Source organism: Chelonia mydas, chromosome 2 (assembly GCF_015237465.2).
Source record: "Chelonia mydas isolate rCheMyd1 chromosome 2, rCheMyd1.pri.v2, whole genome shotgun sequence".
In the NCBI taxonomy this organism is placed as follows: domain Eukaryota; kingdom Metazoa; phylum Chordata; order Testudines; family Cheloniidae; genus Chelonia; species Chelonia mydas.
Genome location: NC_057850.1, coordinates 201,018,866 through 201,163,044, shown reverse-complemented (window position 1 = coordinate 201,163,044; position 144,179 = coordinate 201,018,866). Strand labels below are relative to the sequence as shown.

The following is a 144,179-nucleotide window of genomic DNA, read 5'->3' as shown; positions in this document are numbered from 1 at the left end:
CTGGTGCCCACATACTCCACCCATCACTTACAGGCCTAAGGACCTTCTCACCCCTCCTCAGCCCTGGATGGTCATTTCCTCCCCCCTCAGGCCACTGTGTGTCAGGAAGGGGCTCTGACCTGGGCTCCACTTGTTCTGCTTGATCTGAGATCAGAGCAATCAAGGCTCAGATCAAAGCCCCCACTCTGTACCAGTGCAACTGGCCCTGTAAATCATGAATGAGCCTGGTCCATTAGGCGAATGCCTGGTTGCCCAGCAACCCAGTCCAGGCCTGCTGGGATGCTTCATGAAACAAGAGTGCTTACAGTTTTAGGGAGAGGATTGGTAGCTGGCACCTGTTAACTAGGTGGTCATGGGCAGCCACAGGACGCCAGGGTGCAGGTTTGTCGGGGGAAGATTTTGCTTTATTATGCTCCATGTAGGTTCCGGGGTGGCTGAGGAGGCGGTATGTGGTATTCAGCTTCCTGGGTTCATCAGTAATCTCCCTGGAGTCCAGAGAGATTACTGATGAACCTAGGAAGCTGAGTAATACATACCACCTCCTCATCCACCCCGGAACTTGCATGGGGCATATCAAAGGCTCAGGTTCTTCTTTGGGAAGAGACGCTGTCACACTGTGGCTTTTCCCAGGTGGCATGGGGCCTGGGGCGGGGAGGTACGGCGCAGCTGTGGGTGACCCAGGACGGTGTTTTGGCCAGGGAGGTCCCGTCCTCCGTGTGAGCTGGAATTGCCTGGGTCAGACAGAGTGGGGTCGAGCTAAGGAGAAAGCAGGGGCCCAAGCTGAGCTGGGGAGCAGAGCCGTGCCAGATCCAGAGAGAGCAGTCCCTGTGCTGGGAGCAGAGCTGCAGCCCCAAAGCCAGAGACACAGCCCAGAGAGAGCAGACCTGCCCTGGGAGGAGAACTGTAGCAACCGGAGCCAGAGAAGCAGCCCAGGGAGCTGGAGGCAGAGCAGCAGCAGTGCTGAGGCAGAGTGGAGCCGGAGCTGAGACAGTGTGGTGGAGCTGGGGCTGGAGCAGTATGGAGCCAGGTGTGGTGAGCAGCTGGGAAGAGCGAGGGGGACCCTGGACAGCGGGCCCAGCGCAGGGAGATGCCCCGAGCCAAGAGGTCCTGCAGGCCAGACTTGGAGGGGGATCGTAACCCCGACAGGGTGGGGGCAACACTGGGAAGAAAGGTCCTGCCACCTAGAGCCTGAGGCCACCGCCAGAGCAAGTGTCTAACCCGCAGCATCCCTGCAGTACAGCCAGGGCCTGAGAAGGAGGCCGGGGACCTACAAGGAACAGACTGTGAACTGCCCTGACATTCCAGAGACACTGTTTGTAATGTTCCCTGCCACAGAGCGGGGTAATGTGTTTTCCTTTAACCTTTTCCATTTTTCCTTATTCCTTTTTAAACTAATTGCTGATTAAAGAAATTGTATTTGCTTTAAATTGCACGAAATGATCAGTGGGTCAGGGAAGTGCCCAGTGCAAACAGAGTACCCCAGAGTGGGGATGCCCTAGCCCCTGTCCTAGGTGACCACAGCAAGGTTGGGGGTCGAGTCCCTGCAGAATCCTGGGCCCAGCCTTGTTGGGGTTACAAGGACTCTGCCAGACAGGAAAGTGGAAGGGGAGTCCTCAAGGGCAGGGAGGCCTCTGGGTAAAGGAAGTGGGAGTGAGGACTCAGATCCTTCCGCTAGCCCATTTCACCAGGGTAGTGCAGAAGCCAGGAAAGTTCTCCCCAATAGCGGGACCATTCCCCCACGTACATAATTGGCATCACGAACAGGATCCTATCCACAGGGTCCACCCCATTGGTTTACTGGTTGAGTTCTGGTTGCACTGTCCAGGCCTGGTCAAGAACCCTACCATGGCTGGAATTGAAGAACTATGGGCCCAGTTTGCTGAACTTCAGCACAGATTATCAGACCAAGCTGAGGCATTACAACAAGCTAGAACAGAACAGAGAGAAGCCTTATCACTGGCTAAGGCAGTAATAGACCAACAGGCAGCAGAAGCTAAGAAACCCACTACTATTTATGTCCCACGGGAGCAGAAGATCATGGAGTTTGGTGGCTTCCCGACAAGACCAGGAGACATTACGGTAGTGGAGTGGGTGAAGTCTATGAAGGCAGCTCTGCGTGTGCTAAGAGTACCTGAAGAAGATTGTGTAGACTTCACAGAGGAACACCTCAAGGGCCAGGCCAAGGCCACAGTAAAGTTCATGGCAGTGGCAGACAAGAAAGATGTGGATAAGGTATTTGAACTCCTTCTAGAAGTGTATGGAGACAAGGTACCTATCGGAACTCGACTAAAGGAGTTCTTTGAGAGAAAGCAGGAGCCTGGTGAAACTATCCGGGCATATGCATATGACCTCCAGGAGAGAATGACCAAAGCGGAGCGGCGAGACCCTCAACGAGTTCCAGACCCAGATAAGGTTCTAAAAGAGCAGTTGGTGCTGGGGCTCTGGGACAACTCCCTCAGACATGAAATGAAAAGGAGGTTTAAAGAAGAGCCCAGTAAGAAGTTCCATGAACTCATGCAGGCTGCCATTATGTGATCCGAAGAAGAGGAAGTCCCCGTGGAAGAGAGGTCCAAGCCTAACCCCTGTACAAAAAGTGGGGGCCATTGAATGCAACTACTGGGGAAAAGACCCTGCTCCAAACACAGTTAATATTGGAAGGTTTAAGTGAAGCTGTCCAAAAACTGGCAGCCCAACAGGGGGAGATGCTGCAAGTGATGACCGAGTTGATGAAAGAAAAAAATCTAGTTAGTATGCCAAAGTATCCAAGGAGATTGGGATCCTGAAGAGCCCCACTGAAGGATGAGCTGGGAAGGTACCTCTGTTACACTTGTGAAAGGCCAGGGCATACTGGCTGAGAATGTCCACTGAGAAGGAGAGCAGAGTCCCAGGCCCTCAAAACCAATGGGGTACCAGGAGCGAGTGGTCCATCTACAGTAGAAGGCCAAGCAGTGGCAGAATGATTCCTAAGCCTGTCCTTGGTGGAAAATCACTCTGCATAAGGTGTTGAGAGGAATGTGGGCAGCACTAGCATATCTAGCAACTTCTGTAAGCGAGCATTTGGAGACTGTCTAACTGCTGATGTATGTATAGCAGGGGTGAGGACCAGATGTTTGTTAGATACTGGCTCAAAAGTCACCACCATTACGGAGTCACATTTTCAAAAATATTTGAAGGACCAGGAGCTTACCATGCACAGCACACTGTTTGTATGTCTAACAGCAGTTAATGGACTGGCAATCCCACTGGTGGGCTGCCTTGAAGCAGACAGAGTATATGGGCCAGACACTGCTAGGAAAATGCATCTTCATCCTGAAAGACAAAGTCTCAGAAGGGAGCCATATGGGAGAAGAAGTCCCAGGAATTCTAGGAATGAACATCATTGGTGAGCTGAAGAGGAGAAGGAATCAGGAGGATGAGCAGTCATGAGCACTCTATGAAGAATGCTGTGCTGAGTTGAGTATTGGCTTGAGCAGAAAGACAGAGTCATTCCCTGGGCCCCACAAGGCAGAGTGGATATGTTAAAGTGGGAAGAAAACAGAAGACCATTATTCCTTCTTGGAGAGGGAAAATCCTTAATGAACGCTGCTGGATGCCAGGAAATACCAATGAATATTGAGTGCTGATAGAGCCTACATCTGGGTCAAGCCTATGTAATGGACTTCAGTCAGCCAATGTACTGACTAGTGCCATCAAAGGAAGAGTACCAGTGCGTCTTCTAAACTCAAGCGTGAAGGCTATGGAGTTGTAGCCTGAGGAGGTGATCCCTCAGGTGAAGGTAACATTTTCGGGAGAATGGAAATGAGCTTCAGGTGACAAGGAGGGAGAAGGGAGAAAAAGTTACCTTTTCTCAGAAAAGATGTGGTGGGAGACTACCAGTTTCAGTTCCCCCAACTTCCCAACTCACTTTCCGCTCCTGCACTTAGTCCAGAGAGTTCTTACCAACATATCTGGTCAAGATTTTCAAAGCAGCATAGGAAGACACGTATCTATATCCTGTGATGAGCTGCCAAAATCTTAACAACCGGTTCCCTCCTCACCCCATGAGGGGGTCGTAGCCTGCCCCACCCCCCAAGACTCCTTCCGCATCCAACCCCCGCGTTCCTTGACGCCCCCCCCGGGACCCCTGCCCCATCCACCCCCCTCCCCTGTCCCCTGACTGCCCCCAGAACCGGGCAGGAGGGTCTCGTGGGCCACCGTAGTCGGTGCCCACCCTGCCCCGCCCCAAGAGCCAGAGGGACCTGCCGGGGGGCAAGGTGGGGAGTCCCGGCGGTGCTTACCTGGGGCGTCTCCCAGGAAGCATCCAGCAGGTCCCTCTGGCTCCTAGAGGCGGGGTAGCGGCTGCTCCCCCCACCAATCACATCAAAAGTGGCACCTTAGGCACCAACTCCCTGGGAGCTCTGGGGCTGGAGCACCCATGGGAAAATTTGGAGGGTGCAGAGCACCCACCGGCAGCTCCCCGCCTCGCACCCGGCCCCAGCTCACCTTTGCTCCGCCTCCTCCCCTGAATGCGCTGCCCCGCTCTGCTTCTCCGCCCCCCCCCCCCCCAGGTTTCCCGCGAATCAGCTGTTCGCGCAGGAAGCCTGGGAGGGCTGAGAAGCAAGTGGCGGCTTTGCCCTCAGGCCCGCGGAGGTGAGCTGGGGCCTGGGGGCGCGAGGAGGGCCGCCCGCACCGCAGCAGGTAACCCTGGGGGAGGAAGGGCACAGGGGGACCGCTCCCCGCCCCAGCTTGCCTCCGCCTCCCTGGGCCCGAGCGCGAAGCCGCCGCTTGCTTCTGAGCCCTCCCTGGCTTCCCACATGAACAGCTGATTTGCGGGAAACCTTGGGTGGGGGAGCGTCGGAGAAGCAGAGTGGGGCGGTGTGTTCAGGGGAGGAGGTGGAAGCAGAGCGGCGGTGAGCTGGGGCCGGACGGGGAGCTGCCGGTGGGTGCTCTGCACCCACCAAATTTTCCCCATGGGTGCTCCAGCCCCGGAGCACTCACGGAGTTGGCGCCTAAGGCGCCACTTTTGGCCGGTTGTTAAATTTAGAAGCCCTTTTAGAACCGGTTGTCCTGGACAACCGGTTCTAAAAGGGCTTCTAAATTTAACAACCGGTTCCAGCGAACCGGTGCGAACCGGCTCCAGCTCACCACTATCTATGTCCCTGAGACTGCTCTGAAAAATCTCAACCATCTATAGATCATCTCAGGCATTTTGATGTGCCCATCACAGTATCTAGGTGCCAGCCCAGTAAAAAGCACTAGACGATCATGACTGGAATGAGGAAATCTGTGTTAGAAGGACACTGATTTAGCATCCCAACCCAACCCCATGACAGTCTGTACTCTGGAGGAGTTAACGCTCAGAGATGGAAGAACCTTGTGGGTTGCAGGCATGAAATGATGAGGCCAAGCATTACACTTTACTTTTGGAATTCCTCTGTCCGTGAAGCATTCCAGCAGACCTGGACTGGAGACTGCTACAAACAGCTTTTAAACCTGTAGTAGAGTTCATCCGGGCCAGAGGCCATAATCAGCTCTTATTTACATCATGGTAAATCTGGATTAATTCCAGTAAACTCAAATGAGTTATTCTTATGTACACCATGGTACCTGAGAGCAGAATCAGGGCTCAGGCGTGCAACCATGAAGAGCTGTTACTCCCTGCTAAGGTTTATCACCATAATAAAGCAAATTTAGTCTGAAGCACTAGAGTAGATGCACCCAGAGCTGGTACTGAGCCCATTCAACATGTGCATTGCCTTATTGTCCTCTTCATGGCTTGCCATAAAGAAATTGCTCACTACTTTGTCAACAAACTTTAGGCACTTTTCACAAAGCTTTGGTTGAAACTAGGTATGCAGCATAATCCCTACTCACTGAAGCACAGAGACTAGAAGAGGTAAAAGGCTTGTGCGTTTTTAGCTCACAAAGCAAACAGGGAAAAATTTTGTGTACCTGCAAACGTGCCCAAACCTTTGTTCCCAGAGCTCAATCATCACACTTGCTAGGATGTAGCACTCAAGTGGAAACATGTAAATGTTTCTCAAAGCTTGAATGAAAACTGCAACGTGGCTAAAACACTACATTCTGCTCATACAGACAATCGAGTGCTCTAACTACCACCGAAACACCACCCCTGGAACACTGGAAGCTGTTACTCAATGACATCTTTTTTGTAGTTGTCACTGCTGAGTAGTCAGGGCACTGGATCCCAAGAGGCAGGTTATTTGTCTTTCATTAGAGAATATAAACTAGATCTAATCTGTCTGATCAGTCATGATCAGCATTGGGTTCATTAACTTCATGTTCTGACATGATACGATGTTGTAATGAAGACAAGTTCTAAGGCTCAGAGCCTGAAAGGGATTTAGCGGCCTAATTCCCGCTGATTTCAGTGGACGTGAGGTACCTAAATCCTTTGAGGATATGGGCCTAAATCACTTACCCAAGATCACAGAATGATTCATTTGAAGAACAGGGATTAGAACTCAGAATTAGCCCCTGGGACCAGAAATTCCTATGCACAGAGAAGCCTCACAGTCAGACCTCAAGTAATCAATATTTCCATCAGAGTCTTTATTCTGTGATTCATTCTGTGTTTATGTGACCCAAGAACCTCTTAATGCCAGCTGAAAAGGGGTACAGAGGGATACAGGTATCTCCTGATTCTGATATGTACACTCTGGTTCTCCAAAGAACGTCATGTAAGGTATCAAATGAAAGCTGGTGTTACACAGGTCATCAGTATCATTGTGAAACATATAAACATGTATTATGCAAGGAGTTACATATCTGTGCCAGAAAATTATGTTCTTTAAGCATGTAAGAAAAAAGTAAGTCACCAAAAAGTGACAACACCTTAGACCAATTCCTCCGAACAGGAGGTGAGAATCATATCGCTCTGTCAGGATGTAAATTAAGCATTGTAACATTGTAACAAACAGTGTTAACAGACAGGTCTGATATCAACAGGAAAGGAGCACACAGGAAAAAACAAGCCACAGGGGATTATCCTGTCTAGGAGTAAAGACAATGAATTTGGGGGGGGGGGGGTATTTCTAGAAGGCAAAGACAACACCCTGTCACCTGCACTTAGGTAGTAAACAGATAGCGTGTCCATTCATGAAAATGGAGTCTCAGCCAACCTTGGTTGAAAAGTCTGAAGAGGCCTTTGAGTGAGATAAAATATTTAACCTGTTCGTTAAGTTTAGCCTCTGGAAAGCACATTATGATTTTATTTTATATGTAACCATTTGTTTCCAATATTCTTACTCACTATCTCCTGAATCTCTAGTCTTAGATAATAAACTTATTCTCATTTTCACTATAAATATATCTCGGTGTTGTGGGATTGAGCAAAATGTTAATCCTGGCTTGAGTTTTACAAGCCGCTGTGTACTGTGCCTTTGGGAACAGCAGGCCTGGTAATTCTATGAGGGTTCAGTGGCTAAGGAGCTGGACACTGCAGGGAACACTCCAAGGACTTGGGGTTAGCATGTAGCTATCACTATCTGAAGAAAGAAAGGGAGCCTGTGCAGGCCTGGAAGGCAATGCTTGTGCGGCCAAAGGCCTGTGGCTTCGGGGGGATAATCACAGCAGGCATAGAGAAGACAGATTCACACTAAGGACAGGTTGTGGTGAGGTGCCTCACTACTCTGGGTACTGTCCCAGGTTAATATTTTTATTCTGCTAGTCAGTATTTATTTATGTTATTCTGGAGAGATTTTCAACTAAGAACCAATTTAAATGGAAAAAATATTTTGGGTTCCTCCATTTTTCAGCATCTAACTTGATACACTTTAAAGGGACCTGATTTTAAAAAAGACTTGAGCACCCACCATCTGAAAATCAGGCCCTTCAAAAACCTGAGTCACCCAAAATCACAAGTCCCTTTTAAAAATCTTGGCCTGAATTATTAATGTAAAAAAAACACCTTCTAAAAAAAAAAAATCTTTCAGGCTGTCTTTCTGATAAAAAGCAAAAAAGGGAACAAATACTTTTTTTTTCCCCCTTTGGAGATCACCGGTCTGAGGGTTTTCCCCTCCTTAGCATGATGTGCAGCAGCAGAGCTGCTCGGTTCTGAGATGTTTATTTTTGGAGCAGCAGCAGTTTCTCTGAGTTTTATTCTGCACATTTTAGTTTCATTGGCTATATAATCTGAATAAATTAATCAACCAAAAAAAAACAAACAAACCCCAAAACACAGTCAATGTTTAAAAAAAGAAAACCATAATAATTTAGAAGGTTCCTATTTTCTGTTACATTTTTACTATTAAAAGTTTTTAATTTTTCACCAGCATTTTTCTTCTTGCAGTCTGTTGAAAACAGTAGTGAGCCATGAACAGACTCATATACTGCTGCTCCCATGTTCACTGATTCCGCTGCTTCAGAGGAGATCTGTGGTTGTGGAAGAGAAGCTCAAATTTATACACACACACACATCCCCCTTACTAAATCACTTAGGAACAACATCTGTGCTAGTATGACCACTGTTTGTTACAAGCCATAAATAATATTTTAAATAAAGCTAAAATCTGCTTCTTTCACCCCATATTTACTATCTTAGCCCACCTGTTTCCTTGCACCTGTTTTTGTTTTGAATAGTTTGCACGCCAGTCATCCATTACTTGAAGAAACCTCTCCCCTTTGGAAAAAAAATGTAATCATTTTGACAACCTGTGTTCACAGACTGATATCTCACATTCAATAGTGTTTTATTGGTGTCTCCAGCAAAAGTTACAGAGAACATGGCAGGTACTTAAATAAGAAACAAGATGTAGTCTTTTCTCAAATGTCCCTTCACTTTAGAGGGCACAGGAGTGTTCTCTGACCTGTTGATTACTTTAACCAAACTAAAATGTCACAGTATGTCCAATGACTACAAAGTGTTTTCACACATTTTGCTTTTCTGTTAGGGATTAATATATCCCATTCCTCTCAGTGTACATATGATTGTGTTTGCAACTTGTGGCACTCTGCCAAGGCATTGGTCTGAACCTGTAATTACAGGGTTTGTTCCAGGCTAGAAGAGAAAAACAAAACTTCAAAGTATAGAGCCTACCCCAGAGTCATTCAGACTCTGTGATGCAGACAGGTTGGGCAGGTCTGTCGCTCCCTGATAAAACTGTCCAGATCCAAGTCCAACATACAAGTGCCAAGACTGAAACTGGATCTGGAGATTTGCATAAACCAGTGAAAGATCTGTCACCGCTGGGAGCACAGATTCCGAACAGATCCCAGAATGGTAAAATAGGCCGGGGAGCCATTAACAGAACCTTGACACCACTAGTACAATTTGGCATTACACAGCTGAGAACCATTAATACATCTGCAACCAATACCAATGAAAGAATTCTACCACAGCTGAGCTTTCAGTGATAATCCTTTTCATGCAGAAACATGGCCTAACATCAGGGATAGATTGTGTTAAGACGACTCAGGACTAGAAAAAAGGAGTAAGATTCAGAGAAAAAATGAAACAAAAATATGGGTGAGCACAAGAAACTGAATGAGACAGAATAAAAGAAAAAGGAATGAAAATACAAAGGCTTGGAGTCTCCATTACTTTACACCATGTGGACTCATTTGCACCCATGCAAACTGAGAACCAAGTGGGCGCAAAACATTCCCATTCTGATTTAGTGGTATCTTACTTTCACTTTGAACAGGTCTAAATGCCTACCCATGTGGCACAAGAACCTAATGAAACAAAGCATATGCAAAAAACTAGAAGGTGATACAGATAGTATGCGTGGAGAGAGTCTGGAGAACAACAAAGGGAAGAAAAAGAATGACAAACAATGGGGGAAAGGGAAACTGAAGAGAAGACCAGTGAAAAACTGCAAATAAATAAGACCCTTGAAATCGCTGAAATCAATGGAAGTTAGGAGCCTAAATATCTCTGAGGATCTGGGCCCTACTCACTGCAGAAAAATGTGTGGATGCAATTTTGCCCTGTAACAATGGAAAATTACATCTTTCACTGGGATTTAATTTGTTAATTAATTACTAATTAGAGATTACAAATTACCCAGTGGTCCAGTTACTGGGTCATAACAATTGCCTGCCTGTACCTCAAATAAAAATTAAAAACTCATGCTAGATTATTTCAATTCTTTTTAAAAACTGAATCAAGGGTAACTGGATGGCTCAGGAGCAATGGGATCTATGGCTGAATGAACCTTTCACTTCTAGGACACACTCAAATAGGGCCCAGTTCCATAGTGACCCAAGTCTCTTATTAAATGAGCTGCTGGTTACAATCTATTTCTTGATGGCCACCTCCTAAAACCTAAAAAAATTGCTATTAGCAATCTCCACAGAGTAACAGAGGATTGTCAAGGCAGAGACTAAATTAACCAATTACCTCTAGACTTGTTCCCTCCAAAACATGACTGAGACACACTAACAGGGTAAATGGGGGATCCTTGCGCTGTAGATACCTTACTATTCTGTGGATAGAGGACTTCAGTCTTCCAGGCTATCAGTCTGGTGTCTATGGCTAGTAGATCTGTGCATGGAGGAATTGTGTACACAAGGGTTCCTAATAAGCTGTTTTGCATTCGCATTTGTACAAACAAGTGTGATCATTGCAATCAGACTCACAATGGCTCTTGCCTTTTGCAGATGCAGTTGTTCACCCAGCTTGTTTGACAATCTGGTCCTAAATTCCTATAGCAAAAATTCCATTCTACACGCAAAAGAGGAACACTTTTAGAGGTTTACTCTTCTCCATTACACCATGACATTGTCACAATAAGTCATGAGAAATATGGCAATGCTGTCAGGAGAGAAAGCAGCAAAACATGTTAAACCCTGTAATTAAAATGTGTTAGTTAAAAACAAGCTAGCTGACACCTTTTTAGACATGCCCTATGTCCTAGACCAGACATGTCCTAAGGTTATAGGAGAGGAGACACAGGATCATCAGCAAAGGGAATATGAATAACATGGATTCAAACCTTAGGTAAGGGACCAGGTGCTCAGTAGATAGTGTAGTCACAGCCACAGCCCTGATGCCTGGCCTATGTACATATTTCATACATACTAGTGTAACCAGTTCAGTTCTAGGTGTGTATTTTTTTTATCATAATAGTTATAAAGCTACAACCTCTAGTATAAACATAGTTAATGCTGGTATAAAGGTTTACCACAGGGTAGCTGGTCCCTGTAAATGAAGCAGCACTGGTGCCCCTGTGCCAGAACAGGAGGTCCCAATTTGGCCAGTTAAGAGAATGAGACAACACCTGGGACTATAAAGTCTGGAGGGGAGGAGACCCTACACAGAGAGATTTCAGAGTAACAGCCGTGTTAGTCTGTATTCGCAAAAAGAAAAGGAGGACTTGTGGCACCTTAGAGACTAACCAATTTATTTGAGCATGAGCTTTCGTGAGCTACAGCTCACTTCATTGGATGCATACTGTGGAAATTGCAGAAGGCATTATATACACAGACACCAGCAGGAGAGTGAGTTTGTGTGTGTGGTTTTTGGAGGGGGGTGAGGGGGTGAGAGAACCTGGATTTGTGCAGGAAATGGCCCACCTTGATTATCATACGCATTGTGAAGACAGTGGTCACTTTGGATGGGCTATTACCAGCAAGAGAGTGAGTTTGTCTGTGGGGGGGCGGAGGGTGAGAAAACCTGGATTTGTGCTGGAAATGGCCCAACTTGATGATCACTTTAGATAAGCCATTACCAGCAGTAGAGTGGGGTGGGAGGAGGTATTGTTTCATGGTGTCTGTGTATATAATGTCTTCTGCAATTTCCACAGTATGCATCCGATGAAGTGAGCTGTAGCTCACGAAAGCTCATGCTCAAATAAATTGGTTAGTCTCTAAGGTGCCACAAGTCCTCCTTTTCTTTTTACACAGAGAGAGTAATTGAGTGCAATTGATCTGAGTTAGGGCTGAGGCAGTCTCTGGAGAAAGCTGCAGAGAGCCCTCTGCAGTCTTTACCTGGAAGGAGGGAGGAGTTATGAGGAAGCCAGCAGAGGGGCTAGCCTGCTGCCTTTCCTGAGTAAAGCCAGGGAACCTTAAAAGGGGTGAGGGCTGGTCAGCTGTCCTTCCTGAGACAGAGATCTAAGGCTGGAGGGGGCTGAAGGCTAAGAGCTGCAGAGGGAGATACTTGCTAGTTCTTGGAGCAAGATGACAGGCACCACTGGGGCTGCTCTGGAGAGCTGGGATGGGGTGAGGGAGGATGGGGTGAGGGAGGCTGGGGTTTTACCTGCTGTACTCTCTAGACTGTGGTTGTGGGTCTTAGTGTTGGGACTCATATTCTTATGGTTTGTGTATGAGACTTTTATAATAAATAAATGAATGCCACAAGGGCTATATTTATACTTGGGGAGATTGTTTGGGCTATTTCTGGGGACTCCGAAAGGGGAACCTTGAGCAGGTGCACCTGATGTGCTGTGGCCTGCTGCAGGAGGGTGCTCCAGGTGGAAGTGCCTCATCACAGGTGCCTCATGCTGGTATAGCTTATTCCCTTTCCCACAGGGGAACAAGCTACACTGGTATAGCTGAGTCAACCCTAAAGGATTGGTACCACTTAACTATACTTGTACTGATAAAGCAGTACAACTTGGAAGAGATTTTCTGTTCTGCCCCAGTCCCAGTTATGTGTACTCAAGCTTTGCAATGGAGATGAGAATTCACCCCCAAAGGCTTTGATTCAGGAAGATATTTATCCAACATGCTTTACTTTAAACACATGAGTATGCCCATGGAGGTTAATGGGAGTGCTTATGTATGTACCTTCTTGAACATGGCCTTAGTTATTATGTCTTGTAAGTGAGCTGTAGTGGAAAAGGCTAGAAGTCACTGGAAAAACTATAGTGTTTCATTTTTCTTTCTTTGAACAGTTATACAATCTATTTATACAGCTCCTATATTTTCAGTTGATGGATGTGCTAACTTTAGAGGTGATAATAAAACAAAATTGGGATTGTGCTGAGTTTTGCTCCTTTATGATCTAGGCAGAAGGCCTGAAAGGTTTGGTTTTACATTTTTCAGGGTGTTTTTTTTTTTTACTGCTTGTTTTTTACATTGAAAAATTAGAACTGGTTGAGCGCATTATAGTAAAAGGGAAAGGAAAGTTTTCCTTCCCTTGGAGCATCATATATTGATTACTGCAGGAGGCAGGACACGAGATATAGGTGTACCAAGTAGTTCGATTCCATGTGACAGCTGTTGGGTTTTTAATACTTAGGCTGATCTTCTAAATAAGTGAGTTCCCCCATAAGGTAAACAGTGACTGCACAAGGAGAACATTCACTGGAAGAAAACAATGTTTTATTGTTATATGTGAAGGAAGCTAAGAAGCTGCCTATAAAGAAATGCCTACCACACGGATATAAGATTTTTAAAAGGATGCATAATTAAAGGATTACAGTTCTTGACCTGCATCTTTTTCTTTGATTTCTTGTAAATCAGAAGTGCATTTAGGGGCTTTTGCTGTTAAGTGAGTGTGAATTAACTGTTCATTTCTGCATCTAGAGAAATCTTTCTTTGCCTGCCATAAATGTGTTGTGATATGCAATCTTCTCCCATTTAGTGAGTGTTTCTCTCTTTATACAGATTACATGGGTGGATTTCAGATGGTGTTATCAGTGTGTTTAGGCTAGAACTGAACTGAAGCTGAAATTTGAGAAGGAATTTATTGCAGCGCTTGGGTGTGGATTATTTTCCTTCACTTCTCTTCCATTTTATATAGCACATTGCTGCAGGCAGCTATATGCTGTCCAAGTTTTATATGCTAGTGCTGATGATCATTTATATAGCACTAGAGGTGAATAAATCCCTTTCCAAAGATGCAACAAGTGAGATCCCTGCCTCAGGGAGACTATAATTTAATATAGACAAAACTGACAAAAACAAAAGGCTCGGGCACAAGGAGGAATGAAGACAGGGCCAGAGGGTAAATTAAACTGTGCTGGCTACATGGAAAAAATATGTTTTTCAGGAAGGATTTGAAGACTGAGAAGGAATTAGTTTGGTGCAAAGGTAGAGGATGGCTGTTCCTACCTTTTCTCAGGGTACCATTTGCTTTTGGAATTCAGACAGGATGCAAAACGTAAGAGTTGTTAACCAGATCGCACCAAGAGTGGAAGAGGGAGACAAAGAGAGCACGAAGGTGAGAGAACTGGGTAGAGCGGAAGGCCTAGTATAAACTAAAAAAAGGGTTGCAGGTATGGCTTTACTAGTATTCCAGCTATATTAGATCCAGCTTATACGGGCCCCCCAAAAAGTGCCTTTGCTGGTATAGTTTATACCAGTTCAACAAGTGAAAAACAATATCAGCAAAGTCATTTTTATGCTGGTATAACTACAGCTACCCTCGGGCTTTTCTTGGTATAGAAACGTTGCTCACGCTCCCCCAAAAACACACCCCACCCACACGCCTCTAACTGACCTTACTGTACCAGGAAAATCTTCTAGTGTGGACCTGGCCTAAGTCAAGCCAGGAGAAAGATCCTCAGTTGCTATAAACTGTCATAGCTCCACTGAAGTTAATGGAGGTATTCTATCTTGCACCAGCTACGGATCTGCCCCTCACGGTAGAGATATAGACAGGAGGAGAGTAGGGAAGAAAGGATCAGTTGTTTTAATTGACAAAAGAAGAAGAGAGGAAACCAGTAAACAAGAGAATGATGTTATCAGAAGGGCAATTGAGGAAGGATGAGTATGTTGTAAAGTTCATGCTCCGTACTGTTTTTGTTACACTCCAGCCATCATTAGACACACGTTTCATGATTTACCCTATTCAGAAAGGTGCTTAATTCCTATAGTTCAGCACAACTTCAGGTAAGAAAGGAATGTATGGGTGAGAGGGCAGCTTTAGATCTTGCACACGAGTCTGATAGCCTATTAATATCTTTTTTGTTTACAAAACTAAATTACAAATTGCCATTTTTATACGTTCCTTTTTGAATCTCAGCTCTGTTACTGTTCTCAAAAGACATTAACTCACATTTATGTCCACACCTGAGTGATAGGGTGATAATTCTGGGTACCTCTGGGGAACGTCCAGTACCACATCACTACCTGCCCTTGATGTGAAGCAGTCTTGTCTGCACCTGCTGTGGATCAGCTCCCTGAAAACACCAATCTCTGGCAGCACAACCACTGCCTTCCGGGCCCCTGCTAGCCTCACTCTCTCTGTACAGGTAGCAATAGGTATATACCACTCCTCAGAGTGCTCCCTACAGTTTCCAGCCCTTTATCCTCTGAATGCTCATAGAATTACCAGGCCAGCTCTTCCCAAAGGAACAGTACACACGAGCTTGCAAGATTCAATACAGGACCATCACTTTGCTTAATCCCACAGCACTGAGATATTTATAGTGAAAACAAGAATAAGCTGATTATCAAAAAACAGAGATTCAAGTCACCATGAGTAGGAAACAAATGGTTACATATAAAACAAAATCATAACACACTTTTTAGAAGAGACTAGACTAACCTCACAGCTTAACCTCCTATCTAAAGTTTTCTCACCCAAAGTTCTTTCAGCATTTTCAACCAAGCTGTGCTGAGACCCCTTTCTCAATGAAGGGGTCCCAGATGTCTTCCCTGCCTCCCAAATATAGTCAAGCAAACCTTTGAACTGCACCCACCAGATAGGGTTCCATCCCCCTGCCGCTTCTCTCGTTCTGTTAGCTTCTTTCTGAAGCACCCACTGTCCTTCAGTTGCATTCATTTCAGACTGGTGATGGAGACCTATTATGAACAAGACAATACTCAATGGACATGTAAACAAGTAGATGGATGTGCATTTCTCATCTGATAGGAAACCTGTTTTTTTACCTTCGCTGGTGACTAAGCTCCCAGAAAGACTTTAATAACATGTTTTCAGCAGGTATACACAAAACTCCTTACATAGTGGCTTTGATGCCAAGTGTATCTCCAGCTTTCATTCAACAGCTCACATAACCTTCTTTGGTAAACTGGAATGTATGTATCAGACCCAAGAGATCCCAGTAGCCCCTCTGCACTCCCCTTGCCAGTTGCCATTAAGAGGTTTTTGGATCACTGACACTACATGCTCAGCCTTCCCATCTCCCTGTCAATAAAAACTCTTTGTGACTTTATCCAATCTTTGCAAAAATACCCAGCCCCTCACCTCAGTTTCCTTTCCTGAGTCCCCAAATAAACTCCACATGTGGGGGTGGGGGCGGTGTTCCAGTCAATCACAACAGCCCTCTTTAGGGTCCAATTGATTAACTTAAAGTTCAAAACTAAAAGTCTTTCCTCCAGTCTTCAGCTGGGCACAGCCCAGATTCCCCTAGTTTGGTCAGAGGCCTTCACGGCTTAGCAGGCTACTCCCAGCCCTTCCTAACTGAAGCAATTCCCCTGGTCTCAGAGTCTTCCCTGTAAGAACCTCACTCACTCACTGCAGTTTTACTATAACTTCCTGCACACCCCCACACCTTACTGCAGCTAGAAATTACCTGATTCCCCTCAGCGGGGCTCATTCTTTAACCAGGGGATTGGCTTATCCCCAGGCTCTGTAGCCCAAGGGCAAGCCACCCTGTTACATACCCTCTTTCTTTAGCAAAGGAAGCATCTGATTTGGAAACATGTCTGGAAAATAAGTCAACAGCAGTGCTTTTCATACCATAAAGTTTTCATACCATTTTAATCTGCTGGATGTAAGGACTTAATCAAATAAGAATCGAATAATATTTATGTATTTGTATTGCATTACCCCCTAGGGACATCAATGAAGATACTACACAGTTTAGAATCTGAATAGAATAGAATCAAGGATCAGGGCCGCACCGTGGGAGGCACCACACAGAGACGTTCAGTCAAAAGATCGTCCTTGTCTCAAATAGCTCATAATCTAGATTGTGCATTTAATAGTAGTCATGTATTGTAGATTATGATGGATGCCCAGGAAACCACTTCACAAGTGAGTCTTCCTGCAAGCTATCATCAAATATCAGCATTATCATTTATTTATACAGATCTCACAAGTATGTTAGGCATTTGAGTGCACAATGTGCAGAAACAGAGAGGATACAAAAAAGTTTTCAAATCTGACATTACCAGGAGCCATCCGTTCATTTTATCATGAGACACAATTCCTCTTTGTCTCTTGGCCCTGAAAACTGCAAGATCTTGCCAGATACTACTTTGAAGGTAGTGAGTAAAAAATAATAGGTCAATTCAAAAGCATAAGTCAAATCAAAAGCAACTCTTCTATAGGGGGTTTCCCAGTTTTTCAACTGAGACAAACATGCATGAGTCCAAAACATTCCATTTGCTGTAGAAAAATTAGAAATGGTTGTGTTCATAGATCATCGTTCTGCAAACCCATCCACCAAGGCTGCATTTTTCTGACACAACATTAAGATATTTTATCAAGGTTTTTGGTTGGTTGTAAAACAAGCTAGAGCAACAGAAGTCTTTCATCTTTAAGCCAAGACATCCCGCTGATACTGTAATTGATAGTTCACTCACCTATATCATTTGTTTTTATTCATGTAGCAGCATAGCACAGTTTACAGAAAGTCGATTGCTGACACTAACACACATCAGCTAGTTTAAAAGATTTTATTTGTTACAGTGTGTCACTTCACTACTTTTGCTGAATTTGAATTACTGTATTATAAAAAACTTGACTGACCCACCAATCACCGCCCACACACAAACATGCCCTGGGATAAATTAAAACTTAACTGGCTAAAATATTTTGTGATGTGATTCAGCTGCCATTAGTGGAGTTAAACCAGAGATGAATGTAACTGATTTATTTCAATTTTATAAATTCCTAATACAGGTGTATCATGGTCAGTGAAATTGAAGTCAGAGGGCCAATGTTTCCGGGGGGGACTGTTGTTGAGGAGACAGCAGTGGAACAGGGAGTTAGGCTGGAAGTAGCTCAGTAGTTTGGACAGAGCAGTCCACAGGGCCAGGCAGGGTTGCCAGGTGTCCAGTTTTCAACCGAAACACCTAGTCAAAAAGGGACACTGGCAGCTCTCATCAGCACCGCTGACTGGGCCGTTAAAAGTGTGGTTGGCGGCACAGTAGGGCTAAAGCAGGCTCCCTGCCTGCCCTGGCTCTGTGCGGCTCCCGGAAGTGGCCGGCATGTCCCTGCAGCCCCTAGGTGCAGGGGCAATCAGGGAAGCTCCGCACCCTGCCCCACCCCAAGTGCTGCCCCCGTAGCTCCCATTGGCTGGGAACCGTACCCCAACACCCACTCCTGTAGCCCAACCCTCTGCCCCAGCCTTGAGCCCCCTCCTACAGTACACGCCAACCCCTCATCCCCTGCCCCACCCCAGAGCCCACACCCCCAGCCGGAGCCCTCACCCCCTCCCGCACCCCTGCACCAGCCCAGTGAAAATGAGTGAGGGTGGGGGAGAGTGAGCCATGGAGGGAGGGAGCTGGGCCTTGGAGAAGGGGTGGGGCAGGGGCAGGGCCTTGAGGCAGGGACGGGGCAAGGGTGTTCAGTTTTGTGCGATTAGAAAGTTGGCAACCCTATCCCCAGGGTTTAATAAAGTTCCATTTGTTCAACTTTAACCTGCATTCAGCTTCACACTTTGTGAATGAAACATGGTGGCAGCGTGTGGTAACTTGTAATGGCTGGCAATACACTGTTCATAACCCCCAGGGAGAAAGCAATGCACAGGCACTGGCCTTTTGCTCGCAGATATCAAAGTGTAGGGCAGGGAGTTGTGCAGCCTTAAAACCCTGGTCAGGAAGGAGAGAGACCCAGTGTCTACCCAAGAGAGGTGATGTCTAGGAGCTGGAAACCTTAAGTGGGTGCCCTTGAGGGACCATGGAGCATAGTATGGGAACTAGAGGTGGGGGGGGGTGCTGCAGCACCCTCTGGTTTTACACAGGGCTTCGGCTGATGGCCCTGCGCCCAGGCTCTGCTCCTCCTGACCCCGCACTCGGCGTCCCGGCTGCCAGCCCCACACCTGGGGCTCCGCTCCCAGCCCCACATGCAAGTCCCGGCTGCCAGCCCCACACCCAGGGCTCCGCTTTTTGCCTTGGAAGAATTCAAGGAATTTGCATGCAAACAGGAGTTTGACCACCACACCTCCTCCCTGGCATACCCACAGAGTAATGGTAAATTGGAATCAGCTGTGAAAACAGCTAAGAGGCTGTTGCACAAAGCTGTTTCTGCTGGTTCAGACCTCTTGTTAGCATTTTTGGCACACAGGAACACCCCTTCACAGGGGTGCCAAAACAGTCCAGCACAGGCACTCATGGGACAAAGGACCAAAATCCTGATAGCAGTGATGCCGGTTGCAGCCAGAGGGATGGAGATGGCAAACAATCTGAGAAAGCAGGCACTAGAGTACAACAGGTCAGTCTACCGGCCCTGGAGACAGGCACTCCTGTGAGGAACCAGCCATTAGAAATACCAGGAGTGGACTAAAGGAGTCATGGGGGGTGTAGTGGCACCCAAGGTGACTACACAAGAGATACAAGTGAGCTAAAGGAGCAGAAGCCACTTACAAGCTAGCAGACATGGTACTCAGAGAGAGCCTACAGAGATCACCAGAGAATGGAGAGACAGAAAACCATCCAGAGGCCAACCCCGCAGGGAGGGAGGAAACGCCACAGAGAGAGTTTGCTAGACTGGAGACAGGTGACAGGGAGAAAGATAGGTCACTCCCTAGTTTGGTCTCTTCAACAGGCAATCACACCATCTCAAAGACTATGTAAACAGCTGAGTCTGTGGTAAAGACAAGACTCCAACTCGGCTACATAATAGCAACCTCTGGCCAAAGGGATACAAGGTGGGGGTTTGGGCATCAATTTATTTGTTTTTAATGCTTATATTAATATATTTGTAAGATTGGGAAGATGTATCATGATCAGTGGAACTAGAGTCACAGGGCCAATGTTCTCTGGAGGGACTATTATTGGGGGCAAACCAGTGGAACAGGGCACATAGGGAGTTAGGCTGGAAGCAGCTCTAGGATTACCATACATCTGTATTTTCCCGGATACGTCCGGCTTTTTGGTTCTTAAATTGCCATCTGGGAGGAATTTTTAAATATCTAAAAACATCTGGGATTTTGCCATTATTATTTTTCCCCAAAGAAGAGTTGATCATTCAACAAAGAGAGCGAATGTTGATTATTCGAGAAAGAAAGTGAATGTTGATCATTTTAGAGAGTGCCTGCTTTTCCCCCCTAGCTCCCAGCGCGGGCGCTGCTAAACAGTTGTTTTGCACGGCAGGGAGGAGGGGGAACGCGGCGCACTCAGAGGAGGAGGTGGGGCGGGGATTTGGGGAAGGAGTCCAATGGGGCAGGGAGGGGGCAGAGTTGGGGTGGGGACTTTGGGGAAGGGGTTGGAAAGGGGGCAGGGAAGGGGCGGGGAAGGGGAGGAGTTGAGGCGGGCCCGGGAGGGAGGGGGTGCGAGCAAATTCCCCTTCCGCCCCCCGCCCCGCCCCCCCCCCCCCCGTGGAGTGTCCTCGTTTTTGAATGTTCAAATATGGTAACCCTAAGCAACTCAGTCACATGGACAGAGCAGTCCCCAGGGCTTAGTAAAGTTCCAGCATTATACTTTATGAATGAAACAACAGGGAGGGAATGAGTAAAGATTTGGGAGCTTTTTTCACCGGTATCAAAGGAATTGACTGGTGCTGTGAAAGCGACAAACTTGGGTCCAGAGGAGGGCAGGTAAATAGCTTCTTGCTGCACAAGAGCCCCCTTCTGGCTGATCCATGGAGAAGTATTATTCACCTCAGAAATGTTATATGGCCAACATTTTCAACATGGCTTCTAATTTGAGGAGCCTCAGATTTTGGGTGCTCATTAGGCTCAAGATGACTCAAGTTGGACTCACAAAACTAGTGGATACTTGAAAACGTTGGCCTACAGAAGCAACAAGAGGCTTGCTATGGAGTATGGACAAAAGAAAGCTAGTCTTTAAAATAGGGGATTCAGAACAATAGGCCAGTGTTCCTTGAGACTCAACATTTTAACTAGGAGCAAGCATAGTAAGGGAGATAAGCTTATATATCTGGTGGGAAGGCACAACACACAAAAGGAGGAAGGAAGGAATATTATGAAGAAGAAAGGCCAGTTGTGGTAGCACACTGTGTAACACTGCAAGAGGCAATGTTGTTTAGTGGTTAAAACACACAAATGTGTCTGAACTCTGCTCCTGATTTTCTCACTGACTTACTGTAAGATCTTGGGCATATCACTTAACCTCCCTGTAGCGCTGTTTGGCCATCAGTAAAATTCAAATACTTTTTGTCAAAAATACTTGTTCTCATTGAATATTAAATTCATGTCAACATGTAAACGTGTTTTTGAGATAGTTGAATGCAAAATGTGTCTTATTTTTAAGGGGAGACTCTTTTTTTTAATCATCCTGCATAACTCAAAAGGGCTGACCAGAGGCCAAGTTACTGTAAAGACTCTATGGACAAATTAAATTCTATCAAAAGTAGGTTCCATCATGACACATCAGAGGTAACAATATCAGAAGACATTTTAAAAAAATCAGATCCGTTGGAGGTTAAAATTCAGCCAGTTCAGAAGCTCCATAAACAAACTTAGAACCTAATTCTGCACTGGGATTCACTACACTGCACACTTCTTTTGTTGGCATGTAGTGTACATACCCATGTAACCCCTCTAGCACGGGTATAAAGAGCAATGTAGATGGTAAGGCACGGCTTAGGTGAGCAGAGTAAAGCCACACCTGAAGGGTGTGGGCATGTAGTTGAATACATACCCTACATGGCTTTCTACTTGCCCAAGCGAGGCTTTCCCATCCATACTGTTATTTATAGCAGTGTAGTAACCTGCTGCCTCCCCGCTGCTGGAGTCTTTCCCTGAAAAAGACTCCGGCAACAGGAAAAGGCTTTAGCGCAGGGAAAGGCCCTGGCAGTGGAGAAAATCTCCAAGAGTGGACAAAGACTTTGGCAGAGGAAGGTAGCGGGGGAAGGCTCAGCCTCTGCTTCCCCACTGTCAGAGCCTTTCCTTGCCCCAGTGAAAGGCACCAGCAACGGGGAGCTGCTGAAGCCTTTCCCCCACTGCCTCACCTCTGCCAGAGCCTTTCACTGAGGGACACAGTGTGCTTTCCACTGCGATATGTAGCTACACATATACTACACACCACCGAAAGTTGTGCGCGGTGTAGATGTAGCCTTACTGTCCTACTGACTTCACCCAGGCCCTGGAGTCCACACTAGTGACTCTGACTCTTTTATATTCAAAGTTCAGTTACATATTAAAAGGCAGGCAAGTGATTGGAACGTGACTGGATGAAGAAGAACACAAAGCTCCACGGAGAGAAAAATAAATGAAAAAATTTGTAAAAATCTACAGTGCCTAAGCCAAATATCTTATAACTAGGTTAAAAGAATCCACTTCAAAAGAAGAGGTGGAGACTTGAAAACTGTATGGAAAAGTCCTATAGAATTCAATAGGATGGAAGATAATAGGGTTCTGGAGAAACTAAACAGAATTCTATATGCTTGACTTTAAAAGGGCTATACAATTTAGTACAGAATTGTCTCCATGCTATAAAATGTTATAGTCTGGTTTAAATATTCTATAGGAAGCTTCATTCTTTGACATTCTATAGGGCTTTTCCATAAAGGATAACCCACCAAACTGTAGTCATTTAAGAATTCTGGGATTACAAGTAACAGGAGCAAGAAGCTGTGTGGCAGGTCAAACAGACAGAAAGGGCTAGACCCTTGCAGTTTTGGGAGAGGGGGAAAAAACTACGTTTTTATGTCTCAGCTACATTGACAGTGTTGGCCATATACTGTTCTTTGAGGTGAAGAAAAACACTTCTCCATGGATCAGCCAACAAAGAGCTCTTGTGTAGCGAGACACAATCTGATTGGCTCAGTCCCTTGCCAAAAGGGTTTGCCTCAAAGTAAATACAAAAAAAAAGTGAGCTCTTTGCTCAAACTCTGGAGACACCCCTTAACACAACTGGCTCCTTCCAAGTCTCTCCCCAGTCTTTTGGGAAGACTCCATATACGTCCACCCCAATTTCCTGGCAGACCTTGCCAGAATCCCAGGCTACTGGCCCAGCTACCCTGGGAACTGCAATTCCCAGTAGCCTCTGAGCTAATTTTCTTCCTCACTGCTGAGGGGTAGGGCCCTACCAAATTCACGGCCATGAAAACCACGTCATGAACCAAGAAATCTGGTCTTTCGCTGTGAAATGTGGTCTTTTGTGTGCATTTACCCTTTTTACATTTACATCCTCTATTTTAGAGGTATTATTCCTGTAACTGAGTGGTACTGGTCCAGGAGAGTTCTCCTAATCTTCAAAGGGTCAGAACACCTTGCTACAGAGGCAAACTTTTTTTTAATTGACTGTTTGAAAAATTGCCCTATAGAAAGTGGGTCTGTCCTATACCAAGTAGCAGTCATCGACTCATAACATCCCAGTACTGTGATCAGGCAAATATGCAGATGGCATAATGGGGGAAGATTTCTTGAGCTCCATTCCCTCCCTTGAGCACCAGGCCCACTGTTGGTAAATTACTTCCAGATCTGTTGGGATGAAAGGCACTAAATAACATGTTGGTTATTTATTTTCTCTCTGTGTTAGCATTTTCAAAGGCCTAGAGAATGCCAGTGTCGCAGAAGAAATAATGAAAACACAAAAACAACTAAGATTTTTCTCAGGGTCACCATGACCTGCTTACAAAACAAGCACCATCCAATGTAGATTAGCAAGGTATTTCTACATATCTCATTTGGCTCTACTGCTAGAATGCTTGTGTGATAAATGGGAGATAGAGAAGTACTTCATGCTCTCCAGAAGGTCCCAGGGTTTCCCCACAGTGACTTCATGCAAAGTGTCTTTATGTCCTTGTTTTATGTTGTGCAGGAGAAATTTTCTTAACAATTGACAGATTGTAGTTCTAACAATCTGGCCAAAATGAACTGAAGGAAGGCAGAGTTTGGTGCTCTGCTATAGTGTAGGGTTATCAGAACATCTTCATTTGCATAACAGAAATGTTGCTATTCTGATGCATATTTTTTCACCTATTGTGGAATGTTATGCTCTTATCTAACTAATAAAACAGAGCAGAACTTCATTAATCCATACTCCAGTGAACTTCATATTTTGTAACTTGCAGAAAAATGTGGCGCTCCCTCTCTCACCCTATAAAGATTTAATAGCAGACACTATTCTAAAGTCTCATCACTAAAATTTAATTATTTTACAAAATATATTATGTGGTACCATATTTACTAGTACATAATGGTCATCACTAAAATGTTGACACTCATTGTCTGAAAGTAATTAGAGCCACTGCAGTATTACAAAAAGAAAAGGAGTACTTGTGGCACCTTAGAGACTAACCAATTTATTTGAGCATAAGCTTTCATGAGCTACTGCTCACTTCATCGGATGCATACTGTGGAAAATACAGAAGATGTTTTTATACACACAAACCATTAAAAAAATGGGTGTTTATCACTACAAAACGTTTTCTCTCCCCCCCCCACCCCACTCTCCTGCTGGTAATAGCTTATCTAAAGTGATCACTCTCCTTACAATGTGATAATCAAGGTGGGCCATTTCCAGCACAAATCCTGGGAGACAGGCCAGTCCTTGCCTACAGACAGCCCCCCAACCTGAAGCGAATACTCACCAGCAACCACATACCACACAACAGAACCACTAACCCAGGAACCTATCCTTGCAACAAAACCCGTTGCCAACTGTGCCCACATATCTATTCAGGGGACACCATCACAGGGCCTAATAACATCAGCCACACTATCAGAGGCTCGTTCACCTGCACATCTACCAATCTGATATATGCCATCATGTGCCAGCAATGCCCCTCTGCCATGTACATTGGTCAAACTGGACAGTCTCTACGTAAAAGAATAAATGGACACAAATCAGATGTCAAGAATTATAACATTCATAAACCAGTCGGAGAACACTTCAATCTCTCTGGTCACGCGATTACAGACATGAAAGTTGCGATATTACAACAGAAAAACTTCAAAACCAGACTCCAGCGAGAGACTGCTGAATTGGAATTCATTTGCAAATTGGATACAATTAACTTAGGCTTGAATAGAGACTGGGAGTGGCTAAGTCATTATGCAAGGTAACCTATTTCCCCTTGTTTTTTCCTACTCCCCCCCCCCCCCCCGACGTTTTTGTTAAACCCTGGATTTGTGCTGGAAATGGCCCACCTTGATTATCACACACATTGTAAGGAGAGTGATCACTTTAGATAAGCTATTACCAACAGGAGAGTGGGTTTGTTGGGGAGGGTGGGGAAAAAACCTGGATTTGTGCTGGAAATGGCCCACCTTGATTATCATACACATTGTAAGGAGAGTGATCACTTTAGATAAGCTATTGCCAGCAGGAGAGTGGGGTGGGGGGAGATAAAACCTTTTGTAGTGATAAACACCCATTTTTTCATGGTTTGTGTGTATAAAAACATCTTCTGTATTTTCCACAGTATGCATCCGATGAAGTGAGCTGTAGCTCACGAAAGCTTATGCTCAAATAAATTGGTTAGTCTCTAAGGTACCACAAGTACTCCTTTTCTTTTTGCGAATACAGACTAACACGGCTGTTACTCTGAAACCTGCAGTATTACAGGTATTCCCCATACTACTGTGCAAATGCTACTTACTTTACATTTGCAACAACACTGTACTATGAAGTTCTATGAATAATTAAATCCAAAGTACAGTTGGCAAAATAAATGAACAAACAATGTTTTATGATGCATTATCCTTATGGTTTTTTTTTGTGTGTGTGTGTTTTAAACCCTGTTTGTTCATTTTTGGCTAATTCACAAAATTCAGTAACTTGTAATAGGTTGTCATTAGTGTAAATTAGTAAAATCGTGCTGGAGTCATTAATCTGAGAAAAAGATGCATAAATGCAAGCTAAGCTGACTCGTTTTGATTTGGCTCTTGCAAACGGCACTGAATTGGGGAACTATATGTTCGAAGTTCTTGGGAGTCAGAAGACACTTAGATACCATGGTGATAGGTGCTGTGTAATAGTCAAGATTGGGGGACCTGCAGCGCTAAGTGCAGTCGCTGACCGAGTTTACAATCTAATCTAAAACAAGGCTCAACAAGAGGCTGTAACAGACAAAAAGGGGAACAGTGATACTAACTAGATAGATACACAACAAAGGAATATAGAGCCTCACATCTAAATTGTAACTTCAAATCCATCTCAGATCAGTAAAGTCCAAAAGCTCTGATCAACCGATTATCATTCACTGGCCTCTCTGATGTGTCTCAGATGCTCCCACTGCTGCTGTAGTTTTAGTTCTTTCCTCCTCATCTACAGGATATAGGTTGACAACATTCAGTTTGCTAAGCACAAGAGATCAAATTATGATCTATTACGCTGATACAATCCACTGAAATAAAAGGGGTTACAGCAAAAGAATTTGGCCATGGTATTGCCAAACAATCCTTAGAAATGTGTATCTATCACAGTGTGGTTATTTCAGATGCACACTAGTTTGGGCTCCAAAATGTTGCAAGTATTATTTATCCCACAGCAGAATGCTGAGTCTACAAACTGCTTGGGTGGCACCAAACATTTAATGATAATGGAGGAGTTGGGGTGAGCAAACCACGGAGACCTAATCACAGTTCATTAGAAATGAAGGTTAGGATAGTCACGGTTCAGATGGCAGGGATTCTACTGTATTTTGGGCTATGGAATCACCCAACTCTCCATTTCTGCAACAAAAACTTCTGTGCTTTCTCTCAAGCTGCCCTTCGTGTTCACAAGTTGGAAAAGCTCACAGTCAAAATCTGTAAGTCACTATCCTGTCTTCCTTCTAGTCTTTCCTCAAAACTCACCTCTTCTGGAATGCATGGAATGAAGTACAACCTGATAATGGCTAGGCAGGTGAAGAGCAGTTATCATTACTACTGGACAGCTGAGACTTGTATACATCCAACTATTTGTCACCTCATCTCTCCCACCCCCACTTCTTGTTTCTTCTGTTATGTTGTGTCTCTTAGACTGTACGTTGTTTGGGGAAAGGACTGTCATTTATTATATGTTTGTACAGTGCCTAGCATAATGGATCCAATGTGGTTGAGGCCTTTAGGTGCTACTCCAACACAAATGTTGTTAATAAAAAATAATGCTAATTAATAATAATAAATCATTAATAGGTGAATGCCCATCTTGAAAGAGTGTACATTTAAAATAGCAGAAAGTAAGTGAAATAAAATGGACATGACTCATTTTGTCAGGGATCTAGATTGTTCTTTTTTGGGAGAACCTACTTCAAAAATTTTCATCCACATATTACAGATGTGGTGTCCAGGCTAGACCTGGACAAAATTTTTTGAACAAAAAATTTTTTCACTGAAAAATGCATACTTGGGTGAACTGAAACATTTTGCTAATTCCTGTAGAATCCGCTGAATTGTTTCAGCTGAAAAAAAATTCAGAACATGGTAAACGTTTCATTTTGTCATTGTTGAAATGAAATGTTTCATTTTCCGTTCAAAATGTCTTTTCATTTCAAATTGTGCTTCACTTATATTTTTTTAAAAGAGTAAAAAAAAAACCACCTAAAATGAAACAAAATATTTTGTTTTGGGTCAAATGAAACATTGTTTTTAGACCAAAATAAATTTTCTTTGACTTTTTCATTTTGCTGAAATATTTTGAAAAAAATGTAATTTAGGGTCAACCTGATCTTTTTTTTTTTTTAATTCAGTCACTGAACCAGAAAATTAGCTATTCGCACAGCTCTTCTCTAGGAACTTGCCAGCTATTTTCAGGATACATCCAATCAGCCACTGACTGTTGTTTGTACTATCCTAGTGCCTAGGAGCCCCAGTCAGAGACCAAGACCCCATTGTGGAAGGCAGCGTACCAACACGGAACAAAAAGATCAATCCTGCCCCAAAGAGTATAAGATTAGGGATAATAGCTGGGTACAGACAGACCAGGGAGAAAAAGAAAACAATGAGATAATATTGGGCAGCACGATGAGAGGCAGTGGTCTCAACACTCCAGCAGCCGAACCATTGTCAAGCTTTTTGTAAGCATCATGTCAATGGAAAGTTTTGAGGAGGGATTCAAAGGTGGCTAATGAGGTAAATTAGTGGATGTTTACAGGGAGTAACTCCCAAGTATGAGGGGCAGTATGGGAGAATGTCAAAAGGTGTTTGTTTGAAAATTTAACAAGTAGGCAATGGAGGCTGACTTCATGAGCCAAATAGAGGTCAGCGTCAATGGGTCAATAGCAAATGAAAGTGCGGATTGACCATGAAGGACCTTGGAAGTAAAGACAAGCAGATTATATTTGATGTAATAAAGGGGGAGTCAGTGAAGGGATGTGTCAAGGTTCCTTCCCCACTCTGAACTCTAGGGTGCAGATGTGGGGACCTTCTTACCAGCTTAGGTTAAAAACTTCTCCAAGGTACAAACTTTGCCTTGTCCTTGAACCCTATGCTGCCACCACCAAGCGTGTTAAACAAAGAACAGAGAAAGAACCCACTTGGAGACATCTTCCCCCCAAAATATCCCCCCAAACCCTACACCCCCTTTCCTGGGGAAGGCTTGATAAAAATCCTCACCAATTTGCATAGGTGAACACAGACCCAAGCCCTTGGACCTTAAGAACAATGAAAAAGCAATCCGGATCTTAAAAGAAGAATTTTAATTAAAGAAAAAGTAAAAGAATCACCTCTGTAAAATCAGGTTGCTAAATACCTTACAGGGTAATCAGATTCAAAACACAGAGAATCCCTCTAGGCAAAACCTTAAGTTACAAAAAGACACAAAAACAGGAATATACATTCCATTCAGCACAGCTTATTTACCAGCCATTTAAACAAAAGGAAATCTAACGCATTTCTAGCTAGATTACTTACTAACTTAACAGAAGTTCTGAAGAGCATTCCTGACCTGGTCCCAGCAAAAGCATCACACACACAGACCCTTTGTTTCCTCCTCCTCCCCCCCAGCTTTGAAAGTAACTTGTCTCCTCATTGGTCATTTTGGTCAGGTGCCAGTAAGGTTATCTTAGCTTCTTAACCCTTTACAGGTGAAAGGGTTTTGCCTGTGGCCAGAAGGGATTTTATAGTTCTGTATACAGAAAGGTGGTAACCCTTCCCTTTATATTTATGACAGGATGCAAAGAAAGGACTGAAATGGTCAAAACGACAGGCTAGGAAAATGACGTTGGCAGAGCATTCTGAAGGGATATGAGTGGGACAAGACTGCATTTGTCAAGTCCAGCGAGAAGGATGTTGCAGTAAGTGAGACATGAAATGATGAGAGTTTGGGGCACTGGAGAAAATACAGACTTTCTTTAAAGTCTCTAAAGCAACGTGTAATTTTTTTTCTAGCAAAGAGATCTCTTGCCATTCTTTTTATATCTGAATATTTCAGATAAATAACCTGTTGCTCATAAGATAGCTCTTGATTACTTAAGTTATCCTTTTTACACTTTTAAATAATCATTATATTTTGCATTTCAATGGGACTTGCTACTTTAGGAGGCCAGTTCTGCCAATGAGACTATTTACAGAGTGAAATGCTACTTAATGCACCAGGTTGTAACGGGACCATGTGATGGAACAGTATTGGGCCAAGAAGACTCCAATCTTCAGCAGCTGCTGGGCATGCTCTCTATAGAGGACCTGCTTAAAAGGGAATTCTGGCAGCCCAGCACAGGGAAGCATGGAGGCGAGACTGGCTTCAAGAAAGCAGACAGGCTGTAGTCACTGAGGCAGAGCAATTTACAGGGGAAAGACTGGGACTGGGAGTAAGACTAGGCTGGGATCCCACTCCCCCTGACTAAGTGGGGGACAACTGGACTCGGAGAGTGAGCTAAAAAGCATCCCCACCATCCCCTTCAGCTGAAGCCCTGAACTACTGAGATGGTAAGCAGAAGGCTGGACCATGCCCCAAATTGAAGGGAAACAGGGAAGGTAGGAAGCGGCTCAGGGGAGGCTTAGAGAGGCAACCAGAAGGAACTGAGCCACCCCTCCCCTCTCTTCCCTTGGGCCCTGGGCCAGATCTGGTGAACAGGGAGGGCCTGGGTCCCCCAGCCTTCCCTCTTCCCCCTGCTTTCTGAGAGATCCTGGACTCTGGGGGGTGAGGGTGGGGGGCGGGAGTGATGAACTGTGAAGTGGCTGCCAGGCCCCCAGACTGCCTGGAAGAGCCAGAGAGGCTGTTTGGCTGCAGCCTGACCAAAAGTCCTGCTGGCCCATAAGCAAAGCCTGGTACAAAGTGGTGGTGAATGTGGGAACTGTATAAAAGATGAGTAAAAGATGGATTTGGACAAGCCATTGAAATGGGTTGTGGAACAACAACAGCAGCAGCAGCAGATCCAGTTACCCTAGTAGCTGGTTGCCCAGCAACACCACCAGCAGCAACAACTCATCAAGGAATTAACAGCCAAGCAAAGAGACCAACAGCAACATCTTGTGCAGTAGATGGACACACTGTTTCACTCGCAGGCTATGCTGGGGAGTTCGGCAGCAGGCAGCTCTAGCCCAGGTCTGGACCTGAGTCCTCCGCTGAAGCTAACAAAAATGGCACCAGGGGACAACCTGGAGGCATTCTTGGTAACCTTTGACAGTGTGGCCTCATTGGCTTGCTAGTCTGCAGAGAGCTAGCACCCTACTTGACAGAAGTGGCCCAGATTGTGTACTGGGGTCTCGATGTGATAGCTGCACCCTCGACTGAAGGTGGCCATCCTAGACATGTTTTGATATTTCCACCGAGACGTACCACAAGCAATTGGGGGGGCGGGGGAGAAGAGGTTCACACCCAGGACATGATCACAGGTTGTGGCCCAGTGCCTAAGAGAACATTGCTTGTGGTGGCTCCAGCCCAGCAAAAGTTGGGAGCCCAAGTAGCCAAAAGAATTGTCCTAGAACAGTTCACACAGATTCTCTCAGCTGGAGGATGGGAATGGGTGATGTACCACTTTCCTGAAACCCTCTCTGAGGTCATAACCTTGGTGGAGAAATACCAGTTCCTCACAAGGCCCAGAGCAGAAACCTTTCGGGCCAGTCCAGTCCCACCTCAACTAATCCAGGCAACAGAAGGGACAGCAAGAAAAGGGTGGGCCAGAAGGACCAGGCGATCTCGGCCTAGCAAGGATGTGGGAGAGGCAGATCAAGAATGGCAGGTGGGCATGAGCCTCCATCAGGACCAGGACTTAAGAAGTGAAGGGAACCAAAGGGCAAGGTCCTCCCTGAGGCCAACAGAAGCAGCAGGAGACTAGATGGGGCCTGTGACACCCTGGCACCCCAATATTCACCACTGTCATGTAATTAGGATGTGTTTTGTACAAAGTATGCCTTGTGAGATATCATTCTAAACATCTTGATCTGCTAGACATTAATATCTCATTGGATGGTATGTGTTATCGTAGTATGTGAAGTTATGGAGTTTGGCTATGTATCTATCTGCCGCCCTGACCGGGAAAACCGAGAAGTCTGCTGCTTGCCAGGGGCTAAGATTCGCGATGTGACGGAGAGACTGCCGAGACTCATCAAGCCCTCGGATCGCTACCCCTTCCTGCTTCTCCACGTGGGCACCAATGATACTGTCAAGAATGACCTTGAGCGGATCACTGCGGACTACGTGGCTCTGGGAAGAAGGATAAAGGAGTTGGAGGCGCAAGTGGTGTTCTCGTCCATCCTCCCCGTGGAAGGAAAAGGCCTGGGTAGGGACCGTCGAATCGTGGAAGTCAACGAATGGCTACACAGGTGGTGTCGGAGAGAAGGCTTTGGATTCTTTGACCATGGGATGGTGTTCCATGAAGGAGGAGTGCTGGGCAGAGACGGGCTCCATCTTACGAAGAGAGGGAAGAGCATCTTTGCCAGCAGGCTGGCTAACCTAGTGAGGAGGGCTTTAAACTAGGTTCACCGGGGGAAGGAGACCAAAGCCCTGAGGTAAGTGGGAAAGCGGGATACCGGGAGGAAGCACAGGCAGGAATGTCTGTGAGGGGAGGGCTCCTGCCTCATACTGGGAATGAGGGGCAATCAACAGGTTATCTCAAGTGCTTATATACAAATGCACAAAGCCTTGGAAACAAGCAGGGAGAACTGGAGGTCCTGGTGATGTCAAGGAACTATGACGTGATTGGAATAACAGAGACTTGGTGGGATAACTCACATGACTGGAGTACAGTCATGGATGGTTATAAACTGTTCAGGAAGGACAGGCAGGGCAGAAAAGGTGGGGGAGTAGCACTGTATGTAAGGGAGCAGTATGACTGCTCAGAGCTCCGGTACGAAACTGTGGAAAAACCTGAGTGTCTCTGGATTAAGTTTAGAAGTGTGTGCAACAAGAGTGATGTAGTGGTCGGAGTCTGCTATAGACCACCGGACCAGGGGGATGAGGTGGATGAGGCTTTCTTCCGGCAACTCACGGAAGCTACTAGATCGCATGCCCTGATTCTCATGGGTGACTTTAATTTTCCTGATATCTGCTGGGAGAGCAATACAGCGGTGCATAGACAATCCAGGAAGTTTTTGGAAAGCGTAGGGGACAATTTCCTGGTGCAAGTGCTAGGGGAGCCAACTAGGGGGGGCGCTTTTCTTGACCTGCTGCTCACAAACCAGGTAGAATTAGTGGGGGAAGCAAAAGTGGATGGGAATCTGGGAGGCAGTGACCATGAGTTGGTTGAGTTCAGGATCCTGACGCAGGGAAGAAAGGTAAGCAGCAGGATACGGACCCTGGACTTCAGGAAAGCAGACTTTGACTCCCTCAGGGAACAGATGGCCAGGATCCCCTGGGGGACTAACATGAAGGGGAAGGGAGTCCAGGAGAGCTGGCTGTATTTCAAGGAATCCCTGTTGAGGTTACAGGGACAAACCATCCCGATGAGTTGAAAGAATAGTAAATATGGCAGGCGACCAGCTTGGCTTAATGGTGAAATCCTAGCGGATCTTAAACATAAAAAAGAAGCTTACAAGAAGTGGAAGGTTGGACATATGACCAGGGAAGAGTATAAAAATATTGCTCGGGCATGTAGGAAAGATATCAGGAGGGCCAAATCGCACCTGGAGCTGCAGCTAGCAAGAGATGTCAAGAGTAACAAGAAGGGTTTCTTCAGGTATGTTGGCAACAAGAAGAAAGCCAAGGAAAGTGTGGGCCCCTTACTGAATGAGGGAGGCAACCTAGTGACAGAGGATGTGGAAAAAGCTAATGTACTCAATGCTTTTTTTGCCTCTGTTTTCACTAACAAGGTCAGCTCCCAGACTGCTGTGCTGGGCATCACAAAATGGGGAAGAGATGGCCAGCCCTCTGTAGAGATAGAGGTGGTTAGGGACTATTTAGAAAAGCTGGACGTGCACAAGTCCATGGGGCCGGACGAATTGCATCCGAGAGTGCTGAAGGAATTGGCGGCTGTGATTGCAGAGCCCTTGGCCATTATCTTTGAAAACTCGTGGCGAACGGGGGAAGTCCCGGATGACTGGAAAAAGGCTAATGTAGTGCCCATCTTTAAAAAAGGGAAGAAGGAGGATCCTGGGAACTACAGGCCAGTCAGCCTCACCTCAGTCCCTGGAAAAATCATGGAGCAGGTCCTCAAAGAATCAATCCTGAAGCACTTAGAGGAGAGGAAAGTGATCAGGAACAGTCAGCATGGATTCACCAAGGGAAGGTCATGCCTGACTAATCTAATCGCCTTTTATGATGAGATTACTGGTTCTGTGGATGAAGGGAAAGCAGTGGATGTATTGTTTCTCGACTTTAGCAAAGCTTTTGACACGGTCTCCCACAGCATTCTTGTCAGCAAGTTAAGGAAGTATGGGCTGGATGAATGCACTATAAGGTGGGTAGAAAGCTGGCTAGATTGTCGGGCTCAACGGGTAGTGATCAATGGCTCCATGTCTAGTTGGCAGCCGGTGTCAAGTGGAGTGCCCCAGGGGTCGGTCCGGGGGCCGGTTTTGTTCAATATCTTCATAAATGATCTGGAGGATGGTGTGGATTGCACTCTCAGCAAATTTGCGGATGATACTAAACTGGGAGGAGTGGTAGATACGCTGGAGGGGAGGGATAGGATACAGAAGGACCTAGACAAATTGGAGGATTGGGCCAAAAGAAATCTGATGAGGTTCAATAAGGATAAGTGCAGGGTCCTGCACTTAGGATGGAAGAATCCAATGCACCGCTACAGACTAGGGACCGAATGGCTAGGCAGCAGTTCTGCGGAAAAGGACCTAGGGGTGACAGTAGACGAGAAGCTGGATATGAGTCAGCAGTGTGCCCTTGTTGCCAAGAAGGCCAATGGCATTTTGGGATGTATAAGTAGGGGCATAGCGAGCAGATCGAGGGACGTGATCGTTCCCCTCTATTCGACACTGGTGAGGCCTCATCTGGAGTACTGTGTCCAGTTTTGGGCCCCACACTACAAGAAGGATGTGGATAAATTGGAAAGAGTCCAGCGAAGGGCAACAAAAATGATTAGGGGTCTAGAGCACATGACTTATGAGGAGAGGCTGAGGGAGCTGGGATTGTTTAGTCTGCAGAAGAGAAGAATGAGGGGGGATTTGATAGCTGCTTTCAACTACCTGAAAGGGGGTTCCAAAGAGGATGGCTCTAGACTGTTCTCAATGGTAGCAGATGACAGAACGAGGAGTAATGGTCTCAAGTTGCAATGGGGGAGGTTTAGATTGGATATTAGGAAAAACTTTTTCACTAAGAGGGTGGTGAAACACTGGAATGCGTTACCTAGGGAGGTGGTAGAATCTCCTTCCTTAGAGGTTTTTAAGGTCAGGCTTGACAAAGCCCTGGCTGGGATGATTTAACTGGGACTTGGTCCTGCTTTGAGCAGGGGGTTGGACTAGATGACCTTCTGGGGTCCCTTCCAACCCTGATATTCTATGATTCTATGATTCTATGTGATACTGAAACATGTTGTGAGGTTGAAAACACCCACAAGCGGCCTTTCAGGTACAACAGTAAAAAGGCCAAACAATGTTAATGGCTCATTGAGGAAATTCACACAAGCCCAAGGATTACCCCATGAACTGTGTACAATAGAAACCTCTCAGAGATAGCACCATACAATGGGAAATGTTTGATCCAGCAAAAAAGCTTTCCAGCAAGTGGGAAGAAGATATAAAAGAGGGACAATGACATCATGGGTGGACCTCACTCCCCCTACAACAACACACCTGGAAACACCAGAGGAACAAAGACTGAACTGTGGGAAGTGATGGTCCCAAGCTAGAGGGATTTTTAGCTTGTGTATGAAAACCTGAAAAACCCAAGTTGCAGAGCCAAGACTGCTTTTGCCTTAAGAATCTGCCAGCCTGTTTATCACTCAGGATGAGGATTTGCTAAGTCATATCCTACCTATCTAGTGTGTTAAGCTCAGTTTGTGGTTTTGTTTTTTACTAGGTAATCAGCTTTGATCTGTTTGCTATCATTAAGGCTACGGTTTAGGCACGAGTATTTTTAGTAAAAGTCACGGACAAGTTGTGACATTATTAATATGAACTGGGACAGTATAGATCATTGTTGCAACCACTGTTATATATTTGCAGCAAATATTATACAAAGGTTGTCGCGTAAGGTGTCTAAGGAAAGGTTATGATTTGCTGATTATGATTATACTATCTGTATGGTTGTATCATTTTTGTAGTTGAAGTTATGAATATTGGCTATGTATTTGTATATCAATGTGTTTTGATTCTAAGTAGCCTTAGTAAAGCATTTGGTCAGCTTCTTGAGAAAGGAATTTGCAAATTAAGTGCCCAATCAAGAAACACTTAACTGACAATGGACCTTAGGAGACTCCAATCCACATAAGAAGTCTTCCTGGGAACGTTTAAGATAGCATGTGAGCAATGGCTGCCTCCTGTAAAGAACTGAGTCATGCATGGACATGTGACTTGCCCATGTGACTCCAAACTTCATTTTGCTGTAATTTTCCACAGTAAGAACAAGGAGGTGTCCTTACACCTGGAAGAGACTATAAAAGGTAGCTGCCTCATCTCCATCTTGTCTTGAATTCTGCTTCTTTCCTCTGGATGGACTTCGCTACAGACTGAAGCTCTGAAAAAAGGACTAAATGACCCATCCCAGCTGTGGATGTACTCCAGAGACTTGATTTGAACCTGCAGCTTATTCCATCACTGCTACAAGCCTGAACCAAGAACTTTGCCATTACTGTATGTAATTGATTCCATGTAACTAATTCTAGCTCTCATCTGTATCTTTTTCCTTTTATGAATAAACCTTTAGATTTTAGATTCTAAGGGATTGGCAACAGCGTGATTTGTGGGTAAGATCTGATGTGTATATTGATCTGGGTCTGGGGCTTGGTCCTTTGGGATAGGGAGAACCTTTTTTCTTTCACTGGGGTGTTGGTTTTCATAACCATTCATCCCCATAACGAGTGGCACTGGTGGAGATACTGGAAAACTGGAGCGTCTAAGGGAATTGCTTATGTGACTTGTGGTTAGCCAGTGGGGTAAAACTCAAGTCTTCTCTGTTTGGCTGGTTTGGTTTGCCTTGGTGTGCAAAGGAACCCCAGCCTTGGGCTGTAACTGCCCTGCTTTAAGCAATTTGTCCTGAATTGACACACTCAGCCTGGTTACACAAGTCATAGGCAATAACCAAAAAGTCATGGCCAATGACTTGTCCATCACTTTTACTAAAAATACCCCTAACTAAATCTTTGGTGCTGTGTGGGGGAGGTTGCTCCAGTGGAGCTGCTGCTGGGGGTGGGTGTGCTCCGGTGGTTGCTGATGCTCCTGGAGGTGGGGGTGACCCAGGGCCCTGTCACCATCGCCACTGCTCCAGGCAGGGGGCAGCCCATGGCCCCGCAACCACCACTGCTGCTCCGGGACCAGTTGCCTGGGGCCACCGGAGCAGCGGCGGGCGGGGGCTGGCGGAACCATGATGAAGGATCTGTGTGGCAGTAGCCCTAAATCTGGCATATCTGGTAATAATTGGGCGAGACTGGTGGTTTTCTTAGAGACCTGATGCAGTCTGAGAATGGGGAGACCCTGCATGTGACTGACAGTGACACTGGAAACAAGGAGACAGCGGAGCCACAAGCCTTAGCAGGCGAAGGCAAGGAGGAAGACCCAGGACAAGGAGCATGCCCCCCCCCCCCCCGGCAGATGGCACCTTGGCTGTAATGGGACAGACTTTCCCCAAGGGGGACAAACAGAAGAAATTAAGTGAGCCGGCAGTGACCAATATATTTTTGGACAACATGGATTTTGTTGCAGAACAAAAAAATGACTCAACATTGGGATGAACCTATGAACAGCTCACCTGGGTCAATGGTGAGGTGGTAGAACTTCGATTCCAGAAACAATGGCCTCACTTCAAGCTAGAGAAAATATAGAGAACAGAGAAGGACCACCAGACAGGAGATGTTAAAATGCAATTGCTTGTTCCAAAGAAGTACCTCAGGGAAATACTATGTCTGGCACGTCACTCTGTGGGGGACACCTTGGTCAGGAGAAAATTCTCAACCAGGTGACACTTTGTCCACCAGGAGGTACAAGAGTACTGTGCCTCCTGCCCAGAATTCCAGTGGGCATGTCAAGGGAAGGTAACCTGGACCCCACTGATACCCCTCCCTGTGGTAAGGGATTACATTTGAGGGGATCAGCCTGGACATAGTGGGCCCATTGGAAAAGAGTGCAACTGGATTCCAGCACAGACTAGTCCTATTAGTCTATGCCACACAGTACCCCGAGATGATTCCACTACACTCCAGAAAGGCAAAAACCCTTGCCCTGGAGCTCATGAAAGTGTTTGCCCAGGTGGCGTTCCCTGGGGAAATAATCATAGATCAGGGCACCAACTTTATGTCCCATCTTATGAGGGAACTGTGTAGCTTGTTGATGCTAAAAGCTGTAAGAACATCAGTGTACCACTCCCAATTCTATGGTCTGGCAAAGAAATTAAAGTAGGCTGCAGAATTTTGTAGCTTTGGAAGCCTGCCCCTGGGACCAATTACTTCCACCACTCCTGTTCCCCATCCATGCAGCCTGTCAGGCAATGACAGGGTTCTCCCCATTCAAATTACTATACAGGAGACAGCTGAGGGGAGTAGTAGACCTCCTTTGGGAGACATGGGAGGAACTAAATTCCAAAGCTATGAACTCAGAACACTATCTGCTATAACTAAGAGAGAAGTCAAAGGCAGTAGGAGAGTTTGTAAGAGAAAATCTACCCAAGGCACAATGGGGCAAGTGTACAATAAGGGAACCCATGTCCAGGAGTTCCAACTGAGGGACTGGATGTTACTCCTGCTCCCCACCTTGGAATCGAAATTTTGGCTAGATGGCAAAGCCCCTTTGAAGTGATCGGATGAATTGGGGCAGTAAATTATGAGGTTCATCAACCCAGCAAAAGGAAAGACATTAAGATGTACCATGTCAACCTGCTAAAGGCCTGGAAATATTGAGAAGGGCTCCTGCTAATGCCATATCCTCCAGAACCAGAACGCAGGCCTCAGGCTTCCATAGCCCCCAGCTCTGAATAAGTCCTGGTCGGAGAAGACCCTGCAGATGTAGCAAAAATGGCAGATCCAAAAATTTGCCCAGTCCTTCTTGGCAGTCTTTTCCACAGTTGCAGAACAAACTCATCTAGTGTTCTATCACATAAAGACTGAAACAGGGAAAAAGGTAAGCAAGAACTTTTGGCCATTGCCGAGGCGCATATGGGAAACAGTATAGAATTAACTGCAAGCTATATTAGAACTCAGGGTAGTCGAGGAGTCACATTGTGAGTGGCAAAGCCCTATAGTGTTGGTACCTAAACAGTACAGGTTGACCAGATTCTTCAGAGACTTCCAGAAGGTCAGTGGGGTATCCAGATTGGAGGCCTACCTGATGCTGAGGGTTGACAAATTGTTAGAGAAGTTAGGGGCCGCCAAGTATATCTCCACCCTTGACCTAACCAGGGGTCACTGGCAGATCCCCTTCATTCTGGAGTCCTGAGAAAAGACAGCCTTCTACATTCTGTTTGGCCTGTACCAATTCCAGACAATACTGTTTGCCCTACATGGAGCAACAGCCACGTTCCACAGGTTGATGGACAAGGTGCTTCAGCCTCATGACCAGGATGCAGCTGTGTGCATCGATGATATCGTTATCTACAGCAAGTCCTGGAATGAGCATTTAAAACATGTTGCAACAGTCCTGCAGGCCCTCCAGAAGTGCTGGACTTACAACTAATCCTGCCAAGTGCCGCCTGGCTAATTGAGAGGTGATGTACCTGGGGTATGCAGTGGGGAGGGGACGCCTATGCCCCTTTGTGGTAGGACAGGTCCAAGCTCTGGTGGAATGTCCTGCACGCATCACAAAGACTGTCCATACCAGGACAGTCCAGTGGTCTCTGGACTGCACCACAGCCTTCAAAAAATTAAAAGATCAACTGACTTGGGAGCCCATCCTGTTCCACCCTGATTTTCTAAACCTTTCATCCTGCAGATGCCTCCGATATCAGCCTTGGAGCCATGATTTTCCAAGAGGTGGATGGAGAAGAACACCCAATCCTTTACTTCAGCTGGAAATTGTTCCCCTGGGAAGTGGCATACTCAGTGATAGAGAAGGATTCCTTGGCAGTAAAATGGGCGCTTGAAGCAGTCTGCTCTTACTTATGGGGCCAGCCATTCCATCTCATGACGGATCATGCAGCTTTTCAGTGGCAGAACACCACAAAAGACCATAACTTGAGGATTATGCTCTCATACCTCTCACTGTACCTGTACAAGTTTGAGCTACTGCATTGAGTGGGATGTGACCACGAGAACATGGACTTCTTTTTGCGGGACAGAGGAGACCTATCCATACAGGCCGACCCTGCAGCACTTAGCCTGAGAGGATAGGTGTGTGATGCAGCTTACAAACCCCACACTATGGAAAAAAGGAGTGGTGCAACAGTATACGGCCAAGAAGGCCCTGCTCCTAAGCTGAGCATGCTCCCTATGGAAGGCCTGCTTAAAAGGGAGCTCTGGTAGTCCGGCAGGGGGGAGCATGGAGGAGAGATTGGCTGCAAGTAAACAGGCAGGTTGCAGCCACTGAGGCAGAGTAATCTATAGAAGTGGTTTTCAAACTAGGGCCGCCGCTTGTTCAGGGAAAGTCCCTGGCAGGCCAGGCCGGTTTGTTTACCTGCTGGGTCCACAGGTTTGGCCGATTGTGGCTCCCACTGGCTGCAGTTCGCCACTCCAGCCCAATGGGGGCTGCAGGAAGGGCGGCCAGCACATCCCTCAGCCTGTGCCGCTTACCGCAGCCCCCATTGGCCTGGAGCGGCGAACCGCGGCCAGTGGGAGCCGCGATCTGCTGAACCTGTGGACGCAGCAGGTAAACAAACTGGCCCGGCCCACCGGGGGTTTTTCCTGAACAAGCGGCAGCCCTAGTTTGAGAACTACTGATCTATAGGGGATGTACTGTGATTGTGAGTAAGACTCGGCTGGGATCGCCCTTCCCTCTGACTAAGGGGGGGACACACACAACTGGACTCTGAGGCTATGTCTACACTACGAAATTAGGTCAAATTTATAGAAGTCGGTTTTTTAGAAATTGTTTTTATATAGTCAATTGTGTGTGTCCCCACACAAAATGCTCTAAGTGCATTAAGTGCATTAACTCGGCGGAGTGCTTCCACAGTACCGAGGCTGGCGTCGACTTCCGGAGCGTTGCACTGTGGGTAGCTATCCCACAGTTCCCGCAGTCTCCGCCGCCCATTGGAATTCTGGGTTGAGATCCCAGTGCCTGATGGGGCAAAAAACATTGTCATGGGTGGTTCTGGGTACATGTCGTCAGGCCCTCTCTCCCTTCCTCCCTCCGTGAAAGCAACGGCAGACAATTGTTTCGTGCCTTTTTTCCTGAGTTACCTGTGCAGACACCATACCACGGCAAGCATGGAGCCCGCTCAGGTAACTGTCACCGTATGTCTCCTGGGTGCTGTCAGACGTGGTACAGCACTGCTACACAGCAGCAGCAATCCATTGCCTTGCGGCAGCAGACAATACAATAGGCCTGAAAACCATCGTCATCATGTCCGAGGTGCTCCGGGCCGCCTTGGTAAGGTTGGTCAGGAGCACCTGGGCAGACATGGGCACAGGGACTAAATTAGGAGTGACTCAACCAGGTCATTCTCTTTAGTCCTGCAGGCAGTCCTATTGTACCATCTTCTGCTGGGCAGGCAGGAGATGAGGATGACTAGCAGTCCTATTGCACCATCTTCACTGAGCAGCCAGGAGATGTGGATGGCTTGCAGTCCTACTGCACCGTCTGCTGTCAGCCAAAGATGTAAAAGATGGACGGAGTGGATCAAAACAAGAAATAGACCAGATTTGTTTTGTACTCATTTGCTCCCCCCTCCCTCCCTCCGTGAAATCAACGGCCGACAATCATTTTGGTGAGATCTGTCAGGGGAACCTTGAAAACTTTAATGGAGATTCAGTCCTACCTCAACTACCAGAGGGAGAGATAGCTTAGTGGGTTGAGCATTGGCCTGCTAAACCCAGGGTTTTGAGTTCAATCCTTGAGGGGGCCATTCTGTGACAGTTGTTTTTGTTTCTCCTTGATGTATAGCCACCCCCTTTGTTGATTTTAATTCCCTGTAAGCCATGCTGTCAGTCGCCCCTCCCTCCGTCACAGCAATGGTAGACAATTGTTCCGCACCTTTTTTCTGTGCAGACGCCATACCATGGCAAGCATGGAGCCCACTCAGATCATTTTGGCAATTAGGAGCACATTAAACACCACGCACATTATCCAGCAAAATATGCAGCACCAGAACCTGGCAAAGTGAAACCGGGCCAGTAGGCAACGTCAGCACGGTGATGAGAGTGATGAGGACATGGACACAGACTTCTCTCAAAGCACGGGCCCTGGCAATGTGTGGGCATCATGGTGCTAATGGGGCAGGTTCATGCGGTGGAACACTGATTCTGGGCCTGGGAAACAAGCACAGACTGGTGGGACCGCATAGTGTTGCAGGTCTGGGACGATTCCCAGTGGCTGCGAAACTTTCACATGCATAAGGGTACTTTCATGGAACTTTGTGACTTGCATTCCCCTGCACTGAAGCGCATGAATACCAAGATGAGAGCAGCCCTCACAGTTGAGAAGCGAGTGGCAATAGCCCTGTGGAAGCTTGCAATGCCAGACAGCTACCGGTCAGTCAGGAATCAATTTGGAGTGGGCAAATCTACTGTGGGGGCTGCTGTGATGCAAATAGCCAACGTAATCAAAGATCTGCTGATATCAAGGGTAGTGACCCTGGGAAATGTGCAGGTCATAGTGGATGGCTTTGCTGCAATGGGATTCCCTAACTGTGGTGGGGCCATAGACAGAACCCATATCCCTGTCTTGGCACCGGAGCACCAAGCCGGCGAGTACATAAACCGCAAGGGGTACTTTTCAATAGTGCTGCAAGCACTGGTGGATCACAAGGGACGTTTCACCAACATCAACGTGGGATGGCCGGGAAAGGTACAGGACGCTCACATCTTCAGGAACTCTGGTCTGTTTCAAAAGCTGCAAGAAGGGACTTTATTCCCAGACCAGAAAATAACCATTGGGAATGTTGAAATGCCTATAGTTATCCTTGGGGACCCAGCCTACCCCTTAATGCCGTGGCTCATGAAGCCATAAGCAGGCAGCCTGGACAGTAGTCAGGAGCTGTTCAACTACAGGCTGAGCAAGTGCAGAATGGTGGTAGAATGTGCATTTGGATGTTTAAAAGTGCGCTGGTGCAGTTTACTGACTCGGTTAGACCTCAGCGAAACCAATACTCCCACCGTTATTACTGCTTGCTGTGTGCTCCACAATATCTGTGAGAGTAAGGGGCAGACGTTTATGGTGGGGTGGGAGGTTGAGGCAAATCGCCTGGCCGCTGGTTATGCACAGCCACACACCAGGGCGGTTAGAAGAGCACAGGAGAGTGTGGTGCGCATCAGAGAAGCTTTGAAAACCAGTTTCATGACTGGACAGGCTACGGTGTGAAAGTTCTGTTTGTTTCTCCTTGATGAAACCCCCCGCCCTTTGGTTCACTCTACTTCTCTGTTAGCTAACCACCCTTCCCTTCTCCCTTCAATCACCGCTGCAGAGGAAATAAAGTCATTGTTGCTTCACATTCATGCATTCTTTATTAATTCATCACACAAATAGGGGGATAACTGCCAAGGTAGCCCGGGAGGGGTGGTGGAGGAGAGAAGCATCGGGAGGGGTAGTGGAGGAGGGAAGGACAAGGCCACACAGCACTTTAAAAGTTTAAAACTTATTGAATGCCAGCCTTCTGTTGCTTGGGCAATCCTCTGGGGTGGAGTGGCTGGGTGGCCGGAGGCCCCCCCACCGCATTCTTGGGCGTCTGGGTGAGGAGGCTATGGAACTTGGGGAGGAGGGCAGTTGGTTACACAGAGGCTGTAGCGGCGGTCTGTGCTCCAGCTGCCTTTCCTGCAGCTCAACCATATGCTGGAGCATATTAGTTTGATCCTCCAGCAGCCTCAGCATTGAATCCTGCCTCCTCTCATCACGCTGCCACCACCTTTCAGCTTCAACCCTCTCTTCAGCCCGCCACCTCTCCTGCGGGTCATTTTGTGCTTTCCTGCACTCTGACATTGTCTGCCTCCACGCATTCGTCTGTGCTCTGTCAGTGTGGGAGGACAGCATGAGTTCAGAGAACATTTCATCGCGAGTGAGTTTTTTTCGCCTTCTAATCTTCGCTAGCCTCTGGGAAGGAGAAGATCCTGTAATCCTTGAAACACATGCTGCTGGTGGAGAAAAAAAAAGGGAAAGCGGTATTTAAAAAGACATTTTCTAGAACAATGGGTACACTCTTTCATGGTAAATCTTGCTGTTAACATTACATACACAGCATATGTGCTTTCGTTCCAAGGTCGCATTTTGCCTCCCCCCACCGTGTGGCTAGCCCCTCACCCCTCCCCCTTCCCCGTGGCTAACAGCAGGGAACATTTCTGTTCAGCCACGGGCAAACAGCCCAGCAGGAACGAGCACCTCTGAATGTCCCCTTAAGAAAACCACCCTATTTCAACCAGGTGACCATGAATAATATCACTCTCCTGAGGAGAACACAAACATACAATGCAATGCTTTGTTCTACAATGATTCCCGACTACGTGCTACTGGCCTGGAGTGGTAAAGTGTCCTACCATGGTGGACGGAATAAGGCTGCCCTCCCCAAAGAAACCTTTTGCAAAGGCTTTGGGAGTACATCCAGTAGAGCCGCGAATGCCAGGGCAAATTAATCATTAAACATGCTTGCTTTTAAATCATGTATACTATTTTAAAAGGTACACTCACCAGAGGTCCCTTCTCCACCTGGCGGGCCCGGGAGGCAGCCTTGGGTGGGTTCGGGAGGTACTGGCTCCAGGTCCAGGGTGAGAAACAGTTCCTGGCTGTCGGGAAAACCAGTTTCTCCACTTGCTTGCTGTGAGCTATCATCTTCCTCGTGTCCAAAACCTGCTTCCATGTTGCCTCCATCTCCACTGAAGGAGTCAAATAACACGGCTGGGGTAGTGGTGGCTGAACCCCCTAAAATAGCATGCAGCTCGTCATAGAAGCGGCATGTTTGGGGCTCTGACCTGGAGCGGTCGTTTGTCTCTCTGGTTTTCTGGTAGGCTTGCCTCAGCTCCTTAAGTTTCACACAACACTGCTTTGGGTCCCTGTTATGGCCTCTGTCCTTCATGCCCTGGGAGATTTTGACAAATGTTTTGGCATTTTGAAAACTGGAACGTAGTTCTGATAGCACGGATTCCTCTCCCCATACAGCGATCAGATCCCATACCTCCCGTGCGGTCCATGCTGGAGCTCTTTTGCAATTCTGGGACTCCATCATGGTCACCTCTGCTGATGAGCTCTGCATGGTCACCTCTGCTGATGAGCTCTGCACTCACCTGCAGCTTGCCAAGCTGGCCAAACAGGAAATTGAAATTCAAAAGTTTGCGGGCCTTTTCCTGTCCACCTGGCCAGTACATCTGAGTTGAGAGTGCTGTCCAGAGCAGTCACAATGGAGCACTCTGGGATAGCTCCCGGAGGCCAATACCATCAAATTGCGTCCACAGTACCCCAAATTTGACCTGGCAAGGCCGATTTCAGTGCTAATCCCCTTGTCGGGGGTGGAGTAAGGAAATCGATTTTAAGAGCCCTTTAAGTTGAAAAAAAGGGCTTTGTCGTGTGGACGGGTGCAGGGTTAAGTCAATTTAACGCTGCTAAATTCGACCTCAACTCCTAGGGTAGACCAGGGCTGAGGATGAGCTGGGAAACAGCCCCACCATCCCCTGCATCTGAAGCCCTGAACTTTGTAGGCTGTAAGCAGAAGGCTGGGGCCATGCCCTAAACTGAAAGGAAACAGGGAAGGGTAGAAAGAGGCTCAGGGGGAGGCTGATCTAGGGTGGCAGCCCAAAAGGGCTGAGACACCCCTCATCTCTCTCCCTTTGGGCCAGGACTCAGTGGAGAAGGAAAGCCTGGGTCCCCTTACCCTTCTCTCTTCCCCTAGACTCCTGAGAGATCCTGGAGGATTCCAAGGAGGTACGACAAAATGTGGCTTGGCCACTGGAGTCGCAGACTGGCCAGAAGAGCCATCTCAAGGTTTGGGGAGATTGTTTGGCTCCTAGGTGGCAGGGCCAGGAGGCTCTGTGTGCTGCTCTCACCTGCAGGCTCTCAGCCGCAGAGCCTGACCAGAAGGGCTGCTGGCCCCCAACTGAAGCCCACTACAGACCACTTATGGAGGAAGGGGCTACCCATGGTGAGTGAAAACATCTGAATCAGCCCAATGTGAGCAAGAGTGGCAAAATCTGGCCCTGGGTGTGCAAATTGGTTTAGAATTCCCAACAAGTATTTTCCTCCACACCTTAAAATGGGCTTGCTCTGAGTGTTGTGATTTTTAACACCATGTCTGTTCAGACTTTAGGTGTTGTATTAAAGCCTATACAGAATCACATACAAATGCAGTTCATAAAAAGAAATGTTTAGGGAAGTACTTGATTCCTCGATTAAGTTAAGGCATATGCACTAGTGTGGTGATAAATTCAGTATATGCACATTCAGGATCTCTGGTTAGGGCCAGTGTTTGCCTGATTCAGCATAGCATGCTTTAATAATGTAATTCAATTCTTCCTCATTTTTAATATTATTTGAGCCCTTTAATATAATTTGGCGAGCTATTACAGTTGTTACAGCTGCTAGTTTTGCCCTTAATACTGATTTCACTTATGACCTCAGTCAGAACAAGATTTAAAGTTTGGGATGATGTAAGTGAATAAGGATTATTAGATTTATTCATATGGCAATTTAAATAAGAAACTGCCTGGCTTAAAATAAACGATAAATGAAAAATGCATGTGATTTATAGACCCATCCATTCTAAAGATTTATAAGTGGAGGAGGATGATGAAGTAAGAGACAGACCTGATTACATGAAATATGTAATTTTCATAATGCAATATTGGAAGCAAGCTGCTAAACGCACCAGCATAACAATGATTGGCTAAGCAGTTCATTACAATATTACTGTACAGCTGGTATGCAGTGGCCATGCAGACCGCTGAGCATTTTTATTCCCTTTACCTCACAATGGGGGGAGAATATGTTCTGATGAAAAGGCTCTTCTTTTCACTCACTGCAATGGAGTCTCTCTCAGAGCATGCTCGGAAATTTGTGTCCCTTTTAAGCTTTGTTTATTCCGCCCCCATTTCAGAGCCCAGCTGAATCTTCTCTATTTTTCCCCACTTTCCTATGCACAGAAATGCAGGCATCCTCAAGGCCACACACCATGATTCCTGCCCTGTCCTCTGCAGCTCATCCAACTGTCCAGAATCAGCCACAGAAGGGGATTGCTGCAGTGCCCTGCGTGGCATTCACTCCTTCACAGGGATGGAGCATGCTCAGACGCACTGTCGTGGAAACTAGAGGACCAAAAATATTGTTCAGCTTTTCTACAAGTTATCAGATAAGAGCAAACTAGTTTGTTCCCTGCATTAAGCTTATATTATATTGCGTGTCATAGATTTTAAGGCCAGAAAATCTTTATGATCATCTAGTCTGACCTTCTGCACAACACAGGCCGCAGAATTTTACTGAGTGCTTCCTGAATTTTATCTCTTTATTTTAGCACTGAATAGGTGCCATTGAAGGGCAAAACTTCTTTCTGTGAATACTTGCTCCTGATTAATGTGTTATAAGGCCTCATGGATTACATAGATTAATAGTACTTTGACATCTCTAAACCCTAGAGCCCTATTGTGAACTGCAGCTTGAAGAAGTGTGTGCAATCTGATCACAAACAAAAAATAGTGCACTGTCTGATGATTGTGACTCGGCAATGCACACTCACCTGCAGCTTTGGTTGAGGGTACCAGCCTATGCCACAGTAGAGGAATTAATAAACTTTTTATGGGGAAAAGTAACACATGCATTCAGAATGAAGGGGTCTTCAATAACATAATTTGCATGAAACAGAGTTGACCCAGAAAATACTAATCTAAATCCCAACCTGATTTGTATAGAGTAATTTAATTTCCTCCCTAGTAGTTATATGGATTTTATCAATTATACCAATTAAATTGTCAAGCAGATTTATTGACCAGTCACCCTCAAGACATTTTCTTTGATGTACTATTCTGGTATCATCAACTGGTCATGCATGTCTAATTTCAGGTTTTGGTGTCATTATGTGCATTTGAAAAGCAATCAGAATTCTCAAAAGGAAGGCTTGTAATAAATTACTGCTATGAGCCAAATTTTCAAAAGGGGTCGCTACATTTTTCACCTACAATTTTGTGCCTGCAATTAATGGGAGGTGCAATCAATTTAGACGCCTGACGATCTGATTTGTGGGATATATGACAATTCTGACTACAAATCAGGCAGTTAGAGATCTGTATGTTAACAGCTACATTCCAAACTAGATTGCTTTTGCAAGAATGCATATGCAATTCATTGTGGATGCAAAATTTCAAGTACAAAATTAGAAGCCGCTTTTAAATTTGCCAACCTCTGTTTCTTTTTTACACTGAATTCTTTCTGTTCCTTGGTGTGCTAGTCAGTTGATATATTTTCTGAAATAACCTTGTTATCCACTGTGATTAATCTGACTAATAAAATAAATTTGAATTTGACAGAATGAATTAGAATCAGACACCTCATTTCCATGAAATGAGTTGCAAAAAATATATTTTTGTGTGTTCCAGCTCTGGATTTCTTTTTAACCTGTTTTAAAACATTACACACAGGCTTGCCAAGACAAGAGAAAAATGCCAGGAAAGTCAGCCACTGTCTGCTATTTGCAGTCAAAGAGAAATAAAGGTGCAAAATGGAGACCATTGCCTTGGAGAAGATTCACTAGTCAAACAGAAAAGAGCAAATCTAAGTAACAAGTAATCCATTCATTCGAATGTGTTTCCCGTCTCCCACTGGATGGGTTGCCGTAGACAGAGTAAGAGCAAAGCTGCAGAGTCAGTGGAAAGTGAAAGTAAAAGTATTCTGGGGTGTGATGCAGCCATTAGCCAGTTCTAGGGCAGACCACCACTTTTTTGAGTTAGGGAAGCCGACTTTCTAATCGCACAAAACCGAACACCCTAGCCCCGCCCCTTCCCCGAGGCCATGCCCCCTCTCCCCCCCCCCCACCATATTCCCCCTCCCTCGGTAGTTCACTCCCCCCCACGCTCACTCACTTTCACTGGGCTCAGGTGCGGGCTCTGGGGCAGGGCTGTGGATGAGGGGGTTGGGGGGGTACAGGAGGGGACTCCAAGTTGGGGCACAGGCTTACCTCGGCGGCTCCTGGTCAGCAGTGCTAAGGCAGGCTCCCTGGCTGTCCTAGCACCACGCTGCGCCCCAGAAGCAGCCAGCAGGTCCGGCTCCTAGGTGGCGGGGCCAGGAGGCTGTGTGTGCTGCTCTCACCTGCAGACTCTCGGCAGTGCTGACCGGAGCTGCCAGGGTCCCTTTTCGACCGGGCATTCCAGTCAAAAAGTGAACACTTGGCAACCCTACGTTGTATTAAAGGATTGTTGGTGTTCAAGACAATGTGGAATCATCCTGTTCTTTCAGAGACCCCTGGTCCTATAGTATCGTCATGGTACGTTTCAGAGCTGGTCCCTGTATTTCCCTCCCCACGCATTCAAAAACCATGAGTCAGGTCCCCAACCCCACCCCAAATCACGAGATTTGCTTTAAAGGTGCTTTTTTAAAAACACATTTAGGGAGGAGGGGGGGAGAATTTGCCTTCTAGTTACTGAGCCTTAAAGTACACTTTGGTCATGTTGTCAAGCTTTTCTTTCCAACCATGAGGACTAGAAACTTTCTTTTGTTCAATGGAAGATGAGAGTCTCACCTATTCACATGCTTCCACAAGCTAGAGTTTAAGAAAAACACCCCCCAAAAATCAGAACAGTTGGCAACACTATTGGGATTAGCTCCTAAATAGCACATTAGCAGGTAAAACTGCAAAGCGCTTTTAAACCAGATTACAAAGAAGTCAGTTTTTAGACAGTTTTACATGCTACTTGCCATTAATGTGTGTTATAAAAAGAATAAAAATAAATCAGGAGCAGGCCACTAGACAGTGGGGTGACAGTGATAGTTAGCACTCTTCTTGAACCCCCATAATTAGTGTAAAGATCTGATGGTCTCTCCAAAATTAACTCATGTCATCCAGCTGGGCCATTTCATCTTCAGTCACTGAAAGTCAAAGTTCCATAAATGCTATACCTACCTTGAGCCAGAATCCCACTACCGACTGTCTTTAGCATTGCAATATTTATTCTGACGGGAAATGCTAGTACAGAATTATCATCAGCTAAAGTGCTTTATGGAACAGATTAGCCACAGCTGCAATGAAAATTAACCACCTGGTCTAGGATCAGTCAGCATGTTATGATGAAAAGTGCCTAGTGAAATAAAGATGCTAGCCTGAAATGACTTATTAGCAGAATTTACAACAGTCCTTACAACACTGGCATTTTCCAGCCAAACGCATGCAGGTGAGCATGTGTACGTATCTGCAGCACACAGAAAGTACAGAGCCAAACAACACTTGCCTCCGTGCCAATGTCCTTTCCCAAAATTCCCATGCATGAGGCAGCTACAGCTGGCACGTACTGAGCATGAGCAGTAGGGTGCTGCTAGTGTTGCCAGCAGCACTAAACAAGAAGTTCCCTAGGGAGGTGGTGGAATCTCCATCCTTAGAGGTTTTTAAGGTCAGGCTTGACAAAGCCTTGGCTGGGATGATTTAGTTGGGGTTGGTCCTGCTTTGAGCAGGGGATTGGACTAAATGACCTCCTAAGGTCCCTTCCAGCCGTAATATTCTATGATTCTAAGCTGTTTTACTGGGTGTGTTGCATGGCCATGGAACTGTGTCCCCTGTTTACTAAAAATCACCAGGAGCCCTCTACTGGAGGCAGCGTAGGGCTACATCCTTTCTACAGCTGTTACCTTCAGCACCTCCTGAGACGTTCTGCCTAGCTCCTCTCCCATGCACTACCATTGCCGCTTCTCCATTCCAAAATACAGCTCTGGTTGTTAGGACCCTTACATGTGCCTCAAAATCCCCTTCCTCCTGAGGCTGTGCAAGAACAGAAGACTAAGAACCTTGATCAAAGGATGCTCGTGCAAGAAACAAGCAGATACACCTCAACAGACCAAGATGTGGAATAGGAATGCTTTTAAAACAGCAAAGGAAAAGGGTTTTTCAAAATGTTTAAAGAAATTTGTGAAATGGTTTCATTTCTTAATGCACAATAACCTCAAGTTAACTGATAGTTAGCAACGGAGACAGATATCAAGAACTATTGCATTGGAGAATGGTCCTGACACTAATATGATCATGGGATGCATAAATAGGGGAATCTCAAGTAGGAATAGAGAGGTTATTTCTCCTCTGTATTTGGCACTGGTGTGATTGCTGCTGTGACTTTGTCCCATCCTGGTGCCCACAATTCAAGAAGGATGTTGATAAATTGGAGGGAGTTCAGAGAAGAGCCATGAGAATGAGTAAAGGTTTAGAAAACATGCCTTTTAGTGATTGAGCTCTTTGAGCCTATCTATTTAGCTGATTAAAGAGGCTGGGGGGGGACTTGATTGCAGTCTATAAGTAATTACACAGGGAACAAATATTTAATAATGGGCTCTTCAATCGAGCAGAAAAAGGTGTAACAATCCAATGGCTGGAAGATGAAGCTAGACAAAATTCAGACTGGAAATAAGGTGTACATTTTTGACTGTGTGGATAATTAACCATTGAAACAATTTGCCAAAGGTCGTGGTGGATTCTCCACTGACAATTTTTAAAACAAGATTGAAAGTTTTTCTAAAAGATCTGCTCGAGGAAGAATTTTGGGGAAGTTCTATGGCCTGTGTTATACAGGATTTCAGAATAGGTAATCACACTAGATGATTCTGGCCTTGGAATCTAGGACTATGAATTAAATATATTACCTGTAAAAATATTTTTAAAAAACTTAGGAAACTATGTAGACATCAATAATCATGTACTCTATTAAAAGGGCTTAACAGAGAGAAGTTAATGGTCCTTAAATATAAATATGGACATCATAAATGAAACTAAAAACTAGTGTTCTTGGCACAATTGCTAAAGGGAAATCTCCAGGCCACAAAGGCAAAGAATATTAAGAATTACGGGAACTAAAAACAAGCCCAGTACCATAGCTAGTGTACAAGGATTGGAAAAATTAAAGAAAAGTTCATCTTGCACACAAGTTAAGAATAGCCATACATCATTCTAGGTTACATCAAGAGCAAGACAATAACATTTTGCTTAACATATTGGAGAAATGTAATTTCTTCCAGTTCACTATCATAGTACAGATAAAAAGTCATCTCCATCCAAAAATGTTTCTATGCATTTTTTCCTCCATTTCAACAGAAGCAGGGCCCATGTCATGGGGGGAAAAAAATCACCTTACAAGCAGGCTTAAATTATATATTTTTACTGATTTGTAATAAATATACACACACACACGCGAGAAACTGCATTGAACCGAGGTGTTACAGAATGGAGAAATATGCTCCTTCATTCCCATTTAAAGTAATTTGATAATTGTGGGCCTGATTCTCCCATCACACTAGTTTTACACCGACTTCAGTGAAGTTACTCCTGATTAACCACAGTGTCGGAGCAGAATCAATCTCTAGAGGACAAATTCTGATCTTGTTGACACCTCTGTAAATCTGGAGTAATTCCACTGAAGCCAGTGGAGTTCCTCCTTGGCCTGCCAGCCACCCTTGACACAGCTGACTATGCTCTTCTTGAAATTTTTTCCACCCTTGGCTTCTGTGTCCCTGCCCTTTCCTGGCTCTACTCCTACCTCTCTAAATGCTCCTTCAATGTCCTTTGGAGGCTCCTCCTCATCCACCCCCCAGTTTTCTGTGAGAGACCCACAGGGCCCTGTCATTGGTCCCCTTCTCTTCCCCTCTACATCTTATCTCTGGGTAATCTCATCTGCAAACACTAATTCAACTATCATATATGTGCTGACAACTCACAGATCTACCTTTCTATTCCAGACCTATCTCCTGTCCAAATTAAAAGCTTGACCTGTCTCTCTAACATCACCTCATGGAGGTCTAGCTGCCAGTTCAAGCTGAATATGGCTAGACAGAGCTCTTAATCTCCCTCCCCGCAAAGTCCTCCCTCCTACCTCTTTTCTAGATCACTATGGACACAACCACCATCCTGCCTGACCTGTCACTCAGACCAAAATCTGAGTGTCTTCTTGGACTCAGACCTCTCTCTAGGTCCTCATAGCCAGGCTATGTCTAAATTTTGCTGATCCTTTCTGCACACCATCTCTAAGATATGGTTTTTCCTACTCATCCACACAGATAAAGCTCCTGTCCAGACTCTCATCTTGATTACTGCATCATCCCTCTCTCTGGCATTGAGAAATGCAATCTTATCCCACTCATATTAATTTAAAATGCTGTGCAAAGCTCATTTTCATAGCTCATCGCTTTGACCACATCAGCCCTCTCTTTGCAGCCTTCCACTGGCTTCCCCTTCTTTATTGTATCAAAAAAAACCAATGATATTCATTTTCAAGGCCCTTCATAGTCCATCTCCACCCTAGCTATCTTTTCTTATTGGTAACAAGCTGTTGATTCTCAACTCCAATCAACCCGGGATGTCAGCATCCACTGCCCACTTGTTAAACTCTCAAATACACACCTTCATGCTTTCTCATGCTGCCCCAAGCTCTTGGGAAGCACATCCCACAAACATCCACAAAGCCATCTCATTATCCATCTTCAAATCCTTCCAGAAACCTCTCCTTTGCCATGATGCCTGCAAAAAACTTGACAAGTTAGTGTACTGGTGTGCTGAGACCACAGCCTGTCATGCTGACCAGTATTGTCTCATTGTTTCTTTGTCCTCCTCCGTCTGTTTGTAGTATGGCAGAGCTCCGACCTTGTCCCCCATGGGTCCCGTGCTTCTAGGTAGTTTATGCTAGCCTCAGAGGCCCACTGTGACCTTCCACGTAGCTCTTCTATCTCTAGGGCCAGGGTTACAGTCTACTGAGCACTTTTCATCATAAGCCAGCAAGGAGGTTGGTGAGAGAACTCCCTCAGTCTCTGTTGTCCCTATGGGCTTATTCCCAAATAGTTTAGCAGCCTGTCCTGACAGGGGCCTGTCTTCCCCTCCCAGGAGGTGTTTCTGTCGTGGCAGGCTGGGGGGAACCTGGGCCCGCCCTCTACCCAGGGTTCTGGCCCAGGGACCCTAATGGTAGCAGCTGTTGGCAGCCAACCTTTCCCTGTCAGAGTTGCTACATTTCCCTGGGCCACTTCCCCACAGCTCTCCCACTTCTCTCTTCTTCACCCTTACCGATGGCTTGAGGGTGTCTTCATTAACCAGCCCTTCAGCCGCACTTCCTCTCCTCTAGCTCCCTGGCTCTCCTCAGCCTGACTGGAGTGATCTCTTGTCATAAATATAAAGGGAAGGGTAACCACCTTTCTGTATACAGTGCTATAAAATCCCTCCTGGCCAGAGGCAAAACCCTTTCACCTGTAAAGGGTTAAGAAGCTAGGATAAACTTACTGGCACCTGACCAAAATGACCAATGAGGAGACAAGATACTTTCAAATTGGGAGGGTGGGGGAACAAAGGGTCTGTCTGTCTGTGTGATGCTTTTGCCGGGACCAGGTCAGGAATGCTCTTCAGAACTTCTGTTAAGTTAGTAAGTAATCTAGCTAGAAATGCGTTAGATTTCCTTTTGTTTAAATGGCTGGTAAATAAGCTGTGCTGAATGGAATGTATATTCCTGTTTTTGTGTCTTTTTGTAACTTAAGGTTTTGCCTAGAGGGATTCTCTGTGTTTTGAATCTGATTACCCTGTAAGGTATTTAGCATCCTGATTTTACAGAGGTGATTCTTTTACTTTTTCTTTAATTAAAATTCTTCTTTTAAGAACCTGATTGATTTTTCATTGTTCTTAAGATCCAAGGGTTTGGGTCTGTGTTCACCTGTACAAATTGGTGAGGATTTTTTCAAGCCTTCCCAGGAAAGGGGGTGTAGGGCTTGGGGGGATATTTTGGGGGGAAGATGTCTCCAAGTGGGCTCTTTCCCTGTTCTTTGTTTAACACACTTGGTGGTGGCAGCATAGGGTTCAAGGACAAGGCAAAGTTTGTACCTTGGAGAAGTTTTTAACCTAAGCTGGTAAGAATAAACTTAGGGGGTCTTTCACGCAGGTCCCCACATCTGTATCCTCGAGTTCAGAGTAGGGAAGGAACCTTGACAGCCCTTTTATAGTATCAGAAGGGCCTTAATTAGAGTCAGGTATTCACATTACCTTAATGGCCTCATCTGACTCTTTACAGGTTAATTGGAGTCAGGTGTTCTCATTAGCCTGGAGCAGCCCCTGCTCTGGTCAGTCAGGGAACAGAAAACTGCTAATCCAGTGGCCAGTATATCTGCCTTCTACTACTTTGTGGTACCCAACTGGCCTGGGTCTATCACAGTAGCCATCTGTTATTTCTAGTTTCTGCTTAGATTATCAGCCCCTTTGGGCAGGGGTCTTTGTTCTGTGTTTGTACATCACCTCGTACAATGGCCTAAGTCTAGGCCAGTCGTGAGCAACCTGTGGCCCGTAAGCCTGGCCGCCACTTCCCGCAGCTCCCATTGGCCAGGAACGGTGAACCACAGCCACTGGGAGCTTTGGGCGGCCGTGCAAATGTAAACAAATGGTCTGGTGACCTGCCAACGGATTACCCTAATGGGCCACAGGTTGCCCACCCTGCTCTAGGCACTATGGTAATACAAATTAATTAATAATAATAAAACTAAAATGCAATCAGAATTTGGCTCTACAGTACTGGTCTGTCTTTTAGAAATGCTAGGCACCTGCAACCAACATCAATGGGAGACTCAATTATCCAGCTCATATGGGCTTAGCTATTGGGCCCCAGAACCTGGTGCTCTGTATCTCAACTGTGTTCTGTTGTTATAACCAGACTGAAGACTTACCTGTCATCTTTGACACAAATTTTGTTTCATGTCATAATTTTAAAACTGTTTTTAAAATGCTTCAGGACATGTTTGTCAAAAGCATAAATGGCATTGTATTGTAAATATGGGCTGACAAAAATAATTTAGGTAGAGCTTTCTGCATGGCAAAGATACCAGGACAGTGATAAAATGATTTCCAAAGGAGTCAGCTATGAATAGTTCATAGGCCGCTGCCAAAAATCAGCAGAAGACTATTTAAAATATAGAATTAAAATATAAGTCCAGTGATCATTAAGAACAGAGAAAGCTTCATGAATTATTTGCAAATTGTTGTTTTGTGAATGAGACAACAATGAATTGTTTAGCTTTGCCAAAAAGGTACTATGAATTACTACTCTTCTAATCATTACTGAATAAGTTATAATGCGATAAATTTCAGGGACCAAATTCTGTTCTCTGGCATAAATTGGTGGCAACATACTGAAGGCAATTTTGGATTTATGCTGGTGTGACCAATAGCAGAATAAGGCCACAAGTGAATTAGATAAATTAGATGGAGTAGTTATACATTAAAGACCCAGGTCCTTTTGGAAAGAAAATTACTTTTCAAAACACTGAAAAGGTCATTTGAAAACTTAAGGAAAAGCTTAACTAAAGGTTCCCAATATTCAGTTTAGCAAACAGCTGTTGTAAACTGCAATGTTACACTGTCATTATGGAATATCACTAAAATACAAATAATTAACAACTATTCCAGTGCTACCTTACATACCTGATACTGGATGTGGGCAAAGTGTACCCACATCCCTGTCCCCTGTAATCGGTACTGTACTGCAGGTTTAAGTCCAGATGGAAGTTTGCCATGTTATACCCTCACACACAGGCTCCTCTGGTTTAATGTTGCCCCCTTGTTCAATAGCAGTTTCAAACCTAAGGCAAGTCAGACAACCTCTAATTAAAGGGGTTAGTTAGAAACTTGCCCTTTGGGCAGGTCCTCCCATAATTGCTAATTTCAGGCTTCCTGCTCCTTCCTATCAGCCAGAGTCAGGATCTTAGACTAGATGGACCATAGATTCAGTAAAACAATTCCTCTGTGCTTGCACAAATGCACTGAAGCCCAGATCTTAGGCGCATCCAAGCTATGCTCAGCAGAGCTCAGGAAGTGGGGGACATTAAGCAACCTTTACACCAAATGGCCACCAGTTTGGTCCCCAGCATGAAGCAGAGTAGTTACTCTATTTTTCACCAGGTACCCATGTCTCCAAAAGGCCATTGTGGCAGCTGGGGATGTCTGGAGTATAGCGAAGCTCTAGCTATCCCCTGCCACCTGAGCAAGCCCCCTACCCCAAGGGGTGGCTTAGGAGCCACTAGGGTAGACCTACTCCATCTGAGGATTCCCCTGTCTGTATCGGGAAGGCTGGTTTTCTAGCTGTGTTGCACTGCTATAGGAAGTAGTGTGGTGACCTCCAGGGGAGACAGAATACCCGGCATTATTCAAATGACACAGGGAGTCGCAATGACTGACTAGAAGGAATGACAAGCAGGTGACCTCTTCCAGAGGAGAGTCACTACAGCGCAGAGTCTTTGACATAATGAGGAAGTAGAAACAAGGGGGAGAACGAGGGTCTTCTATTGGAATACAGGATCCCACAATGTGTCTTGTCCCATTTATGACAGAGCAACAGATACAGGCTGAATGACATTAGTTGACAGCAACTCCCACCTCATCCTCTTCCAGCTCCTTTCAGTAATAATGCTGATGGTTTTATATTAAAAACATATTCACACTGCCATATGGATATACATATTGCATGGTCTATGTTGCACTATCAAAAGCACAAAGATATGTGCATCAGCTAAAGGAGTAACTCCACAAGTCGGCCAGCAGATGTCTCTGTATTTCTTGTATGTACCAAGTAATAGAATCGTTTTTAATTGCTTTCTGTGAAGAATGTAGAATTCAGACATTTAAATGCACATTAGAGTGGGAGACCAGGCAAAGCTCCATTCTCAAAATGGTGTCCATTGCTTTTATTTAAATTTCTCTTTGGATTATTCTTGAAAGCCTTTGTGGAAGAAGAGGGTGGGACTAAGGACAGGGGTTGAGCAAGATATGGGTTACTAAATTAGGACAGTACATTTTTCATTTACATTTAAAAATTAAGAATAGATTTGAGACTCAACAGTAAATTTACTATATTATTACTAAGGCTTAATCACACAACCAGAGAGGCATGACATGAAAAACACCTTTATTCACATAAAATCTGATTTTAAATATTATAAAATTACAATCTATACACAGAAAGACACCAGTGAAATAAAACAAAGCCCCTCTTAAGTAAGCATTAAGCATGGATCACTAAAACATCACCACCACCAAGTTCACTCAGACTATTGTTAATACACCAAGTTGACCAAAAAGTGTCCAGATTCCAAGTCAATTTATAGGAGGTGTAATCAATCTGAAAACTGGCCACAATCAGTGCCAGGAACAGCCCTAACACATCACACCCCTCTATTGAGACCCCTCTTTTCTCTTGAGATTTCAAAATGGCTAGTTTTGCCTGACCCAGTAACCAGTTAGCCAGGTAGGAAACTGGCCGAATGCAAGCACTGCATCTCACTCCCAGAACAAGCACAGGCTTGGAGAAAGCCAACCCCAGATTGCTGAAAACCTGTTGCAGAAAATAAAAGAGGATTCAAATGGGGGAGATAAAGGAAAAAATGAAACATTGTGTCTGAGGACTAAGAGAAAGGGCACTGTGCAGACACCTCAGAGGTGCTATGGTTCACAAAATGACTGGTTGCTAGGATGCTGTGCAGGACCCTCTCCTGCAAGTCACTGGAGTGCTTAGAAAGAGGAGGTTTGAACAGCATCCTCCAAGCCAGGGACATGTAGAGTCACCCAGGGACAGATCCATGCTCCAGGTTGTATCAGGGAGATCAGAGATGGTGGGATAATGCCACACCATGACACATACTGTAGAGCTCCTTCTTGGTCATGGCTACAAAAGGAACATTTACCAGGAAAATAATCTGCCTGGAAGCACAAGGATCTCATCTGTGTAAGGGGAGACCACCAGTGAGGGGAATACAGAATTCTACCCTGCAAGCACAGTCCCTGCAAAAACTTTCTGCAGATGTTGTGCAGCCCACTGAGGGAGCACCGCCTGGAATTCAGCAAGAACCTTATCCAAAAAATGTCAGAGCTGCCGCTATTTCCAGTGTGACTAACAATGAACAATCGGGTGGGACAGGTTGGTCAATCCAGGCTGAGTAAAGGCAGAAAATAGGCTCCTGCAGGAAAGAGCTTCAGAGAGAAAAAGTGGGTTAAAAAACAGTGGCTCTTCCAAGAGTCACAGTCTAAAAAAAGCTTGGTCTGGCTGTGCACTGTACAGAAGCTGTTAAAAAGGCCACTACAGAGTTTAGATTTGCCTCCATTCTAATCGACCAGGTGCAGGTCAAGGCCCATCCGTACAGCACAACAGAGGACAAAAAGGGCAAGGGACCTCCAGGCCAGACAGGAGTCTGAGTACAGCAACCACTGAACAAAGTGGAAGTGAAAAGCTGCCATCCTACTGACCAGGCCAATGAGCCCTTGTCCATCCTCAATTAGTGGCTGGAACAGTAAAGCAGGGAGCAACCAGTGGTAACCATCCCCAAAAAATGGTTAATGTTCTTCTGAATCTGGTCCAAGAGGCCTGGGGGAGGATCCAGCCACACCAGTCGGTGCCACAACATTGAGGTCACAAGGTTCATAGAATATCAGGGTTGGAAGGGACCTCAGGGGGTCATCTAGTCCAACCCCCTGCTCAAAGCAGGGCCAATCCCCAATTTTTGCCCCAGATCCCAAATGGCCCCCTCAAGGATTGAACTCACAACCCTGGGTTTAGCAGGCTAATGCTCAAACCACTGAGAGCGATCAAAACCCATTCTCAAAAAGAAAATCCAGGAAGGAGCCAGCGCCATCTCTGAAGGCGGTTCTGCACCTTCTCCTCAGCCCCCTCCTAGTTCCTTAACATGTATTGTTCAGATCCAAAAAAAACCCCAAAAAACCCCTTGCACCTAAATCCCAGAAGTACCCCATTGTACTTCTTGGGGCAACAATACGGGGATGCTGCACAGCCAAGAGCCTAATAAGATCCAATTACTCTTTGCCCAGTTAATTCAGGTAGAGGACACTTGTTCATATACTTGTAAACAGGCACAAGCTGCCTGCATGTCACCTTCAGACGTGATGAAAACAGATGTCATCCCCACAGGCTGACAGATAAAATGGGAAAGCATCTAGCAACCCTGGCACAAACAGGCCAGTCAAATGGCTTCTTGGGAGATGAATGAATAGCTCCAGACTCAGGGCATACAATGTCCCAGACAGAGGGCAGCCTGACGTACGCAGACTGGGAAGGAGCAGCTAAGACCCCATTAATCTTTAAGACACTAAAAATGTTATGGTAAAGAAATATATGAAGTGAACATTGCCCCAATCCCAAAAGCTTCTAATATTTTGAAAAGATAGCTATGGTTAACTTGATCAAAGGCCTTCTTTTGGTCCGTTGAAATAAGCCGCATAGCCAGATTAAAAAGTTTGCTGACAGTATAAACGTCACAAATTAAGAACAAGTATGCAGCAGCTAGGAATACCTTATGTTTGGTCAGGATGTAACAAAGAGTCCAGACAGTCCTTCAGCTGGCTTGGTAGGGCCCTGGATATAATCTTATAATTAGAGCAGAGAAGGGGAAAAGGTCCCCAATTCCTTAAGTCACAGAGGTCTCCTTTTCTGTGAAAACAGGGTGATCTCTGCCCTACAGCCCCTGGCAGGAAGCTCTTCCTCCTGGCTCTGCTCCAGCACCACTAGAAAAAAGTCAGGACGTTATGATACCAGAAAGGTTTGTTGAATTCAGGTACCGAAGCCTTGCTTGTAGAGAGCTGCTGATCTGCAACAGAGAGCTCCTGTAATGTAAGCAGGATGTCCAGTAGGCAGGCCACACATCTGGTTTTAAATTGGACAGTCCTGCTTTTGTAATGTGTATCCCTCGTCTGGCACTGAGACAAAACCAGACATGGTTTTATCCGGTTCCAGACGTGGGACGCCACACCAGGGAGTGCACTGCTCCGCCCCTGCTGGTATGACTTCACACATACTGTGTATGCGAGGTCATGCCGGGGCAGGGGAGCATATTCTTCAAAATGGTGCCCCCTCCCACCGCCATGCAGCACGCTGGTGGGGGTGGGGTCATGTTGACGGAGGCAGGCCCACGCTGTTCCCGGAAGTACCGGAATGTCCAGTGTTCTAGGATTGTGCGAGTGGCCACCCTAGCATCCAGGCACTGCTGCTCCTCACCAACTAGACGGGGTAACCCCTGGTGCGGCTCTGCCATTGCCAGCATTTCACCGGCTTTGGGTGATTACAGGGTACTGTAAAAGGAAAGAGCTGCTGTCTGGATCTCAGCAGGGTCAGGTGTCAAACGAGCAGCCACAGACAAGAGATCTGCCAATGGTCCATAGACTTTTTCTCCAACCCAGAAAAAAAAACCCTCCTGGAAGCATCTATGTCCAGTTGGACCTGGACCTTCCCACATCCCACCACTGTCTCAGGGATTCATACAGTGGCTTTTGCAGCCACCAGTGCTCCCAAACCACAGGGAATATCGGGGTGAAATTTGAGTCCTGTAATAATTTGGTATTAAAGCACCAGTAGGAAGCACAGGCAGGAAGAGGGAAAGACACACTGACAGAGCCATAATGATGATCAGACAAGTCAGAGGGATACAGGGAAGACAGAAAATATACTCACACTGGCCTTGGGATATAAAAGTGATCCAATCTACCCCCTGAGACCTGGTTGGGAGTAACTTTCAAGAGTACTGCCTAACAGCGGGTGAGAGAACTTCCAAACACCTACTAGCCCAAAGGTCTGCAGGAGAGACAGTTCCCTGGCTGACTGAGGGTGTGGCTCTTCATGGTTCCTGTCTAAAACAGTCTACAGTGCAATTGAAATCCCCTTCCAGGACAATAATAGTATCAGAGTCACATCCAAGCATGGCACGGGCAAATGTCTGCTAAAAGGAGACAAGGTCTCACCCTAGCATGGGGGCATACACACTGAAAAAGATTAAAAACCAACAGTGCCAATACCTGGAGGAGCCAACCCAGCACAATCTCCTTCACAGACAGGATCTGTGCCCCTGCACCCCAAGGAAAAGAAAACAGCTCCCCCAGCAGTGATATTGGGCACAGGTACTGACTTTCCAATGTGCCGGGGGAAGGAGGGGGGAAAGGGGCTTGACCCCTAGCTCTACCCCAGACCCCCACTCCACACCTTCCCCCAAGGTCCCACCCCTACCCTGCCTCTTCCTGCCCCCACTCCAACCCCTCCCTCAAGCATGCCGCGTCCTCCCCCCCCCCTTCCTCCCCAGTGCCTCCTGCACACTATGGAACAGCTGATCCTGGCGGGCATGAGGAGGGAGGGGGAAGTGCTGATCAGTGGGGCCTCACTGGGGGGTTGCCATTTTTTCCCTGTGGGTGCTCCAGCCCTGAAGCATCCACAGGGTCGATATTTATGACACTGGCGCCATAGATCAAGAAAGCTTTTCCCTTCCTTTCAACCAGTTCCCCGATTATCAGGGTCTAAGTTAGTCTCTTGCAAAAGGACATCAGCCTGTGTTTGTCTAGAAATTCAAAAAGTGATGCTCTTTTATGACCATCCCGACCTAAAAGTCCTTTCTGTCCTGAAAGTCTATGAAATATAATATACTATAAGCTATGCTTAGAGAGCCAGAGTTGAGCAGAACCATGGAGACTAGAAGGAGAGAGCCAAGAAGCAGAGAGAAACGAAGGAAAGTGGAAGTTCTTTGAACAAAATGAGCCAGGGGAGGCCTGTGTATCTTGTACAGTCCCTGCACATGTCCTGACCTTGCTCAACAACTTTTTGAGATGGAAATGTTTTACGATCAACTGAGGTCTCTCTCAAGAAAAGGGCAGCTGAGCGACTAAAGGGCTGTAAATCAGAGAAATAGGCCTCAAACTCAACTCCCCACTTCCTGTTAGTGCTGTCCAAAAAGCCACTAATCTCTTGCACACTGTACCCACCCCTCCTGGCTAGCTGACTGGCTGAGACATCAGGAACCAGTGAAGAGTCAGACCGCTCATCATTGTGCTCTTCATCTCCTTTGGACCACCAGCTCAGAAAAATATTGAGGGCTATTACAGTCTTATTATTCATGAAGGTAAGAGATTCAGTGGGAGCAGCTGGCATATCTATTTTTTCCAGGAGTGGCAGGCAGTGCAGGTCCAGGCTGGGACCTAGCATCATCACTGCAGTATGCAGGATCAGGGACATGAGGGCTCGCTATGCCAGGGGAAAATTCCCACTGGGAGCACCAGTCATGGAGCTACCACCCAGCACAACACTCCTCAAAGCACAGAGCTGCACCCTCATCCACTGCATTTCAGCTTAGGAGTTTCTAGAGTCTTAGCCTTTTTTGACTAGTCCTGGATAAATCTGTTCCTTCAATCTGTTCTTCACCCACTTCTCTAGAACCTGGAAGTTGAGGAGCACCTACTTACTTCTGTCCAAGGACAAGTGGTGGGGTCACAATAGAGGGTTCCTCGGGGGAGGGGGTTGTAGGGGGAAGGCTGCTCCCTAGACAACAGCAGGCCACAAAAGGTGAGGGGAGGGATGAAAGCTAGCAGTGCAGATGCAGGCTGTCTTCTGCTGGTCCCCTGATGTCCCAGCCCTCTCCTGGCAATCCTGGGGTCCCACCTTCTTACCAGGGACCCCAGAGTCAGCAGTGCATGGGCAAGAAGCCCTCAATGACCAGGGTCACCACACAGGAAACATTTAATATTTTCAGAGGGAGCAAACACTGTACATCTGCCCCATCTATGTGGTCCTTTAAAACAAGGCTCAATGGCTGTTCAGGGTTATTTGAAAACCACATAAACCTGGTGTGTACCTAAATGACATAACGCACCCCACACTTGGGTTCTTGCAGCCCAATGGACTCATCCTAACAGCAGAAACCACCTTCCCGTAATGGGAGAGAACAGACACTAGGGTCTCATTGTGACCAAGGGCTAACACTGGAAAAAATTACTTTAGTAGCAGCAGTAAACAAGGGGAAAAAATGGAACAAAAGACTCCTTGACCCAAAGACCCTCCTGTACCAACCAACAGACAGACTGCTTTCAGGCCAGGAAAATCACTATGGATTTACTTATTTGATAGGCAGATTTTATATTAGCACAGCCAATAACCTTACCTACATTCAGCAACACCTCCCCCACAGTGCAGGAAACAGTAGGCACACACCAAACCCCATGCTTGTGGGTCAAATCACTACACGCATCTGCAGTGGATCCCATGGAGAAACTTCCCACCCCACAAGGAGAAAGGGGGGGTCTAATGGGGTCTACTGACCACTGTGGCACCTCCTTATGACTGATATGGGAATTAGCTCTGGTAGCCAATGCACCCTGCTCTGGTGGTGTTCCACCCATCACCTCTTCTGTTCCTGGACCCATGAAGCTTCAAGGACTGCAGCGTCCTCTTCAGTGACAGAGACCTCCAGCCATGCCATACACTGTGCTCCCCCCTTCCAGGGGACGTCTCTGCAATCCCTGTCCAGCCACTGCTCTCAGTGGCAACTGCAGTCTGTCTAGCCACTTCCCCAGGGACAAGGAGGAGTGGGGGGTGGGACCCTGTGAAATGCCGCTGCTTGCTGCGCCTCTTCTGACTCCTCAGTACATTTCCCTGGGCCACTTCCCCACGGCCCCAGCACCCTCTTTGCCCTTGCCTCAGCCTGCAGATCCCTACAATGCACCAGGAGCTGCCTTTATTCAGTCTGCAAGGCAGCCAGTCCTTCTCCCTCCTCAAGCTTCCAGGAGTGACTGGAGCTGCTCTGCCCTGCAGCTCTTCTTATAGGGGTCTGCTGGGACCTGATCAGCAGCTCCCCTCAGCCCTTGTCTGATTGGCTGGCTCCTGTGCAGCCTCCATAAGGCTCCATTAACCCCTTAAAGCTCAGTGTGGGGCAGGCGTGCCATCACGGGGGAACAACAACAGCCCCTAAACAAAGAGCAAGTAACAAAAACAAGAACACACACAGACTAACAGAAATCCAGCTAGTGCCCACAGCATGTACCAAACACAGCCTCACTCCCAGGAACTCCTACAATCCCGAGAGAGAGAGAGAACCCAGCATTCACATACACAGTTAGCAACTTCAGTGACAAATCACTCCATCAGCACCTCTTCATTATTATAATAATTTCTTATTACTTTATAGCACCACACCCAGGCTAAGGATTTCACAGAAACACAAAGAAGACAGGTCCCTACCCTGAGGCGCTTAACAGTCTTCTAAGTGATGTATTTGGCAGTCCAGCGAGGATATAACATCCACTAAGGCAGGTGGCATGAAGAAGGATGTGGGCTACAGAAATATGATTCTGTGGTTACTCATTTTAGGCACACATACATTTTGGTGGTTGAACTATCATGTTTGGTTTTTAACGTACTCACTTTTTGCAGACAGTCTGCAGAAAAGAGTTTTTAGGAGTGGTTTGAATTAGGCACAGGTGGAGACTTGGTGGAGACTGGGAAGGGCATCCCAATCATCAGGGATGGCATGAAAGAAACAGGGACGGCACAGAGATGTCTGTAAGAGACATAGGGGGTACTGATGCTGGCATTGCATTGTCAGAGCAGACGATGGAGACCATGCAAGAGGAGGCCAGGCCAGAAATATAGGTAGAAGCTGCCTTTCTCTGCAAACTGCCTTTTAGGAACCCAGATACTATGATGATGTAAGCCCTATAGGTATGTACATACATAGCACCAGTTTCCACAGACACTCGTGGACATATAGAGTCCGTGTCTCCTCTCATGGCAAGGCAGTCAGATACTAAGGTGATAGGTGTGATTAAGAACCTACGTTGATAAGACAAACATAGATGCCATCATACTCTGCATTCTCTTTGCTGAAGTGCCTTGGTGGGTCATAGGGCCACACAAATAATTAGGATATTTTGACCCCCCCAGGCACACAGCAATCTGACATGGGTAAACTGTAAGTCATGGACTCAAATACCAAGAAGGGGAAAGAGGCAGAAATGAATATTAAAAATATAGGGAGGAAATATACTTTTTTTTAAAAAGTATGTTCTATAAGAAATCAAATAAATTACAAAAATTAGCATAGTAGCTTTAGAATAATATAGCTCACAGCTAAAATAAATAACCTCAGAGCTAAAATAAGCCTTTATCCAGGACTCCAGACTAAACAAAATCTTTTCTGATTAGTTTAGCTCTCTGCCAGGCTACCAACGCCCTCAGGAGCAGGACAAATGGCCTCCCAATGAAGAAGGAATAGTAAGATGGGTCCTGTCCAGACAGACCATAAAGGAGACAATGTGTGAGGTCAGAGGTCCACTACTGTCGAGACTCATGTAAAGTAGGAAATCAAACACCTTCCTGATTTTGAAAGAATCTACTGGCTCTTTCTGTTCTTTCCCCAGATGGCAGAGAGAAATCTGAGCTGGGTCACTGGAGAGGAAAATCTCAGGCTGTTCAGTTTCCTGTTGGAGGCAGCTGTGCATGAGAGCATGTATGGAGCACCAGAAGGAAGAAGGGAGTTTTGAGGAGGGGTTTGGAGCAAGAGAGTAAGTTGATAGCCAGTCTGTCATCTGAGGATGAACTCAGGGATTGGCTTGCATAGTGTAGGATCCTGGCAGCTTTTTACTATTCTATAAACTGGCTCCACACAGGGCCCATTGATCCTGTGGACAGTTGGCCTGGTGTGCAAGTGAGAGACCTCTTTATTTCTGAAGGATCTTCATCTGCTGTACGGGCAGCGAGCATGACAAAGCAATTGCCTTCCCCTTCCCAATCCCTTAGCAGCCCTCTATGGCTATATATATATCCCAGTTGATTACCTCCCTCCTGCTGGGGCAGCAGAAATTACCATAGCTCTAGGGGTTCACCCACCATATAGGCCAGTCTTAGCAGGGTAACAGATAGGGGTAAGGCTGGGAGGGTGAGTGGTCATGGCTGCCTATGGGTAACCTAATGCCCCACTCCCTCTATAGTTGTGGAGCCCAGCAGCACTGTGCAGTGACTTCAAGTTCCACAGACACAGGGGCAATAAGGGACTCTCCTCCATCCAGGTATTTATGAGGATCTAATCACTGTAATATCTGATACCTGACATATAGGAGGGCTGGCCCCAGTCACATGATAAGGGTCAAGATCCAAAATACACCATGACAGAAGTCAGCATCCTCTGACTCCAGTAACTGCAGTTACCTCCTCCCTTTAAAAAATCAAATTAAAATAAAGGGTAGGGCCAGATTTTGACAATACATTAATGAAGGAGATTATTATATTTTTGCATTTAGGAATTTTGTTTTGATAACTGGCTGTGACAGGAATGGGCACTACTGCAAGGACTTATATGGGAATGACAAACAGTAGATGTAGTAAGATCTCTTATGCTGGAAGAAGCTTAGGATCAATGAAAAGTAAGACAGTGATGCCACAAGGACCGGAGGAGAGGGTTCTAAAAAGTGTGCCAGTTTGGTCAGACTGAGTCAGATTGACTCAGGTGCTATGCATCCGATGAAGTGAACTGTAGCTCACGAAAGCTCATGCTCAAATAAACTGGTTAGTCTCTAAGGTGCCACAAGTACTCCTTTTCTTTTTACGAATACAGACTAACACGGCTGTTACTCTGAAACCTGTCAGATTGACAAGTTAATCAGTGGGGCAGAAGTCAGTTAGCTAATAAGCTAGCAAACCTAAGAGGCCATCAAAGCATTGGAGACAAATTCTTGAAATCTATAATCTTGTGAGTGTGAACACCTCTTTCCCAAACTGCTCTGAAATAAGTCCACACGCTGTATAGAATCAAAAACTTGCTCTCTTATGGGTTTTGGCTTCACTAACCTTGGCTGCTGCAAAGGTTCCTACTTCAGGACCACTTATCTCACACCATAAATCTACTTTCTCTAAAGAGCCACTCCCCGCCTCCTTTATATCTGGGTGAGGTAAAGTAGCATCTGAATGGTTTCAGAGTAGCAGCCGTGTTAGTCTGTATCTGCAAAAAGAAAAGGAGTACTTGTGGCACCTTAGAGACTAACAAATTTATTTGAGCATAAGCTTTCGTGAGCTACAGCTCACTGCATCGGATGCATTCAGTCAGTAGAACCCACTTAACCCTTTACCAGCAGGATCAACAACTGATAACAGAGTGGGATGTTTGTTAACACTTCTCTGGGGGAGCATTAGGCATTATTGAACATCTTGATAGAAAAAGTGTGTTTGTGTTTATACAGAGGAATAATGGACCTGATAAGGGAGGTGTAAAGCATACGGAGCTGCATGGAAAAAGGTATGCTGATAAGATATTACAGGAAGTAAATGATGATCTGAATTTAGTAGCAGAAGAAATAGCAAAACTCTTCATAATAATGATATGCACCAGATAAAACTGTCAGCAAGAAGAAGAAAAAAAAGGCTGGCTTTGAAGAACTTAGATGTCTAGAGTCCATTTCTCCTTTGACTTGCACTGGTGTAAATCAAGAGAAACTCCACTAACATCAATGGAGTACCTCCAGGACAAAATCAAAGAGGTGAATAAGATCCAAATTATCAGCCTCCTTTGTTTACTTCATAAATGTTCACCAAGTAACTGAACTATTGACTCATTGGAACAATAATCTTCAAGCTCCCAGAGATGTGCTCCCTGTGACAAATGAGCTACTGGGAGCAGATAAACTGATATAAACTATCACTGTTATGCAGTCCTTGCTTAAGAGGCAATGAAACTGATTTATGGTAACAGAACCTCATATGAAGGGCTCTGTGATGCCCTGGCAATGACCACACTTGCCGTTGACTTCCCCAGATATACAAATAAAAGCAACACTTTGGTAATGGGCTCAATAACTGCTGAAATAACAAACCCTGGTGAGGATGACAGTGTTTTTTAATAGCTTGGGAGTCTTTCATGAGAACAGCACCGCTGTACTGGTCTTGGACTAATTCACTAATCAAATCTGTGCACAAACAAGAAATAAATTGCTCAGTTGTCTAGTAGATAATAATGAAGAGGGTAGGGCCTACCTTTCTAAGATGAGGTAGCAACAGACACCCACCATAGCTGCTGCACTGTTGGTTTAAGACAGAATGCCCAAACTTGTTGACACCAAAGCCTAGCTTGTGTGTGATGCTGGCAGACCAGGTTCCAGCTCATGCCAAGGCCCCCAGGCCACACTGAACACTGACAAATGCATAGCTGGAAACCAGTCTGGTTCGCCTGTGTGAGAATATTGTTAAAATAGGTATTAGATTTATAAAAAATATACTTAGTGTTTAGACTTCCTAAAATGCTTGTGAGTTGCTGTATGCATTCATCTCACTTATACTATCTGCATCCCACTTTATAAGATAGTATTTAAGTGTTTGCTCTGAAACTGTAAACCGCCGCCGTCAGGAGAGAAGCATCACCAAGTGTGAAACGCTAGTTTTCCACAAGAGGTGTCATCTCCTGCGCAACAGAAGAAGGCCCATAGACACCGGACAAGCCATTGTGGAACATCAGAGGACAAAAGACTTTGTTGATTGCTCCCCCCATGCCCAAGAAGAGGAGACGTGCAGGTACACTCATTCCATCATCTTGAACTGTGGGGGAAGGGACAGCTGCAGCGGCTCAGGAGCCAGCAAACAGAGCTGTAAACAGGGGAGTTTGAAAGGGGAGTTTGTATTGCGGTGCTTGTTTGGGGTTTGTTTTTGCTGTGGGTGCTGGTGTTTTGGTGTGGTTTGTGTTTCCCAAATTAACAGGGTTTAGGTGGGAAGGCTATGACAGATACAGAGGCAGCAGTGGGAGTGACCCATGTAGTGGAAGACACAATGAAGATGACTGGATGTGGAAGCTGCAGTGTGTACATGATCCTGGAGGGGGTACTTGGAAAGAGTTTTGTCTGCATGAAGTGCCGTCTGATAGAGCTTATGGAAGAAAAGATCCGAGGACTGGAGATGCAGGTGGAAAGTCTGGTTGAGTTTAGAAAGGGGTTCGAGCGGATTATGGAGCGAAGACATGAGGCAGCTGAAGGGAAAAGCTCAGACTTGTAGATGGAAGCGGGACCGAAGAACTCTGAGGGGAGACTGCTGAGTAAAGAAAATGGACAGTGGAAGCATGTGTCTAAGAAAACCAGGCAGAGGAAAAGACGGGCTAGTGAAGGAGAAATAGAGCTCAAGAACAGGTTTGCAGAGTTAGAAAATTAACAAGGGGCTCAGCAGGTAGTCACTGAAGGTGGAAGGGCAAGGAAGAAGAGAAGAGCGGCTAGTTCTATAGAAAAAGGGAAGAGTCAATGGAAACTACACCAAATATGAGCCCCAGAAGGATACAGGATGGGTTGAAGAGGATTACAAGGGAGAACAGAAATGGAAAGAACTTGCAGCCAGAGGGAACAGGGGATAGACCGGAGAATCGCACCGCCACTAGGAAAAGGCAGGTCTATGTGATCGGGGACTCCTTACTGAGAAGAATAGACAGGCCTGTAACCAGAGCTGATCCAGAGAATAGAAGGGTGTGCTGTCTTCCAGGTGCTAAGATCCAGGATGTGGACCTGAGGCTGAAGAGGATCCTAAAGGGAGCGGGAAAGAATCCACTGATCATCCTTCATGTGGGAACAAATGATACCGGTAGATTCTCGCTGGAACGTATCAAGGGAGACTATGCCAGGCTGCGGAAGAGGCTTAAGGAAATTGAGGCTCAGGTGATCTTCAGTGGGATTCTGGCTGTTCCTAGAGAAGAGCAACAAAGGTGTGACAAGATTATGACTATCAACAGATGGCTCAGGGAGTGGTGCTATAAGGAGGGCTTTGGGATGTATGGCCACTGGGAGACATTCATGGACAGAGGACAGTTATCTCGGGATGGACTTCATCTGAGTAGGAAAGGAAATAGACTTCTAGGATGGAGGCTGGCACAACTGATTAAGAGAGCTTTAAACTAGGAATCTGGGGGAGATGGTTGGGAGATGTCCAGGTAATCTCCACACCGGATGTTAACACTGAGAGGGAAGAAAATAAAGTAAGAAAGGATATAGCCGTGGGTAGGAGGATGGACATAAGGAGGAAGGGCAGTGTGGATACCAGTCTAATAGGTCATACTGGGTGTAGAATGTCCATGCCTAATCGGGTAAAGAATGTGAGCTAGGCCAAACAGCAAAAATGAAGATGTTTGTACACCAATGCGAGGAGCCTAGGTAACAAAATGGAGGAACTAGAGCTACTGGTGCAGGAAGTGAAACCAGATATAGAGATAACAGAAACATGGTGGAATAGTAGTCATGACTGGACTACAGGTATTGAAGGGTATGTGCTGTTTAGGAAAGACAGAAATAAAGGTAGAGGTGGTGGAGTAGCATTGTGTATCAATGATGAGGTAGAATGTAAAGAAATAAGAAGCGATGGAATGGATAAGACAGAGTCCATCTGGGCAAAATTACATTGGGGAAGAAAACTATTAGACTCGCCCCTGGGATAGTGCTTGCGGTGTGCTATAGACCGCCGGGATCTAATTTGGATATGGATAGAGCCCTCTTTAATGTTTTTAATGAAGTAAATACTAATGGAAACTGCGTGATCATGGGAGACTTTAACTTCCCAGATATAGACTGGAGGACAAGTGCTAGTAATAATAATAGGGCTCAAATTTTCCTAGATGCGATAGCTGATGGATTCCTTCATCAAGTAGTTGCTGAACCGACAAGAGGGGATGCCATTTTAGATAAGGTTTTGGTGAGTAGTGAGAACCTCATAGAAGAAATGGTTGTAGGGGAAAACCTTGGTTCAAGTGATCATGAGATAATTCAATTCAAACTGAACAGAAGGATAAACAAAAATAAATCTGCAACTAGGGTTTTTGATTTCAAAAGGGCTGCCTTTCAGAAATTAAGGAAATTGGTTAGGGAAGTGGATTGGACTGAAGAATTTATGGATCTACAGGTGGAGGAGGCCTGGGATTACTTCAAGTCAAAGCTGCAGAAGCTATCAGAAGCCTGCATCCCAAGAAAGGGGAAAAAATTCATAGGCAGGAGTTGTAGACCGAGCTGGATCAGCAAGCATCTCAGAGAGAAAAGGAGTACTTGTGGCACCTTAGAGACTAACCAGTTTATTTGAGCATGAGCTTTCGTGAGCTACAGCTCACTTCATCGGATGCATAGCATATCGTGGAAACTGCAGAAGACATTATATACACACAGAGACCATGAAACAAAACTTCCTCCCACCCCACTCCCCCGCTGGCAACAGCTTATCTAAAGTGATCATCAAGTAGAGCCATTTCCAGCACAAATCCAGGTTTTCTCACCCTTCCCCCCCCCCCCCCCCCACACACCACATACAAACTCACTCTCCTGCTGGCAACAGCCCATTCCCCTTTGAAACCCCTCTTTATAATGCGCATGATAATCAAGGTGGGTCACCTCCAGCACTAATCCAGGTTTTCTCACCCCCCCCCACACCCCCCTTTCCAAAAACCACACATACAAACTCATTCTCCTGCTGGCAACAGCTCATCTTACAATGTGCACAGCAATAATCCAAGTTTAACCAGAACGTCTTGGGGGGGGTTTTGCAGGAAAAAAACAAGGGGAGACAGGCTACCTTGCATAATGACTTAGCCACTCCCAGTCTCTATTCAAGCCCAAATTAATAGTATCCAATTTGCAAATGAATTCCAATTCAGCAGTTTCTCGCTGGAGTCTGGATTTGAAGTTTTTTTGCTTTAAGATAGCGACCCTCATGTCTGTGATTGCGTGACCAGAGAGATTGAAGTGTTCTCCGACTGGTTTATGAATGTTATAATTCTTGACATCTGATTTGTGTCCATTTATTCTTTTACGTAGAGACTGTCCAGTTTGACCAATGTACATGGCAGAGGGGCATTGCTGGCACATGATGGCATATATCACATTGGTGGATGTGCAGGTGAACGAGCCTCTGATAGTGTGGCTGATGTTGTTAGGCCCTGTGATGGTGTCCCCTGAATAGATATGTGGGCACAGTTGGCAACGGGCTTTGTTGCAAGGATAGGTTCCTGGGCTAGTGGTTCTGTTGTGTGGTTTGTGGTTGTTGGTGAGTATTCGCTTCAGGTTGGGGGGCTGTCTGTAGGCAAGGACTGGCCTTTCTCCCAAGATTTGTGAGAGTGTTGGGTCATCCTTCAGGATAGGTTGTAGATCCTTAATAATGCGTTGGAGGGGTTTTAGTTGGGGGCTGAAGGTGACGGCTAGTGGCGTTCTGTTATTTTCTTTGTTAGGCCTGTCCTGTAGTAGGTGACTTCTGGGAACTCTTCTGGCTCTATCAATCTGTTTCTTCACTTCCGCAGGTGGGTATTGTAGTTGTAAGAATGCTTGATAGAGATCTTGTAGGTGTTTGTCTCTGTCTGAGGGTTGGAGCAAATGCGGTTGTATCGCAGAGCTTGGCTGTAGATGATGGATCGTGTGGTGTGGTCAGGGTGAAAGCTGGAGGCATGTAGGTAGGAATAGCGGTCAGTAGGTTTCCGGTATAGGGTGGTGTTGATGTGACCATCGTTTATTAGCACTGTAGTGTCCAGGAAGTGGATCTCTTGTGTGGACTGGACCAGGCTGAGGTTGATGGTGGGATGGAAATTGTTGAAATCATGGTGGAATTCCTCAAGGGCTTCTTTTCCATGGGTCCAGATGATGAAGATGTCATCAATATAGCGCAAGTAAAGTAGGGGCGTTAGAGAGACTGGGAGTGGCTAAGTCATTATGCAAGGTAGCCTGTCTCCCCTTGTTTTTTTCCTGCAAACCCCCCCCCCAAGACGTTCTGGTTAAACTTGGATTATTGCTGTGCACATTGTAAGATGAGCTGTTGCCAGCAGGAGAATGAGTTTGTATGTGTGGTTTTTGGAAAGGGGGGTGTGTGGGGGGGGGTGAGAAAACCTGGATTAGTGCTGGAGGTGACCCACCTTGATTATCATGCGCATTATAAAGAGGAGTTTCAAAGGGGGATGGGCTGTTGCCAGCAGGAGAGTGAGTTTGTATGTGTGTGTGTGGGGGGGGGGGGGGGGGGGGGGGGGGGGGGGGGGGGGGGGGGGTTGGGGGGTGGGGGGGGGGGGGAAGGTGAGAAAACCTGGATTTGTGCTGGAAATGGCTCTACTTGATGATCACTTTAGATAACTGTTGCCAGCGGGGAGTGGGGTGGGAGAAGATTTTGTTTCATGGTCTCTGTGTGTATATAAGGTCTTCTGCAGTTTCCACGATATGCTATGCATCCGATGAAGTGAGCTGTAGCTCACGAAAGCTCATGCTCAAATAAACTGGTTAGTCTCTAAGGTGCCACAAGTACTCCTTTTCTTTTTACGAATACAGACTAACACGGCTGTTACTCTGAAACATCTCAGAGAGGTGATTAAGAAAAAGAAGAAAGCATACAGGGAGTGGAAGATGGGAGGGATCAGCAAGGAAAGCTACCTTATTGAGGTCAGAACATGTAGGGATAAAGTGAGAAAGGCTAAAAATCAAGTAGAGCTGGACCTTGCAAAGGGAATTAAAACCAATAGTAAAAGGTTCTATAAGAGAAACAAGAAAGAAGAAGTGGACCGCTAAACACTGAGGATGGAGTGGAGGTTAGGATAGTCTAGGCATGGCCCAATATTTAAACAAACTTTGCCTCAGTCTTTAATGAGGCTAATGAGGATCTAGGGATAATGGTAGCATGACAAATGGGAATGAATATGGTGGTAGATATTACCATATCTGAGGTAAAAGCGAAACTCGAAACAGCTTAATGGGACTAAATTGGGGGGCCCAGATAATCTCATCCAAGATTAAAGGAATTGGCAGATGAAATTGCAACCCATTAACAAGAATTTTTAAGAATCTGTAAACTCAGGGTTGTACCGTATGACTGGAGAATTGCTAACATAGTTCTATTTTTAAGAAAGGGAAAAATGTGATCTGGGTAACTACAGGCTTGTTAGTTTGCATCTGTAGCATGCAAGGTCTTGGAAAAAATTTGAAGGAGAAGTAGATAAGGACATTGAGGTCAATGGTAAATGGGACAAAATACAACATGGTTTTACAAAAGGTAATCGTGCCAAACCAACCTGATCTCCTTCTTGAGAAAGTAACAAATTTTTTTAGACAAAGGAAATGCAGTGGATCTAATTTACCTAGATTTCAGTGAGGCGTTTGATACCTTGCCACATGGGAATTATTAGTTAAATTGGAAAGATGGGGATCAATATGAAAATTGAAAGGTGGATAAGGAATTGGTTAAAGGGGAGACTACAGCGGGTCACACTGAAAGGTGAACTGTCAGGCTGGAAGGAGGTTTACTAGTGGAGTTCCTCAGGGATTGGTTTTGGGACCAATCTTATTTAATCTTTTTATTACTGACCTCGGCACAAAAGTGGGAGTATGCTAATAAAGTTTGCGGATGATACAAAGCTGGGGGTATTGCCAATTTAGAGAAGGACCGGGAAATCAACAGGAAGATTTGGATGACCTTGTAAACTGAGTATAGTAATAGGATGAATTTAATAGTGAGAAGTGTAAGGTCATGCATTTAGGGATTAATAACAAGAACTTTAGTTATAAGCTGGGGACGCATCAAATAGAAGTAACAGAGGAGGAGAAGGACCTTGGAGTATTGGTTGACCACAGGATGACTATGAGCTGCCAATGTGATATGGCCGTGAAAAAACTACTGCGGTCTTGGGATGCATCAGGCGAGATATTTCCAGTAGAGATAAGGAGGTGTTGGTACCATTATACAAGGCACTGGTGAGACCTTATCTGGAATACTGGTGTGCAGTTCTGGTCTCCCATGTTTAAGAAGGATGAATTCAAACTGGAACAGGTACAGAGAAGGGCTACTAGGATGATCCGAAAAATAGAAAACCTGTTCTATGAAAGGAGACTCAAGGAAACTTGGCTTGTTAGCCTAACTAAACGAAGGCTGAGGGGAGATATGATTGTTCTCTATAAATATATCAGAGGGATAATACCGGAGAGGGAGAGGAATTATTTAAGCTCAGTAACAATGTGGACACAAGAACAAATGGATATAAACTGGCCATCAGGAAGTTTGACTTGAAATTAGATGAAGGTTTTCTAAACTCAGAGGAGTGAAGGTGGCAAGATATACCAGAGTACCCAAGAGGATTGTCTGTGAATCCATGTTAAGGATGTTATATTGCTTGAGGAGGTTACACTTGATACTTGGTTGGTGACATCTAAGTATAGAACTCATAACCAGCTTGGGGTTTGTGCCCTGCTTCTTCACAGTCTGCCCTGAGGTTGGCAGTCATGCTCATGAGCCACTCCAGACAGTTTGATAGAGGGAGTAGGACCTACCTTTGTAATCTGAGGCAGTAACAACACGCACCATAGCTGCACTATTGGTTAAGACTTGTTGGCACCAAGTCTATCTCTGTCACTCCTAAATGAGCATTTCCTAGTTTTCCAATAGTTGGGTTTAAAGGTCTGAAGTCCCACATTCTGGAGGGATTCGGGGAGCATAAGGCACTTGTGACAGCAACTTTAACTTCACTTTAATGAGTGGCTGGCAGGGGATTCCAATTTCTCTCTCCACAATCTCAGTAGATTTACTCTCTCGTGGCTAGGCCATTGCTCTGAGTTCAGGGAGTTGAATCAAGGGTCATCCTTGGCAACAGTGCTCCATAAACAGCAGCCACAGGAGAGCATCTGCGCAAAGAGACTTTCTAAAGAGCCACCATCTTGTCAAAAGAAAGAAATTACTCACTACTGAGCATTTAAAATATGCTACAGTAAGCACTGCACTGGCCCACATTTTCCCCAAACACCCATTATTTCCTCTGGGGTGAGCAGTGATAAGATAACTATGGTGAGCAACATGCAGAATGCTGACTCAGGCACAGAAAATGCCACAAACCTTGCTGAGATTATGTTCCAAGTATTTCTGGAGCTGCACTCACTCATATTGGCAATAAAAGAAAAAGTTACACAAAGCCTACACTGGTTCCTACTCCTGAAAGGTGTCCAAAACATCATCCCTACTGATGTTTCCCTAGGATGTACAAACCAGGACCTTCAGAGTGCCTGCCCCTTTCCCCCTGCCCCTCACAAGGCAGGGTTACTTGTGAATGTGGACACCTTTGGAACCTCACACAACTTCAAGATCCAAAATAGCCTATTGGGGCTCATGGGGAGGTAAGGGGTATGCAATGAATGAGGCAAGCGCACCCTGATCACTGACATTGCTTCAGCCTGGAGAAGGTTGCAGGCATAGGCGCCAATTCTGGTGATCTGGGCCTGGAGCACCCATGGAAAAAAAACAGTGGGTGCTGAGCATCCACCGGCACCCCCCCGATCAGCTCCTCCTCCTTCTCCCAGTGCCTCCCATCCGCCACAATCAGCTGTTCAGTGGTGTGCAGGAGGTGCTGTGGGGAGGACGGGAAGGAGTGAGGGTGGAGCACACTTGGGAGGGGGTGGGTGAGGGCAGGAAAAGGCGGGGTGAGGTCGAGCAGGAGCAAGAAGAGGCAGGGCGGGTCTAGGGGAAGGGGTGGACTGGGAGCAGAGTCTGGGGCGAAGGTTTAGCACCTCCAGCAACTCAAAGGTGGCACCTTCTGGTTGCAGGCCCAGTATAGGTTAGGGAATGCCCACCCTCTGGGATTGTCCTGGAGTGTCAGGAATTAAAGTTAATCTTAATTAAAGATTATGTCATGTGACGAAACCTCCAGGAATACGTCCAACCAGAATTGTCAACCCTAAGTTGAGGTTGAGGTACACTTTCTGTTGGGGGATAGTGAGCACCTGGGTGGCAATCACTGGGCTAACAAGCCATTTGGGAGAATATAAGGGGAGGAAAACAGGAAGCAAGGGCAGCTCAGGAGGGGCTCAAAAGGTGAGTCTGGACTGGGGAGTGAGGGCTGCAGGGAACCCTACCCTCGTTGTAAGCCTGTATTGCATGGTATTACTATGTAAGAGAGGGAGCTGTGGGCGGCCGTGCCTGCAGACGGTCAATGTAAAGAGACTGTCTCACGGCCCACCAGCGGACTACCCTGACGGGCTGCGTGCGAACCTCGGGCCGCAGGTTGCACACCACTGTTCTAGAGACAATAAACTGGTTAAATGTATTCTTTAGACAGCAACAACACATTATGCTGTCAAGAATGAGGACAGATTGCATTGCAATAAAGTCGGTTCTTTTAGCTTTGTATAGATCGTTCCATAATTTATTTCTTTGCAGCAACAATGTGAACCTTAGATGAACTTAAATGAACCCACTCGGGAATGAAATCATCAGTCTCATCCTACCTAGAAAAATTTAATAGGCAGTAAGTACATGGTTCTATTAGATCAGGGGTTCTCAAACTGGGGGTCGTGACCCCTCAGGGGATCACAAGGTTATTACCTGGGGGGAGTTGAGAGCTGTCAGCCTCCACCCCAGCCCTGCTTCACCTCCAGCATTTATAATAGTGTTAAATATAAAAAAATGTGGGTTTAATTTATAAGGGGGGTTGCACTCAAAGGCTTGCTGTGTGAAAGGGGTCAGCAATACAAAAGTTCGAGAACCACTGTATATAGATGGATTTTTTCTTTGGATTACTGAAAAAAGTCAATGACAACAGAGTATCAATCGTTGTAGTGAGGATATTTTTTTTAGATGCTTGTGTTGAGTAACAGCATATAATTCGCAGAACTGAAAAAGGGAAATATCACCACTGCCAAAAGAAAAATGAGAAATATTACCCATTACTGGCAGAAATTTCTGTTTAGGAAATGTCACTTTCAGTGTCTGTGCAGCAGGGTATTGTCCCTCTTAGTGTCAAAACAACTGTTTGAGACACTTAACTGTTTTGGGGTGAGGAGAGATTCTACAGAACAGGAGGGGGAAAGGACCTGTTTAGAAGACCCAGAGAGTAGAAGCAAAGTAATTACAAGGAAAAAGCAAAAATAGCAAACTACTCTAAGGTATATAAATCCCAAAGTGAGTTAAAATAGTAGATAGTTATTGAAATTATAGTCACACTGGGGGCTGGCGGAGAATTTAAACAACTGAGGATATTTAGGTACCAAATGAATTGTATTTAAAATCTGTGTCTATATACCATTACGTTTTATTATTTTATTAGGGTCATAAATGATTGCCCTATAATCAGTAGAACAATATAGCTCATAGGCAAACTGAGAATTTCTTTGAGTTTTTTCTGGTTAGAGTGGGATTATAAATTATCTGTTGTGGTTTGAATGACTGAAAACTGTTAACCCTGGGGGAAGGAAAGTAACTGTGTGCTGGGATGGGAGAAGTGCTTAGCTGGAGAGCCAAAGAAGAGAGTGACACACTATGGAATTCTTCAGAATTTCTCCTTGGGGATATGCCTGGAGTCCAGCTTTCAGGTCTAGCATTAAGAACAAAGTATTAGCATTAAAATGTAGCATAAGTAGGTGTTTCCTCAGTAATAAACATATTTAGTAAAATCCAAGGACTTGATTCACCAAGCTGCTGTACACAGGCGGACCCTTACAACTGCACAAAAGCCCAAGTGAATTAAGTGGGGCTGGGCATGGGCACAGGGGACTACCACACAGAGCAGATTCTAGGCCTTAACATGCTAACATTATTAAGCACAGTCTCATTATTTTGTAGGTTGCATTTAAAAATGGAAATGCAACACATAAAATCCTTTAGTGCAATATGAAGCATACAATCTTAACATCTGTCAGAAAATGAAAGTGTTATGCAACAAGCGTGGTAATTCTGTTTCATTAAATTCACATGGTATTTTTCTATTCTGGGTTAAATCAGTATGTATACAGCGCTTTAGGTGTGGGGCTGAATTCAACATGTAACCTACAGAACCTGCAATGTGGCTGAACCAATGAGCACTACTGATGGGAACTGGAAAAGTGAGACTCCAGCAAGTACAAGGTCGGGGGGAGGTGACAGTGGCACAGGAGCAGGGAGTAGCCGGTGACTAACAACCCCCAGTGGGTCGCAGAGCTGTGAAAGTTGCAGGCTGTGGAAGGGGCGATGCAGAGTAAAAAAGGGGGGGCAGGAGGACGTCAATCCCCAGAGAGCTTTGCAAAAAGAACAGGAGGACTTGTGGCACCTTAGAGACTAAGAAATGTATTTGAGCATAAGCTTTCCTGAGCTACAGCTCACTGCACCGGATGCATCTGATGAAGTGAGCTGTAGCTCAGGAAAGCTTATGCTCAGATACATTTGTTAGTCTCTAAGGGGCCACAAGTCCTCCTGTTCTTTTTGCTGACACCGACTAACACGGCTGCTGCTCTGAACCCTGTCATTCTGCAAGTCCGAGAGCTTTGCGTGTCTTTCCCCGGTCGCCGGCCTTTTTTGTTCCGCCTCCTCCTTTCATTAGGATAAGCAGCCAGGAGGCCCCTTTCTTCCCCGCTCCGCCTGGAGCCTCGCCAGTTGAACCAGCCCCGGTTGCTCACGTGCTCTTGGAGCTGTGCCAGCAGGGCAGAGTTACAGTGACAGGAGAACAACGAAGCGTCCGACGGCGGGGTATCCGCCCACGCCAAGTCGCGGAGCCCGGCCCCGGCCTGAAAAATGACTCGGACCGCCTGGCTCTTGGGAGCCGGAATGACTGAGTGTCTCAAGCACGTGCCGCTGGAGGGGCAAGTCCCCCCCCCAGGCCACATGCGGGCTCCAAGGGCTGCGGCCCGGCCTGAAGCGGGCAGGCTCCGCCCCACACTCCGGCTGCCTCTCTCCGCGGCCAGGGCCGGAGGGTGCGCTCCAGGGGCAGGTGGCCCAGCGCAGCTGCGTGGGGCGGGCGTGGGTGGGTCGGTGGCAGCACCCCAGCACCGGGTGCCCCCAGCCCGCCCCGGGAAGGGCCGGTCGGAGGGGGGGGCCGGTCCCTTTGTGGCTCGCTGCGGGAGCCCGAGCGGCCGCAGCGCGCTGGGCTCCTTTGTCTGGTTTCTCTTTCCCTTCCCGGCACAGACACGTGCTGCCCCGGCCTCCCCTGGGGCCGGCTGCGGCGAGCCGCTGGGGGAGCTGCCCGAGCGGAGCTGAAGCCCCTGATTAGGCGCTGCTGCTCCGAGGAGGGGCTGCTGCTGCAGGCCGCCCTCCTGCTCAGCCTGGCGGGGCTGCGGCTGGACCCGGATCTGCCCCTGCGCCGGGCCCTGGACGCTTTCCACGCGGGCGCGGGGAGCAGCCCTCCGCACCCCAAGTGCCCGGAGCGGGACTGGGACCGGCTGCTGCTGCTCCGGGAGGTGCGGGCGCTGGGGGCCCCTTACATCCCCAGCACCCGCCTGGACGCCTGGCTGGTGCACGCCGTGGCCGGCGAGGAGAATGGGGCGCTCTCCTCCTCGCCAGTCAGTGGCGCCGGGGGAGATGCCCCCAGCGAGAGCGGTGCCCAGGAGGGCCCCGGCCGCCCCCGCTCCGCCCGGGGGAGCAGCCTGCAGCAGCAGGCCCAGGAGGAAGGGGCTGGAGGAGCTGCAGCGGCCCTCGGAGCCGAGCCCAGCCCTGGGGGAAGTGACTGCCCTACCCTAGAGGTAAGGGGCAGGGGAGGACACAGAGCATCGCTCGCCGCCTGGGGTTTGGAGTCCAGAGGTAGCGTGGGGACCGACAGGGCCGGGGAGGTGGGGAGAAGACCTGCCTCCCCTTCGGGCACCTTCTGCGGCTGAAAGCGGGTATCTGCAGATCGGAGAGGAGGAGAAGGCGTCCCGCCTGCCAAGGGGACACCCCAAGCATAAAGGGGGCTGGGGACGACACACACATCCCCACCCTACCTCGAGGATGCATCCAGGGCAGATGCTCCTCACACTTTCCCCTTTTCTGCTTATGAAATAACCGGGTATTACACCGTGTTGCAGAACTGCTGGGGAGGGGCCTGGAATGCTAGGACCAGCTGGTCTCCCCGCCTTCCACAAAACAAAGTTTGGCAGGAGGTGGTTCGGGTTTGGATCTGAATGCCCCAACTTGCACCTGCCCCTGTAATGTGACAAATCCTAAATGTTAAGCTGCTGACACACCCATGCCGAACTTCCAGGAAGCTTGGATCTCAAAATGCTTCTTTCTTTCATGATGCCCCAGCTGAGGAAGAGACAGAGGTTTAATTTGAACGTAATACTGTGTATCCTGTAACAAAAGGAGGAAAGGGAAGGAAAAGGAGGCAGCTTCTTAAACTGTCAGAGCTTTTTCAAGAAGTGAAGACACAGGGTGACTTTTCTGCTGTCTGTAAAAAGACCTTCAATTCCAAATGATCATGGGTGTGTGCTAAAAAAGCCTATACCGATAACAAGGTTCCATTATCTACTTTATTCACTCTAGCACCGTAACTGTACACACTGATTGTAAGTAATGTAGACCAAATAAATAAGTAATTTTAGCTCTGTGAAGGTTATAATCTAACAAAAGCTGATGAATAACTGGGTCAGCAAGCAGACTACAGTTTTTAACAAAATAAGCAGGGACACATGAATATCCATGAGGACCCAATCCTGCCGAGATTTAACCGTGTGCTTAACTTTACTCATTTTAAATTCTGTTGAAATCAGGGTTGCAGGATTAAGGCCTTAGCTTTAAGTATTTTCTTAATGTGTGCACATGGACACTTTTAAATGTAATTTATCCATGATCCATCAAAACTGGGACTGCACTATATAGTACTATATAGTATGGTGCATCCGATGAAGTGAGCTGTAGCTCACGAAAGCTTGTGCTCAAATAAATTGGTTAGTCTCTAAGGTGCCACAAATACTCCTTTTCTTTTTGCTATATAGTACTACTTGTGGTGGACCATATGTACATCACTGTCTAATAGCTGGTCTTGTCAATATCTTTATAATACTGTCACCATAAATCTCGGCCATTTTATTGTGCCAGAGCTGAACTCCAGCTTCACCAGTGCTAAATGAACACTTCAAACTGTCTGTGGTTTATTACAGTAGTTGATTAGTGACATAAACCACGTCAAAACATATAGTTGTACCTGGTAATCATGATCAGTTTATCTTAGATTTTGTTATAGACACATGCCATATGTGTCCCTTTACTAACTTCAGCAACCTATTTAATCCACGTCCCTGATCCTGCAAAACAGTTAAACATGCATGTAACTTCATGCATGTGAGTAGAGCCATTCAGTTTAACGGGACTACACCCAGGAGTAAAGTTACTCGTGTAATTTTTGCAGAATCAGTGCTTTGATTTTTAAATAATTTATAAACCCACTATCTGATACCATGGTGGCAAGCAGTGATACATAGATGAATAATAACATTGAGTTGTGCAAACATATTTGACGTATTTTGCAATCTAAAGTTAAATAATACTTACATGACAATACTTTTGCATACTAGATTTTAATCTCTGAGGGCTAAGATTTTTTCAATAACTTGAGTTCAGTGACCAGCAGCAACTGATGCTGTCTAATTGTTAAGAATACTTATATTGTAAGAAAACTCTCTTAATTTTTCTTAATATTAGGATTTTGCACAAGGATTAGCTTGGTTATGATTCTGTACTGTATTGATATTATTTGTGTAGGTAGTTGCAGAACTAGTTTCTCCACCCTAACCTAAAGGGATCACTTATACTGGAGTGAGGAATGATTCATTTTCTGTGCTAATTTAGCTCGGGACCTTTCTGGAGCCCTACTTCGCTAAAGTATAGCGTGGTTGAGAGAGAGATTAGTAAACTGAATCCCAAATCTCAGTGCTCTTCAGTTGAAACATAAATGGGTTCCTAGAATGAAAAATCTAGTGTCTTCTCCAGCAAATTATCTAGCTTCCTAATAAATTAACAGGCATAAAATGTATTGTAATTTGAAATTCTTTCATAGGATTAAAGACCCTTTCTCTTTATATTTATTCTATTATGGTAGTTACCTTACCAAACGGACAGATTTTGGGGAAATTCTCACATATTGAAAATAGTATGTATGGTCATTTTCTCTTTTGTTAATGTGTTTTTGAATCATCCTCTAGGGAAATTCCTGCTGTCTTTTCAAGGCCAGCATTTGTGCACAAGGTGAAAGACAGAAGGGAAGTTTCAGCCTTTTTACAAAAGATTATCTCCATACCGTTAAATAAAGGCCACCTGTATTGTAAAAATATGGCTGCAGTAATAAATAGGATTACAAGGCACTTCAGCTAATTTGTAGCTTTTACTTCTGCCTTTCATGAAAAGTAGTCCAGTGCTATTGGCAGCTTCCCACTCTTAGGGTATGTCTACACTCCCCACATTACAGTGTGGCCATGACAACGGTGTGAAGTGGGCAGTGTAGACGCGCTTTATCGCCAGGAGAGAGCTCTCCCAGCGATTTAAAAAAAAACAACCCACACTGAACGAGCGGTGGTAGCTTTATCACCAGGAACCGGGCTCCCAGCTATAAAGTGCTGTCTATACTGGCACTTTTCAGTGCTAAAACTTTTGTGGCTGGGGGGGCGGGGGGTTTCACCCCTGAATGACTAAAGTTTTAGCACGGAAAGTGGCAGTGTAGACATAGCCTTAGACTCCCCACCAGAAATCAGGACTGGAGCTTGGAGTCTAGGTAAGGGGATTAAAGGAAGTATTTTGTTGTTCGGATATTGTTTGGTTTAGTAAGGCTTTAAAAACAAGTCAAGAGACTTAGGTAACTACTGACTGGAAAAACAACTGGATTTACTTTGTTCATCCAGCACTGGGGGTGGAGTTGCCAGCAAAGTTCATGCTGTGGATTCTCATGGATCAGACAATATCAGTTTTGGGGAACTTGATATTCATGGGCCTGAGAGACAAATGGATTTAAAAATGTAAATGAAAAGTACAGTTGCTGATGTGTCCTATCTGGGCATGCAATCATTTACAGTACAGTTTGACCTGTTTTTCTCTTTAGTGCTCTGAGAAGAGACAGAGTAGTATTATGGAGGCTGGTCAGTCTTTAAGAACAAGTAGAGCTGTATACGTGTTTCTGCATTAGATTGTTACACAACAAACTGAGATCAGCGTAGCCTTGGTATTGACTATTGTGGAACCAGACTGTCATTAAATTGATTTTTGTAATAAAATATAGGCTTCACAATAATGTTTTGTTGCCTTACTAATCAAACCAACCAAATAGTAGCACTGGTAAAAAAATATGGCTTGTAAAGTAAAAAATGGTATAAATGACTAATAGCCTTGTAAACTTAATGGAACTATGTTTAGCATGTTAAAAGTGACATTATTTATGTGAGTAGGCTGCTCACTGCACAATACTACTTACATGAGTAAAGTTAAACAAGTGTACATCTTTTTTTCCTGGATCACACACATACGATTATATTATATAGGCAGAAGACTTAAAATTGTAGCAATGCAAAAATTATAAATTGATGTCCCATGGATTCTTACTGAAAAATTTGCTCAAGAGGTAAGAAAGGAGGGGTTTGAATGCAGAGCGGGAGAAAAGTCAAAGTTGGAAAGGGACCAAAACAAGGGTAGAAAAAGAATATAATATTTTGGGTTATGCTGGAATTTTATATAGCGAATGAGTGGGACCCATTTTCAAAAAACAACTTAAAAGGTGCGAATATGGAGTTTTAAAGATTTTAGCACTGTAACCATGCCTTCATGGGTCACAAATGAGAATACCAAATTCAGGAGAAAATGCTGAGAAATACATCCCAAAACTGGTGGTTATTCCCCCATAAGATATACCAAACCAGCAGCAAAAGTAAACTTCTGTTTCACCACACTGGCTAACAAGAAGTCAGAGAAGCAATTTCCTGAGGCATTCCAGTCCTTGTATTACCACCAAAAACACTGTATTTAAAGATGAGTGGTTCTTTAAAACCAATCTCATCAAATAAAAGGTTCTTCTGATTCCAAAGGACCAGCCACACACCCAGGTCAATATATAACTCAGATATTACCCAAAAATCACACTAATGCCAATCCTTTGGTATTTAAAATCTAAAGGTTTATTGAAAGAAAGAAAGAAAGAAAGAAAGAAAGAAAGAAAGAAAGAAAGGTGAGAGTTAAATTGTTTAAAGGAATCAAATACATAAAATAAATGCAAAGTTCTTCCATTAGGCTTGTAGCAGTGATGGAATGAACTGCTGGCTTGATAAGTCTCTAGTTGCTTCGAAATCATTGGAAAGACCTCAGTCCCTTGGTTAGAATGCTCCCATTAAAAGAAGTCCATAGTTCAGAGATTTGAGCAGAAAAGAGACAAAATGGAGGTGTTTGCAGGGCCTTTCATAGCTTCTGCCATGTGGAGGGATACCCATTGTTTCAAACAAAGCCCTGAGCAGTTAGTGGAAAATTACAGGTAAAAGATGGGGTTTGGAGTCACATGAGCAAGTCACATGTCCGTGCATAATTTTGCTTAATCATTGCAGGGAACCATTACCTATACTTCAAATGGAAAAGTTCACAGAAAAGTCCATTCAGTGTAGATGGGTGTCTCCCGTGGTCCATTGTGAGTTAAGTGTCCTTTTGATGGGCCACCTAATTTACATAGTCCCTCCAAGATGTGCTGGCTACTACCTTGTGGCGTTACCCCAAGAGCAAACATTTGAAATCCAGGTATAAGAGCCAATACTCATAACTTCAAATACAAAAACGATACATGCATACAGATAGCATGATCATAACCAGCAAATCATAACCATTTTATAGACATATTACATGCCACATTTTGTATAAGATTTGTTGCAAATATGTGGTTGCAACAGTTATCTATATGGTCATATTTTAATCAGGTAACGCCAGAGACCCGTTTCAAAAAAACACCTTAAAAGGTGTAAATATGGAGTTTTAAAGATCTTAGCACAGCAAGTTATGGTGTTATTTTTATTATTCATGTTGCAATAGCATCTATCCTCAAACACACAGGAAGACACAATCCTTGCCGCAAGGAGCTTAGAGTCCAAGAAAGACGTTCACAACCTAAGGCCCTGTTCTCCAAAGACTTATGCATGAGAGTTGCCCCACTGAATTTAACGGGACTGTGTACATCCATAAGGTACTCTTGTGTAAGTGTTCGCAGGAGTGGGATGTAAGAATTGGAGTAGAACTTTCCTTTCCGAGGCATTGGGGTTTGCTGTTTTTCATTCAAGAGAAACGGGTGCGGACTGCTTGGGTCAGAAGACTGGTAATGGGATATGGAGCCTTGTGATAGCTGTATTACTTGCCTATGTGGTCAACATCACAGAAACCAGTATTACACCTGACATTTGGCAGTCTTGGCAGAGATGCTGAAGACCCGAGTGAGCATTGAAGCTGAACTCCTGATTCACTCCTGTATGGGACTCTGTCCAACTCAGGGGTGAGGCACATAGGCAGTGCTGGGAAAGCTATATCCCACACACAAGCTGGATTTGCTGTGTAGTTTAGCTCCATTTTCCAGGGCTGTGTTTGTCTGGTACCTTGTGCAAGTACTGAATTCACACACACAATTTTAAAATGCCTGCTTTAATTATTAATTTAATTACATTGTTTATAAATTATGAAAGTCAAGGAAGCAAGTGCTAATTCAATAATGTTATTGTTTGTTTTCATAATTGTCTACAAGTCCATGTTTGGGGATTTTATTTTAGGGAAATTATATATGGCTGGTTAATAGTGCCCAATAAAATCTGGTATCTTTTTTTAAGACAAGAGCAGTTGAGGGAGCTAAGCTACTGTAAGGATATAGCCTGACCCCTAATTTTAAACTTATTGAAAGTCTTTACATGGAATTAGAACTACTTGAATTGTACAGTATAATTGCTTTTTCCAATAAGTGTTGTCGTTTCAGTGAAGTAATGCAGATTTAGTTTTTGTAATGCAATTCTTAAATTCATATTGCTGGTAACAATATATGATCATAGAAATGCAGGGTTGGAAGGGTCCTCGAGAGGTCATCAAGTCCAGCCCACTGCACCGAGGCAGGACCAAGTAAACCTAGACCATCTCTGACAGGTGTTTGTCCAGCCGGTTCTTGAAAACCTCCAATGATAGGGATTTCTACACGGCAAACAAGTGCAAGCCTATTCCAGAGTTTAACTACCCTTATAGTTAGAACATTTTCCCTAATATCTAACTTAAATCTTCCTTGCTTCAGATTAAGCCTGTTACTTGTTGTCCTACCTTCAGTGGTCATGGAGAACAATTGAGTGTCATCTTCTTTATAGCAGCCATTAACATATTTGAAGACTGTTTTCAGGTGTTCTCCCTCCTCCCTTCCCTGCCGTCCTCCTTTCTCAAGACTAACATACAGTTTTTTAACCTTTTCTCATAGGTCAGATTTTTCTGAGCCTTTTATCCTTTTCATTGCTCTCCTCTGGACTCTCTCCAGTTTGTCCACATCTTTCCTAAAGTGTGGCACTCAGAATTGGACACAGTACTCCAGCTGAGGCTTCACCTGTGCTGAGTGGAGCAGGACAATTACCTCCCCTGTCCTACACATGACACGCCTGTTAATACACCTCAGAGTATTAGCTGTTTTACAACTGCATTACATTGTTGGCTCATATTCAATTTATGATCCACTATAACCCCTAGATCCTTTTCAGCAGAACTACTGCCTAGCCAGATATTCCCCATTTTGTAGCTGTGCATTTGATTTTTCCTCCCTGAAAAATCAAGTACTTTGCACTTGTCTTTATTGAATTTTATCTTGTCGAATTCAGACCAATTCTCTAGTTTGTCAAGGTCCTTTTGAATTCTAATCCTATCCTCCAAAGTGCTTGCAACCCTCTGCTAGCTTAGTGTCATCTGCAAATTTTATAAGCATGCTCTCCGTGCCATGAATGAAAATATTGACTAATGCTGGACCCAAGACTTGGTGATGGTGTGTTCTGATTGTGCATCTTACAGCAAGCCGCAATGTGTCTAGGGCTTGAAAGAGCCAAGTGAAGCAAGAGGGCCAGAACAGTAGAGTGGGGGTCAGAGTTGGAGGGCTAAAACCTTGGGAAGTGTCCTTGATGTGTGCAATGCAACCTCAAAAATGTGGGAGGGCACTCTGGGTGTAGGAGGTGCATAAGAGGCATTTATGGGAGATTTCAGAGTAGCAGCCGTGTTAGTTTGTATTCGCAAAAAGAAAAGGAGTACTAGTGGCACCTTAGAGACTAGCCAATTTATTTGAGCATAAGCTTTCGTGAGCTACAGCTCACTTCATCAGATGCATTCAGTGGAAAATACAATTAACATAGGCTTGAATAGAGACTGGGAGTGGATGTGTCATTACACAAAGTAAAACTATTTCCCCATGTTTATTTCCCCACCACCACCCCCACTGCTCCTCAGACATTCCTGTTAACTGCTGGCAATGGCCCACCTTAATTATCACTACAGAAGGTTTTCTCCCCCCCTCCCCCGGCCCGCCCCCGCTCTCCTGCTGGTAATAGCTCATCTTAAGTGATTACTCTCCTTAAAAATGTGTATGATAACATCCATTTTTCATGTTCTGTGTGTATATAAATCTCCCTACTGTATTTTCCACTGAATGCATCCGATGAAGTGAGCTGTAGCTCACAAAAGCTTATGCTCAAATAAATTGGTTAGTCTCTAAGGTGCCACTAGTACTCCTTTTATTTATGGGAGAGAGTCAGGGAAGTGCTGAGGCATGCCAGGGAGGCAGAGGCTAGGGGGCGAATTGCAGGAAATGAAATGCAAACAGGAGCAAAGGTGAGGTCAAAGAAGTCTGAATTTGATGTAGAAGCAGATCAGCAGTCAGGACCAGTGATTCAAAGAGAAGGTGACCCAGTTAGAGCAGTGGTCAGGGAAGAGGACTTTTCTACAGCAAGTTAGATAGACTTGGAAGGATACACTGCTAATTGGAAAGGATCAAAGAAAGAGACTTCAGTAGCCAACATGAGAAATGACCAGGGTTTTAGCAGTAAGGATGGTAAGGAAAGGCTGGATGTTTTTCTTATAGAGGAAGTACTGGCAGGATTTAGTGACAGCATGGATGGGAGTAGTGGAAAAGGAAAGAGAGCAGTCAAATATAGCACCAAGGTAGTGTGATTTACCAACTGGGAGAACAGGGGCATTGTTGACCATGATAAAGAGGGGATTGGGAAGATGGGTATTTTTGGGGAGGAGGACAGGTGAAGGAGAAGAGAAGTTCCTTGTTCACTTGGTCAGCCTGAGGGAGGGACTATATTTCTTCCAGGATGTCCAGAGTCACTTGCAGATGTAGGACTGAACAGAGAGGGTGAGGATAGGGAACAGAGGTAGATATGGGAGTTGTCAGTATAGAAACTGTAATTAACACCATGAGAATGGATGAGTTTGCTCAGGGGTATAGTGTTGTAGGAGAAGAGGAAGAGGAGGGAGCCCTGAGAGACTCTATTAGAGAGGAGAAGCTACCAAGGGAAAGAGAGTGGGAGAATCCTGTCAAGCACAGAATTACAAAAGCCCAAGGAGGATTGAGTAACTGATAGTCAAAGGCAACAGACAGCTTGAGCAGGATGAGGCTAGAGAAAAGGTCCTTGAACTTGGCAGAGAACCTAGTGAGAATGGCCTTAGAGGAGTCAACAGGCTGGAAGTCAAAGTGTAGGTCAATGAGAAAGATGGAGGAGAGGAAACTGAGGAGATGGGTGAAGAAGACTTGCAGAAGGACTGTGGAGGTGGAGAGAAGAGGGCGATGGGGCTGTAGATGGGAAAGTGAGGATTAACGGTCTACACTAGAAATGTAGACACAGCTTATGCTGACAAAAATTGCATGTAGAAGCCTGTATAGCTTAAACCGGTTCAGTGAGCAAAATAAGCTATAGTCGCAAAAGACTCTTATGCTGGTATAACTTCAACTACATGAGGGCTTTTGTTAGTACAGAAATGTTGTCAAAAATCAACCCCCTAACTGACATTGCTATACTGGCAAAAGTTTCTGTTGCAGATTTGGTCATAGGTAGTGGATGAAGAGAACTCTGGAGGGAATACAGTTTGAAGGGATGCATCAGTGGGTTAGAAGAGAATAGTAAATAAACAAGCTGTTGTACAGTTCACAAGGTTTATTATTTAGTATTTGTATTACTGTAGCACCTGGCTTCCTGGTCCATGACTCGTATTGGGCTAGGCACTGCACAAACACAGAACAAAATCAATTTTACACATCACTTCATCCTTTCTATTAATAGTTCTTCCTTCAGCTGAAATTATTCATGGTGTAGAGGGCCAATGCAAGGCCAAACACTTTCAGGGCCACCTGGAGGATTCAGGGGGCCTGGGGTCCTTTGGTGGCGGGGGTCCTTCCGGTTCGGGTCTTTGGGGCACTTCGCCAAAGACATGGAGTAGAAGGACTCCCGCCACTGAATTGCTGCCGAAGACCCGGAGTGGGTCCTTCACTCCGGGTGTGTTCGGCGGCACTGAAGGACCCCCTGCCGCCGAAATGCCATCGAAAACTCTCGTGGGGATCCCTGTGGGGTCCAGGGCAAATTGCCCCACTTCCACTCCTCCCTCCCCCCCCCCCCCCCCCCCCCCCCCCCCCCCCCCCCCCCCGGCAGCTCCAAACACTTTGACTGAAAACCTAAAGGTCTATTAAATATTTTCTAGAAATGCTTTAAAAGACTAACTTTTGAATGTTTTAAAGGGATGTCAGTGATTTTTCAAGTTACGAACTATACGGTAGCTGAATTTTTGTAGTTTACACATCTGCAGGAAGTTAATAAAAATACCATAGCGCTATGTATTTCGCTTCTAATTCTGTCCATCACTATTTGCATTTGGGGGGAGGAATCGTATGTATAAATGTGTGTGATATATTGCATACATACACTTAATAGTGTGTTTTCAAGTAAACATGATGGTTGACATAGTAGACCCAGTGCTGTGTAAATACTCCCCCCCCCCGCAGCCCCCAAGTGTTTGTTTGATCCAATAGACTGTCATGACTGTTCTGAAGCCAACAAGGGTATCTTCAATAGCGTGTGCCTATTTGCAGCCCAGAGTAAATTTTCAGGATTGAGATATTGAAAATAATAATAGATGTTAGACAGGTGCAGCATTTGAAACCACAGATGTAATATTCAGTTAGCCTAAATAACTCACTTGACTAATTTTAGCAATCTTAATAAAATGCCTAGACATGGCATTACATAAAATATGTAATCCAAGGCAGTCTGATTGTCATAATCCTGATATTTCCTGTGCTACTGTTTTATCTTCCAAACTTTTTAAACTGTGATTATATTTCAAAGGATAATGTCCCTTTCAGAGGACTTTAAATGTCTGTGTTATACCAATAAAATAAAAACCAGCAGGATCTTATTAAAGGGGAAAAGGCAAAATGCCACATTTATCATGAATACAGAAAGAATCATAGTAAGCAGTTAGTTATAGCTGTAAACATTCCATTCAGTTTCATAATTATTCGCACTTTCATTCATACACACACACACAGGTTCTGCAAGGTTATCATCATAGTTATCAGCCTTAGAGTTGCTCGGGCCAAGCCACTGGCCAGGAGGAGGGAGCAGGGCCTTCTCAGATGCTCATCTGATGCTCCTGGAAGTTGCTTTGCAGAATCGGACCCCCAAAGTTCTCACTTTTTAGAGTCTGTTTTTATAGGAATTTCTTCCTATGCCAGTCTATGGGAATTGCTTCATCATGCTGTTGCTGACTCAATCAGCAGATGGCACAGTCCTGATGGCTCCGTGCTGCCAGATGTTATCTTGTTCTTTGGTTCTCCCATTCTTGAAGCTGTTGGGTGGATTCCAGCTGCCCTCCGGGGGTCCTCTGGTTGTTTCCACTTGACACCTTCTTCGGCTGATCGACACTGGATTCTTAGGCTGGCACCTCCCTGATCATTCATTTATTATCAGCACCAAGCATCCATCCACATACATCCTCTATCTCTATTTTAATCATAACTGTTAACAAAGCGAGATAAATACAACAAAAGGGCAGGGAGTCTCTGTGTGCTGTTTCTGTTGTTACAAAGTATCGCTTTGAGTTTCTCTCTGTGTGAGTTGTTGTTGTTACAAAGTATTGCTTTGAGAATAGACTCTGTTTTAGGATGTACTAACACAATTAGCGGCCAAAAACCAAGAGACTTCCCTCTTAATTAGTAATACCCTGGAATTTAAACTATGGGGAATCAAACTCATTTGTGATTTTAATACAGGACTTCTTTAAATATGATCCAACATCTGTGTCTGAGGAAAAAAGGATGTTTTGTTTCATTATGAATGTAGAGAACTGACTTGATAGTACACAGACAAATAGCAGCAGTAATCAGATAGTAAGCAGCTGTATAAGAACTAGATATTTTTATTACTTAATCAAAGCATAGTAAAATAGACACTGCTGGTTGTGTAAGCAGTATCTAGCTCTTTTGCACAGGTCTGTCTTGTACTGTGTGGTGTAAACTTGTGTAAAGTGCAATCTGACTTTGTTTAAAGTGTAGAGAACTTGGTGAAAAAATCAATTTAGCAGGACAGAGAATGCATGTTATCTTAAGAGCAAGCTGTAGCTTGAGAAATCTGTTAACATCCATTTTTATCTTTGATAAAATTATCTATAGTTTTACAAAGGAAAAGGGACAAAAAACCCATAGCAAAACAGCGCACAGATAAACAAGAACAATGGAGTGAATATTTCCAGTCCAGGCTTAAAACGAAATATAATGGAAAGCAAATAACCAGCAATAAAAACAATGTCCACAAATAACTGAGGGTCGAGTTTGGAACGTCTGACTCACTGTGAAATGCATGTTCTGAAGCAATTAAAGGCAGTGAATGCTGGTTTGTACTGTCTGCTGCTAGAGATGAGACCTCTTTCCCACTTGTGTCTTAATACTTCGACTCTTTAAACATTAGTTATGAACTAAGTCCATATTGTTACTTCAATGTTAAAGATCAGTAAACTGAAGCTGAGAGTTTAAGTGATTTGTCCTAGGTTGCACACCAAGCAAATGCCACAACCATGATTAAGAACCCAGGCCTCCTAGATGCAAGCCTGATGCCTAATCCACTAACTAGACTCACTCCCAAATTCTATCGTCTAGTGTAATTAAAATCAACAAGTGTCAGAGGTGAGAATAGAATTTGGGATTCCCTGGCTCTCAGCATTGTGCTTAGTGCACTAATCCAGAAGTGTCAAACACTCAACCTGTTCAACATGATGCAGCATTTTCAGAACCTATAGATCTGAAAAAAAAAAACGGGAGGACTTGTGGCACATTAGAGACTAACAAATTTATTAGAGCATAAGCTTTCGTGAGCTTAACTAATAAATTGGTTAGTCTCTAAGGTGCCACAACTACTCCTGTTCTTTTTGCAATACAGACTAACTCAGCTGCTACTCTGAAACCTATAGATCTGAAGGGTTTTTTTGTTTTGTTTTTTGTTTTGTATTTTAGAGTAAGTCTTTACATAAGAACGGCCACTCTGGGTCAGACCAATGGTCCATCTGTCCCAGTGGTTCTCAACCCCGAGCCTGCAGGCCGCTTACAGCCCAATCAGCACACAGCTGCGGCCCATGTGACATCCTCAGGGCCATACAGGTTGTATATATATTATGTGGATGCAGCCTACATAATACATAGAGAGCTGCATATGTGGCCCACAATGACAAATAGGATCAGAACCACTGATCTTGCCCAGTATCCTGTCTTCTGACAGTGGCCAATGCCAGGTGCTTCAGAGGAAATGAACAAAACAGGTAATCATCAAGTGATCCATCCCTTGTTGCCCATTGACAGTTTCTGGCAAACAGAGGCTAAGGACACTTCAGAGCATGGTTTTGCATCCCTGCCCATCCTGGCTAATAGACACTGATGGCCCTAACCTCCGTGAACTTTAGTTGTTTTTTGAACCCTGTTACAGTCTTGGCCTTCACAACATCCTCTGTCAAAGAGTTCCACAGGTTGACTGTGCGTAGTATAAAGCAACACTTCCTTTTGTTTGTTTTAAACCTGCTGCCTATTAATTTCATTTGGTGACCCCTAGTTCTCGTGTTATGAGAAGGAGTAACTAACACTTCCTTATTTACTTTCTCCACACCAGTCATGATTTTATAGACCTCAATCATATCCCACTTTAGTCGTCTCTTTTCCAAGCTGAAAAGTCCCAGTCTTATTAATCTCTCCTTATGTGGAAGCTGCTCCATACCCTGGATCATTTTTGTTGCTCTTTCCTTAACCTTTTCCAATTCCAATACATTTTTTTTTCTTTTGAGATGAGGCGACCACATCTGCATGCAGGATTCAAGATGTGGACATACCATGGATTTATATAGAGGCAATATGATCTGGCTCTAGCCCTGATGGTTGTATAGAAAATCTTCCAAATATGAACTGAATGTTGCCTCCTGCAGAGTTGTCTTCCTGAGTCTGCGGACAATCTGAAACAATGGCTCTGAGAAGTGTGAACTTTCCCACCCCATTGATCTCATTGGATCTGAACGCTAAAGCTGAAACTGGTCCTGGCCTCCTGAAGTGATAGGAAAGGATCTGAAAGCTATCTTTGAATTGGTGGTGACAGTAAAGGCATGAAAACTACTGCCTTTTATAGATTGTAGAAATATTTGACCACTGGTTTTGCCCTTATAAAGGAACTAACCATTCTGAAGCATCAGAAAAGAGTTGTCTTCCTGATGATGGAACAGCTGTTAAAGGCTAGCCTAACTACACAATAGGCTTATAGCAGGCTATCAGCTGTTGCATATGTCCATTGTAGGCTAATGCAATTTCAAAAGCTTTGCATTATCTACACTGCAAACATGTGTCCATTACTGTTCACAAAGCTGCCTTGGCCGATTTCCACCATGCCACGCCCCACCCCACCCCCCGAGACGGGATGAGGTTGCAACTTTTACATTTCTGCTAGGAATCTTGAGGATGCTGTCTATGTTGCCTCCCCATTCATAATTTTCTATTTATGCTTACCCTTCGGGACACCACGTTGTGGCTGTTATCCTGCAAACTAAAGATTCCTTCACGCCGCTCCTCAGTCATCCAGAAAGGTTGCTCTTGGGGGGTGGATTTGCTCTTTTAGGCTGGGGCTGAGCACTCTGTATTGCTTTCAGCATGCTGTACACCTGCTGGACCAGGGGAGCTGCTGCAGGTTTTTATACCTATTTATCCATAATTTTAGATCTCAGTTTTTGATTGAGATAGTAATGAATTATATTAATATTTGTCAAATATAGGCCAGTTCTTTCTAGAATGAAAGACTTAGCTCTGATCATGCAAACACTAGTGTGTGTGAATAACTGCATGCACCAGATGTAGCTCTACTGAACTCATAAGCATGGGCAGGACCAAGACCTTAGTTATTGCAGACTAAAAATCTCACATCCTAAACTGCCTTCCACTGGCGTTCCATTACGGAGGGGGGAAATTTATATTGAAAAATTTGCAAGTGTTTGGAAAAACAAATCACTTCCTGATCTTTGTTCATAACAAGCAAGTTCTCTGATCAGTTCCAGATATCTGGCTATTTTCTCAGTTGCAGTTATATTGGAGTCTCCTTATTAGTATCTGGGAATTGTATATTATATACTGGATAAAGACTTGCATCAGAGGAATTGATTAATGCACTTGATGCCAGTTTACCATTGGAAAAGTCTATTTTTAAAATTAAGGGTTCCCTTACAACTTTTTCAAAAGTCATATAATAAAATTAGGGTCCTAAGTTACTTTGTTTCCCAAGAACATTTAGTATATTTTAAAATACTTTGTCTATGTTTTTAGCTTCTTGACATTTCAGATGATTTTGAGTGTGTTTTGTAACAAGTTGTACTTAAAAAAAACCAGACACCTTTTGAAGTTCAGAAAAAGCTTTATATAGGAGAGAAACTGATTCAAGTTGGAGAATTTATACACTTCATGTCTGGGGATCAATAAAGCCTTAAACCTAAATTTATGGTGCTATATTTGGAACAGAGAAGGTAACACTTGCTATTCAATTGGAACCTACCTTTTCTGTTCTTGCAGAACATTTCATTCTAGAGAATGGAGTTATCCATTGTAGACATTGTCTTTTTAGTTCTCATTTGAAAGTTCCAGTATGTATGTCTCAAACACCAGAAACAACATTATTCTGATTTCAGAATATTGAAAAGTTTTTGCTTTCAGTGTCTTCTGGATGACATTCCACAACAAAACACTGGGATGGAATATAGTCACAATGTATCTACCGTGCAATGGAGTTTTAAGTTATATGTAGACAGTTACAAAAGTAACTATTCTGACCCCCTCTGTCCTGGACTTTGCCTACATGGAAACAAAATAGTTACTGTAATAGCAGTTGCAAACCCCTTCCTGCCATATCATCATGAGCACAATTTCATGTAATTTGTGTGTCATGGCTTAGCATGTTTGTATATTAAAAAATTATGGTAGTGTCTGCTTTTATGTCCAGTGCCATTGTGGGTCATCGTTTGCAGCTCTATGCAGTTCAACTATCCCCTGCTGGTGAGTGAAGCAGAAGAATTTCTAGCTATACCATAAGGAAGTTCAGTATCCCCATATAAAACTGGAGATACAGAGCGTACATTAATGTATTACACATGCAGGATTCTGTCCTACTTCAGTCCTATTCTCAGCTTGTCATGTTATGACATTGATATATGATCAATGTTTCACTGGAAATTATATAATATGACTGAATTAAGCAGGGGTGTCTTTTTAAAGATTATTTTTGGCTTGAATATACTTTTTCTGACTCTTCAGGATGTAGACTTGAAAACTGGTCAGGAAGCTTTGGATTACTATTATCTGCATAAAGGAAGTGAACAATCAGAATCACAAGATGGGGAGAAGATAAAGCAGGTGAATGATAAAGAAAATGAAAAAAAGGCTAAAACTAAGGGGGAAGAGAGAGAAAATACAGATTCTAGCACAGTGGTAAGTGTAATGATACAAAAAACCACACAACCCCTGGGTAAATGGTTTATCATTCGTTCTGTGAGTGCTATTAGGAAAATTAGTAAAGAGGCAATGTCTGGATGATACTCTAAATAAGACATCCCCATTCTTCTCAAAAGTTAGGCTCCCTTTACAAATATGGTTTCACCTTGAAACATTCTAATCCTTCCAAAATCAGTCATCTTAAAATTAGTTTTTATTCTATTCTATTTATTCTAGTTCTGAAGATAGCAGACCTCCTCTCCAGGCTTTCAAAGTTAGGCACATAAATATTTAAGACAAGGATGCTAAATTATGTTGATTTCACTTTACTATGTGGTTTATCGAGGTATAGATGGTGCTGTATGCCCACAGGATTCAATGTTTGAAGTAGGATTCGTCCCTAGAGGATTAAATTTTGGATGACTTGGTTGCCAATATCCAAGTATTGTTGTATATTGAAAGGGGGGGAGTTACACTAAGGTTGCCACATTTTACAGTTATACTAAAGCACGGACTTAAAAATCAAGTTAGCACTTTTGGCCTATGTCTCCTTGCAATCTGCAGTAAAGGGATTGCTTCTTTTCCACGAGAGCTGAGAATTTAATTTCCAGTCATTTCGCCAACAGCCCTGCCTGTCACTACCCAGTCTGTTTTCAACCTTTACTGGACTTAGAGGCTTCAAATGTGTTTCCAGTTTGTCAGGTGGGTGCAGCTTTGTCGAGGAGGAAAGCACAAGTGCGCCATTTGTGGGGCGGGCGTGATGCTTTTAGTTGTAGGATCATTCTGCCCCTCCTAACAGCATAGCATTTTCTCTTCCAGACGATGGCTCCATGCAGGGTTAACAGCTCCAGCGCACTTCACCATATTGCACTGTTCCAAAGCAGCAGCAAGCTAAGGAGAGCACCTGTGCTCTTTTGTACTTCTAGCAGCCCCATCAGGGGCTTGAGGGACACCTTAAATTTTAATGGGATTACAGTGTTCCACCTAAAACTTCAACCTAGAGATGCCACTGACTGCTAGTGTGGCATCTGCATGATGGTGGGGATGTGATAGAAAGCCAAGATTTGCTTAAGTTTTTATATTTCAGACCCTTGCTTAAAATTACAAACCATTGAATCTGCATTAGCTGACTTGCACTCATTTGTGTCTGATGCTTAGAGCCCACCGGACTGAAACCAGAGTAGGAGGAGAGGGAGCTCTCCCTCTGTTTTTAGCAGAGAAGGGACTGTGCTCCCTTCCCCCACACCCCTTACTTTACTTCTTGTTTGTCTCTAAAGAATTGTGCTTTTCAAAAAGTGTTTTTGTTTCCTCCACTGCAGAGCAACAGAAATTCCATAGATTCCTCGCCCTTGTTGGAAGACTATTTGCTGCTGTTGACATCACAGACAGAAAATGCACTAGAGTAAATGTGAAAACTCGCAGCTGTATTAGCAATGGATTATAACTGGCATAGTTGGATAATTGGGATAGTCCATTTAATTAAAGAGTAAGCAGAGAGTATGTCACAAGTCAGTTCAGTAATTTATCTGAAAACTCTGTTGTAAAAAGCTACTCTGGTCATTTACCTTTTAGCATAGTCATTACTTACCTGCTTCCTGAATCTGTAAAATTACGTAACTTATCTTTTGAAAACTGTTTAAAAATTCCAGTTCTTCCCAGTGCCCCTTGGTAATATTCAACAAGACAGTTTATCTATGTAAAACAGGATACTCATGACAGTATTTTCACAGTCTGTCTTTAGCAACCGTGGGCCTTTTAACTGCTAACAGTTTAAAAAAAATAACAGATCTTGGAAAAAACTTCTGTTTCTTTTAAGGGCATAAATTGAAAATACCAGCTCTACCTCCCAGTCTACAGCAGGGCTAGTATGTGATAACTCCGTAGAAGAAATATGGCAAGACTTTTTTCAGTCACTTGTGTTACAAGTAAGTGTAGCAGAGAACTTTATATATACACACACACCCCCGATTTGTGCAAATGCATCTGAGATTATTTGCTTAATGAGCTGCAGTCTGATAAGCCCATTTGTAAGTGAAAATACGTAGGATTTAACTGTGGGGATACCTTGCCATTCACTTCACAGCTGGTGAGGTGGAGAACATCTTTGACTCCAGCTAGATGAGGGAGCCAAGCATCTGTCATCTGACTTTAAACAAATCCTTCCTACCATCCCCCTAAATAACCATCAGACAGAACTTCATAACCTAACATTTTCCTGTTCTGGTAGAGGTGACCTGTTATATGCTTGTTAGTTTATTCATAATACTTTTGTTTCAAATCCAGCTTCTGGCTCCAGACTTGGTTCTGTAACTGGACCGGTTGGTAGGTCTAATTTTGCTCTATTATGTGTTTGTAAATCCCACTGTTTGCAAAGGGGGTTGCAGTTGCATAACTGAAAGCAGAAATAGGCCCTCAAAATATGCAAAATATTGGGACAGGCATAGCTTCAGCATGTAAACAAATCTGAATAGCAGAGGACATAAATCTGAAAAATATTAAAACCTCATTATTTGATAAAAGGGTCTCGTTCCACTTCTCAGCTAATTTTTAATGTTTTAAAAATCCTATGTTACTAAAGGTGTTATCTTTATGTACTGTGATATATTCACAATGAAGCACTGTTCATCAAATGAAGCTGTAAAGGAATCAGAGTTTATCTAAATTCTCAAACCTTACTTTACATTTCGAAGTACATTTTGTCTGACTTTCCATAAATGTTACTAACATTTGGTATGTAACAGAGATTAAAGGGGGAAAATATTTTTTCAAATTTTTTTTTAATTTGTGCATTTGATAGTATTTTGTGTGCAGTGAGAGTGCAGTGTGGTCTTTCCTGCTTGTCTTTCGCATAGCAAGTTGTTCCCCCCCCAAGAAAGAAAATGTGGCTTAAAATGACATTGGCCAGATCTTCTCTGGGGCTTAAAGCTACTTCATTTAAAAAAAAACAAAACAAAAAAAACCCAACCAGCTTTCAGTTAGTCTTAAAGACTATTTTTTGAACATTTGACTTGATAAAAATCAGAGCAGCTACACTGAGTGCTAGAGCCTGAGTCAATAAACAGGACATTACAATCTGTTATAATTATTTTGTACTATTAGGAGTTACAAAATATAACCAAGGCCTGTCGACTCTGCAACAGTATGGATCTAAATGCCATGACAAAGGTCCGTGGCTTCTTTGGCATTCTAGCACTTGGAAATTGGAGGTTATGCAGCAGCTTCGTTTATATTGAAAGAAAATAATGAATTCACTATGATAATGAATACAATCTTGCCTCCCCCTATTTTGCGTTAGCTGGAAATTCTAGAAGTTTTATATATAAATGTTGAAGGAGACCGTAACCTGGAGGTTTTGACAGCAGGAGAGAGGACTGTTTTAGTGGATGAGAAGGCAGGCAGTTTAAAAGGTGTGTCTTTACTGTACAGTTAACCCACACGGTTACTCAGGTGTTACCGCTAACACCTTTACAATCCACACACTCAAATATCTGACCCAAGCGTGATGGTGCTTTCAAACTGGGCTAGCTGTCCATCCTTCTGTATAGACTAAAGTCCAAGTGATGCTTTCATTGAGGCTGGACCCCTGCCCATTTTGCAGGGAAGACTCAGGCTAAGCCACTAGAAAGCTGGTAGTCCTTCAGTGCCTTCTCACAACTCCCCCCTCTCCCACCAGCTGCCCAGAATGGGAGACATGTTCTCCCACCATTCACTGGGAAACACTCAGTAGCTCAGCTTGCTAAAGAACAAACAACTATGGGACATGCCCCCAGAAGTCCCAGCAACACACATGGGTGAGTGCAGCACCAGTCAGGACACAGTAATTTGACTAAAGCTTTGCAGCATGGCTGCTCTTGCCTGGGCTAGGCTCTATTAGGTACCGCTCACCTGAGTTCTCTCTGCAATGAGGACATATCCAGTCAACGTGCTTGTCTCTCACTCTCAGGGTATGTCTTCCAGAATGATCAGTAAAATAGCTAATGTTGACATCTTAAAACTAAACAGGACCATTTATCAAGCCATTACGCTGAATGGGGTAGTTCATAACTCGCACAGCTTGTTTCAAGCTGTCGGCAGATTTAGGAAGACGGCACTGTAGTGGTTGGACTCTGCTCATGTTTTTAATCTCTTAAATTTTAGAGCACAATTCTGTGCTAAGGGATGAAGTCTGTGGGAAATTCTATAGTCGTAGACTAGATAGACCCTGTGTGCAAGTAGGACATAGTTCTTCCAGATCAGGTAATAGAAAAGTTTAGTGCTATTATGGATTCTAATAGTATGGAGAATACTGAAAGAAAAAAAAGTGAGTGAGTGAGTGTGTGAGATAAAAGTTGCTGATTCTGTATTTTTTTTCCATTTCCTTTTAGGAAATTTCACTGGGAGCTACTCAACCTGTTGCTTGCAGTAGTAGTAGAGGCATGAATTCATCATCCTCTCACTACACTGTAAATTTGAGCCAGGCTATTAGCCATAATGTCAGCCTCCATGAAGCTATGTTACTGAGATCAAACCACAGCACTAGGGTAATCCAGAAATAAGGAGTATACAGAGACAAGATTCCTTTCTGCAGTTAAATTCTAGCATCATAAACCCTGAATCGTTACTTAATGGGACTAACTGGGGGTTATTTCCATCTATTGACATTAGGAACCTAACAAACCAGAATCTTCTTTCAGACCTTGATGAGAACATATTTGAGGAGATAAATCTAATGGCATTAGCATTGGAAGGTTTTGATCCTAGGGAAGTCTCTCAGCTTTTTGAAAAACCTGACTCAGATTCTGGACTTTCAAGCCAGAGCACAACCTCTTCAAGCAATTCTGATTTATCCTCTGTTTCAACCTGCAGTGAAGGTGCTGTTGGCTATAGTAGCAATATAGAATATACTTCCCATGATGGCTTAGGAGCTGTAGGGGGTCATTACCCAGAGCATAGTAAACACTGCCAATATGGACTATCAAAGCGATTCAGACTATTGTGGGGAGTCCCCCCACTTCAACATATTCTTCATAACCACACTTACACGCAGCTGCCAAATGAATTAGCATCCACTTCTGAGCATCATTCTTCATCATCTAGGAAATCAAACAAAGTAAAGGGCAGGTGCCTCAATAGCACAGATAATCTTAGCCATGATGAATGCCATGTCAAAGCCCTGAGAATTCCATTTTCTGTAGATGAAATTGTGAGCATGCCTATTGATGCGTTCAACAACATGTTATCAAAGTTCTATCTGACAGATACTGAAATATCACTTATGTATAAGTGACATAAGGCGAAAAGGAAAAAACAAGGTTGCTGCTCAGAACTGCCGCAAATGTAAACTAGATGTGATCCTGAACTTGGAAGAGGATGTGTGCAAGCTTCATGCCCAAAAAGAGAGCCTTAAGAAGCAGAAATTTCAGTGCAATAAATCAATTAGCCTTATGAAGCAAAAACTAAGTGACCTCTATCATGTAGTTTTCAGTAGGTTAAGGGATGACCAGGGAAGACCTGTTAATCCAAGCCAGTATGCTCTTCGTTGTGGTAGTAATGGCAGCGTTTTGATAATACCTAAGAGACTGGTCACATCAGAACAGAAACAAGATAACCAAGAAGAACGGAAACAAAAATAAGTAACATTACGATCACTACATTATTTAGAACTCATTCTGCTGACCAGGGAGGGGGAGGGGGGGGGGAGATATTAGCATAAACGCTGGAGGCCAAGAATGCTTATGAACATGTTAAAGGAAAAAAAAAAAAAGGACCCAAACTAGTATTTTGAGACTTGTGCAGGTGGCCTGCATCTTTAATTATTGGGATAGTTTTTATATATAAATATAGTAAATTGTCAACACTTAGAAGCTACAGCAGTAAAAACCTGCTAGTTTGACTGAGCTGTTGAGATGTAATTAGAGTTACTGGAGGATGCCAGGCCACCAGCAGAAGTATAATTTCTACTTAGTGTGGATTTATTGCCTTTAAAATGAGTTTGCACACAGTATTTGCAAATAAATATTACATTGATATAATTGTATGGAAAAAGGGTTGTAGGGGGCAGACAGGTATATAAGTTTTGTCACAGTCGGAACTAGGAGAGTTCTCCCTATTTGGTAGAGAAATTGAAGGATCAATGCAAAAAAAAAAAAGGGGGGGGGGGGGGGGGGGGTCGGCACAAAATTGAGATGAGTTGCAAATGGAGGGGGGAAAATGTATTTTCCTTCCTAAGTACATGACTCTTGGAAGGTAAAGCCTTAGATTTTGATTTAGTCTGTTAGCACTGGCAGAGTTTTTTTAAAAAAGCAGAAGACTTAGATTTGCAAAGGTTTGGCTTAAATTTTGTGTAGTTTTATGTATTAATTTATGTATTTATCTTTTCTGTGGGTGTAAATTATACTTTTTGTACTAGTTTTCTGAAGAGGTCATGGAGGCTATTCAGACTTTTCCTCTCTCCCACAAAATATATACACACATACACAAACACTTGTAGTCTCCAGCAAACTAGGATTGCTCATTAATTTTACACTTATTTTGACATTTTTTCCTCTAAGTACACATTGAAAGTGTTGAAGCAGGTACAATCTGTTACCCTAGTCTTATGCCACTATTACACCATTCACTTTTCTATGTGAACATGAAAGAATGCAGTGGTGAATCAGACACTTCCTATGATTTGTATGTTTTCAAATATGTGATGTACTATCTACTGTCTTTTTACAGTCTGGATAACTTGACTTTTCTCTTTTATCCAAAGGAAAATTACTTTTTTTTTTTTTAAGTTTTTACGTTGTTCTAAATTAAATCTTTTGTAAACACCTTAAAAATTCTATTTAAAAACAAATTAAAGGTCAGATTTGCCAAGAGTTTTCTCAAATGTTCCAGGTAAAATCAACTGTACTATTTTACTTGCCTTATGATTGCATAGAGTGAAGACATACTAGCTTTAGTGGATTTATCTGTGCCATGAAATCTGCAAAGGTATTTACATCCTTATTCACAATAGATCACTTTCCCTTTCTTATACATATCCTAAAACAGGTCTGAAAAGGTATTTTAAGAAATAAGTATGTAGCGGTGAGATAAGAACTTACCTTTTAAGTATTATAAGCATCCGATACAGAATGTAGTTATGTGAATATCTGGTATCTAACACAAAAATTAGGACTTTATTTAAAAAAAAAAAAATGAATATTATAAGCACACCACAGCAGCAGTGTCCAGTAACTCAGAAAAGTGCTATACGAAACAAGTAAGATGCTGTACATACAAAGGAAATGCCAAGATGACTTCTATTGCAAAGAAAAATTGGACGAAGGTATGCCATTTATCATGGCACGAATCTACAGTGTAGAATTTGCTGCAGCTATGTTTACAGTAATTAGAGCAGCAGATGCAAGGATATCAATTCATATTTTGTTAACCAAGTACCTACTTTCCTCATAATGCAAAAAACTTACCCCTGACAGAGTAACAGTCTGCTCCTATACAATACTCCATTCACACTGTATTTGTGCATTAAAAGATGGCTATATGTCCAGGTTTTTAGTGGACAACTGTCACACCTCCTAGAACAGTGGTTTTCAAGCTTTTTTCCTGGGGACCCAGTTGAAGAAAACTGTTGATGCCCGTGACCCAACGGAGCTGGGGATGAGGGGTTTGGGGGTGTGGGAGGGGCTCAGGGCTGCAGGGTTGGGCCAGGAATGAGGAGTTCAGGATGTGGTAGAGGGCTCTGGGCTGGGACAAGAGGTTGGGGACCAGGTCTCTGGGCTGGGGGTGCAGGCTCTGGGATGAGGGGTTTGGGGTGCAGAAGGGTGCTCTGGGTTTGGGGAGGCTCAGGGCTGGGGATTGGGGCACAGACTTACCTCCAGTGGCTCTCGGTCAGCAGCGCAGCTGGGGTGCAGAGGTAGGCTTCCAGCCTGTCCTGGCACCACGGACCGCGCTGCGCCCCGGAAGCGGCCAGCAGCAGGTTTGGCTCCTAGGCAAGATCTAACATTAAGGACAAAACAGGCCGCTTCCTCCTATACACGTATTTTCCATTTCTCAAAAGGTGACTTATTAGCCGAGTCCCATTCTGCATCTCTGAAGGAATTATTAAGATTTGATCTAGCCTTGAAGACAAAACTTTGGAGGGTTGAAGAAGGTTAGGAAGATTAAATCTTAGTCTCTGCTAATCACTGGCACTGATCACAGCAATAGGAATTTAATTGGCACACCATACAATTTAAAAATAGCTGTATACAGACCCACAACTTTCACCCTTTTAGATCTTTAAAAGTCTGCCATTCTAGTCGAACCTGTATTAACATTTAAGAGGATATATGACTGAAGTCTCTCAAGGCTTTTTTATTTCATAACATATATGAAACTCTGGGCTTCAACCACTTTCACTGAGAACTACCTTTTCCCTAGTATAATTCAATAGAATACCATGAAAAAGGCTAATGCAAAGCTCAAAATAGAAACATTAGTAACCCTATGACTATTACTTTGCTAAATTCATTGTTTAACACTTGGTTTCTCTTTTTAAAAGAGTTATCAGTAGTACCTACAATATAGTAGTTTTTAAATCTGACTGGCCCGTTAAAAAACACTTATTACAAGTGAATTTAACTTGTAGACACACACAAGAAAGGAATCTTAAAGGGAGAATGTAGCTGCTTGCCAAAATCAGACTTGCAGATATTCTATACCTAGGAGTTTCATGGAAAACGGTAAGGCCATCAGGTTCTAAAATGGCTAATTTGACCTGACCCAATACTGTTTAAGTACAAGTGCAAGCAAGCTTCTGTAAAAGTTTGCCCTTACACCTCAAATCTAACTAACCTGCTTCTTCCTACCCCTTAAATCTTTAACCCCTTCTTGACCAGGTAGTGACATCTCTTGTGGTAGATAATTGATCTATTTGGTAGCTATGAGGTAATCTAGATTAGTATGGTTATTTGAAGTCTGGTTTTACAAGTATACTACATAGTGATTATAGATTCCATGTCCTCCCCTTTTCCATGGTTTCTAGCCTATTCTCTTAGAGCTCCTCTCCCTCTAGTGCCCATCTTTGAAGCCTCATTTGTTCACTTCTGCAACAAAGGAGTATTGAATTGAAGAGGTCATACAGATATTTTGAAATAAAGTGCTGACTACCTATCCACTTTTAGAAGAGGTTAATCTTAGCCTCTTTCTTAAATTTCAACTCCAGTAATTTCTTTTCCCTACTTTGCCAAATCAATGACTATTACTATAAACTGAACCTAAAGGCACAAAATGAAGGTAATGTTGAGCCAACATGTATCCTCTATGGGGAACAGCGTTTCAAATATCAGTGTGATAATTTTATAATGAAGTACATAACTGAGTTCCAATGCACCTTGGGATGGAAGTGCCTTTACTTGCAGACACTTTGCTTCACACTTTAAGAACAGTTTAAGGAGCACCTATTGCCTCACTGCATTCCCATCCAATATCTGCCTCTCCTAATCAATCAGGTTGCCAGAATATTAGCCTAGATAGAAACGTAGTGCACCTAAAAAGGAACAGATGTGAAATCTGAATTGTCACTAACATATTCCAATGTGCATATGCCATACGTAGCACAATAGACTTGAATTATGCAGCCAACTCCCTACCCAAACTCACTATTTACAGGCAAAAATTCACCCACACATGTTGGTCCCAGATTGGGTTGCTGCTATTTCAACCCTTGGACTGGAATCACAGAACTTTCACCCTAGGGGCCTGTGGGATGCACACAAAAAGCAGACCCAGAGGCTGAGCAGAATTCCCAGCTGACCTTCTCCAGCAGCCCAGACCAACCCCCCTTGTGCTGCTGCTCAACCAACCAGCTTATGTGATGCAGAGGGTCCTGGGTCAGATCTCCAGATTGTAAATTTCATCCTTTAGAGCAGGGTAGTTGAGAATCTGAAGAATCCCATCCATCTCTTAGTAGATGCACAGAAAAGGAGGCTGGAAAGAGAGGGGCCAACTGGTCACAAATTCCTGCTTCTCTGCCTACACACCAGGCTCTGCATCAATTGTAATTTTGATCACTGCTATGCCACACTCCTGCACAACTCAGGAGTTTGCTTTCCTTTGGTCCGTTGCTGGCCTCCAGCCATCCAAAGTAATGCACTCATTCACCTCCACCTTGAAGAATGAAGGAGGAAAGCCTTACTCTTGATCATTTTAAGATTAAAATGCCTCCTGTTCTGTGGGGTAACCCAATCCAAAAATCTACAACCAGGTCCTCAGTTGTCTGCAGCATATTGGAAGTTCCTTGGCAGACACAGGTAATTTCAGAAATTGATGTTGTTTAAGTGAATGAACATGATCTTTCCTTATTCTTTATTGTACAGTTTTATGAAAGCAAAGTACTAGCAGTAATACTCACTTTTACTGAGACATAGCATGTATCTTGAATGGCAAAATAACTTTTTAAATGAATATTTACTCTGCAAAAAAGTGGCTTCATAGTAGTTTGAAGGAAAAAAGGAAGACAGGTTATTTAAAGACAGAGGAGCAATAACCACACATTGCAGGACTTATTGAGAATTACTAGAATTAGTATTATGTTGACTACAAACCACAACTTTCCACTAAATTCACCACTGAACACAAGAATCCTGTTTGTCCAGATTCTTAAGAATGTCCCTAAATAAATGAAGTATGCTACAGTGAGACACCTTAAAATCTATTAAAATGTTGCAGCTTTCGCATCATGTTTCCCCATTTACGTCACCACCATCACCCCCCACCCCCTCTTTACAGGGAGGGAAGGTGGCATAGCCTCACAGAGAAAAACAGATTATGCTTTCACCTTTGCTAAATTCACACAATGGTGAAGTACTGCGCTATATATATATATATATATATATATATATATTTATATTTTATCTCAAATAGAAAATAGGAGTCATACAAACACAAAAGGCACAAGAATTCCTCCCCAAATGTTTTTCTTCCAATTTGCACCTTAAGCCGCCAAGTGAGTTGGGATGCGAATACAGAATTGCTAAATGCAAAACATAAATTTTTGTAAGCTGGACCTGGCTCAAATCATGTTACATGTCCAAGCAGGGAAGGAAGCCTCCTGAGTAATTAGAAAGCATACCAAGAGACTACAGGTCTGACCCTAGGTCAATCAGGATTATTGGTTGTCTCCTGTGCAGCCCCACGATTAACTATCCAATTCAAGGTTTGCTACATTGTTTTACCAAAGAAATTTTATACTAAAGCCTCAAAACATCATTTTAAACTATTTTCAAGAATGCATAAAGACATAAGAATGTCTATTACTATAGAAAAGCTAAGCATAATAGCTTCCAACTTTGTTTTAAGCTCAGTGCAGTGGACAGTCAAACAATACAAGGCTGAAATGCTTTAGCTTTCCAAGTAACTTCTAACCTGGAATGTATTTCAACCTCTTATGTGTAATTCAGAGGATACACATTATATTCACGAGGGAATTCCATACACAGTATTTTAAAACTCTGCATATTTTCTCACAAAATAAATGTGGAAGCTCCAGCATGACAGTGGAGAGCACAGACCACTGGCTGCACAGAGGTGGGAGATCACTCTGCAGCTCCACCATGGTGACTCTGAGGTGCAATGGCTGGCCCTGCCCCTCCACACCACGTGCACCAAGATAGCAAGGGAGAGGGACAGTCTCTTGCATGCATGCCCAGCCCTGACCCCTGATCCAGGGGCAGGTCAAGCAGGCTTAGCCTGGCAGGATCCATGTGTGGAGGAATCCAGGGCTGGGGCAATCTGGGTGCAGGCAGCTCAGGAGAGGGATCTGGATGCACAAAGGCTCATTGGGGATTCCGGGTGCAGGGGGAATGGGACTCTGCAGGGGGTCCAGGTGAAGATGGCTGCAGATCAGCAGAGGGGCTCAGCAGTGTGGTGTGGGTGATAGAGATTGGTGGAATGGGGGTCCAAGAACGGGGGGGGGGGGGGGGGAGGGGGGAGGAGCTAGGTGGGGTGGTACAGGTGCAACTGGACTCTGGATACAGAGGGTGAGGCTCAGCAGGGGATGGGAGTCCTGGATGCACAAGGGTTGCACCTCCCCATATAGACTCCTCTCCCTGCAGCTGAGGAAGAATGGGGACAGAAACTGGGGAGGGAGAGTGGGGAGGAAGGGGGAGAGGGTGTGTGCGCAGAGCTTCATACCACTGAGGGATGTTTCTGGGGGTGGGTCTGACCTGGCCCCAGCCCCTCACTGCAAGGGAAGAGAGTCCCATCCAACCCAGCCAGGACTAGCAGCTGAGCCCTGGGCAGGGTAGGAGCCACCAGCCCTGCAGTGATTTCTCTCTCCACCGAATGCTCTGGACACCTGAAACAATTTGCCCTGGTTGCTGGAGAGGGGTCATGTGACAGTTCTTGCAGCTTCCTTTTGCTTCCCCATCAGAAAGTAATTTTTCCTGCAGGGAAGCAGAGAGATCTACAGGGGACATGAATTCTGTGTGCGCGCAGTGGAACAGAATTCCCCCAGGTGTAATATTATACACAGTAAGCAACAAACAAAAAAAAGTCATCTTGGGTTTTGGTAGATCACAGTTTTGCATTACATCTTACATGCTAAATGCAAAGCTGTTTCTAAATAAGACCCTATTTAACAAGTTTTGACTAATCTGAATTGTCTTAAGCAATTAGTTTTCAAAGACAGAAGAGACTTTCATACAGTGTGATAAAAATTGTAGCCAAAAAGCTACTTATTTAGAAACAAATGACGTTTGTCCAAAATCAAAGTAGCTTCTTGATTGCGTAATGCTGTTTCTCCCAGCAGAGAACAAGTACACGCATGTGAATGATTACTCAGATATGCAAATTACATCCATATGGTTGTCAAATTGTTTTAATCTCCCTCAAAATGAAATGTATATTTTTGAAAGGCCTCAAAGGCTCAGCTTAATTGTTTATAAACAGTGTTGTTAACACACATTAGGTTTATTAATCATTACACTAGAACTACTTTGGTATAAAAATATTTTATTTTAATGTGATAAAAATATGTATTTAATGTTTCTATTCACATAACATTTGCTATTTCATAACATTAATGGTCCGCTTTTCCTAGCCCGCCTGAATTTTATTCAAGAGATTTACAGACAATTATTACTATCATTTTATATTTTTAAAAACCCCAGCGTTACAAGAGGCTGTACTAACTGATGTTTTATTATCAGGATTCATTTAACCTATAGATTTTTAATGAAGCCAGAAAAAGCAATTATTTTCTGATGATTCAGAATATCTTATTTCTTGAAGCATGTCTGTGGTTGACCACTTCTTCATTTGTTACCTGCAGCATGGCACCTTCCTGCCAAAGGAAAAAAAATAAAATAAAGTGTATCTGAAGATGTTTATCATGTATGTCTATCCATATTACCTATGGAAGAACTTCAGCAGTTTCAAAAATTATAAACAATTCATTCATGTGCAGAACACAAAACGAATACACCTATGGTTGGTTGTATACCCGTTCTTTAGGTGTGCAGCCTGTTTCAGGCGATGAAACCAATACAAAAAATAAACTAGGGGCTAGATTCTACCAATTTACACATGCTGAATAGCATATGAATGTAAAATCTTCCTGATTTCAATAAGAAGAGTGTAAGGGTGACAGAATCTGTTGCTAAGAGTTATTAGCGGTAAGAACTATAAAAGACAGTGGAAACCTCAGTATCCTAGCCAAATTCCAATTTAGGTAATAACATTCTGCATATACAGTATATAAAATTCCACCTGTAGTTACAACTGAAGACTTTCTCTTGCCCTCCTAAAGAAATACTATGCAGCATTAAAGAAGAATGGGTGTCATATTCCTTACGAGAGGTAGATGCATTTCAGTAGTGAAGAAAATTCTCTATTATATAAACAATCTAAAGTTTCTTGGGATCCTTCAGGGTGCAATGCGCTACATAAAATACTGTAGCCAGAATAGACAGATGCAGTACATTTCACTTCCAACAGCATTAACACTATTGTACAACTACTCTGTCTTCATTGCACTTGTAACCATCAAAATCCCCAAGAAAAATAAGAAGGTTGCAAAGTGTAAAGAACATTTTATGATTTAATTAACTTGCGACCTACCATTTTAACTACCAACATCGGGTATGGAACCCTTGCAAAACTTTACTAAGGGACACTTGCAGGTCTCATTTGTTCAACTGTAGCAGTGTACAGTAGCAGTAGTCTATGCTTGTCCATGGCTCATATCAAAGCTAGATTCCAGTAGGAAAAAAATATGTTAAGTAGCTGAAATTTAAGAAAACGTGATGTCAAAATTTAATACAAGAAAAATATAGGATTCACAAAATTCTCTTCAGTTGGTAATGGTTAACTCAATTCATTGCTATGTTAAACTACATATGATAACCACTATACTGAAAGAGACTGTCATATAGTATTAGTTTCTTGTTTTTGGAACATTAAGAAAGGAAAAGTAAATAAGATCTTACCTAAAGAAGTTTAACTGAAGCTTAGAACTATTTTGCTCTACACCCTCAGCCTTCGTTGGCATCCTTATAAAACTACGGTAGTTAAAGCTTTGCAGAAATACAGCGCAGCTTTTTAAGACTGGCTGAACTTAGTGCCGTTTTCAAGAGTTCTCTTGTACTAGACCTGTGTCCCTGGAAGAGTACCTCGCTGGGGATATTTCCTTTCCTTGCCATTGAAGAAGCAGCATCTAAAAGATCTAAAAAGGTGTTTCTCCTTGCAGAGATATCCCTTAAGTTATCTAGATATTTTAAACCTGATAATTTACAGACAACATACTTTTTCTGACCAGCATTTAATTTTACATGTACAACAAACAGCTTTGTATTATTTGTGGGACCTTATACTACCCACTCCTTGCCTTTACAATATTTTTTTAAAAAAAATAATCTATAATTACACAGTATTTCCTTTAGAATTATTTTATTAAATCAAATGTACAACAGCTTCTTAACTCTACACACGCACTTAAATTTTTTAAAAGGAAAACGTTATGTCTTATTACACCATGATCCTGGCTAATAGCTTTTCAAAACTTTGAGAAAAATCTTAAAAAAGGTTTCACATGTCACCTGAAACTTACAAATTTAACATTATCAAAGGAATGCTTCTACACTCTTACAAAGACCACTAGAAAGAAACAACAATTAAAAAGCTAAGAAACTGTCTCAAAGGCATTTTTACAATCCTTCCTCCACAGTAAGGTAATGTTATTAAATAATCCAATCCATTCACAAAATGGCTCTCTGCATCTGCTCTGGTGTCTTCTGCCATATCACTGCATATTTATGCATGACTGAGATAAGTGTTTCCTTAACATTGTTATTTCGATAACCTGAAGCTGTTCTGTTACCTCTGGGCTCTCATCCTCTCCTATTTATACAGTGAAGCCTGTTTCAACAGAAGTAAAGAGTAAAAAATAGGTTATGAAATTATCCATCTAATGAATTTTTAAAGGAAAGATAATATGATCCTAAAAAGCTTTTACTCCTGCAGCTAAGTCTCAAGAAACACTGCAATTTTAGCACTTATAAAGATACTTACCCATGGCAAGTTTGCAGAAGCTCAGTAACGGCTCCTCCCTCCATATCCACCACTTCCTCCACTGCCTCCTGGACCATAGTTTCCTGCATTTGTGGAACAACAGGATAGAGGACATATACATCTTTATTTTTTAAACCCAGGCACATTTACCGTACATTTACGAGAAGATTTATATTTGGTTTAATTCAAGATGACAATGTGCGCACCACCTTGAATATAAAGCTAACCTGTCTTTGTCTTCTATGAGAGATTATTCCCCCCCCGCCCGGGTAGCCACATTTTGAAAACAGAACACAAGATTCTTGCAGCAAGAGACATTCCAATGGTTTAAACATATAATCAAATAAGTAAAATAATGCTGCACTCTTGGGGCCTGATCCTGCAACATGTATTATGTGGGTACAGCAGTCCACCCACACACTACACCTTACAGAAGACTGGTCTGAAGTAAATTTCCCTTTGCATGCTTTCCACATGTAAAAGCATTACTTTTTTAGAAGCTGCTGACCAAAAAGAAAAAAAAGGCAGAAATTTTATAATGACCCTAATATGGGAGAGAGAAAAAACAAAGTTTAGTGGCGAGTGGCGAGTAGCGAGTTGGTGATAATTACTACCATAGTAAATAATCTGTTCACATCACCCTAACTAATGCTTAGGAATTTAAATAGGAGGCTTATTAAAAAAAATTAACCCATTGCCAAAACTAAATTATTGTCTGACTGATATCCCTATGACATTTACTAACACTAAAATTCAGGAAAGGCAGGGAGGAAGTGTGATATTACATCATATATCGTATTTTACAAACAAACAGACTTAATGTGCATGAAGTTAGTATCCCAAAACAAACTACATTGACTTGACCACTGAAAGTTCATATCTGACCCAAGTACAATCTGGTAAACAAACTATTAGTAAACATATTAAAAAAAAACAAAAACAAAAAAAAACCACACACACACACACACAAAAAAACACCATCACCACAAAAACTAACTGTTCCAGCTCTAAGAAAACTGGCCTTCACACCAAATAGTTATCTTGCTGTTTGAAATCACAGTTTTAATGCTGACAATTTATTTTTCTTTTGGGCGCACTCACAGATAACCACTACCACTCTTTGCACTACTGCTTACTGGCTCTAAAATTCTGCTGGCAAGTTGGATTTATAAAAGACTATGCAGCAATTCTCTACACAGATTAATCAGTACGTGTCCCCTGGTCTCTACAAAGGATCAAAGGCCACTGAAAAGTTTGGTCCCAATTCAACCCATGACATATACAATACCTCCACCATATGGTCCTCCCCCCATGTTCCTGCTACCACCAAAATTTCCACTCTTCATTGGACCATAGTTTGAGGGCTGTTGGTTATAGTTTCCAAAATCATTGTAGTTTCCACTTCCATAATTGCCTGTATTATTGACACAAAAAGAGCTAAATGTAAGAATTATTTCTCTGAGTTATTACAAACCTAACAAATCAAGATAAAAAAAACGAAAGAAAGAGGAGTGTGTCACTAAAGTCAATTATTTTTCTTCACTGACCACAGAAAATGGCATACTGGTTTTGACAACACTTATGAAGTCAAACGTTCTCAAGTCAATAATCTTGCTCAGGCTAGTCCAAAACTAAAACTTTCAGTTAAATGTTTTAAGCAAATGTATTACCTCCTCCATAGTTGTCATAACCACCTCCGTAGCCCCCACCCTGGTTGCCATATCCAGGTCCTCCACCACCATATCCTCCTCTTCCTCCTCCATAACCAGGACTACCTCCAAAATTGCCACCTATTATGAAATAAGCCTTTAAATAGTAACTTTACATTATAAAAAAGTCAGTTGTACTATTCCTCAGATTGCACAGTTGTTCTGCTAAAACTAAGATTTTAATTTTCTTCAGCATCAGTCTACTGAAGGACAAAAAGGCCAACAGGAAGTTTTGAAGGGTGATTTCTACAAATAGAAGTTTTTAAAGCTATATACTCCGCCTTAACTGTTTAGCCTGACTGCAGTTCTTGCCTAAGCATTAGAACAGAAATGTTACCAATGCATGATATTTAGGTCTAAAGAGATGTGGTTTTTCTTTACATAAATCCTAAATTTTACAGAAAGCTTAATAGTTTAGAAAAGCACTGCTTAGCAACACAGAGCCGGAGTTAACACTACATTTTCAAGTCTTTAAAAAGTCACTAACTTTCTTTACCAATTCTTTTGACAGACTTTCTGCGAAGTCATAAAGGAACACAAAACATTAGTATAGAAAGGAAAAACCTCAGTGTAAGACATGATTTTTTTACTAGGGTGAAGACTGAGTGTGCAGTTCAGGAATGGGGGAGAAAATCATACATAAGCATAAGCCATCAGGATGAACTAATTACTCTGAGTAGTGTGGCAAAAGTATTATATACTTCCAAAATGAGAAACATGGATTTGAATGCAAGAAGGCCTTAGGGAAAACCACCAGACTGGTTATGCTTGCATACATTTATCAGCAAGTGCAGGTATTTGGGTGTAGAATAATCTAGTACTGGAGATTAGGGCTGAAAAAGAAAATGAGAAAAACTGCAGATAGAAACACCAGGTTTTCACGGGCAGGAGATGAGGGAAGGCATGGTCATCCCTGGATGTATGGCAAACCACACAGTTAAAGACCAAGGATTAAAACACATCAGCAGTTATTTATTGTTCCTGAACCAGATCAATATGGCTCTATTGCTTAATATGATTAGTAACAGAAAATATAGAACCTTTTCAAGTATGAGAAGTTACAAAAACCCCACTAGCCTACACTAACCTCCTGGTCCTCCACCATATCCATTGTATCCATCACCAAATCCACGACCACTTCCATATCCATCTGTTGGAAATAAGTATTTCTTTTAGTTCATCTGTACGGAACTAGAAAAGTTTACTCTTAATAGTGAGCTGGAATTTTTAAAATATATAAAGATGTCACATCAATTTTAAAAATTTAAAGCAAGTTATAGTTATTTAAAAAAAATTCACAAAAAACAGTTTACTTTTAAACCTACAAATTCAGTACCAAGCTGACGCTGTGTGTATGTCCGTTTCAAGAACTGGTGTCACAAATACCATATTTGAGTTCAACTCTTGCAGGAGAAACATAATACCCTAAACACAGATCATGAACTTTCAATATTATAAATTGCTGTATTAATCTGAAATACAAATTTCAAAATGTAACTGTAGTTTCCAAACTGAGACTAACCTTCTTTAAGAATAAATAAAATCACTTTGGCGACTAGTATTTCTCTTATTTTTAGCCTTAATTTTTTTCTGACCCACAGCCATTTCTAGGGGGTATATATGAGAAAAGTATAATGGACTTAAGAAAATATTTTAAGCTTTCTGGTCATTTGAATTTAGAACTTCAGACATATGCACCCTAAACCAAGAAATGTGCATCTGTCAGAAACAAGGCATACAACCATCACCTTAAATAATCTTCTTCTCTTAAAGTGGAGTTGCATTTCTGGACCTGAACTGAAGATAGTCAAGGTAGCAGTTTCCTGGTTGCCAATTACTTACTAAAGCTCACTCTAAAATTGTAATAATTTACTTTAGCAATTATATTACTTTGTATACATTCTCTAAAATGGACCACTTTTGCTTTTTTCTTTATAAAAAAACTTCTGATTACTTCAGACAAGGTCACAGTGCTTCTTTGTATTAAGTGAACTAACACCTCAAAAACACTGACTTCATAAATTTATATAGATTCTTTTCCATTGTTATTTCTAATCACAAAGATTAGTTTCTTTTTAATAAGAGGTTTGTTATTAGTCTTTTCTAAAAGAAGTTTTTTGTTGCCAATACTACAGTAGATGATAGTAACCCACAGAGCAAACTGAAATCCAAAAGAAAAAAAAAAAAAAGTGATAAGCCTGGTAGCCTTACCAGATCCACCTCTGAAGTTGCTTCCTGGTCCTGGACCAAAGTTGCCACCGCCTCCACGCGAATCCCCAAAGCCGAAGTTACCTGGGATGGATTTTAGATTCCTGTTAACGTACGTATTATAGGAAAACTTTGAACCCAAGAGTATGAAGTGAAACTCAAATACCTCCTCTTCCACTCCTAGAACTTTGAACTTCTTGCATTTCTTGTCTAGATAAAGCTTTTCTTACTTCTGCATTATGGCCATTGATGGTGTGGTATTTCTGCACTGTAAATCATAAATTTAAGAAGAAATTACACACAGTAAATGTTGCTTCTGGAGTTTAACTCAGGAATGGCTAAACTGCCAAAGAGAAAATAATTTTTCCCTCCTCACATTTTTGCAATACCAATTCCAATCATCCAGAAGTTATAAAGATGTCAGGATAATTTCAGGTAGTATTATTACATGATCCCATCAAATTTATAAATGGAAGATTCAAAACGAAGGCCATGTTCCTACAAACATTTATGCATGTAATTAATCCAATTACATTCAAAAACTTACTCACATGCTTATGTGTTCTCTGTATCGGAACCTTAAGTAGCAATATTGTTAGATGAAATTGTGGAATGAAGTTTACTTACATACAATTTTATCCACAGGATCATGGTCGTCAAACGTAACAAAGCCAAAACCTCTCTTTTTGCCAGATTGTCTATCTGTAATTATTTCAATAGTGTCAATTTTCCCATATTCCTCAAAGTAGTCTCGAAGGTGGTGTTCCTCAGTATCTTCCTTAATTCCACCAACAAACAGCTTTTTCACAGTAACATGAGCACCAGGTTTTCCAGATTCCTTGAAAGAATTAAAAAATATTTTTTCCAAAACTATTAGTGGAAGAGAGAGTTTTGCATATGGACTCTTTAGCAAGATCTTAAAGACAACCAACTTGAAATCTAAATCAATTTCAAGAAGTGAGTTTATAGTGTTTTCAGATAAACCGTATTATCTGGAATGCCTCTGCCTTTTTTTTTTTAATTTTACAATCATTTTTCTATTTTTTAAAGCAACTACCTCTGGTTGCTATGCGAAAAGCTCTAAACAAGCAAGAGGGGAAACGGACTATGCTGCAGAAAGCGTAATCAAAAGAAAAGTTAAAAAAATAGATCAATATATTTTGATAAAACTGAAATGTTAAGAGAAATCTCATTTACTTGCAAGAATAGCAAGGAACAAATTTTCCAGACAGAACTGTGATCTATAAACTGACTGGGTCCTTTTCATTTTAACTGATTATACTCACATTCCAGACAACTTCATTTAATTTGTCTACCTATCTTTTAACTGCCAGACAACTTTAGGTGAAATCCTGGCCCCACTGAAGTCACTAGCAAAACTCCAGTTGTCTTCCATGAGGCCAGAATCTCATCCTTGATCTCTAGTCTCAAAAAGAACAGCTCCCCAAATGCTTCTTCGACTAGGATACCCAACCTACAACACTATGGATTAAACTTTTGATATTTAAGCCCCCACCAATGCAGTAGTCACTCAACCTAAAAAACTGAAATGGCTTCTGTCAATCAAGTCCTAAATTCAAACTGGCACAAGTCATCGTCTACATGTGTACTGCTGCAAAGCTTCTAAAAGTGGTAACAAGGAGAAAGGAAAAAGGCATGTGCCCCTAACCAGAGACTCTTAATTACAAAAAAAAGTAAGCATTGAAATGTCTATCAGTAAGAATACGCTAGGTTTCAGAGTAGCGGCCGTGTTAGTCTGTATTCGCAAAAAGAAAAGGAGTACTTGTGGCACCTTAGAGACTAACCAATTTATTTGAGCATAAGCTGCATCAGATGAAGTGAGCTGTAGCTCATGAAAGCTTATGCGCAAATAAACTGGTTAGTCTCTAAGGTGCCACAAGTACTCCTTTTCCTTTTTAAGAATAAGCTAGTTTCTTGCCAAATCAGGGACATTAATCTTTCATAAAGTAAAAAGCCTCTTTGCTTTTCAGTACTTTGCTCACCTCTCTGGCTACTGCTCGTTTTGGCTCAACTACCCTTCCATCAATTGAGTGAGGTCTTGCAGCCATGGCTGCATCAACTTCAGCCATAGAGGAGAATGTTACAAAACCAAACCCTCTCGATCGTTTGCTTGCAGGATCCCTCATCACCTGCAAAAAGAAATCAGGAAGTTTTACTGTTTCACTACTAAGTTTTCATACTACCACTAAGTATAAACAAGGCTCTTTGTTTTCAGTTTGACAAATTTTTACTGAAAAACTTCCCAGTTTTACAAACACTGCTATTTGGTTTTTAATCAATTTTCACCTAAATTTTGGACCACTCAAATACATGAAAATACTGATGACGTTAAGAAAATGCAATACATTAGATAGATATGTTACTAATAAGTTAGTCGAAGGGTAGATCTATGCTACAGCTGTGCCACTATAGCGCCTTAGTGCAGATGCTTCCTACATCAACCAAAGGGTTTTTCCATCGATTTTGTTAATCAACCTCTCTGAAAAGAATTCTTCCATTGACCTATCTGCATCTACTGTGGAGGTTAGGTAACTGTTTCATGGGGCATAAAATTTTTCACACCATGAGTGATGTAGTTAAGTCAGTCTAATTTTAGACGTAGACCAGGCCTCAGTGTAAATGTGAAGCTGTCTGTTAAAGTAAGACAATGTAGTGGAAGATTAAACACCTGCCTCTCTCTGTGTGTGTGTTCAAGTTGTAAAAAAACAAAAACAAAAACAAAAAAAAAAGCCAGAACCTTTTGGCTCCAGCAACCTGCTCCAGGCGGAGATTAAACCTTCTTTTACTTTAAATACTCTTATGCGTCTCTATTTGTCGTCATCCCCCCTTTTTTTCCTGTCCTCCTATCCCTCAAAGGATAACTTCACAGTTGGGGGGGGGGGGGGTGCACCAATTTTTACCCCTTTTGTATATTTTGTAATGAACACCAATAGATTTCTGAGAAATTTAAAACCAAATAAAAACCAAAAGTGAGGGCCTTGAACAGAATCAGCCTACTTATCTTTAATTTAGATTTTCCCTGCTTTCTACACAAAAGCAGGTATTTTAACCCAATTACTCATGATTAAAGTATCTGAACTGTATAATTCTGCATTACAGTGAAAACTTGGCTTTACCCTCCATCATGCATATTGTTCATGAAACTGTTGACTTCAACCGCAATTTATACATAAAGCTTTCTAAAGATCTCACATGAAGCATACAGGGATCAACTAGATGCTTCCATTTGCCCTCTTATTAAAATGCTACCCTTCCCAACATACATAATGCAAAGTTAACTTGTGGACCTCTGCAAAAAGAGAAGACTGAGGCCAAGAGCCACAGGTGTCTGGGTTATGTAAGTACTCACCAATTTATATTTTCAGTTAAAATTCTAAATACTTCAACATACGTCACAACAGTAATCTACTGCTATTCCAATACTTCAGAAAATGGTATGCAATTTTTACCAAAGTTTTTAAGTCCACATTATCAGCATACATTAGCACACGCAACTTACCACACAGTCTGTAAGTTTCCCCCATTGCTCATAGTAGTTTCTCAAACTTTCTTCTGTTGTTTCAAAGCTCAAGCCACCAATGAACAGTTTGCGAAACTGCTCCTTTTCTCTCTAATTTAGAGAATATAGTATTAATATCATTTGCAATTCTCCCATACTACTGTTTAATGTCAGACTAAGTCTTCAGACATGTTCACAAATGTCAATGAATACTCATTTTCAACAAAAGATTGTGCTTATCTGAAGTTTATTATTGCCATTCAATACAGACCCATATATTATAAAAAAGTAGCTCTTTACAATTTCAGAGGGTTTTTTAAAATTACCTTCCTTCCCCTCACAAATATATTAAAAATTAAAATTAGGTTTTAAGTACTCTTAGAACTGGAGAAATGTCCACTGAAATGCCATCAAGTTTTCCTCCTTGCAACAGCGTCTTCTTAAAAACCCCCCATAGATTATAATAGATGAGCTGTGTGGTCTCTTTACAAAATCAGATTAGAAGATATCGATTTATGTTGTTCATTCCAAAATGCAGACTATTTTTTTTAAATATAAAGAAGTGTTTGTGCTGGAATTGATGTTCACCAATACAAACCAGAAAAGGAGAAACAAGCTTCTATATGAGGCATACACAAAATGGGGGTGGGGGAGCGTCTTTTGTAATCAAATAAAAACTTATAGGCTCAGACACCAAAAACCTTAAGCTATTAAATAAATCTTTCATCAATTCATTCACATATGGACAATTAAAGCTCTCATGAGGTACATATTAAGGAGCTTTGGGAGTTTTGCCATTGACTTCAATAGGAGTAGGATAAGACCTCAAGTGGGAAGCCGCTTACTTTTTTTTCCTCATTGTATCTTAAGTACTCTTCCAAGACAGACATTTCTACATTTACTGTTGAGGTTTATTTTGTATCAAAAGAGGCTTGAAAATTGTGGCCATGCCTATCCCAGGCAAAATTTACACAAAACAAAAAATAAAAAAAAAAGGAGACTACATATTCTGAACTAGTGTTATACACATAGGCTAACTCTGACTTGATACATACTCAGTTAAAAAAAAACAAACTTTAAAAAATCAGGCATACAATAAAGGAAGTAGGTATTTTAGAGTAAGATATAGGGGCTGTTTTCTGGGAAAGTTACGTGAAGGCAAACAGATTTTATGTTTTGCAGTTCTAAGCAACAGTAAGCTCTCATATACTTTATTTTACCTGCTTTTCAATAGTTTAATTTTTTAAAAGATCTAGCCTTCACAAAGGCAAATTTACCTTTTGCTAGTCAGGTGATGAAGGCCATCAGAAAACTAAGGTATATACCAAGGGTGGCCAAAGGAAGGCTCACAAGCTGTATACAGCACTTTTGCACTAAGGGCAGCTTACTGAGCCCCCCACCATCCTCCACCTACCAGACTAGGGCAAAGGGAGTTTGGGGCTTCAGCCCTGTGAGAAACGCCTGTCAAGGCTCAGAGCTTCAGTAGGAGTGGGATTTAGGCAGGTGCACCTGGCGCTCAAACTTCTGAAAATTATAGTACATGGCTTGGAGGGTCAGTAAGTTTGGCCACCCCGGTATACAGTACATTAAATATTGTATGATACTGAAACAGCAATATATAAAGAGGAGGAATGAAAGCAATTCATCTTAACAAAATGGCCAACAGCCGAAGTTTATTGAATCAGGGACAATTTTCATGGCGTGTACTACGTTTAGCATGATGGTACCAAGATGCCAAGATGCTACCACAAAACAAATAGCCAAAGTTATGAAGAGCTCAATTAACAACTGAAGAGTTTATTATGAAATTGGAGAAGAATCACTACCTTGGAAAGGAAGCAGCTATTAGCACAATTAGAAGTTTCAAGTCAGTAAAAATATCCAGAGCAGTTAACACCATCAAAAAGATGGAATGAATGCCTTGTCACACTGGTTTGCCCCAATACTGGATACTTAATTATTCCCTCACAATATTCTGCTTACCCACTCACTTGGGTAAGTAATTTTGAAAGGCTAGATTCTTCTTCCTTTAGAATCATCATGTTTAGGATGAAGAGACACTTATTAATGGTAAATTTGGGGAATACCGATAAATTTTAGTGGGTTATTTTCAAGTCTTCAAGAACATGAGAGGATTGGCTTGGTCAAATTTGCTCCAATACAGAATTTGTAAAAACTGAGGTTTTACACACACTTCAATTTTTTTTATTTTAATAGGAATAGCTTCAAAAAAATCTTGTATATATTATACTGCCAACAATGGAGCACTGGACTAGGGTACAAGAACCTAATAATATTGAACAGAATGAGATTAACAAAAGCGTAGCTGGCTAATCTGTTTCACTATTCATGTTGAGAGAGAGAAAAGGTAGTCTAACAGGTCATCAAAAACTAACACTGAGCATTTGAGAAAATACTTAAGATTTTTTTTTTAAAATAGTTTTAAAAGCAGTATCCCCTTCAATTTTTTTTCCAGTTGAATTTTCACACTGACCAATAAAAGAAAGCTTCTTGATTTTGCCTAAAGCAAGACTTCCATAGTGTGCCCCAATAGCTAAACGAAATTGGAGAAAGAATACCAAATCTGCTTTTGATATAGCTGCATATCCTGCTGCCTTTCTCAGGCTCTACAGTCAGTAGGTAGGTTTGCAACAACGATGTAAAAAGTTTTACTGTTCAATTTTATCATTCTAGTTACTTTACTGCACTGCTGCAAAACAATCTGCAAAGCCTGAGGAAAGCAACAGGCACACAGAGAGTTATCAAAAGTTGATTCAGTACTAACCCATATACAGGCCCCCAAAATCCCCCCCCCTTTAAAAAAAAAAAAAAAAAAAAAAAAAAAGGCAAAAAAACCCCCACACTACTCAAGTTGCGAACAATTGAAAGAGAAGGAATGGGAAGATAAAGGACTTGAATCTACCATTAGTGAATGGGAATATTTGGGCCACTACATTATGATATAAGGTATTTGCATAATTTTATTTTTCACAAAACACCCTCCTACCTCAAACTCCTAACTGGAGTATTTGGCAGAAAAGGAATGCTAACGAAACAGATCAAATCACTATCATTTGGCATGCTAGCAGACTACCAAACCAGGTATTTTTAAGTTACATGTATTGGCAACAGATGATCTTCAGAAAGTATTTCAAGCCCTGTAAATAATTACTAGAATAAGCAGTGTTGTGGTAGCCATGTTGGGTATAGGATGTTTAGAGAGAGGAGACCAGACAACAGAAGTTGGTCCAATAAAAAGATAGTGCCTCCCCACCTTTTTTACGTACTAGAATCTATGACATGACACTTCTCATTATCTGCAGAACACTTGGTAACTAGTTTCTTGCAGGACAGCTAAAAATTATATACAATTTTGTAATATTTTCACCATACAAGCAATATGTTACTGAGACAAGAGGCAGCCAGCATGACCGGGAAGGAAAAAGGAGGTAGCCCAGTAAACAGCCTTGTTCCCCTGTTAAACTGATGTTTGCACAATTAAAGTTTGAGATTATATGCAAATAACTGTTTCAGCCAAAAGGAAAAACAACAAAAAACCACAACAAATAATGCATGTCACGCCCTAAAAATAAAGTAAGTTTCAGTACTAAAGTTTTCATGCTGTGACCACACACTTCCATTAAGGATAAGCTACAGAAATAATATTCTGAAGTTTGCCATTGGAGTCTCAACTCTTTAATGGCAGTGTAGTACATCAAAAATAGCATGTCCCACCCAAAGTACAGTACTGACTTGCTCAAATACTTGATGCTGTGCCGTGCCATGCCATGCCCTGCCTTGGATGGCTCATGGACTTGGAGTTTTGAGACTTCTAGGGAGTGAAGGGGGAAGAGGGGCACACAGATTACTCTGCTGCTGACAGAAACTTACTTCCCACCAGTAGACTCTTTACACTAGGGAGCTCTGTCAGCATAACTATACTGGTCTAATGTTTGTAGTGAAAAGTAAGGCCTAAGTCTCATATGGCAACTTAAAAGAAACCCTTCAGATAAAATCAAATACCATCAATTAATACCAAAGTTAACATTAATTGGTATAAAATACACATGACACAAACCATCTGACGGTTTTCCCACCTTCTATGATACTCTTGGTGAAAACTCCCCCCCCCCCCCCCAATTATAATAAAATAGGGTATAAGTGGTCTTTAAAGCTTCCCATCACGCATCCTCCCCTCACAGGAGCAAATGATAGGTAAGATTTTAATGAGTAACTAGGAGTCTGCCAGTTCTGAGATTATATTATGTCCCACGAATCTGCAAAGGGGTGGGGAAAATGTGAAACCTCTATTTGAGAAGACAGAGTCCAATCACAAGGAATGTGTTTTATAAAAAAACAGCTACAGAGGCAGGGAAAGAATGGCTCTGAACTGTTGCAAACTCAAGCAGGTTAAGATCATAATCAGCAAAAATGGCGGCCAGAGATAGGAGAGCGGAAGCTTCTGATCAACATCCGACAACTGGGTGCCCGCCAAAAAAAGGAGCGCCGAGGGATGAGGCCCCAACGGGATTGGGGGGGGGGGGGTCAGATTCCCCATTCCCCCAACACCGCGCAGACTCTACTCAAAAGGAGCTAGTCGTATTCGTGTGTGACTCCACGAGTCCTCCTCGGCGTCCCCACCCAACGCGGCAGCGGGACTGGCGCCGCAAAGGCCTGAGATCATCAAGCGCAAAGCGGCGGCCGCGCCGCGCCCGCCATGTGGCAGCGCCGGGAGACAGGGGCAGCCGCCAGTGGCCAGAGAAGGAAAATGGTTGCTGCTTTGGGGCGCGCGCCCACTCTGGGGAGAGCGATGCCGCAGAGAAGGGGAAAATCTTCTCTGGCCGGCCGCGCGGGTTCGGCTACGACCGCTCCACCAGCCCCCCACCCTCGGGAACAGGGCCCCGGCTACCCCCGCTCTCCCTCGGGCCGGAACAGAACTAGCTACCGCCCTTCTCAGCCAACGCACCGGCTCCCAGACCCCCCCCGTCCCGTCACAGAGAGATGCTGCCCCAGGTAACGGGGCCGCTCCACTCAGCGCACCCTCCTCTCCCTACCCGCCACTCCTCTCAGCTATTTCACGGTGGAGGTTCCCTACCGCAGGACCCAGCCGCCTCCCCTCCCCGGCCCATTCACCCCTCCCCCTCGTTACCGCCATTACCATCTGTGCCTCCCCGGCCTGATCCCGGCGCTTCGCAGGGCCAGAGAGAGACCCGGTTCGCTTACTGCCCTCCATGGTCACCCCTAGGGCGCACGCGGCTCGCTAGCGCAACCGGAGCTCGGTTAAACGGTCTGTCAGGCGGCTCTAGGACTCGCCTCCGCTTGCGCTGTTGCCGCAGCGTATACCCCCGCCTCCCTGTGCTGCGCACCAGCCCAACCGCCGCCGGCGCTTCCAGAACCTTCCTTCCCCTCTAACGTCTCTGCTACGGAAAACCACCAAGTCTCGCCCACTGCGCCACCAAGCGCATCAGCTAACGGGAAAGTTGCAACTACTAGAGCTGCGCTAACAGCGTACGGGTTTACGAATAAGTATTTTATTACGCAAAGGTACTAACTGCAACAAACTAAAACACACCTTTCGCAGCTGTACAACCCAAATTTGCGTACCATACACCTCATGGTCTACGTAACCCTGTTTGAGAATACGACCCAACCTTTCTAGTAATGGCTGCCTTAACTGTTACGTCTTTTTAAATGCATCGCCACGCAGTGGTCCGTCCCTCGCTCCCCTTCCCACTCATAGCGGTCTCTGGCTGTTTTGACCTCGACTCGAATTAAACACCCCCAAGAGCGCCCGCAGTTCTGCGGGATGTTTGTGTTTCAATAACGTAGAAAAAAATTCAGCAACGCCGTTAGCAATGGCTTTTTCCGGAAAAAGCCGAAGCAGGCGTCGTCGTGGACCTACTCCACGTCGGCACTGCCCGGAAAAGAACGAACTGACGCAAACCGTGATCCGATCCGCTTCGGCAGTTTCCGGGAAGAGCCGAAACAGGAATCATCGCCTAAAATGGCTTCTTCGGTAATTTCCGGCAAAAAAAAGCCGGAAAGCCTCTGGTGGCCGAAAAAAGCCGAAGCTGCTCGGCTCGGGGGTCTGCTCCAGCTTCGGGTTTTTTCCGGAAATTGCCGAAGCTGCGCGGAGACTGATCCCCTCGCAGCAAGAGAGATATAATTAGCCAAAGGTCTCCTTTTCCCCCACCTGTGGTGCAGGCAGGAGCCAGTGGGCCAAACCCGGAGCGCACTGGGTGTGCACCCCCGAGATCCCCTTTGTTGGCGGGTTGGCACCTTCGCCTCTGGCGGCCTGGGAGGAAGTGATAAGTGGCCAGATTTTGGCGCCAGCACTGAGACGCCGCCAGCCGGGCCCGCGAGCAAACGAGAAGAGTAGACCCCGCGGTAGCCAGCTCCTCGCACAGCGGCCCCGCCACAAAGGGTGAGTGCAGCCCCCGCCTCGCCGGGGAAATGGCGCTTCGGCGGCTCCCCTCCCCCCGCGCCGAGCTCAGTGGGGAAATGGCCGCGGTCTGCCACCGCCCGCCCTCGGCAAAGTGGCCACATGGCCCCATCTTCCCCCCTCCCCCCACTGGGCAAAGGAGTGAAGCGCCCCGAGCTCCTCTACTTGCCCCCCCTCCCCGCGCGGGAGCCGCATCGCCCCACCAGCCCCCACGTTCTCCTCCGTCACCGAACCCCCCAACCCTCCGCCAACAGCCCCTCGGCCGACGCGGGGCCTCTCCCCCGCCGGCGCTGCGCTCGGGCGCTGGGCCCGTCCCGCCTCGGAGCCGCGCCCAGGCAGAGGCTGGCGGTGGCCGTTCGCCAGGCCGCCATAGCGCGCTCTCAGGGGGGCCCGGGACTCACCCAGTCGCTCTCTCTGTCTCCGCGAGGCATCTTGCTTCGCCCAGGCGCTCGCTGAGGCCGCGTCCCCGTGTTTCAAGCTACCGTCTCGGAGAGAAGCCCTGGCTGGCCCCCCTCTCGCTCCCGCACTGGCGACACGGTAGCAGCAGCGGCGGCGGCAGGAGGCTGCAGCTAGCGTGTAGGCGGCGTTGTGCGCTGTGCCCCGCCGCCAGCCAGCGCGCAGCTCAGCGCTCACACCCCGCAGTAGCCGCCCCAGCCGCTGCCCCCACCCCCTCAGATGTCGCTGCTGCTCAGTGCGCGCAGGGAGCAAGGAGGAGACGGGAAACCCGAGCCGCCGGGCACCATTGAAGTCTGTATCCTTCTCTCTTTCTCTCGTTTCCAATTTAACCTCGCTGTGAATTGGGCAGCGCCCCAAATCCCTTGCAGCTGGGCTCGTGTTTGGTGTAACTGCAAAGGTCCTGCCCCCCGCCCAACGCCGCCACCGCTGCCCGCCTTTAGCAGCCACCCCAGCTGAAGGGAAGTGGCGGCGCTGGGCGGGAGAAAAGGGAGCTGAGCCCCGGGATCTCTAGTGGGTGCCTCTCCCCCGAGGTAGGAGGAAGGTTCTTGGGCCTCGCCGTGGTGCAACGCGAGGGGTGTGGGGAGGAGAGCGGTTAGACGCTGGGGGGCCGCCTGGGGAGACGCGGTAGCACCCAGCGTGGAGGCGGAGTGGGCGCGTTCAGCAGACAAAGCGAAGCCCCCCGCATGGGGGGTGGTTTTTCCGCCGTCCGCCTGGCTTAGCCTTGGAGCGCAATGGTCGTGCTTCGCGAGGGGGCAACGTGGCGCTGGGAAGGGGCCGTCGCTCTCTCTTCAGGGCGGCTGTGTGAAATGGTGGCGGGCGGCTTTGGGCAACGCACATGACTTGCCGGGTCCGGCTGTCGTGTGGCCACAGCTGTTCCCTCCCCCACAAGGGGAAAGGGGCGCAGGGCTTCCCCCTCTATGTTGGGCTGCAGTTTGTCCCTACTCCGTGCAAAACCGCCAGATTTGGCTCGCCTAGTCCCGTTAGGTCACCCAGGCCTTTTATGTGCACCCACCACAAGCCTGTGGTGCAGCCTTACCCCTTCATTTCTCTACCACGGGCCTTTGTTTCCCTCCCCTCATTTCAATGGAGACAAGATGAGGTGCCCAGCAGCAGGGCCCAACCCTCACCCTCTGCCCGCCCCCCACCGGATTTGGCTACGATACCACCTCTCTGGCTGCCAGGAGATGAGAATTGGGCGGGATTGCTGAGTCAAAGGCCTCTTCTGGCCTTTAATAAAGGTTTACCTTTGTCTTGCTCATTTTGTAGTTTCCAGGGATGGGTGGTGAAATCTGTGCCCAGAGGTGATTAGTGTGAGAAATTGTATGGGAAAGGGGATGAGTTTGCTTCATCCAGACCATATGTTTGTACAATCTGTTTAGGTTAATGAAATGTATATTTCTTAATTAAGCATTTTAGTCTTCAATATACAATGTGTGCAATTTGGCAGAGTTAATGTCTGTATTAGCCTTAACTCTTACCTTCTGATCCTTAAATTTGCAACATTACAATTGCTTTAACATAATCTACAGTTTATATGTATTTCTTGCTGTGTCAAGGTTACTGGTAACTCACTACTATGTTACACTACAGATACTTAGCTGTTGCTAATTAAAATCTAACTTTTGCATCTTGAAAATGCTTTTAAATATCTCTTGGTTAACTGCTAGAATCCGAACACTTTTATCCCATTGGGTTTAAGGAAATATATATCCTAATGGTTCTCCCAGCCTCTCTCTGAAACATCTCTGCTTTATGCTGGTGGAAGGACATTCTTGTAACCCTTCCTACACAATCAGTAGCAAAAGTGATGGCTAGCATAATGGTGTGTTTGTGGGTTGTCAGAGAAACTAGTAATCTAGTTCTCTGGATTTAATCCACATTTGAAATGTTATGTGCAGTGAACACATGGGGGTTGGAACAAGGACCATGATTGTATTGGGATGCCTTTCGCTGAGTAATGTAAACTTCCTTTTAATTGTCATGCATTTTTCTAGTAAAAGCTCTGCAAGTCTGCAATAAAAATGGCCTCCAATAAAACTACATTGGTAAGTTCATGAGCACCTAAAATATATAAGGATTTAACCGAAGTATTTTTCTTCAAAATTATAACTTGGCATCTCCATGTAGAAGATACATCCACATCTCTCCTCCCCAGCATTATTCTGACTAAAATCTCAGATCCAGAAAGTAAGGCTAATAGAAAGGACATTAACTTTGGCTTAAATAAAACTGCCATCTTACAAACAAAACAAAAGAACGTCTCTCTTTAATGGAGGTCTGTGCTCCAGTTCAGCTCTCTGACTTAAAGTGAAGATTGTTTAATAACCTTTAACAGAAAACACTTTGAATTTTTTAGTCTCCTTTCAGCACCCCATGTAATTCATTGCCTATTTAAAAAGGGCAAAAACATATTCATTTTAACTTCTCCTTAGTCGTTAAGGGAAAAATTATTGCAACTACAGGAACAGTACTATTACCTAATACTGATGTGACGGGGCATAGTTAAGATTGCTGTTGGAACTATTACTAGTAAATAACAATTCACTTTGATTTCAGAGGAGCAGAGATTATTAAATGTCTCCCCCACCTGGACCATTATAACAGGGCTTTGACAGGTATCAAGTTACTGTGAAACTTCTTGTTATTAAATTATGAGCCAAAAAATTCTGAAATTAAGGACAAATGGATGTCACAGTAGTTGCTCTAATATTCATTTAACTAATGGCAGTACATGTTTGTAAAGGACAGAAGTGCAGAACTCTAGTGCTAGGTTTACTTGATGGAAAAATAATAGGCAAACAGATTTTTATATAGCCTAAATGTGGGGAAGGAGGGAAAATTGTGTGCTCTTATGACATTTACTAAAAAAAAGCCTGCTGTTAAACTTATTACTAGTCAGTAAGTACTAATTTATCCCATATCCAGACAAATTAAATATCACCTCCTGTCCCTTAACTACCTCATTATTTTTCACTGGACTGCGACAGTGTAAGCAATAACATTGCAAACACTTTATCAAGCTAAGAACCTTCCATTAGAAGTTAGTGCCCCAACTCTCTAACATGAGTGAGGGTAATATCAGGTCCGAAATGCTCAGAGGACGGGAAGAGAACCTATTAATACAGTCAGTATTTTTTTTAGGAACTTAGCTGCACAGGTCAGGAAAATCAGCTAATGGTTCCCATAGGAACCATGCTTTTCTGAGTGTATGAGGGGGACAGTTAGTGTTTCTCTTGAAACTGTAACTTTGATGTTTCTGACTTTTGTATATCTGAACCATCTACCACAATGCTACATTAATGTTATAATCTTTCACTTGTATAAAATTAAAAAGGTGAGTGATGATACACTGAAGGAAATGTGTGTATACTACTATGTGAATTTTGAATATGGGAAAGTAGCAAAGTACACTTTATTCGAACATGCAACATTAAAATGCCCAGGATATGGTGTTCTCAGCTATGGGACTCGGAAAAAGAGGCCAAACGGGTATAGTGACAATTCTTTCCATTAACAACTTCAGATACTGTGTGCTTCTGTTGGGTGAAGTGCATGTAGAAGCATCCATCCACAGAGCATCCAAAATTTGAGATGAATGCACAATTTTTCTTCAGGCCATGCAGTCAGATATGCATAATAGAATGTAGTGAGGGACAAGAAGACAAGTTTGAACATCTGTCCTCGTGTACATATGAGGCATGCTTAAATCAGTAATGTCCAGTAAATTTCAAGTGTTCATGACAGTTTTTCAAGCAAGCTTCTTTTTTTAAAAACAAAGCTCATATGCTTCCATGGAAGGCTTTGTGCATGCCAAATTTTTAAGTTTTTTAATTGATTTAGAGGTCTAAAAAGCGTTTGTACTTAAATTATGAGAATAAGAGGGTGAATTAATTTTTTTTCACGTTCTCAAAATAATTCCCCTTGGTACTGAGTCGAAGCCCAAAGGAGAATCTTTCAGAAAGTTATATTCATTTGAATACATGTTTACTCATCAACTATAACTGTAGTGTTGCTACTGTTGTGCTATGAGCATTATGTCACTTGTTCTTCAATTTTTGCTATTTTTCCATCTCTACCTATTTCTCTCTTCTGTCCTCCACTCCTTTCTTTCTTTCTTTCCTTTAAAGGAAACTGCCTTCAGAGGATAGCTTGACATCTTCATATTTTTCCTTTCTCTCTGTCTTGATCTTGCATCCTTGTTCTCTCTCTCTCTCCCTGCCTGCCTGCCTGCCTGCCTAAAAATACCTGTGATTAAGTTGGCACTCTTCAGACATTGGTGCTTTGCTCAAAATATCATCTCTGGGACATACAAATAAAAATTTAAATCTGATTGTAAATGCTTGCTCTATTTTAAATCACCTATCACCCAAACAAACACCACATTTGATATCTTTATATGTATAAACTCACTGTTTAGAATAGAAATCTTGAAACCTATTTCCTTTTTTGTATTTTGCTGTATGAACCTTCAATTTGTAGGTTTCTAACCAGGAGTCTGAAGTTGGTGGCATTTGGGAAGGGCTAATTGGGAAAAGGATCCTCAAGGATTACGTATGTTTTTGAAAAGAATTACAAAAAATGGAAAGAACTAACTTTGAGCCTGACATACTTGATGATATCCCCTTTAAAAAACAAAACACCCACCCTTCCTCAAACTCTGGAAAGTCTATCTAAAACTTATGTAGAGTTTCAAAACAAACTGATGCATTGCTTTCTCAAAATGCAGATAGTACTCATGACCAATGCTATAATAGCAGGCCTGTGCTCAGTAGGAAAATACATTGGTAAGGGAAATGTGACAGCACTACTTAGTTTTAATGCTCCCATAGGACTGCATTGTGGGAGCTTCAAAGTCCCCCTGCCATTTTGAATGCTTTCCCATAAGGAGCGCATCCAAAATGGCAACCAAAACTGTGCACTTAATCCCATAGAGCTCCAAACACTCAATGTGACAGTACTAGACTTGTTTCAAGCCTTTTAGGATTATTAACAAGGAAATTTTGAAAAATACCTTGTGTCCTTCTAATACATTTAATTGTGCCTTATTAAACTTGGAATGCCTTGAGGATGATGTGGATGTAATTAATTTTTATTTTAAGTATTTAAAGGATGTTATACAATAATATATCTAATGTACACTTAAATACAACATCTCTGTAAAGTTTTAATAAGATAAATTTTGTACATTAAGTGCTGTTCTTTAAGCTTAGCTATCTTAGGTTTTTGAACCTCTGTAACATGTGTTTTAGTGAAAGTTACATTGGTCCATGGGTAAACATAGGGGGAGAATGGCAGCTATGGAATGTTACAAGTAACACATTCTGCTGGCAGCTGTTATTGGTTATTGTTGGGCATCCAGATTGGTATAGCAATATGTCTTTATCTCTTCTCCCCTCCACACTTTTACTTTTTTTGGAGGGAGTGAGAGGAAAGTAGTAATCAATTGCCTTTGGTTTTCTTTGTTAGTAGCCAGAATATCATTCCCTTTCTCTTTGGTCCACCTCCCCACAGTTCCTTTAACGCTTACTACTTTGTGTATGCCTTTATGCTGTTCCTTATACACTGCCTTTTTTGTGGGTGTTCAGTTATGTTTACTATAGAAGTTCTTGTAAATTTTGAGTCTTTGGCACTAGAGGAAGGAGTGGAATGACAATTAAGGGAAAGAAGGAATTGATTGCATAGGCAAAACATTTTGCCTTTAAAAAAGACTGTGTTCTCAGTTTTGGGTATTTTATTCAGCAACTTACAAAAAATGGCACTCAGATTACCTGCTCTAACCTAATAGGAATTTGAGCCCTGGACCCAGCATGAATAAGTTGCCATTTTTCTGCTATGTAGTGAGTAAAGGTTGTGCTTGACCGTTGAAATAGCTACATAAAGCAATATAAAATATATTATTATAAATATAATTTTTAACTTCTTTTTTTAGCACAAAATGGGAAAGAAACAGAATGGCAAAGGTAAAAAAGTTGAAGAAGCAGAGCCTGAAGAATTTGTTGTGGAGAAAGTCCTGGACAGACGTGTAGTGAATGGGAAGGTTGAATACTTCTTGAAATGGAAAGGATTTACAGAGTAAGGAATTCCAAATGTATATTTTTCTGGTAGCTCCTAAAATCCATTAGATACTTCGACAGGCAATAATACAGTGGAAAGTAAGGGCTTTTCTGTGCTTCAAACACTGCAGTGGTGCAGCTGCATTGCTTCAGTGAAGACTACCTATGCCAATGGAAAAACTCCACCTCACTGAGTGGTGGTTACTAGGTCGATGGGAGAAACCTTGCACTGTGTATGCTGGGAGTTAGGTCAGTTTAATTGCATTGCTTGGGGTGTGGATTTTTCACAACCCTGAGTAACATAGTTATACCAACCTAAGTTCGTAGTGTAGACCAGGCCTAAGAGTGAGTAGCCTTACATTTAGAATGACTTGGGGCTTGGCTACATTTGTGAGTTACAGCGCAATAAAGGAGCCCCGGGCGCACTAGCTCACTACCCATCCATGCTGGCAAGGCACGTAGAGCACTCTGACTCCGTGGCTACAGCGCTGCTGGTACTCCACCTCGGCATGTGGAATAACATTTGCTGCGCCCCCACTGGAGCACCGCAGCACCAGTATGAACGAGGTGTTGCATTCCTGCACTCTGATCAGGCTCTGGAAATGTCCCATAATCCCCTTAAGTCAAGTGGCCACTCTTGTCATTGTTTTTGAATCGCCGCAGGAATGCGGATATGCCCTTTGCAAGCTCTGTTTCTGACAGTCGGCTGCTTACCTGCTCTGAAACAAAGCAAGCCATTAGTGTGGAATGTGGAGGGGTGGGGGAGGGGGTCTGCTGCTGTCTAAAATTACAAGACAGCATGCTGACATGCTCTCAACCCACCCAAAACCCACTCTCTTTCCCCCCACATACACACAACACGCTCCCTGTCACACTCCACCCCCCCCCCCCCCCATGTGAAAAGCACGTTGCAGTCACTTGCATGCTGGGATAGCTGCCCATAATGCACCGCTCCCAATGCCGCTGCAAGTGATGCAAATGTGGCCACGCCAGTGCGCTTGAAGCTGTCAGTGTGGACAGACTGCAGCGCTTTCCCTACTGTGCTCTCCGAAGGCTGGTTTAACTCAAAGCGCTGTACATCTGCAAGTGTAGCCATGCCCTTGGTATTTTAAAATTGTAAATCCCAGGGAAAGGGATATTGTATACTGGAGCTTCTGTTGGTTGCTTCTCAGACTTCAGTAGCCCATAGCATTTCAAAACAAGCAGATCTATTTTAAGTATGTATTCATTCTTCTAACTAACGTCTTAAGGATTTTTTGAGACCAGGGTGGAAGAAAATCTGAAGTAACTGTAATATTCAATAAGGCCTCACTAATAGTTGTACTTTGCCACTGTTTCTCAGTATAGATGTACACATAAACACCTTTTATTGATATAACTGTATGCATGTTAGATGTTGCACTGATTTAACTTTCTTTTTTAAAAAAAATTGATAGCTAAATTGGCACTGTAGAGAAACTCTGACCCCATATAGTTAAGACATGGATAACAAAGCTAAGTTCGCTCGAGGAACTCTGGGCTTGCTTGACTAGTGAATCACTCTGCTCAGTGTTATTGTGGGAGATTACACTTCATCAGCTGCAAAAAAAAAAAAAAAAAATCATCCCTTAAACATATATCCTACCTAGTGTTAGAACACATCCACAGTCTTGCACACACTACTCCTAGGGGAATTCTGCGCCACTGTGTGCACACAGAATTCATGTCCCTTTGTAGATTTCTTTGCTTTCCTGCAGAAAATAATGGGGAAGGTGGGTGCTTGGGGATGTCCAGGGGCATAGTTCACTGAGGCATTGCGCCCCAAACAGAGGTGTGGGGTTGTGCCACTGCTTCTCCTCTATTTCTGTGAGCACAGAACTGGCTGGGTAAAGGAGGGTGCCGCTTGGCTCCGCTGACTCTGCAGCTGGACACTGCCTCCTGGGTTCTAGTGCCAGTTGTGCTCCCCTTCTGTGTGCTGGGAGCCATCCAGTGAGTGCCCATCGGGGAAGGGAGGGTGGAGTGGGAGGAAGGAGCTGGGAGAGGGGCATGTGGGATTGATGGGCGGGGGGATAGTGCTTGGGGAGGGGCATTAGGAAAGGGATGGGAAAGAGAGGGAGGAAGCGGGAGCCCTTCATGGGGTGTCCCCTTGGCAGCCTCTAGGGCTCCCCTGTAAAGCAGGCCCATTGAACCCCCACCCCTCCGTGCACCTACCTGGACCATCCCAACAAGCCCCCCCAGACTCCTATTCCATTGAGCCCCAACTAGCTCCCAACCACTTTTTCCTGGACCATCCTGCAGACTCCCATTGCCCCTCTGCCTGGAACTCCCCAACGAGCCCCTGTGCATCCAGATTCTTCCCTCCCCCGCACCTGCTTCCCCCTCCCCCCCCCAGCTGCTTGCACTGGATTGCCCCACACAAAATCCTCTGACCCCCATATCTGGATCCCTCCACCACACTAAGCCCCTCTACACTTGGATCCTGCTGGGCTGAGCCTGCTTGCCCACACCTAGCGCACCTGGCGCAGAGGGGGCGGGGTCCCAGGGTGTTTTGGGGGCAGGCCTGGCCCTTGTACTGTGTCAGGGTTGGGTGCAGCCTCATGGCTGAGTCCCTGTCCCAGGAGAGGGGGAGCTGCAGGGTGATCTACCTCTGTGCAGCAAGTGGCCTGTGCTCCCCACTGACATGCTGGAGCCTCCACATTTATTTATTGGCTAATAAAAAACTGCAGAATTTTAAAATGTGCACAGGATTTTTACTTTGTACCACAGAATTCCCTCAAGAGTAACACATTTATGTTATAATTGTATATTGCTCGAAATAGTCATACTATGGTTGCCTGTGTATTATCTCCTAAAGTGCATATTCTGCTCAGATGTACATAGCAGTAACTTGTTTAGTCTGGATGTTTATGGGACTTGCCTCAAGATATCCCAGTATATTTCAGTAACTGAAAATATCTTGGGGATTCCCATGTTTGTGCAATGTTTGGTACTGGTGCATATGATTGACTGAGAAGGCACTTATGCTGTCTAGGAACACAGTTAATAGATTTGACATTCAGTAGCAAATAAAACTAAGCACACTTGGATAGTTTTCAGACTTCAATTAGTTTCTTCTTATGCCCCCAGACAGTTTATAGGTTCCCTATCTGTATTAGAAGGTGTTTAAATAGGAAGGGAGTAGAGTTTCGAGGGTCAGTCAGCTTCTACTGGGTGGGTTGGTAGGGATTAAAAAAAAAAAATGTTGTGGATGGGGATGTCTGTACTGTATCTTCTGTCAGCAGTTGTTCTGCAGCAATAACAGGATAGAGCATAACTCTAAGTGCATATCTGATGACTGCAAGGTAATTTAAGAAAATAAAGTAGACTCCCCTCTTCTTTAAGAAGCCTGTTTTATGTACTGGGGAAGAAGCTTTTGCTTACTGTCAGTTACGTGGTTAAATTAGGTTTCTGGGCTTTTGATAATCTTTCATGAGTAGCTGTATGTATGTTTCAGTGCTGACAACACATGGGAGCCTGAAGAAAACTTAGATTGTCCAGAGTTAATCGAAGCCTTTCTGAACTCCCAGAAAGCTGGTAAAGAAAAAACAGATGGTGGTAAAAGAAAATCTTTATCAGATAGTGAATCTGATGACAGTAAATCAAAGAAAAAGAGGGATTCTGTAAGTATTTTGAAGTTGTTGGTATACAAATGCTTTTTCTTATGTTGAATGTTTGTACCCAAATTTTAAAAAATTCTAGGAGCGATCCAGGGAATTATAGACAAGCCATACATCTATATCTAGAAAATTGGTTTAGAACAATAATTTAAAAACAGAATAACAAAACACCTGGAAGATCATGATGATAGGGTCTAACCAGCATGGCTTCTGCAAAAGAAAGTTGTCTCACTAATATATTTGAACATGACAAAGTAGTGAATAAATAGTCAACAAAGTCTTCCTTGGACTTCCAAAAGACCTTTGACAAGGTTCCACTAAAGAAGATAAGTATTCCTGGATGAGAATATTATTATGGCTCTAGGAGATAATGAAGTAGAGAATAGGTTCTCAAACTTTTGTACTGGTGACCCTTTTCACACAACATGCCTCTGAGTGCAACCCCCCCTCCCCCCCCCCCCCATAAAGTAAAAATACTTTTTTATATATTTGACACCATTATAAATAATGGAGTTAAAGCGGGGCTTGGGGTGGAGGCTGACAGCTCGCGACCCCCCCGCCCCCCATGTATGAACCTCACCACCCCCTGCAGGGTACCAACCCCCAGTTTGACCATTTAATCCAGGGGTTCTCAATTTTCATCATGGGTTACAGTGCCTCAATGTTTTGTCCTAGGTCCAATGTTTTAATATATTAATGATTTAGAAAGGGAGGTGAGTGATGCTACTAACATTTGCAAATGAAAAAGATGTTTAGGTTAGTCATGACCAGAGAGGGCTGAAGAATTTCAGAAAGACCTAAACAAACTAGAAGAATGAGCAACATGATGGTGAATGATTTCATTGCTGATAAGTACAAAATAATGCATATTGCAGGGGAAAACGTAAATGTCTTGCAGGACTCTAAAGTAACTATTAATTCAAGCAAGGGTGTCATTGTAGACAGCTCACTGAAAATATCTGTTCAGTATGCAGGTGTGGTGTTTGTTTAAAAAAAAAAAAAAAAAAGTTAGGATGCATAGGGCAGTGGTTTCCAAACTGGGTCGTGACCCAGTACTGGGTCATGGAATTAGAATACGTTGGGTCGCAGCAGCTCTCATCAGCACCACCATCAGTGGTGCTGCCTGGCTAAGGCAGGCTAGTTCCTACCTGTTCCAACACTGCACTGTGTCCCAGAAGTAATCAGCAGCAGGTCTGGTTTCTACGTGCTGGGGGGGGGTGGCACGGGGCTCTGCGCGCTTCCCGAGCACCAGCTCTGCACTCCCATTGGCCGGAGCTGTGGGTGGCGGTGCCTGTGGGTGAGAGTCGCATAGAGCCGCTTGCACGCTTCTACCTAGGAGTCAGACCTGCTGCTGGCCGCTTCTGGAGCGCACTGTGGTCTCTCTGGTGCCAGGACAGGCAGGAAGCCTGCCTGTGCACCCCAGCTGTGCTGCTGTCCAGGAGTCGCTGGAGGTAAACCCGTGCCCCATTCCCCTGCCCCAGCCCTGAGCCTTCACCCAGAGCCCTGACCCCCTGATTCAGACCTGGGCCCCCCCAAAGCAGAGCACCCTCCTGCACCCCACAGCCCACACCCCCAACCCTCTGCCCCAGCCGTGAGCCCCTTCCACATTCCAAACCCCTTATCCCCAGCTCCGTAGGGTCGTGGGCATCAACAGTTTTCTTCAACTGGGCCACCAGAAAAAAAGTTTGAAAACCACTGGCATGGGGGTAGGATGATGAATAATACACTGATTTATATAAAGGAATTAGAATATTTGTATGGCCTCATATGGAATACTATATATCTCAGAAAGGATATTGTACAACGGGGGGGAGGGGGAGGAAAGCAGTGAGACCAATGAAAGGCATGGATTAAACTCATGAAGAGAAATTGAAAGATTGGGATTATTTACTTTAGAAAGGAGACGACTGAAATGGAACATGATAAAAATATACACGATAGTTAATGGTATAGGGAAGGTAGATTGGGAACTCCTGCTCTTCCCTGTCTCATAATACATTGACAAAGGGACATTCAATGAAATTTACAAGGTGGGAAATTCAAAAACAGTAAAAGGAAATACTTTTAACCCAATGGATAATTAAACTGTGGAATTCATTACAATAGGAAGTCACTCAGGCCAAGTACTTAAGATATTAACTTAGGTCCTGAAGCATTAGTGTCCCTTACAAAATTTGTCATTAATCTGGATATTCCTGATGCCCATGTCCAACCCTGTTTTAAATCTTTGCCATTAGAGATCAGGATGAGACCTCTGGGGGCATATTATCCCACGTCTGCCTACTGTGGGGATTTTACAACTTCCTCTGAGGCATCGGGCATTGGCCATTGTCTGACAGCAGACTGGATTTAGATGGACCTTGGATCTGATCTAGTATGGCAATTCCTATTTTCCTATGAACTAAAACAGTAAAAGTTGATAACCCTTGAAAGTCAAAGAAATCAACTCACATATCTGGATCTGTTCTCACATCTTCTAAATGTACCATACATGAAAGCAGGGGTGGGCAAAGCGCCACATCAGCGTTGCGAAACTAATATGGAGGGCCAGGTAGGGAAGGCTGTGCCTCCCCAAGCAGCCTGGCACGAACCCCTGACCCATCCTACCCTCCCTGCTCCTTGTACCCTGACCGCCCCCTCCTGGGACCCCCCAGCCCCTAACCACCCCCTGGGACCTCACCCCCATCCAACCCTCCTGCTCCCTGTCCTCTGACTGCCCCAACCCCTATCCACACCCTCACCCCCTGACAGCCCCCCTGCCCGACTCCCACGCCTATCTAACCTCCAGTCCCCTGACCGCCACCCCCCAGAACCTCTGCCCCATCCAACCACTCCCTGTCCCCTGACTTCCCCCGGGGCCCCCTGCCCTTTATCCAACTCCCTGCCCCGTTACCATGCCACTCAGAGCGGCAGGAGCTCGAAGCCACGCCACCCAGCCAGAGCCAGCCATGCTGCCCAGAGTGCTGGCAGCACGGTGAACTGAGGCTGCAGGGGAGTGGCTGGGGGCTAGCCTTCCTGGCCAGGAGCTTTGGGACTGGGCGGGCCATAGCTTGCCCACCTCTGCTTTAAAGGGAGGCTGTTGATAAGTTTAGGCCTTAAATGACCTAACTTCAAAGTAATTATCTCATGGGTAATGACTAGGCTAAAATCCTTCCAAGTCTGCTTCTGAAAATACGGGTAGAGGAAAAGATACCATTGCCATTTAAGACAAGCAAAGGGAGAAAAAGCTAACTGGTCATCTTTTCCTAGAGCTGTTCTTTACCTTTTATTACTGATGCACAAAAGTACACAGTGGGCATTAGTTCACTATAAAACAAAATTATTTGACATGAGACACTTAAGTTGGTAAAACTGTCTACATCAGAGGTGGGCAAATTACGGCCCGCGGGCCACATCCAGCCTGCGGGACCCTCCTGCCCGGCCCCTGAGCTCCTGGTCCAGGAGGCTGGCCCCTCCCCTGCTGTCCCCCCCCACCCCCACAGCCGCAGCGCGCCATGCCACCAGCGCGATGCTCTGGGTAGCCGGGCAGTGCAGTTGCAGAGCAGCAGCCTGATCCAGTGCTCTGTGGTGCGCGGTGCGGGGGGTTGGCTAGAGGGCAGAGGAGTTTGGGGGCGGGGGTATGGATAGGGGTTGGGGCAGTCAGAGGGTGGGGAACAGGAGGGTTGGATGGGGCAGGGGTCTCGGGGGGCAGTCAGGAATGAGGGGGGGATTGGATGGGGTTGCTGGGGGCAGTCGGGGTGGGGGGTCTGGAGGTGGTCAGGGAGCAAGAGGTGGTGGATGGGGCAGGAGTCCCAGCGGGGCCGACAGGGAACAGTGCGGGGTTGATGGAGTAGGAGTCCTGGGGAGGCCATCAGGGGACAAGGAACAGGGGGGTTGGATGGGGCAGGAGTCTCGGGGCAAGAAGCTGGGGGGGGGGGGTCGGATAGGAGGCGGTGGCCGGGCCACGCCTGGCTGTTTGGGGAGACACAGCCTCCCCTAACCAGCCCTCCATACAATTTTGGAAACCCGATGTAGCCCTCAGGCCAAAAAGTTTGCCCGCCCCGGTCTACATTGTAGATCTTATAAGTTAGGCTGCAAGTCTTTTGTGGAAGTCTTGGAAGTCACAGATTCCATGTCTTTCTGGGACCTCCATATCTTCTACAGCAGCCGGTGTGGCTGACCCTAGTGCTGCCCGAGCAGCTGGGGCGGCCCCTGGGTGAGCTGCACCAGCTGCTGCTTTGGGAGCAGCAAAGTCATGAATAGGTCATGGGTGGTGACTTTTTGTTTATTGCTTGTGACCTGTCCATGACTTTTACTAAAAACACCTGTCATTAAGTCATAGCCTTACTTATAAAGTGATAGGCAGTCTTCTTAAAATAACCTTAAATTTGAATGTAAAGCAAATTAAATTAGTCTAAAAATTGAAATTTAAAATAAGAGGGATTTTTTGTTTAGTCTTAAGGGTATGGTCGTGTAAACAATGACTGCATACTCTTAGTTATTCCTGTATGGTACCCTTGACGACATTGTGATATTTTTTTTTTCACAAGGAAGTACCTGTTTGCAGGCTTGGATTTTAATTTCTCTGCAGAAATCACTTCTAACTCAGAGCTATTGCCACGCTCCTAAACTCAGGAAATTGGCTGCAGTTTGCATGTCACTCATACAATCATACAGGTGAACTATGGGATGCTACGATGTTCCCTGACCTTTACACTAAGCTTCCACTAGAAAGATGCTTCCTGCCTTATCTAGTTTTCTGAAATAAATGTGTATATTAATGATGTAAATTCATCTTTTTTGCTAAATTTAACTAACTCAGTGGCTCATTCTAAAGTGTAAAATGACAAAATAAATCTTGACTTGATGTAAACTGTAACTTGTCTGACACTTGCCTTAAAATGATGAAAATTAATGTTAAACTAGATGTGACTTTCAACCTTTTTAATAGGTTGATAAACCAAGGGGGTTTGCAAGAGGTCTTGATCCTGAGCGGATAATTGGGGCCACAGATAGCAGCGGAGAACTTATGTTTCTCATGAAATGGTAAGTGATGTACAGACAACTCTGATCCAGTGTTTAAACTGGTAAGAAACCATTTCCTTTTTGGAATGAGACAGGAAAGATGACAATTTACTTGTTTCTGTGTTTGGGAACCTGTCCTGAGCAAATAGTAAGTAGAGTAAGATTGGAATCTCATTTCTAATATTCATTGGTCAAACTAATGAGAGACTGAATTCATGCTTTTTGGCAGAGGAGTGTGGGCAGTGCAATAGTAGCTTCCATCCCTTTATTTAAATGTCTAATTTTGCTCTCAGTGAAGTCCAACTGAGTTGCCCCAAAAATATCAGAGTCTCACTTTGAGACACTTAAAGATTTGCACTTTAGAAGACTCTTACTCATCCTCTTATCCACTACTTGTGGTTTTTATGTGAAGTTTGGGATGTATATAATATGCAGGTTGTTGCAATTTGGAATTTCTGTAGCATTATTAAATGAAGAAATGAGAGAACTCATTCTTTATTATTTCCTGTCTTTGTGGCTAGCTTATACTTTGTTATATGCAACAAGCCTGCTTCTAACATGCATGTGAAATCATAAAAGTTTTTAAAATACAGGGGTATCAACTGTGTCTGTCTTGCATTTTCTCTCACTCTGACACGGGATCAAAAATTGCAATCTGATAAATTGTTTATTGCATATGTTCCAATTGGATTTAATAGTTTGTGATTGTCCAGTTTACCCAGAGTGACACTGTCAATTTAACTGTCCGTGACACCTGTCTGAAAAGTTTTACATGAGATTAGAAGTAATGCATAATACTAGACAGGTTATCCTTTGTTGTTGTGTAGTCAGTGTTTTCTTTGTGCAGTGTTTCCCTTTTTGTCTGTGTGGATCTCTCAAACAGGAAAGAGATGTTTTTTATTGAGGGAAAATGTGACTGTAAAACACAAACTGGTAGGGAAAACTGGGGACTGCTGTATTGAAACTGCTATTAACTAGAAATTGTGATGTTTAATTGATGTCCTTTTAAGAGGACCTTCTCAGAGTGATGGCCTCTGGAAAGTTGCTAGTGGTGATTAATAGGGTGATTAAAATTAATAGATATTTCTAAAATTTAAACTCCTACCTCTGCTTCTTGATCATGAAATATATTCTAATCTCAATTTCAAACACATCTGGTTTAGTAATAGCTCTTAAACTCAAGACTTGGTTTTTTTTGTTTTTTTGTTTTTTTTTAACCCTGCCCTCTTAGGAAAGACTCGGATGAGGCAGACTTGGTGCTGGCCAAAGAAGCTAACATGAAATGTCCTCAGATTGTAATTGCTTTTTATGAAGAGCGACTAACTTGGCATTCGTGTCCGGAAGATGAAGCACAATAATCATTTGCATTGCTTTTTTATATATATATATGAATATTAAAACCTGGATTTGGATTTTATTCTTTTGATTTATTAGCAATGTGAGAAACCTCTACATTCTAATGAGAATTGAGTTTGATATGTTTGTTTTTTGAAGTAGTGTGTTTTGCATCAACAGCAAGTAAATAAAGGCTTTCTGCAACTTGCTTCATTAATGAAAGGACAGCATTTGATACTATTTCCTCCATATTAGGTAAAGGCTTTTATAAACCTTCATGATCCTCCATAGTTATTACTGAATCATAACAAATGTTTAAACAAACTCACAGATGTTTTATAGTCTTCTATGCTATTGATGTGCATGTATCTTCTTTACCCCAACCTAGCCCTGTAACATGTAGAACCATTCTTTTTAGTCTTTGAGGTAATTTAGTCCCAAAGAGGCCAGGTAAAAACTAACTTTGTAGTAATTTGAATGTTATCATACTGTATATTGTTTACTTTATTGTAAATACTGGTGAACAGTGGTCAATAAAATAGTTTTATATTCTTCCTTTATTTTGATACTTCAGTTTTTAAAAAAAAACCAAAAAAAAAACCAAAAAAAAACCTGGTACATAATATGAAGAAGTTTTGTTGAGCTTTGAGTTAGTTTTCAGTTCATCAAAATATTGAACTGGAAGTTGTCCCAGTAGACTGGTGTCTAATGTTTGCAGTTTCCCTTTTAGAGAGAGACCTGATTTTGACTTCTCTTCTGACTTGGTAAACAAGGGCTGAGTATTGTGTAGGAAGGATTATTATTGTGGAGACATGGTGGTCCCTACATGAATGAAAGTCACTTTGAGCAGACTGAAGAAAGATGCAGATCCAGCATGTGATCATCACATATTTCAGGTTGAATTTTAAATTAAACAAATTATGAGCCTTTCCATTGGCTGCCTGGAGAAAGTTCCCCTAACAGCTAAAATGGTTAAGCTGGCATCTTTTCTCTTATTTCATCCTTTCCCCTACCACACTGTCCCTCTCTCATCATGCTCTCAGTTGTCTGTATTCAGTGGGTTGTCTCCTGATCCACCCTGCATCTGTCCCTGTTTCCCTTCCTTCCCTCTGCAGTCTTTGCACATACACACCCCCAGTTT

General features: G+C 44.0%; 3 protein-coding genes and 1 long non-coding RNA gene across 24 annotated transcripts; 3 read left to right on the top strand and 1 right to left on the bottom strand.

Moving 5' to 3' along the window:
- The first annotated feature begins 11,867 nt into the window (after positions 1-11,867).
- LOC122464337 lies at positions 11,868-13,793 on the top strand. The gene is made up of 2 exons (XR_006288280.1): positions 11,868-12,017; positions 13,552-13,793. It is a non-coding gene; the product is annotated as an uncharacterized LOC122464337 (long non-coding RNA).
- A 66,206-nt stretch (positions 13,794-79,999) lies between these two features.
- NFE2L3 (nuclear factor, erythroid 2 like 3) lies at positions 80,000-104,002 on the top strand. Its single transcript, XM_007053669.4, is given in 10 exon segments — positions 80,000-80,034; positions 80,091-80,910; positions 96,984-97,157; positions 98,480-98,562; positions 98,977-99,085; positions 101,525-101,678; positions 101,681-102,102; positions 102,104-102,145; positions 102,148-102,417; positions 102,419-104,002. Coding segments are annotated over 10 exon segments (2,463 nt in total). The 3' UTR covers positions 102,773-104,002.
- Positions 104,003-110,103: 6,101 nt separating this feature from the next.
- HNRNPA2B1 (heterogeneous nuclear ribonucleoprotein A2/B1) lies at positions 110,104-127,097 on the bottom strand. Of its 11 annotated transcripts, none has more exons than XM_043541026.1 (13): positions 126,957-127,097; positions 120,114-120,224; positions 118,597-118,743; positions 117,221-117,431; positions 116,760-116,861; positions 116,597-116,677; positions 115,473-115,535; positions 114,347-114,466; positions 113,965-114,090; positions 112,677-112,759; positions 111,596-112,523; positions 111,228-111,358; positions 110,104-110,451 (listed from the first exon to the last, which is right to left on the bottom strand). In XM_043541026.1, the coding sequence occupies exons 1-10, from the start codon at positions 126,984-126,986 to the stop codon at positions 112,698-112,700; spliced, it is 1,053 nt and encodes a 350-aa protein (XP_043396961.1). In that variant the 5' UTR covers positions 126,987-127,097; the 3' UTR covers positions 110,104-110,451; positions 111,228-111,358; positions 111,596-112,523; positions 112,677-112,697. The 11 variants fall into 11 exon arrangements, with proteins under 11 accessions (XP_043396961.1, XP_043396959.1, XP_037746436.1 ...); XM_043541024.1 differs by lacking the exon at positions 126,957-127,097 and adding an exon at positions 125,272-125,607; XM_037890508.2 differs by having other exon boundaries at positions 111,228-112,523.
- Positions 126,216-143,593, top strand: CBX3 (chromobox 3). Of its 11 annotated transcripts, XM_043541033.1 has the most exons (8): positions 126,216-126,493; positions 126,524-126,537; positions 129,006-129,056; positions 131,491-131,562; positions 132,941-133,083; positions 136,537-136,702; positions 141,630-141,724; positions 142,935-143,593. In XM_043541033.1, the coding sequence occupies exons 3-8, from the start codon at positions 129,033-129,035 to the stop codon at positions 143,059-143,061; spliced, it is 627 nt and encodes a 208-aa protein (XP_043396968.1). In that variant the 5' UTR covers positions 126,216-126,493; positions 126,524-126,537; positions 129,006-129,032; the 3' UTR covers positions 143,062-143,593. The 11 variants fall into 11 exon arrangements, with proteins under 11 accessions (XP_043396968.1, XP_037746438.1, XP_043396970.1 ...); XM_037890510.2 differs by having other exon boundaries at positions 126,216-126,537; XM_043541035.1 differs by lacking the exon at positions 131,491-131,562 and having other exon boundaries at positions 126,221-126,493.
- The last annotated feature ends 586 nt before the right edge of the window (positions 143,594-144,179 follow it).

Excerpts from the sequence above, each read along its gene's own strand:
- CBX3 (XM_043541033.1), top strand. The coding sequence starts at position 129,033 with ATGGCCTCCAATAAAACTACATTG. Across the intron at positions 133,084-136,536 it reads AAATGGAAAGGATTTACAGA|TGCTGACAACACATGGGAGC; the intron begins GTAAGGAATTCC and ends TGTATGTTTCAG. Across the intron at positions 136,703-141,629 it reads CAAAGAAAAAGAGGGATTCT|GTTGATAAACCAAGGGGGTT; the intron begins GTAAGTATTTTG and ends CCTTTTTAATAG.
- HNRNPA2B1 (XM_043541023.1), bottom strand. The coding sequence starts at position 125,346 with ATGGAGGGCAGTAAGCGAACCGGGTCTCTCTCTGGCCCTGCGAAGCGC. Across the intron at positions 118,744-120,113 it reads GGAAACTTACAGACTGTGTG|GTGATGAGGGATCCTGCAAG; the intron begins GTAAGTTGCGTG and ends TTCTTTTTGCAG. Across the intron at positions 114,091-114,346 it reads TTATGACAACTATGGAGGAG|GCAATTATGGAAGTGGAAAC; the intron begins GTAATACATTTG and ends TCAATAATACAG.